The sequence below is a fragment of the Artemia sp. Qi Xiang Cuo genome, chromosome 2, assembly GCF_049724085.1.
Source record: "Artemia sp. Qi Xiang Cuo chromosome 2, ASM4972408v1, whole genome shotgun sequence".
In the NCBI taxonomy this organism is placed as follows: domain Eukaryota; kingdom Metazoa; phylum Arthropoda; class Branchiopoda; order Anostraca; family Artemiidae; genus Artemia; species Artemia sp. Qi Xiang Cuo.
In genome coordinates this window covers 87,985,962-88,120,419 of record NC_142795.1, presented here as the reverse complement: position 1 = coordinate 88,120,419, position 134,458 = coordinate 87,985,962, and the positions used below count along the sequence as shown (strand labels likewise).

Below are 134,458 nucleotides of genomic sequence, written 5' to 3'. Positions count from 1 at the left end.
CGCTTCCTGTGTTTCTCCCAGATTTCTCTAGGTTCTTATTTAGAACTGGGTCGACTTTGGCTTAGCTTACAGAATCACTCCGTTGACCCCCGCTCCAAACCAAATAATCAACGACACCAGGGCTCGAACCCCCGCCCTTACGGACACAGGATTACAAGTTTAGCGTGTTAACCACTCGGCTAGTCTCGGCTGACACAGAGAAGGTTATATTCTTAGAGATACTTGTTGTGGGCATCAAGAAATAGTGTTTAGAATCATTCATTTTTTTTTCTGGTACTAAGAGAAGTCTTTGTTTTCCAATGAAAAGAAAAATTTGTTTGCATTTCTTGATCCTAATGGACTTTTTGCATGTCCAAAATTAAGTAATTCAATGGATTACGCAACTTGGAAGATGAAACCTAACAAGAATTAATCAGTAATGGTAGCAAGGTTTCAAGTTGGGAAACCTGTAATGCTTGCAGATTATATTTCACTAACATTAGCGCTTTAAAAAAAGCTGTTCAAAGTGTTAACAATTATGTTTTGAACAATAGATTATGCATTATTTAAACTTTTTGTTATTTTATTTCAACCCTAATTTTTACTTTGTTTTATCCCATTTTCAACCCATCTTTAACATCGATTTTGCCGCTCTTTTATATTGATTCCATTTTGTATTTTTAAAGATTTTTTTACCTGTATTTTATTTGAGAGAATTGGGTTAAAGTTGGGCGCCGCATGATTTATGTCATGCAGTGTCAGGGCTGTAGCCAGGATATTTTTTAGAGGGTATTATTTTTTTCGGAGGGATAAGGGGGGGGGGTACAAAAAACTTTAGAAATCGCATCAGAAGTTTAAAACGTGCCAACCATCTATTACTCGTTTGTCTTCAAATCAGAGGTTTGCGACATAGCAGCCACCCCTTTTCTCCAGTTGGTCTTATCTTGTGACACTGTTTCGAGGCATGAAAGGAAGGCTTATGCATGACCAGATCACATTCTCCCCAGCTGATAAATAAACAATATTCGGGATTGATGTGTATTTTTTCTTCCACTTGCACTACAAAAGTGGAAAACTCAAACAGTAAGAGCCTGGTTTAAAAGCCACCAGTCTCTTTTGTTTGCTTCCTAATACGGAAACAAGTTTGTTTCCTAACAGGATATTTTCTACAAATGCTACGTACTTCTTCCAGATAAATTTTAGAGATAGCTTCTATCTTTCCTAATTTAAAAAATTGATAAGCCTCTACTTTGATTGGCTAATCACAAAAATTACCCTTAAAATTTGGGCATTGCTAACCCACTTACCATGTATGGGATACATTATTGGTGCTGTACGTGCGTAATTTTAATTTTAATCATAACTTTGTCTAAAACAAAGAAAGAGAAAAAAAAAAGATAAAGAAAAACAAACGGAACTACGGCCTGTACCAGACAAACTAAACCAGGGATATTTCGCCTGCATAAAACAAGGCGTCTTTAACACTAAGAACAAAGATAAAATCTAAAATAATCTATAAAACCTGAAATTAAATAAAATCTAAAACTAAGAAATAAAAAAACAATATCCATACTAATGTGATTGAGCACCGCCGAAGTTAGCTACAGACAGAAGTTAGTTAGAGTTAGTTAAAGACAGAAGTCAATGAGAACACTGAAGCAACTGAGTTTTATATTTTATTTATTTTTAGGTTTTATAGATTATTTTAGATTTTATCTTTGTCCTTAATATTGAAGACACCTCGTTTTATACAGGCGGAATATCCGCGTTGATTTAGTCTCTATTTTCCTTCAACTGGTCCTATAGCCCCGTTTGTTTTATTTATCTGGAAATATTTTTCTTTCTTTGTTTTTGCCATGGCCGGCCAGTTCAGCTTTATGTATTTCATAACCTTGTCTACAATGTGGCTTGGGTTCTTCTCCCATTTTCGGAGCTTTGCCTAGGGAGTGGTATAGTAAATGACGAAACATGCCAAACAATAGATTGCTATAAGTCTATATGATAATGCCGTTTTGCTAATCCAGTTAAATCGTCGTCATTGTGCAATTTTCTCTGCTCTAATATTTACTAGACACCGTGGAGCAGAGGCCTCTACCGGAAAAATCTTGTTGTCTTTTAATGTTTGTTCACTAGCTTAAATTAACTTCTTAGCTTTAGACCCCCCCCCCCCCCCCAAAATAAAACCACGGATATTTACGAGTTTTTTAGCACTTCGCTGCTGCATGATCTCTTTTATTAATAAGAGAGATTTAAATTTAAATTTAAAAAAGGTAAAGAATACGGCATGGCCATACAGCCAGGAAGCGCAATGGGGGGTTGGGGGCTAACCATCCTGTGCTTTCGCAAACCCTTCCTGTTTACCTTCCCCAGATTTCTCCAGGTACCCATTTAAAGCCGGGTCGACTCTGGCTGAGCTTACAGAGTCACGCCACTAACCCCCGTCCCAAGCCAAATAATTGGTTACACTAAGGTTCGAACCCTCGTCCTCTCGGACAAGGGATCTTAAATCCAGCGCACGAATCCACTCAGCTAGGGCGGCTTAAGCATTTCCTTTCTAATAAGCATTGTGTCCATTACTAAACAAGCTATTTCACCTTGTCTATTTCCTTTATACTATACAGATTATTAATCTTTGCGTTCAGGACCGTATCCAGGAAAAGGAGCGGCACCTAGTTTGAATCCCTTCCCCCTCGAACTTTTTGTCCGACTCTTATAAAAGTATCAAAATGCATGTAGGCAAATTTTGTTGGGTTTTGTAAGGTTTTCTTATAGGACCCCCCCCCTCCGGACAAAAATAACCCCCCTAACAAAAATCATGAATACTGCCCTTCTTGCATGATTCTGGTTTCAACAAGGTGGAGCAAATCTATCATATTGTTCAATATACACATGAAGGGTGACATTGAGTCATCACTCCCTGAATGATCGCTGACACTGAATTTACAATGAACAAAAGGTGCTATGTTTAAACCCCTATTCATGTGCTTAAAATTTCTCTCGTTTTACATGTGCAGTTTTTTTTTACAATATTCCACAGAAGAAAGTCGTTTGTTTCTCTGCGCCCACCATCAGCGTGATATCCTGATCCCTTGTAAGTGCTCCTAAACATTTTTATTCTATGGCAATATGCAGAAACAACAGACCAGTTGATCATCTAATGACAACGAGGGAAAAAGTTTTCCATTATAGCACAAGAAAGTTGGCTTATCCATAGCTGATTTGTTTGGTGCTCTGTCTCTAAAACACAAAGGAGCCTTGCATGTATGTCTGGCTAGACTTCCATGCCAAGGCACGTGTCTGAATGAAAAAAAAAAAAAAATTTTTCTTGCTGGCTAGAGATCACGTGTTTGTGCATTTCACTGCCTTGGCATTTGGCCACTTCTTTCATCGTCAGTATTTTAATTGGAATCTGTAAATGCGCTCTGCAGAAGTAAGGACCCTAAGTCTTGTCAGCTCTCGTTCGAACATGTAATTCAAAGTTTGGATGCTCAAGTAGCGGCCGCTGGTAAGCATCAAGTGGTTCTTGTTCATTAAACGAAGCACACCCAAGTAGTGAAGCTGGGTTACTCCTAATAAAATATATCAAAATAGGATGAAAATACTGTACTTTAGAAACAAAGCTATGGAAACTACGACAAAGAATTATCGAAAACAGGTCGCGCAGAACGCATTATATTGAACAGCTAACCTAACCCTTAAACACCTCTATATATTAAATATTTAATAAATATATACCTAGATCTTAGTTTTTCTTACTCAAAATAAGCTAATCTTAACCGATTGCAGAGGTAAACCAGTTTTTGTCAGATCTTACTCAGCGGAATTCTTGAGTGTCTTCCGTTTAATGAACAAGTGCCCATCAAGTTTTATTTGACTCTTCAACTCCGTTTCTAGGATTTGAAACGCTACCGGTTAGAACACTATTTTTGTCACAATATTCATTATCTCTGCCTAAAGTGATAAAGGTTTATGTTTCCTGGGTAATTTCTAGTATGTGATTTTCTGCTCTCCCACAGTTTTCACATACCAACGGAAAAGGCAATGCTGGCATTATCCCATGGCTGATATTAGTAGTAAGCATATACGCAATGCGAAATACACAAGGAATTACACAAGAATATACAGTGCAGTTTCACCGGTACACGCCTTACCGCGGGCAGTCATCTATTACTACGAACGGTACATGCCTTACCAGACAGGTTTCTGAGGCGACACCTATTTTCGGGAACAATCACAGATGTTTCTACGAACACTACTCCATGTATCCATGCATAAGGTCCGAACCCTACAATGAATTGCACAAGACTGGGCGGACATGTTTTTCTAGGTTCAATAATCAAAACTGTACTCGTCATATTGCGTATTAAAAGGTGGTCTCTATGTAAATTTGGCCCTGAAGTCATATAATCGTGTTTTTTCAGTACAAATTAAGATCAACAACTCTTTCGCCAAAACGCATTTTCTGGACCATAGCCTTTAGTCAAGACTGGTTTGCTTAGGAATGCGTCGCTGGTAATTAAAGAATGAGGAATAGTATGGTAGTCATAATTGTGTCAACTTGAAAGTTGTATCATTTTGCATAAAAGCTAACACAATTTGCGAAAAAAGGTATAGTATTTGCATAACTCTGATCTGAATGATCTTAATTGGTGATTGAATAATAGGGATGAAACAGAGCTAGATAACATATTTAATTGGATTGTATGAAGGTGGTAAAAAGGATTAAACTAAATACCAGTTAAGGTGGGCCAGAAGGGGTTGCTAACTCAGAGGCAATTTATCATAAACTTGGAATAGCATCGTTAGCATCAATCTATGGAAATGGTTAACGATAACAGGATGACCTTGTCACTTGACCTAGCTTTACTTCTCAGATGTGTTCTGTATAATACACTAGTACCATTTGAATAGTGTTGTCAATGTAAAATATCCTATAACATTGTAGTATACTAAAAAGTTGATACTAATAGAGATGTAGATGCCAAGAAAAGAATTTTAATAAAGAAATTCGGAAAAATCCTTAGAAATCCTTAGAAGTCAACTAGTGAGATGACTATAGGTTGAAGCGTCAAAGATCGCAACCAAAAATGACCCTAACCACCAAGGACCACAACATCCAAAGGTCCCCTATCCCTAACCTCCAAGGGGCCCGCTTCCTCCAACTTTTTGGGCCCCCTCCCCCTATCTTTTATACTTTTTCTGAAGTTTTTTTTTATTTTTTTCTTCTTTTGTTAACATGGTATTTTTTAAACTTTTTTTACATGCCTTAGAATGACATGAAACATACTTAAAACATAAGAAATTCAAATTTAATATAATCCAAGTTCAAAATGAGAATGATATAGAAATGTTAGTCGTGACTTTTACTATTAGAAAAATATTGTTTGTAGTAGCACTTTTTTTGGACTGAATTTTTTTGGACTTAGAAATTATTCAACTTTGTTTTATGTATCTTAAAATAACATAAGATATACTTCTGGATCTACCAATCGTACTCCATGCTTTCTTATAGACACGACGCGACTTTTCCACTGGCACTCTATGGCAGGTTATCACTACCTAGGTTATAGCATGTATTAAATCAGTATTTTTTACGCAGTGGAAGGATAAACACATAATTCATATCTTTGAAAAAGTGAAGATGAAGCATTTTAAGAAAGTGTGTTCATATGATAGTGTTATTGTAGCATTGAATGCTGACAAGGAGAAGTATTTCAACTATGAAACAAGTGCAAGTGGTAGCACTATCGGAAACGTGTGCGTGCGTTGTCATGACAGTAAGGAATTAAATTTCTTTGGTGTACCAAAAAAATTCCATTTGGCGAAAGTATCATTTCCAGAGAAGTTAGTGCTCAAAGAGAATGCTAACATAAAAATAATAGTTGATGAAGAGGGGTATCCTCTTGCTAGTGATTGTGATAACATGCTACCTGTTGATAGAACAAATCGTCATCTTTTAGGTATTAGCATTCAAATGAAAGCAAAGGGGAAAAGAAAGGCCTACTCTTCTACTAATATCATAAACAATATCTTGTCTACGTGCTGGAACTGTTACCTGTGTAAGAATAACGTGATAATAGACAGTGAAATAGCCAGAAAAATAAAAAGGGAACTGGAAGAAAATATCACTAGGGAATACAAAGATTAATCGACGAAAAACAAAGTGCTAGCAAACGTTACTAACATCATTGATCAAACAGTCAATGAACCAAATAATACCAAAGACGAAACGCATATTGAGCCTGTCTATGACACACCAGTAAAAATTGTATATGACTCAAAATGGAATAATCATTATTCTAATAATTACGAACTAAGAGAAGACAATAGGTACTGTATCAAGAGAGAGCATGGTGAACTATTTTATGGAACAGATTCAAAACATCCAAAGTTGTTCATTGATATTAATAATGTATAATAATGTATCTACCATATATTTATATTAATATTCTACATGTCATTATTTCATTAAAAATATGTTATCTATTACTTTGTTATATTCCCATTATTTCTAGGGTATGCTAGCAGGTTCTTAGACGTTTTATTAGAAACTGAGATAGTTTAACAGATACACATACTGAGAGAGTGAGAAACACTTAAAAATATATAGATTCAGACATGCAAACCGACAAAGATAGACACTGCAACACGCAGGTACGCACCCTGACACACTTGCATAGACATGGCTTAGTGAGAGAGACAAAAACACATACAAATATATAGATTCAGACATATAAACCAACAAAGACAGGCACTGGGATAAGCAAACACCCGCCCATACACATAGGCAAAGAGAGTGAGAGTATAGATTCAGACGTACAAACCGACAAGACAAAAACACATACAAATACATAGATTAAGACATACAAACTAACAAAGACAGGCACTGAGACAAGCAAACACCCGCCCATACACACAAGCACTGGAAATGAGAGAGACAAAAACAAATACAACTATATAGATTTCGACATATAAACCGACAAAGACAGGCACTAAGATAAGCAAACACCCGCCCAGACAAACAGACAAAGAGAGTGAGAGTATAGATTCAGACATACAAAGCGACAAAGACAAACATTGGGAGAAGCAAACACCCACTTAGATACACAGGCAAAGAGAGTCAGAGAGACGAAAACACTTTCAAACACACATATTCAGACATTCAATCCGACAAAGACAGAGACTATGAAATGCAAATACCCGTCCAGACATACAGGCAAAGAGAGTGAAAGTATAGATTCCGACGTAAAACCGACCATAACAGACACTGAGAGAAGCAAACACCCACCCAGATTCACAAGCAAAGAGAGTGAGAGTATGGATTCAGATGGAAAAACCGACAAAGACAGACACTGAGAGTAGCAAAAACCCACCCAGATACACAGGTAAAGAGAGTGAGAGAAATAAAAACACATACAAATATATAGATTCAGACAAACAAAACAACAAAGACAGGCATTGAGATAAGCAAACACCCGCCCACACACACAAGCATAGGAAGTGAGAGAGAAACAAAAACACACACAAATTTATTAGATTCAGACATAGAAACTAACAAAGAGAGGAACTGGGACAAGCAAACACCTGCCACTGTATTCGCGAAAAAAGGGTAAGAAGGACAAAAACAAATAAAAATTCATTTAGTCTGTTATACATACCGACATGGAGCGGCATCGGGACGAGCAAACATCAACACATATACACATCCAAAGAAAGTGAGGGTATAGATTCAGACATACAAACCGACAAAAACAAACACTATGAGAAGCAAACATCCACACAGACACTCATGCAAAGAGAGTAAGAGAGACAAAAACGCATACAAATGCATAGATTAAGACATACAAACCGACAAAGACAGGCACTGGGAGAAGCAAATATCCGCCAGACACATAGGCAAAGAGAGTGAGAGTATAGATTCAGACGTACAAAGCGAAAAAGACAAACACCGGGAGAAGCGAGCACCTACTCAGCTACACAGGCAAAGAGAGTAAGAGAGTCAAAACACATACAAATACATAGATTAAGACATACAAACCGATAAAGACAGGAGCAGGCAGAAGCAAACATCTACCCAGAAACATAGGTAAAGAGAGTGAAAGAAACAAAAACACATACAAATATATAGATTCAGACAAACAAACCAACAAAGACAGGCATTGAGATAAGCAAACACCTTCCCAGACACACAAGCATAGGAAGTGAGAGAGAGACAAAAACACAAATATATAAATTCAGACATACAAACCGACAAAGACAGGCACTGAGATAAGAAAACAAGCGCCCAGACACAAGCGCAAAGAGAGTGAGAGAGACAAAAATATATAAAAATATGGAGATTCAAATATAAAAACCGACAAAAACCGACACTGTGAGAAGCGAACATCCACCCAGACACACAGCCAAAGAAAGTGAGAGTATAGATTCAGACATACAAACCGACAAAAACAGGCACTGGGAGAAGTAAAAATCCACTCAGACACACAGGCAAAGAGAGTGAGAGAGACAAAAACGCATACAAATATAAAGATTTAGACATACATACCGACAAAGACAGGAACTATGAGAAGCAAACATCCGCCCAGACACATAGGCAAAGAGAGTGAGAGTATAGATTCAGGCTTACAAACCGACAAAGACAAAAATCGGGAGAAGCAAACACCCACCCAGATACACAGGCACAGAGAGTAAGAGGGATAAAAACACATACAAATACACAGATTAGGACATACAAATCGACAAAAGAGGCACTGGGATAAGCAAACATCCACCCAGACACAAAGGCAAAGAAAGTAAAACTATAGATCCAGACGTAAAAACCGACAAAGACAAACACTGAGAGAGGCAAACACCCACCCAGATTCACAAGCAAAGAGAGTGAGAGCATGGATTCAGACATAAAAACCGACAAAGAGCGACACCGAGAGAAGCAAACTCCCACCCAGATACATAGGCAAAGATAGTGAGAGAGTCAAAAACGCATACAAATACCTAGGTTCAGACATGCAAACTGACAAAGACAGGCACTGGGAGAAGCAAACATCCACCCAGACACGTAGACAAAGAGAGTGAGAGAGATAAAAACACATACAAATATATAGATTCAGATATACAAATCAACAAAGACAGACATTCAGATAAGCCATTCCCCGCCCAGACACACAAGCAAATGAAGTAAGGGATGCAAAAACACTTAGAGAAAATATTCTTTTATTTTACAACTTGAGATCTATTTGAAAAAAAAAAACGATTTAACAATATTTACTAACAGAGGATCAAATTCAAAGTTAACCAGTAGTGAACGAATTAGGGTGTGTGGTCAACCATGTCAAAAGCTTTTTGGAAATCAACTAAGACAAGGTTCAGCCAAACATTTGGTTTATCAATGTTACTTACGATAGCATGTATTAAGTCGGCAAAGAGAAAGCAAGACCTACGACGAATTTTGTATAGGAATTCTGGAAAATTTCCCCAGTGTACAATTTTCCCTGAAAAATTTACTCTCTTGAAATTTCCCTCCCTATGAAAAACTATCCTCATTGAAAATCCCACCAGCAGAAAATTCGCCACCCCGAACACTATATGCATACTTCCCAATAACAAATACTATACGTAAGCAATGGGCAAATTTTGTAACTTAGGCCTTTTCCCAGGGCCTCTGGGGGTCATGATACCTCCAAAGGCATAGTTATTCGGCCTCTCAACTATGCTAAACAAAATGGCTATCTCAAAATTGTGATCGGGCGATTTCGAGAAAAACGGGCCTGGGAGGGGGCCTAGTTGCCCTCCATTTTTTCTCGTCACTTAAAAATGGCACTAGAACTTTTAATTACCGTTCAAATGAACCATCTCTTGATATTTTATTAACACTGGGTCGATACAATCACCCTTGAAAAAAAAACACATCCGTGATCTTTCTTCTGGCTAAAAATACAAAATTCCACATTTATGTAGATAGGAGCTCGAAACCTCCACAGTAGGGTTCTCAGTTACGCTGAATCTGAGGTTGTGATTTTCATTAAGATTCTATGACTTTTAGGGGGTGCTTCCCCCTTTCTTCGAAAATAAGGCAAATTGTCTTAGGCTCGTATTGATTGATGGGTAAGACTAAACTTAATGAAATGTTTGGAAGCAGTATAAAAATCCAATTGTTTTAATATATCTAATGTTATCGAAATTTCCTCACTTTTAGAGTTTCTGTTAGTATTGAACCGGGTCGCTCCTTACTTACAGTTCGTTACCACGAACTGTTTGATAATGCAATTGATTGCATCTGTAAGCAATTGTGTCAGTTAAAGATAGGAACGGGGCCAGAACTAGTATACGGTTGTATAATGTATACGGTTGAGTACAGAACTAGTTTTCATTGAGTAAACATACTGTGAGTCACTTGACCTCTGTTCACCTTTGGTGCCAAGCTAATTGGTATTGAAATAGACTGATATTAGTGGATTATACAGAATATTCTGGATATATATATATCATTGAATCTTTGGAACATTATGTCAACTAAATTTATCACTGAGGTTCTTATCTTACATTAATATAAGTTGCTTTTACTTTTGTCCCATCCTTAATAGAAAATGCCTGGATTTAATGAGTTTGATATCGCGTTAGCTAACTTCAAAAACTATCCTCATTGGACAGTAAAGATACTAAAAGTGTCCAAGGAGAGCAACGTCACCGATATTTTCGACAAAGAAATTAATGTATATCTTCCAGTGAACAGTAGAAAAGGCTATTAGTTGCCATCATGACATTGAAGAAACTGCATGAAATTTTTTTATTTGGACGATTCTCAACTGTGTTCGGTATAATCCACAACTATCATTTGAACAGTATTGTTAGGTCCCCTACCCCAACCCCAAGGACCCCCTCCCCCCAACTTTTTGCCCCTCCCTCCAACAACTCCTGCCCCTAACTCCCCCCCAACCCCCTGCTAACCTACCCCCTCCAACCCCCTCAGCCCCCCCCACTTTTTTTAAACATGATATATTTTTTCAATTTTTTTTTACATCTCTTAGAATGACATGTAACATACTTACTACATAAAAAATCACATTTAATATTTTCCGAACCCAAAATGAGAATCATATAGAAGTGTTAGTCGTGACTTTTCCTAATAGAAAAATAATGTTTGTAGTGACCATTTTTTTTTTGGACAGTTTTTTCTCAACTTTTTTTTACATGACTAAATATTCAGCACTCAACAGGTTCCATCTACAAATTGTTTTCACGAGGAAAAAATAAAAAAATTAATGTACAAAATTCACGAAACAAAAACAACATACAATAAGTTTCACGAATAAAAAAAATTAACATGCAACAAGTCCCATGAACAAATCCAGTTTCATTTGGATAAAAATCAATGTATAGGTTTCACAAAGATTAAAATCAATATGTAACAAGGTTCATGAAGAAAAACCAGCAAACAATAAGTTACACAGGCAAAAAAATCAGCGCGCAACAAGTTCCATGAAGAAACTCAGCTTCAAGAGGAGATAAATCAATGTGCAAGTTTCTCAATGAGAAAAGTCAACATGCAACAAGTTACACGAACCAAAAAAAATATGCAACAACTTTCATTAACAAAATCAGTAAGTAATAAGTTCTTTGAAAAAAATCAGTTTCGCGATGAGATAAATTAGTTTACGAGTTTCGCAAAGAGAAAAAAAAATCAACATGCAACAATTTTCACGAACAAAAAAAAACATTCAGCACACAAAAAATATCCACGATCAAAAAATATGCATGTAGTATGTTCCAAGAACAAAACTGGTTTCAGGAGGAGAAAAAAATCAATAAACATGTTCCACAAAGAGTAAAAATCCATCTGCAAAAAGTATCACGAATAAAAAAAAACAGCTATCAAGAAACTCCACGAACAAAAAAACAATCCACAGGCAACAACTTCCATTAATAAAATCAGTTTCACGAAGAAAAATATCAATTTACAAGTTTCGAGAAGAGAATAAACAAAATCACACTGCAACACGTTTCACGAACAAAAGATCATCACTCAGCAAGTTCCACGAACATAAATCAGCGTGCAACAAGTTCCATGAACAAAACCAGTTTTCTCAATGAGGAAAATAATTGTAGAAGTTTCATGAAGAGCAAAATCAACTTTTGACATGGATCACGAACAATGAAATATGCATGCAGTAAGTTCCACGAACAAAATTAGTTTCACTAGGTAGAAAAAAAATCAATGTTTAAGTTTCGCGAAGAGAAAAAAAATCAGCATGCAACAAGTTTCACAAAGAAAAATCAGCACTCAACAAGTTCCACAGGCATAAATTAGCACGGTCAAGTTCCATGAACAAAATGGGCTTCAAGAGAAGAAGAAAAAAAATCTATGAGTAAGTTCCACGAAGTGAAAAATCAACATCCAACAAGTTTCACGAACAGAAAACCATCATGCAACAAGTTCCTTGAACAAAATCAGTTTCACGAGGAGAAAAATCAGTGTACAAATTCCGCGAAGAGAAAAAAAAACAACATGCAACAAGTTTCACGAACAAAAAAAAATCAGCATGCGATAAGTTCCTTGAACAAAATTAGTTTCACGAGGAGAAAAATCAGTGTACGAGTTTCACAAAGAGAAAAAAAATCAACATGCAACAAGTTTCACGAACAAAAAAAACAGTCAGCACACCAAAAAAAATCCACGATTAAAAAATATGCATGCAGTATGTTCCATGAACAAAATTGGTTTCAGGAGGAAAAAAAAATCAATGTACATGTTTCACGAAGAGAAAAAATCAGCCTGAAACAAGTTTCACGAATAAAAATGCAACAAGTTTCACGAACAAAAAAAAATCAGCAAGCAACAAGTTCGTAATCAGAAAAATATGCATGCAGTATGTTCCAGGGACAAAATTAGTTTTAGGAGGAGAAAAAAATCAATGTACATGTTTCACGAAGAGAAAAAATCAACATGCATCAAGTTTTACGAATTAAAAACAGCATGCAACAAGTTCCACGAACTAAAAAAACAATCAGCATGCAACAAGTTCCATTAACAAAATCAGTTTCACAATGTAGAAAAATCAATGTACAAGTTTCGCGAAGAGAAAAAAACAGGCTGCAACAAGTTGCACAAACCAAAAAAAAATCATCCCTCAAGAAGTTCCACGAACATAAATAAGCACGCAACAATTAGATGAACAAAACCAGTTTTCTCAATGAGAAAAATCATTGTAGATGTTTCACGAAGAGAAAAATCAACATGTAACATGAAACACGAGCATAGAATATAATTGCAATAAGTTCCAGGAACAAAATTAGTTTCACTATGTGGAAAAAAAAATCAAGTTTCATGAACAAAAAACCATCTTGCAACAAGTTCTATGAACAACAATCAGCACGCAACAAGTTCCTTGAAAAAAACCAGTTTCACGAGGAGAAAAAGCAGTGTATGAGTTTCGCGAAGAGAAAAAATCAATATGCAACAAGTTTCACGAACAAAAAAAACAGTCAGCACACAAAAAAATCCACGATAAAAAAAACATGCATGCAGTATGTACCATGAAAAAAATTAGTTTCAGTAGGAGAAAAAAAATCAATGTACATGTTTCACGAAGAAAAAAAAATCAATCTGCAACAAGTTTCACGTGTTGTGAAGTAGTTGTGAGGTGTATTTTTATGGTATTTGGGTGTTTTAGTCATAGATGCCTTTATTCTCCTTTTATAGGGAAGATAAACTCTGGCCCTAAGGTAATTAAACTTTGGTAGCGTGCCTCAGGCTATGACCGAACTAATGAGGAGTACCGACTGGGTATGTTTGAGGGGCTAAAGGTAGATTGTGGAGAGGTTGTCTAAAATACAATACTTTTATTCATTTAACATATAATAATAACAGATATAGATATTCTACTGGGACTGGCTGTCCCAAGTAGACCACAAGTCTCAGAAACTACAATAATATATAATAAGATACAGACACTTACAATGATCCGACAAGATTCCAAGATATTTCTAAAAACAACGGACCAGAAGTCAGTCCGGCATAAAGTTAGTATCAGTCTAAATCTTCCAATAAAATTGTATCTTTTATACATTTTTGTCAACCACACCTTCCTTTAACCAACCCACGTAAATGCTAGAAAGTGGTAATTTCCCAATTTCCCGTTAAACGGAAACTTGGCAGGATATATTCCTTATCTTAATAAAAAGTGATATTTTGAAACTTTGTATTTGCGTCTTAATATAATTTATTAAAATAATAATTAACTAAATTTGAAAGCTTTACCACAATACGACCCATTTAAAGAAGAATTGTTCCAATTCTCAATATTTTACTTTTAAAACAACTTAATTTTGTTTTCAGCTATTATGCTGCCATCTTTGGGTCATTATGTGCATCTACCCTCAATGGGTTTCCTTGGGGTTATGTTTCTGGTCCAATATAGATCATATTCTTGTTTTGTCGAAGGATTTCAATTTGAAATTCATCATTGTTTCTCTTTTTCTCTGCCTATAGGACTGAAAAATACTCTTTTACCCCTCTTCATATGCATCTTTTGTTTTAACTTCACCCCAATTGGCTTACACCTAATATTAGTGGCTTTGTTGAAACTAGATTTCAAGGTATAATAGAAAAATTTATGAATTATTTGAGTTTAAAGGTAATTCACATTAAAAATTTAATTTATCCGTGTGATGTGGTTGATATACCGTTTATTTTTCGTTTTAGAAATACCTTGGATAAATTACATATAACATTATTGATTTTAAATTTGCACATATTTTTTCCAGCACAAAGCATTTTTACATATTTCCAGCCATTTGGGCTAGAAAGCACATTATGTAGGCCTAAATTAAGTTCTGATTTATCTCACTTTTGATGAACTTGTAGTAAAGTCTGTATTACTGCTATAATTTCCAATTATCAGCTGATCAAGTGTGGTTTGGTTTCTGATGGTATGAGATGATAGTATCAGGATATATTTGAAGTGGCTTTAAAATTTGTTACTTTCCAAAAAATGTGTCAAAATATAATTGAAAAAAAAATGGATCCGAAAGGATGCTACGAAAGATTTGATTTCCAAAAAAATAGCTTAGGCAGTATCTAAAATAAATATTCACATTAGAATACATATAAAGCATAAAGTTTTACATATATAGTAGAAATGAAACACTCAATTTCGTAAAGTTTAATTACTTTTATTTAATTTTCTCTCTTTTAATTACTCCAAAATTAATATCCCGCTTAAATCGAAACATTATGTTTCTTGCTGGATTATTCTTCCAAACTTAATACTAAACGGATTATTTCACAATAAAAATTATTAACACGTTGACTCGAGGTCAAACATTTACATATAACATTAAATCACTAGTTAAAACTTAAATTTGATAAAAACATAGTATATATATATAAGCATTGTGTAATAGCTTACACAAGTATTTTTTTTAATTCGCAAAACTAGATAGGATATTTAACTACTGTATAAAACTTAAAGCATTAAAAAAATAATACACAGTATAGATTAGCATTGGACTTAATTCCAATTATTGTTTTGTTAATTGCTTATGAAGTATTAATGTAGAATACTTCTTGAATGATATAAATAAAAAACACAAATACTCAACTTTTAATTCACTATATTTACATGGATAGTTTAGGTTATATATATATATATATAAATCCCACCGCTGCCACCAGTTGTTGTGAAGTAGTTGTTAGGTGTATTTTTATGGTATTTGGGTGTTTTAGTCGTAGATGCCTTTATTCTCCCTTTATAGGGGAGATAAACTCTGGCCCTAAGGTAATTAAACTTTGGTAGCGTGCCTTAGGCTATGACCGAACTAATGAGGCGTACCAACTGGGTATGTTCGAGGGGCTAAAGGTAGATTGTGGAGAGGTTGTCTAAAATATAATACTTTTATTCATTTAATATATAATAATAACAGATATAGATATTCTACTGGGACTGGCTGTCCCAAGTAGATCACAAGTCTCAGAAACTACAATAATATATAATAAGATATTGACACTTCCAATGATCCGACAAGATTCCAAGATATTTCTAAAAACAACAGACCAGAGTTCAGTCCGGCATAAAGTTAGTATCAGTCTAAATCTTCCGATAAAATGTATCTTTTATCCATTTTTGTCAACCACACCTTCCTTTAACCAACCCACGTAAATGCTAGGAAGTGTTAATTTCTAAATTTCCCGTTAAACAGAAACTTGACAGGATATGTTCCTTATCTTAATAAAAAGTGTATTTTGAAACTTTGTATTTGCGTCTTAATATATTTTTACTAAATTAATAATTAACTAAATTAGAAAGCTTTACCACACACGAATAAAAAAAAACAGCAAGCAACAAGTTCCACAAACAAAAACACAATCCGCATGCAACAAATTCCATTGAAAAAATCAGTTTCACGAAGCGAAAAATCAACGTACAAGTTTCGAGAAGAGAATAAACAAAATCACACAATACAACCCTTTTTTCAAATAACTACATTCAAGTTAGGTTCAATTAGGTTCACTTGGCGTGGCGCGTCACGCCAAGTGAACCTAATCTAACCTAACTTGAATGCAGTTATTTGAAAAAAGGGTGGTATTGTAGGTTGATTGCAGGCACCCGGTTGCACGCTCTTTTTATTTTTTTTTGTTCGTGAAACTTGTTGCATGTTGATTTACTTGTAGATTACTAAAGTTTTTTTCGTGAAACGGGTTGCATGTTGTTTTTCTCTTCGTGAGAATTGTACATTGGTTTTGTACTCGCGAAAGTGATTCTGATCTTGGAACATGTTGAGTGCTGATTTTTTTTTATGGAACTTGCTGCCTGCTGAATTTTTTTCGAGAAACTTGTTGCATGTTGCTTTTTTCTCTTCGCGAAACTTGTACACTGATTTTTTTCCTTGTGAACCTGATTTTGTTCAAGGAACTTGTTGCGTGCTGATTGTTGTTCATGAAACTTGTTGCAAGATGTTTTGTTTGCTCATGAAACTTGCTGCATATTGATTTTTCTCTTCGTGAAACTTGTGCATTGATTTTGTTTTCTTCTTTTGAATTCAATTTTGTTCATAGAACTTGACCATGCTGATTTATGCTTGTGGAACTGGTTGAGTGCTGCTTTTTCATCGTGAAACTTGTTGCATGCTGTTTTTGGAACTTGTTACATGCTGATTTATGTTCATGGAATTTGTTGAGTGATGATTTTTTTTTGTTTGTGAAACTAGTTGCATCCTATTTTTTTTTCTCTTCGCAAAACTTGTACTTTGATTTTTCACCTCGTGAAATTGATTTTGTTAATGGAAGTTGTTGCGTGTTGATTGTTTTATTTTAGTTCGGGGAACTTGTTGCATGTTGTTTTTTATTTGTGAAACTTGTTGCATGTTAATTTTTTCTCTTAGTGAAACTTGTACATTGATTTTTTTTTCTCATTTTTTTTTCTGATTGTTGTTCATGGAACTTGTTGCATGATGGTTTTTGATCATGAAACTTGTTGCATGTTAATTTTTCTCTTCGTGAAACTTGCATATTGATTTTTTTTTCTTCTCTTGAAGCCAATTTTGGCTTCAAGCCAAAATTGGAGCCAACCTGACAATAATCTATACACCTTTCTATATGCATCAAACTTCCCCAAAAGTCTTATTGGCAATAGGCAAATTCTAAAGAAATTAAGAGGATATAGTACAGGTGTTAGTCCTCTAACAACGCCAACACCATTTAAAAAAGAAGAACAAGATTTTAATTCAATCTTGGAAAATACTAGCACTCCTAGTAGAAGCAGAAGCAATGATTTGATAACACCAACGACGACGGCTAGACAAAGGCGAAAACGTATTGATATCAACTCATCGTCACAAGCACCACCCTCCAGTTTGCAAAAGAGGAGTGGCCATTACACTAAGTATTTTAGTTCAAAATGGATGAAGTTTTAAAACATGTCTATGAAAATATTTGTGAAGGGGGAAGTCCAAGTTCCCCCACAACACTTTCTAAAGTTGCCTCTGATATAGATGGCAGCACATTAAAAAATGCAAAAAAGTATCTAGAAAATGAATACACACTGCATCGGAATCGCAGGCTTCGTGGCAAACAATATCGACAAACTAAGAGTACAAAGGGGGGTCCGACTCCCACGGGGCACCCCTACTGCCACCTACAACTTTTTTACATAATTTATGCATGTTTTTATGTCTGTTCGTTGTCAGTGAGAATGAAAAAACAGGAATTTTTCTCACTTTTATGGATGTATTTTTGGACGGTTATGAGTGTTAGTCAATTTATTTGTTGTTTTTCATGGATGTCAACATCAATTTATGTCTGTTTTATGGTTTTTGTCAGTGAGAATGAAAAAACAGGAATTTTCTCACTTTGATGGATGTTTTATGGTTTTTGTCAGTGAGAATGAAAAAACAGGATTTTTCTCACTTTGATGGATGTTTCATGGATGTTCTCACTTTGATGGATGTTTCTTGGATGTTCTCCCTTTGATGGATGTTTCTTGGATGTTCTCACTTTGATGGATGTTTCTTGGATGTTCTCACTTTGATGGATGTTTCTTGGATGTTCCCTTTTGATGGATGTTTCTTGGATGTTCTTACTTTGATGGATGTTTCTTGGATGTTCTCACTTTGAGGGATGTTTTCTTGGATGTTCTCACTTTTGATGGATGTTTCTTGGATGTTCTCACTTTGATGGATGTTTCTTGGATGTTCTCACTTTGATGGATGTTTGTTGCATGTTCTTACTTTGATGGATGTTTCTTGGATGTTCTCACTTTGATGGATGTTTCCTGGATGTTCTCACTTTGATGGGTGTTTCTTGGATGTTCTCACTTTGATGGATGTTTCTTGGATGTTCTCACTTTGATGGATGTTTCTTGGATGGTTATGAGTAACACATGACACATGACACATGACACATGACACGTGACACGTGACACATGACACATGACACAACACATGACACGTGACACGGGACACATGTCACATGACACAACACATGAGACATGACACTTGTTGAGTGCTGATTTTTCTTCGTGAAACTTGTTGCATGCTGTTTTTGGAACTTGTTGCATGCTGATTTATGTTCATGGAATTTGTTGAGTGATGATTTTTTTTTTTGTGAAACTTGTCGCATCCGGTTTTTTTTTCTCTTCGCAAAACTTGTACTTTGATTTTTCACCACGTGAAATTGATTTTGTTAATGGAAGTTGTTGCGTGTTGATTGTTTTTTTTAGTTCGGGGAACTTGTTGCATGCTGTTTTTTATTTGTGAAACTTGTTGCATGTTAATTTTTTCTCTTAGTGAAACTTGTACATTGATTTTTTTCTCATTTTTTTCTGATTGTTGTTCATGGAACTTGTTGCATGATGGTTTTTGATCATGAAACTTGTTGCATGTTAATTTTTCTCTTCGTGAAACTTGCATATTGATTTTTTTTTTCTTCTCTTGAAGCCAATTTTGGCTTCAAGCCAAAATTGGAGCCAACCTGACAATAATCTATACACCTTTCTATATGCATCAAACTTCCCCAAAAGTCTTATTGGCAATAGGCAAATTCTAAAGAAATTAAGACGATATAGTAGAGGTGATAGTCCTCTAACAACGCCAACACCATTTAAAAAAGAAGAAGAATATTTTAATTCAATCTTGGAAAATACTAGCACTCCTAGTAGCAGAAGCAATGATTTGATAAAACCGACGACGACGGATAGACAAAGGCGAAAACGTATTGATATCAACTCATCGTCACAAGCACCACCCTCCAGTTTACAAAAGGGGAGTGGCCATTACACTACGTATTTTAGTTGAAAATGGATGAGGTTTTAAAACATGTCTATGAAAATATTGGTGAAGTGGGAAGTCTAAGTTCCCCCATAACGCTTTTTAAAGTTGCCTCTGACATAGGTGGCAGCACATTAAAAAAAGCAAAAGAGTATCTAGAAAATGAATACACACTGCAGCGGAATCGCAGGCTTCGTGGCAAACAATATCGACAAACTAAGAGTACAAAGGGGGGTCCGACTCCCACGGGGCACCCCTACTGCCACCTACAACTTTTTTACATAATTTATGCATGTTTTTATGTCTGTTCGTTGTCAGTGAGAATGAAAAAACAGGAATTTTTCTCACTTTTATGGATGTATTTTTGGACGGTTATGAGTGTTAGTCAATTTATTTGTTGTTTTTCATGGATGTCAACATCAACTTATGTCTGTTTTATGGTTTTGTCAGTGAGAATGAAAAGACAGGAATTTTCTCACTTTGATGGATGTTTTATGGTTTTTGTCAGTGAGAATGAAAAAAACATGATTTTTCTCACTTTGATGGATGTTTCATGGATGTTCTCACTTTGATGGATGTTTCTTGGATGTTCTCACTTTGATGGATGTTTCTTGGATGTTCTCACTTTGATGGATGTTTCTTGGATGTTCTCACTTTGATGGATGTTTCTTGGATGTTCCCTCTTTGATGGATGTTTCTTGGATGTTCTCACTTTGATGGATGTTTCTTGGATGGTCTCACATTGAGCGCTGTGTCTTGGATGTGCTCACTTTGATGGATGTTTCTTGGATTGTCTCACTTTGATGGATGTTTATTGGATGTTCTCATTTAAATGGATGTTTTCTTGGGTGTTTTCACTTTGATGGATGTTTCTTGGATGTTCTCACTTTGATGGATGTTTCTTGGAAGTTCTCACTTTGATGGATGTTTCTTGGATGTTCTCACTTTGATGGATGTTTCTTGGATGTTCTCACTTTGATGGATGTTTCTTGGATGGTTATGAGTAACACATGACACATGACACATGACACATGACACGTTACACGTGACATATGACACATGACACAACACATGACACGTGACACGTGATACATGACACATGACACAACACATGAGACATGACCCATGAGACATGACACATGACACGACACATGACACATGACACATGACGAATGACACATGATACATGACACATGACATAAGAATGACGTAATCAACTAGGACAAATGGATTTTCTGAGAAATTGATTACATAATCGGTAGAACCCTATCAGGAGGTCGTGACGGTGGTCCATATATGGGCATAGAATGACGTAATCGACTAGGACAGTTGGATATCTGAAAAATTGATTACATAATCGGTAGAACCCTATCAGGAGGTCATGACGGGAGTCCATATATGGGCATTGAATGACGTAATTGACTAGGATAGTTGGATTATTTCAGTAGTGTTTTGTCGTGGTTTACCTTTTCCCAGTTACATTCTCTTGATTTTCAAAGTTCATTTTGGATTTCTTTCATTGAAATGCAAGAGTTGGAATATTTCAGTAGTGTTTGGTTGTGGTTTACCTTGTCAAAGTTACATTTTCTTAATTTTTCAAAGTTCATTTTGAATTTCTATCGTTGAAATGCAAGAGTTGGAATATTTTATAGTGTTTTGTTGTGGTTTACCTTGTCAGGGTTACGTTCTCTGGATTTTTAAAAGTTCATTTTGAATTTCTTCCATTGAAATGCAAGTGTTGGAATTTGTCAGTGGTGGTGTATCATTGTATATCATCTTAGAGCTAGATTCCTTTTATTTTTCATTGTGAATTTTGATTTTATATAGTTTATAATAAAGTTCATGGCCATTTCAATAGAGTTTGTTTATGGTCTACCTTCTCAAATTTCACTTTTATGATTTTTTCAAAGCTCATTTCGGTTTTCTTTCATTGAAAGGCAAGAGTTGGAATATTTCAGTAGTGTTTTGTCGTGGTTTACCTTGTCACAGTTACAATCGCTTGATTTTAGTTCATTTTGGATTTCTTTAGTTGAAATGCAAGAGTTAGAATATTTCAGTCGTTTTTTTTTGTACCTTACATTGTCATGGCTATAGTCTAGTGAATTCTATAATTTCTTTTTGAATTTATTTTATTGAAATGAAAGTGGGTTTAGTTCAGTAGGGTTTTGTGGTAGTTTACCATATCACCGTTACATTTCCTTGATTTTTCAAAGTTCATTTTCGATTTCTTTCATTGAAATGCAAGAGTTGGAATATTTCAGTAGTGTTTTGTCATGGTTTACCTTGTCACAGCTATATTCTCTTAATTTTTCAAAGTTCATTTTGAATTTCTATCATTGAAATGCAAGAGTTTGAATATTTCAGTAGTATTTTGTTGTGGTTTACCTTTTCACAGTTACATTCTCTTGATTTTTCAAAGTTCATGTCGGTTTTCTTTCATTCAAATGCAAGAGTTGAAACATTTCAGTAGTGTTTTGTTGTGCTTTACCTTGTCACAGTTACTTTCGCTTGATTTTTCAATGCTCATTTTGGATTTCTTTAGTTGAAATGCAAGAGTTGGAATATTTCAGAAGCGTTTTGTCGTGGTTTACCTTGTCACAGTTATATTCTCTTGATTTTTCAAGGTTCATTTTGAATTTCTTTCATTGAAATGAAAGAGTGGGATTCTTTCAGTAGTGTTTTGTCGTGGTTTACCATGTCACAGCTACATTCCCTTGATTTTTCAAAGTTCATATTGGATTTCTTTCATTGAAATGCAAGAGTTGGAATATTTCAGTAGTGTTATGTCGTGGTTTACCTTGTCACACCTACATTCTCATGATTTTTCAAAGTTCATTTTGGATTTCTTTCATTGAAATGCAAGAGTTGGAATATTTAAGTAGTGTTTGGTCGTGGTTTACCTTGTCACAGTTACATTTCTCTTGATTTTTCAAAGTTCATTTTCGATTTCTTTCATTGAAATGCAAGAGTTGGAATATTTCCGTAGTGTTTTGTCATGGTTTACCTTGTCACAGTTACATTCTCTTAATTTTTAAAGTTCATTTTGAATTTCTATCGTTGAAATGCAAGAGCTGGAATATTTCAGTAGTGTTTTGTCATGGTTTACCTTATCACAGTTACATTCTCTCGATTTTTCAAAGTTCATTTTGAATTTCTTTCGTTGAAATGCAAGAGATGGAATATTTCAGTAGTGTTTGGTTGTGGTTTACCTTGTCAGAGTTACATTTTCTTGATTTTTCAAAGTTCATTTTGAATTTATTTTATGGAAATACAAGAGTTGGATTATTTCAATAGTGTTTTGTTGTGGTTTACCGTGTCAGAGTTACATTTTCTTGATTTTTCAAAGTTCATTTTGGATTTCTTCCGTTGAAATGCAAGAATTTGAATATTTCAGTAGTGTTTTGTCGTAGTTTACCTTGTCACAGTTACATTTGCTTGATTTTTCAAAGTTCATTTCGGTTTTCTTTCATTGAAATGCAAGAGTTGGAATATTTCAGTAGTGTTTTGTCGTGGTTTACCTTGTCACAGTTACATTCACTTGATTTTTCAAAGTTCATTTTGGATTTCTTTCGTTGAAATGCAAGAGTTGGAATATTTCAGTAGCGTTTGGTTGTGGTTTACCTTGTCACAGTTACATGTTCTTGATTTTTCAAAGTTCATTTTGAATTTCTTTCATTGAAATGCAAGAGTGGGAATATTTCAGTAGCGTTTCGTCGTGGTTTACCTTGTCACAGTTACATTCTCTTGATTTTTCAAAGTTCATTTTGAATTTCTTTCATTGAAATGCAAGAGTGGGATTATTTCAGTAGTGTTTTGTCGTGGTTACCGTGGTTCATTTTCGATTTCCTTCGTTGAAATGCAAGAGTTGGAATATTTCAGTAGTGTTTTGTCATAGTTTACTTTGTCACAGTTACATTCTATTTATTTTTCAAAGTTCATTTTGAATTTCTATCGTTGAAATGCAAGATTTGGAATATTTCAGTAGTGTTTTGTCATGGCTTTCCTTGTCACAGTTACATTCGCTTGATTTTTCAAAGTTCATTTTGGATTTCTTTAGTTGAAATGCAGGAGTTGGAATATTTCAAAAGCGTTTTGTCATGGTTTACCTTGTTACAGTTATATTCTCTTGATTTTTCAAAGTTTATTTTGAATTTCTTTCGTTGAAATGCAAGAGTTGGAATATTTCAGTTGTGTTTTGTCATGGTTTACCTTGTCACAGTTACATTCTCTTGATTTTTCAAAGTTCATTTTTAATTTCTTTCATTGAAATGCAAGAGTTGGAATATTTCGGTAGTGTTTTTTCGTGGTTTACCTTGTCAAAGTTACATTCTCTTAATTTTTCAAAGTTTATTTTGAATTTCTTTCGTTGAAATGTAAGAGTTGGAATATTTCAGTAGTGTTTTGTCATGGTTTACCTTGTCACAGATACATTCTCTTGATTTTTCAAAGTTCATTTTGAATTTCTTTCATTGAAATGCAAGAGTTGGAATATGTCAGTAGTGTTTTGTCGTGGTTTACCTTGTCACAGTTACATTCTCTTAATTTTTCAAAGTTCATTTTGAATTTCTATCGTTGAAATGCAAGAGTTGGAATATTTCAGTAGTGTTTTGTTGTGGTTTACCTTGTCACAGTTACATTCTCTTGATTTTTCAAAGTTCATTTTGAATTTCTTTCATTGAAATGCAATAGTTGGAATATTTCAGTAGTGTTTTGTCGTGGTTTACATTGTCACAGTTACATTTGCTTGATTTTTCAAAGTTCATTTTGGATTTCCTTAGTTGAAATGCAATAGTTGGAATATTTCAGAAGCGTTTTGTCGTGGTTTACCTTGTCACAGTTATATTCTCTTGATTTTTCAAAGTTCATTTGAATTTCTTTCATTGAAATGAAAGAGTGGGATTATTTCAGTAGTGTTTTGTCGTGGTTTACTTTGTCACACTTACATTCTCATGATTTTTCAAAGTTCATTTAGGATTTCTTTCATTGAAATGCAAGAGTTGGAACATTTCAGTAGTGTTTTGTCGTGGTTTACCTTGTCATACTTACATTCACAGTTACATTCTCTTGATTTTTCAATGTTCATTGTGGATTTCTTTCGTTGAAATATGTTTTGTTGTGCTTTACCTTGACACAGTTACATTTTCTTTATTTTTGTTAGGTTAGGTTAGGTTAGCCTACGTACGCGCGCGTACGTAGGCTAACCTAACCTAACCTAACCAAACTTGATCTAGCCTAACCTAACCTAACAAAAGCGAATGTAACTGTGACAAGGTAAACCACGACAAAACACTACTGAAATATTCCAACTTTTGCATTTCAATGAAAGAAAACCGAAATGAACTTTGAAAAATCAAGAAAATGTAACTGTGACAAGGTAAACCACAACAAAACACTACTGAAATATTCCAACTCTTGCATTTCAATGGAAGAAATTCAAAATGAACTTTAAAAAATCAAGAGAATGTAACTGTGACAAAGTAAACTACAACAAAACACTACTGAAATATTCCAACTCTTGCATTTCAACGATAGAAATTAAAAATAAACTTTGAAAAATCAGTAGAATGTAACCGTGACAAGGTAAACCACAACAAAACACTACTGAAATATTCCAACTCCTACATTTCAACTGAACAAATTCAAAATAAACTTTCAAAAATCAAGAAAATTTTACTGTGACCTGGTTAACCACGACAAAACACTGCTGAAATATTCCAACTCTTGCATTTCAACGAAGGAAATCCAAAATGAACTTTGAAAAATTAAGAAAATGTAACTGTGACAAGGTAAACCACGACAAAACACTACTGAAATATTCCAACTCTTGCATTTCAACTAGACAAATCCAAAATGAACTTTGAAAATCAAGCGAATGTAACTGCGACAAGGTAAACCACGACAAAACACTACTGAAATATCTCAACTCTTGCATTTCAACGAAGGAAATCGAAAATGAACTTTGAAAAATCAAGGGAATGTAACTGTGACATGGTAAACCACGACAAAACACTACTGAAATAATCCCACTCTTGCAACTCAATACTCGGGGTCTATGTTCATCGATTGATCAGTTGAAACAGTTAGTTTTTGATGGGCGACCCGAAGTTATCTGATTTTGTGAGACTTTCCTTAATTCTAGTAATGAAAAGCTTTTAGATGTACCCGGTTACAAAATGGAGCGACTAACTCGCAGAAGGATGGCAAAGGGTGGTCTAGTAATTTATGTTTCTGATGTTCTTCCCTATACTGTTCGAAGCGATCTGTCAAGGAATGATGAAGGGGTTTTTGAATCTCAGTTTATTAAAATCAAATTACAAAATAACGTTCTGATAATTGGTAATGTTTATAGACCTCTGAGTGGATCCGTCCCTTCTTTTCTTCAGGTTCTTGCTGAGGTCTTGGATTTAATAGGCAGACGTTCATGCGAACGTGTAATAATGGGAGACTTATGCTTAAATCAAGTTTATATGGCGTCCTCTACTACGGTGGAGATGTCTCAGATATGTTCGCTTGGGGGGGGGGGGGGGGTTCTGTCAGCAACCTGTATTCCGACACGTGTAACTGATACGTCAGCGGCTTTAATTGATAGCATTTTTTCGTCTCTTAATTTGGTTCAGAATTCTGTTGTAGTGAGTGATATTTCAAACCATTTTCCAATACCTTCCAGTTTTAACCTTGAAAAAACGTTGATTAGGGACAATCCAGCATCTGCTTCAGCTTCTTTTAGGTTTGGTCTGAATGAATTGATCCGCCTTAGATCCCATTTAGCTGAAAAGACATGGAATAATTTTGGCGAGGACAATGATTTTCGTTCAAAGTTTGATTCCTTTTATGAGTCAGTGAAAAGTCTATTTTTGACGTTTATGCTCTTTCCCCCTCTACTTCAAGGTCAAAATGATCGATTCCTCTTAACCCATGGATGATCCTTGGCCTTCTAAATAGTCGGAGAAGAAAAATAATCTTTGGAAAGCTTTTAAGTCAGCAAAGCCATCTTTTAATGCTGCACGTCTTCAGCAATTCAAACTCTACAGGAAGGTTTTTAATTCTCTATGCTGGAAGGCCAAATTCCTTTATTATTCCAAAAAATTCTCGGATTGTGGTAAGGATATTCAAAAAACTTGGCAAGTGACCAATTGCATCCTCAAACGTTCTTCTCCGACTCCTTCTATCCCTCCAAGTCTTGTAGTTGGGGATGTGGTTGTTGAGGGTGTTCCATCTGTTCAAGAAGCATTTGCATCATATTTTGCCAATATTGGGAAGACTACTACTTCTTCAATCAGGTCTTCACGGTCACTACCAGATTACAAATCTTATCTTGGTCCGCCTTGTCTCAAACCAATGGTGTTATATCCTGCTTCTGATCTTGAAGTAGCCAGGATTGTAAATAGCTTCAATGGTTCCTCGTCGTTTGGCCCTGACTGCATCCCAACTATGGTAATTAAGTTCATTCTTCCTTCAATTTATCTCCATTGACGAAGCTTATAAATCTTTCTTTTGAAAATGGGATTTTCCCCAGTTCTCTTAAGCGAGCTAGAGTAATTGTTTTATATAAAGGCGGACCAAGAAATGATCCAGCCAATTATCGACCTGTATCTTTGCTGTCTGTTTTTAGCAGAATTTTTGAAAAGACCATGCTTTCCCGTCTACTTGCTTTTCTAGAGGCTAAAAGGTTTTTTCATAATTTTCTATTTGGGTTCCAAGCTAAACTTTCTACGGAGCATGCATGTATAACTCTTTTAAATTTTTCCACACCGCGCATGAATGTGGTTTGATTCCTGCAGCTATATTCCTGGATATCCGTAAGGCTTTTGATCCTTTAACTCATGAGATTCTGCTGTATAAGCTATCAAACAATGGTGTAAGAGGACAGGCTCATGCTTGGTTTGATTCCTATTCGTCAGGTAGAACTATCTCCATAGATTCCTTTAGCCGCTTTTCTTCTGAAGTTGAGTTTGGTGTTCCTCAAGGCTCTGTTCATGGACCGTTTCTGTTTTTGATTTATGTTAATGACCTTATAGTTGCGGTTAAGAAACAAAAACATACAGTTTTCTGTCGCCTATGTGACCCTGAATCTTTCAATGCTAAAAAATTTAATCGTTTCGCAGGATGTGGACACTCCCGTTGCTTTCGCTGATGACAGTACCATTGATACTGTAGTAGGAACTGAGTCTGAGATGCTTCCCTAATTAGTTTACATTTTTGAGAGAGTTGTTCTTTGGTTCGATACAAATTGCCTTGCTTTAAATGTTGCTAAGTCAAGTTTTTTAATTTTTTCCAGTATTTCTCTGGCGTGCTCTGAGTTAACTAATATCCAGCTTTCAAAGGGATCTCTCAGTAGACCTGAGGTCGGTATATCTATGATAGCGATGGTCTATGATATCTTACCAAAAGATTTTTACTTTCGTCAAGATCAAAATTATCTAAGTCCTTTAAAAAATGTTTAAAGTGCTCTGGCAGTTCCATTCCTTTTTATAAAAAGGATTTCATCACTAAACAAAAATCATCTGTATGTTGATGATTCGAAATATTTTCATTAGATAGTATTTCTAGCCCTTCCATTTTGTTCTGGATGGTTGTTATCAAATTTCTTTCCGTATCTGGATTTCGTGACAAATAGTCTGGTAAAATGTTTGTAAGGCCCTTTATATATATTGGGGTACATGAATATACTTTCAGACGTATTATCCACCGTGTCAGCCGGGCTGAAGTATTTTGTATTGTATATGGTTATATTAGTTATTTTCTGTCTACTCATAAAATGAATTTTTTTCCAAGTCAAAATTGACGAAAATATTCAGCAAGGGCTATAACTGCTACCCACTGCCTCTCCCCTGTTGACTACCTCTTTTTTTCTTTTGACAGTGACCTACTGGCGTATTGAACTATTGATTCCACTCCTTCAGAATTTATATTTAATAATACGGCTCCTATACCGTACCCCGAAGCATCTGTTAGCAAACAGAAATCTTGTGACAAATCTGGTAGTTTAAGTATTGGTGCCAGTAATAATTGCCTTTTTCTTTCATTTAGCGCTTGTTTTGCGTCCGCTGGACATTCGAATTTACGTGATTTTTTTCAAAAGGTTTGTCAAAGGCTGCGCTATTGTTGCATAATTTTTGATATATCGTCTGAAATAGCTTAACAAACCACAAACTGATCTGCAGCTTTTTTGATCTTTAGGAGGCTGTAAATTTTCTATGACTGTAAATTTTTCTGGATTTGGTGAAATTGTACCTTGGTTTATCATGTGTCCAAGAAAGAATGATTTTGGTACTTCAATTTTTAACTACTCTGGTTTCAATTTTAATTATGATTTTTCAACCCTCTTTAGTATTTTTTTAAGTCCGACCAAGTGGTCTTCCAAGTTTTCATTAAACAAAATTACATCATCTAAATAAGCCAAGGTATCTGTTTTTCTTTCTGGTTCGTTATCTTTTAACACCAAATTCATTAGTCGACTAAAACAATTTGGACTAAATGATAAGCCAAAAGGCATACGTCCAAATGTGAACGTTCTTCCATCGTCTAAGATTACTGTAGCTTTATGCTTTGTTTCTGCATCTAAAGCGATTTGCCAATATCCTGCTATTAAGTCAAAACTAGTGTAATATTTTGTACTTCCTAGAGAATCTAAAATCGTATCAATTCTTGGTAACTTCATCACGTCCTTAACCGTGACGGCATTTAGTGCTCTAAAGTCTATATATAATCTCCAGGTGTTATCTTTTTTCCTGACTATTACTAGTGGAAAACACGAACCGCTAACACTTTAATTAATAATTCTCTAATCCTCCATTTCTTTTATTTTATTTTTTGGCTATAACTTCAGATGATAATGTGTTTTATGCTGTGATTTTTTGATTGGAGAGCCCCCTGTTGATATCTGGTGGGTGATTAAGGGAATAAATCCGTAATCCGCTTTGTGTATTGCAAAAGTCCATTTAAAATCCCAAAGAATATTTTCCACCCTAGTTCTTACGTTTTCCGGTAAATTTTTTAAATCAAATTATTGCAAAGATTCCATTTCCGTCAGTCCATACTGTTCTTGACGTTGTAATTTTGATGAAGATAATTCTTCGTGACTAGTGAAGTGTACGCTTAATTCTGGACTTTCTATAGATTTTATTTCCAAGTTTGAAATCTTTTCAACTCATCCAATTTCTATCTGCCTCAGCTTTATTTTATTATTACTTAGATTTGATAGTTTTAAGTATGTTATACCAATTTCAATTTTATAACTTGATTTTCCACGAAAATCATTGGGTATTCTTCTATGGTGTATCCTCTTATCAGGGCATCCATTGTTTTAACCTTTTCTTCTTTTGAATTTAATGTCGCTAGAACTTTAGCGGTCGTTCCCCCTTCTATTGTGATTTTTCCGCTTATTTTTAGGTTATAATTCAAATCATCACTTTTGTTATCGGTTGTTACGCAAATTTGCATATTATTTTCATTTGCCTGGTTTATGGTTATTATATCAGATATGGGTTCCCATACGATCCCATATTTTCTGATAGCACCTATTCCTAGAATACAAGGAAATGGTAGCTGCTTGCATATTATTACTGTTACTGTTATTTCTTTATCTCCTGTACTACATTTTAATGGACATTCTCCGAAGATTGTCAGCCTGTGCCCTGTCTCTGATGTCAGGGTATTCTGGCATCTGCTTACGCAATTTCTGACACTAGGAGGAAACCTCTTAGAAACTTCCTCTCGAATTAATGATTTAGATGCACCTTTATCTAGTAAACACGGTAAATTTTGAAAACACTCGATTTTAAAACAACGCAAAATCGGTAGACTATTATTATTTGCTTTTGTATCGCAACATTCTAAACTATATAGGGGTCTTGGTAAGGAAACAGCTCTGTCGACCCTTACAGGCTGGTTTCTCCGTTTAAATGCCCACTGTTTGGCCAAAAGTTTCTGGGGTTATCCCAGTGTTCTTCAGCGTTGCTACTTTAATCCTAGGTATAGCTAACCGTTTGCCTTCTGGGCCTAAATTCAGTAATAGTATTAGGTGTTTGCCAAGTTTTATTTGGTCTCTGCCTTCCTAAATTTCTGCCCCCCCTGCGTTCTGAACTGGTTGTTTGTCTTGTACGTCTGGCCTTCTTTGCGTATTCTATGCCAGCAATCTGCTGAATAGTGGTTTGGTTTGCTACAATAATAGCAATAAAATTTTCTCTTAAATTGTTTGTTTGCTTCCCGATTACTTCTAAATATTTTTGATTCGTCATTGGTCATTCCGAAGCTATTAATTTCTGATGGGAGAGGGTGGCCATTTTTCCTATAATTTTTATTTGCTGATATCTCAAGGTTATGGAAGCTGTCAGCTATTTTCTTAGAGGGCGACCCTCGACCTCCGTCGTGCCTTTTTGGTTCACGATTTGGCTCCTCAAAATTCACCCGTTTCGGTCCCCTTTCATATTTTATACTTTCTTGTGCTTCTGTGTTATTTATTGACATCTGATCAAACTGTTTCATAACTTCGTCAATTTTTACCTCTATTTCGACTAGTATTATAGCCTGCTCTAATTTTTCAGGTTTCCACGATAATATTAGTCTAAATAACTTCTTTGGTAACCCTTGGGTAAAAGTATGTAGTTGTACTTTCTGTACTGTTTCGTCATTTCCTCCTTTCTCTAATTGTAAACACACGGATCTACAAATTTTGTCTGCATATTCCCTGATACTATTTGAGGTATTGAATGTCACTACCTCTGTTCTTAGCCTCTCAGAGATGCTTGTCTCTATGAATCTTGTTTTAAAAGATTCAATTAGAGTACTGATGTCCTTGGGCTCTTTTTCCTTAATTGCCTCAAAATGTTTAAGGGCGCTTTCCTTTAACCTGGCTGCAACGCATTGCTCTTTGACCTTATCCTCAAACACTTCAGTTAGTTCGTCGAAACTTTTTAATTTTTCGATAAACTCATCTACGTCTGAATTTCCCGTGTATTCTGGTATAAATTTTGCAGTTTCAAGTACTGTTCATAGGGAAGTCATTTTTTCCTCTGGTAAAGCCATTTATTTCAATCTACTTTTTTATCTAGCCCTCTCGACCCAGTTTTTCCAACTTCCACCAGTTGTTGTAAAGTGTATTTTATGGTATTTGAGTGTTACAGTTATAGATGCCTTAATTCTCCCTTTCCAAGAGAGATAAACTACGGCCATAAGATATTTAAACTATGTTAACATGTCTCAGGCTATGGCCAAGCTAATGAGGCGGATCAACTGGGTATGTTCGAGGGGCTAAAGGTAGATTTTAGAGAGGTTGTCTAAAATTCAATACTTTTATCCAATTAACATATAATAATTCCATATATAGATATTCTACAGGAACTGACTGTACCAAGTAGATCACAAGTCTCAGGAAACTACAATAATATATAATAATAAACTAAGACACTTAAAATAACAGGACGAGGCTTCAAAGTATTTTTAAAAGCAACGGACCAGAGGTCAGACCGGCTTAAAGTTAGTATCAGTCTAAATTCTGCCCAGCCCATAAAATGTATCTTTTATACATTTTATCAACCACACCTTCCTTTAACCCACCGGCGCAAGACCTAAGAAATGGTAATTTCTCCATTTGCCGTTAAGCAAAAACTTGTCAGAATATATTCCGTATCTTCACAAAAAATGGTATTTCTAAACATCTTATTTGCGTCTTAATATATTTTTACTAAATTAATAATTAAATAAATCAGAGAGCTTTACCACAATTCTCCTAAAAATAAATGAGCTGTCGGTAAATGTTCGTTTTTCTGTATATGAAGTATCATCTCGATGTAAAATGAAGAGCTGAGGCCGAAAATGAAAGCAAATTTTATGTAGGCCTACTATGTACCAGAAAAACATTTCACAGTCATCAATATCTGATTTTACCCTTCTCATCGTTGTGACCTCTTTTTCACCATACTATTAGAAGGCAAATGACATAAAATGATGAGCTGAGCCCCAAAATCAAATTAACCTAATGTAATGTCTACCAAAAAAACCCGTTTCATGTTCATCAATGTGCACTTTTATCGATAGGAATAGACTGGATCTGCTCCAGTACAGAACCTCGAAAATGTGGTTCCAATACTCCGATATGGTATCCGTACTCCAAAATTTCTTAAGAGCCGAACGATCTGGATCAAGTGATCTCCACTTAAAATCCACCTCTGACATGCTAACTTATCTGGCGGCATCTGGGCACAACAATAACACAAAACCCTGCTAGCTTTACATCCAGAGAATGGCCAAGCTCCAAGAAACCCTTCCTGCCGTTTATCAAGCCTTCCAGAGTGGTCTACACGAGATCAGACGTTCTGATAGATTCTGGGCTGGGCTCTCCACGGATATTGTCATTGAGGAAGAGCTCATGCGTTGTCTCAAAGTGGCTGGTGGCCTTACAGATGGAAGTGGTATGACAGAGGTTCAAGGGTCTTTATCGGTTCTTTCTCGACGAGTCTGCTCTGCACTAAATATTCTGATGTAGGGTATGTCACAGGCTTTTCTATGGAACTAGTGAACAACATGAGGAAACGTCCGAGCCGAGGCAGCTAAGAGATTGTAAAGACACCCAGATCGTTATCGATTTTCTAGAAAAAGGATCACCGTTTAATGGGTTCTTCAACTAAGAAACATCACCAACGGTCTGGCAGCCTACAAATCTGCCAACGTTGATTCTTCTAGAGATTTAGACCTAAAAGTCATTGACTCCATGTCTGGAAAGCTGGTCACTGATTTTGTGTTTTGACGAAAACAACAGGCAGCTCAAATTACTACAAAGCAGAATCCAGGTAGAGATTGCAAAAGACTAGACCCCACTCTCCTTTTTCAGAGGTTCATCACGCTAACAAAGAGGATCAATCTCACGGAATCTGAGTACTTTCAACACGAACTGTGTTTCTACCGGCATCACTTGCTGACAGTTCTTGCATGCTCCGGTCTCTAAACAAGCCAAAGTTTTCCAAGGCTATAGCAATCTTGCCAATGCTAGCAATCTTGAGGAGCGCTCTACTCCCCTTCCCAAAGGCATTCGATATATCATCAATGATGGCGCTCTTCTGCACATAACTCCATGATCCAACAATGAACGATACTCCGAAATCCTTGACCATTATGCTACATACGCGACCCAAAAGTATCTATCTGCCACTATTGCGTTCGATGCCTACGATGGCGGAGCTACCATAAAGGATATGGCCCAGTCGAAGAGAAGTCGTATAAGCGGCCGTGAGATCTTTTTCACATCAGATATGCAGCTGACGGTAAAAAAGGATGAGTTCTTGTCCTGAAAGAAAAACAAGGCCAGGATCATCTGCGCAGAGGCTTTTTATCTCCGATCAAAAAGCTTCGTCATAGTCCAGGCACCAAGTTATGCAGATGTCCCAATTGTGTAAGCTGTTGTTGATTCTTGCTGGTATTATGACACTGCCGTCATTAGAGATGATACTGGTCTTTTCGTTCTATTGTGTTATCATGGTGACCTATCAAGCAAGAAACTATTCTTTGCACCTGAGCCAAAGTCGAACAAAGCTCTCCGAATGTGGGATATTCACAAATTGAAAGAGAAGCTGGGCCAAGAGACATGCCATCTGATTCTTTTTGCTCACACCATCCTAGGTTGTGGCTTTACTTCACGTATTCAAATGGTGGGAAAGGCCTTGCTCTGAAGAAGCTAATGACAGATGCCAGTTTTCGTACATAACCTGCAGTTATCATGCTGAAGTCAGTTTCGAATGAGGAAGTAAGGGCTGCCGGAGAAGATGTTCTGCTCATGGTATGTGGCTCATCAAAAGTGGAAATTTGAATGAACTCAGCAGGAAAGTTGCTAAAAAGAAGGTGACTACTGGTAGCATGATCAGCCAACCAGAACAGTTATCACCAACTTCTGATGCGGCTAGATTCCACATTTACAGGGCTTTCTACCAAGTTCAGGTATGGAGTGGAGTCTCTGATTCTGAATTTAAAGCAGAGGAATGGGGTTGGAAAAATAAAGATGACTTCTTTTATCCATTGACTACTGACGTCCTACCAGGCCCTCGTCAGCTTCCGAAAACCATGAAGAGCTCCTGTCAACTGGAATGTAGCTCAACGAGATGTAGCTGCTTTAGAATCGGCTTAGCTTGCACTGCAGCTTGTAAAACGTGCAAAGGAAGAGCCTGTTCTAAGTCTTCAAGAATCAAAAGCTATTACTATGAGGAGAACGTTGAAGCTTAAATATCTGAATTAAAAGAATAAGTTTTGAATACTGACTCAATTTTACATGTAGAGATAATAAGGGGAATTGTCTGGGGAAAATTCTACCGAGTTTGAATTGTCTGGATCATCTTTCTGTAGGTGGGATTCCACTGATGAAATCCTCCATGGGGAGTTTTCCATGGGATAAGTTCTCCAGAGGGAATTCTCTGCGAGAGCAGCTGTATACTAGGGGGCTGGAGAGTATGTGAGGGAAAGCTTTTCCACAGAGGAGAATATTTCCATCATCATTTTGAAAAACAATCAGAAATTGAAGTCTTTTTCAAATGAAACTGCGCTAAGAAAAAGTTTTCACCCTGAATCATCTGTAAGGAATTTTTCAGGGAGAACTTTCAACTAGAATGGAATTGTCTGGTAAGAATTTTCCTAGCGGAGAAGGGCATGGAGGGGAAGCCATAATTCCCGGTGTTACTTAAAAACATTCTAAATAATGTTTTGTTCTGCAGTTTTATTTAAATTATATCCAGTTTTCTCTCTCTTTATTCTTCTAATTACAAATCTGCACAATGATTCGCGTTATTCTTTAGTTTTAAGTCATTAGGTGTCAAGTCAGCAATTTTATTTCAATTGAGAAATTCGGGCGCGAATTCAATTCCTCCTTGCTGTTCATGCATCAAAGAGTCATCCATTTTATAGGATTTGTTTTCTCTCTGTTGCTTCTCTTCTAACTACAGATTTCACTTACGATCCAATGGGATCATCCCAGTCGCGTATATTCTGACTGCAGATGTTTTTGCGAATTATTTTCATTTGGTGTTGTCGTGATACTTGTTGTCGCATGTCTTTTAGCCACTGATCTGGTTGCGCTTCATTTTCGTGCATCATTATCTCAGAAATTTTCCCATGTATTTTTCCTTAGCTACTTGAATTTATTTCAAATCATGTATAATCTTGTACGACGTCATAAATGCCAAAAAGCTTGTTTCCCAGCTTTTTCCCATTCGTTATATTTTTGCTTTAATTGAGATAATATATATTCCAATAACATCCAGGACTCCTTTCATCATCGTCTCCTTTTCATCTTCACTCCTTCCACGTCTCCTTTCCATCCCAATGTCTCCTTTTCATCTTCACTTATTCCTAGCCTTAGCGAGTTAGTCTTTTTAACAATAATTTTCAAACCTATTCTAGCACCCTGAAATCGCAAAACCTCTAAAGGTTCATTGATTTGCCCACACTTTCATCTTAAAACTTTCAAGAAAGAAGACTAATTGTGATTTTATGCACTCCGGAAAGGGAAATTAAAATTGGAAAACGTTTGAAAACGTTTGGAAACGTTTCTTCTAAAAATATGACCCATTAATTATTGATTAGACAAGAGCAAGAGCTGGCATTGGCTGGAAACATAAAGAACACCACTGGAATTGCCTTGGCCGAAAACCCTTTAAAGGAAACATGCAGTCCCTTGGCTTGAAGAACAAGCAACGTCATTTTTTTCCATGGGAAGCATCTTCTTTTCTTTTTTTCCTTCTCTGCAGCTAGCAGGGCACTAGAACATCATAGAGGGCTGTTTAAGGATTCGTTTTAAAGAAAATCCTTACACCTACGTGCTTCGGTAATTAAAAATATTTCAAATAAATTAATTTTTGACAAAAAAACTGCGTTTTCTTATACAGGACGACGAATGACGTCATAGTCGTAAGTTATAACAATACGACGTAAAAATAAAACCTATTTTACGATGCTAGTTATAATGACGTTCGCGCCGTCAGTATATAACGATGTCGCACCATAGAAAATAGAAAAAAGGAAAAAGAAAAAGTAAAGAAAATTTTTTGGACTATAAGTCAGATGCATTTAGTTGTTGCTATAGGATATTAGTTATTTTATTATAGAATCATTCAACTGAAATAATACTATATAAATATAGCTTCAGTCCAAAATCTCTCAATTATTGTATAAAATGCAAAAATATTATAGTGTTGTAGCAACAATTCTATGTTTTTATTTGAAACTAGAAAAGAACTGAAAATTTAAAATAATTTTTGTTTCATTTTAGTGTTTAAACGTTAGATTACATTCTTTTAAACGTTTTACGTTATTATATTTCGATTTAGAAACTACTATAAAAAATTAGAAACTACGTCTTATTTGCTACTGTTTAGCATATGAAAAATAACATTGGACTAAATATTTAATGAAAAAAATTATGAAATATTGAATTTTTTTTACAAAAACGTTGCACCAGGCAATATCTGGCGACCATTTGGATGTGGTTGAATATCTTCTTGAAAAAGTAGCGAATTTTAATTTTGTATATGGTAGTAACGAGCCAACTTTACACTAGGCCGTGAGACAGGGAAACCCTGAGGCCTGCACTTATCTCAAAAGATGCAAGCATAAATGTCCAAAATTTAAATCACATGAAAGTCACTTTTGGTCTTGTTTCTTGGAAGTTTCAGGATGAAAGTGTGGACAAAATCAATGAATCTTTACAGGTTTTGCGAGTTCAGGGTGCTAGAATAGGTTTGAATATTAATGTTAAGAAGACTAACTCGCTAAGGCTAGGAATAAGTGAATATCAAAAGCACCCGTTGGATAACGACTAGATCTATTCAATGGAAAGCTTCACTTATCTTGGTAGTATTATTAGTAAGGACGGTGGGTGCCGTGAAGATTTTAAAAGGTGAATAGCTGTCCCCTCCTCAACGCCTCGCTCTTTACGCTAAAGTTTCTATTGTTTTAAAAAATAAAGTTGTGAGTCAAATTTAAGCGTAAAGAGTGATGTGTTGAGGAGGGGAGAGCCCCTTTCATATACGGAATAATTTCTGTTCGTTTTAAGTCTTAATATAAGTAGAGGAGGGGGTGTTACTCCGAACAGCACCACGTGGTTGATGGTTTTCTCAGTGAGAATGAAAAAACAGGAATTTTATCACTTGGAAAAACATGAATTTTATCACATTTATGTTTGTTTTCATGGATGGATATTTGTGTTGGTCGATTTATTTGATGTTTTTCTGGTCTTTCTCAGTGAGAATGAAAAAACAGGAATTTTCTCACTTGAAAAACCATGAATTTTGTCACATTTATGGTTGTTTTCATGGATGTCAACAGCAATTCATGTCTGTTTTATGTTCTTTGTCAGTGATAATGAAAAAACAGTATTTTTCTCACTTGGAAAAACAGGAACTTTGTCACTTGGAAAACCATAAACCACGTGGTCCTGTCACGAGTAGCACCTGTGCTGTCGACCTCAATTCACCTATCGTGAATCAATAATTCCCCTTAGAAACAACAAATTAATTTCCCCTTTCTTGACAGATCAATCAATCAATGACATCATCTGTCAGACTTTAAAAATTTTCGCATAGAAACATTTCTCCAGGAATAGATCCAAGTCATTAATGTCTTTGCCTCGGGAACAATTCTACTGGTCGAACTCCAAAGGGGGAATTAAGAAACAAACATGGCTTCATTGTTGTTTGGCTAGCCTGGCCTGAGAACTTGATTTACATAATCGCTAGGGAAATTATTGATTCACGAAGGGGGGAATTATGAAACATTAAGGCTTCTTTAATCTTAGGTCTGTGGGATAAACGTTCATTAGGTCAGAGAGAAAAATTAATATACTATTTTTAAATAGGGCTTCACGAAGGGGAATTAAGAAACATTAAGGCTTCTTTAATCTTAGGTCTGAGGGATAAACGTTCTTTAGGTCAGAGAGAAAAATTAATATTCTATTTTTAAATAGGGCTTCATTGATCTATAGTGTCATGAATTATAAATGACATCACTTGTTATCTTGGAATTATGCGGGAGTCTAAAGAGATAGAAATTCTGTTTTTAAATACGGCTTCACGGAGCTTTAAGTCGGAGAGATAAATTGATATTCTAACGAAACCATAATAGTTTAGCTAGGAAAATTTATGAGATGAAGAGATTAACGTAGGAAAGGGTTTCCTAGAAATTTGAAATGCGTTAGCGCAGAGATGCCAAACAAAAGGAACATGATGAAATTACTTTTTAGGGATTATTTGGGCGAAACGGTTTTAGACAGCTTATGGAATTATTTCGGCGAAACCGTTAGAGACGTTGATTTAAAAGATGATTTTGAGTGTGGTCGTTATAATACACAAGTTCCATTGAACAGTGTTGTGAGGTCCCCTACCACAACCCCAAAGAGCCCCAATCGCCCTACCCCGATCCAAAGGGTTCCAATCCCCATACCCCAATCCAGAAGGACCCCCCGGTCCCCAAAGGTTCCCAGGGCTCCCACCCGGCCCCCAGACCCTCAAAGGCCCACCCCGGGCCCCCCAAAGGCACATCGAGCTCCCAAAAGACTACCAGGGTCCCAAAGGCCTTCACCCGGTCACCAAATGTCCCCCAGGCTCTCAACCGGCCTCCAGGACCCCCAAAGGCCCTCCACCGGCCCCCAAAGGTCCCCCAGGCTCCCAAAGGGCCCCCACCCCCCCCCTCCCTCTCCCTCTCCTCCCCACTCCTCACCGTCACCCCTCCCCCTCCCCCAACCCCCTCCCCTCCTCCCCTCCCCTTCCCTCCTCCTCCCCTCCCCCTCCTCCCCCCTCCCCCTACCCATTTTTTTAATATTTTTTGTGCATTGAGACACAGAAGGGACACCCTCCCCCAAGGGTCCCCCAAACACCCTCCCTGGGCCCCCCAAAGAGTCCCCTCTCCATTTTTTTTAATACTTTTTTATGGCGTTATTATATCTTTTCTGAACAAGTTCATTTCATAATGTCATTCCTAAACCCATTTTCCAACCTCAAAGAGTCCCCTCCCCAATTTGTAAATACTTTCTTGAATTTTTTAACATGGTATTTTTTAACTTTTTACGTTCCGTCCTTTCTCAAAGAGTCAAATTTAAACTTCTATTCCAAATATTTTCCCGGAACAAGAAAAGTCCCAAGACATAAAAAATTTAAAGTTCACTTCTAAATTTTTACGTAGAAGATAGGAAAAGTTATACTATGATTGTGATTATTTTCTATGAAGATAAAAAATTTCACTTTAATTCTAAATTTTCTTAAATTCAGTTCTGACCATTCTCAAAGAGATGAAAAAATTTAAAGTTCTGTTCCAAATATTTCCCCGGAAGAAGAAAAGTTAAACTTAGATTCTGAATTTTATCAATTAAAATTAAATAAGTTATTGATAAATACTATTTTCACAAAATAATAGAAAATTTTCAAATTCAATTCAGATTTTTCTCAAAGAGATGAAAAAATTTTAAATATTGTTCCAAATTTTTCTTAGAAGATAGAAAAGATCAAGTTCTAATCTGAACTTTACCCAAGAACACAATTCAATTCTAATTTCTCCATATTTTCCCGGAACAAGAAAAGTCCCAAGACATAAAAAATTTAAAGTTCACTTCTAAATTTTTCCGTAGAAGATAGGAAAAGTTATACTATGATTGTGATTATTTTCTATGAAGATAAAAAATTTCACTTTAATTCTAAATTTTCTTAAATTCAGTTCTGACCATTCTCAAAGAGATGAAAAAATTTAAAGTTCTGTTCCAAATATTTTCCCGGAAGAAGAAAAGTTCAACTTCGATTCTGAATTTTCTCAATGAAAATGAAATAAGTTATTGATCAATTCTATTTTCCCAAAATAATATAAAATTTTCCACTTCAATTCAGATTTTTATCAAAGAGATGAAAAAATTTAAAATATTGTTCCAAATTTTTCTTAGAAGATAGAAAAGATCAAGTTCTAATCTGAATTTTACCTAAGAACACAATTCAATTCTAATTTCTCCAGAGAAAATAAAAAGCTTCCACTTCAGTTTTAAGTTTACCAAGACATAAAAAATTTAATGTTCAGTTCTAAATTTTTCCTTAGAAGATAGGAATAGTTATACTTTGGTTGTGATTATTTTCTATGAAGATAAAAGGTTTCACTTTAATTCTAAATTTTCTTAAATTCAGTTCCGACCTTTCTCAAAGAGATGAAAAAATTTAAAGTTCTGTTCAATATATTTTCTCGGAAGAAGAAAAGTTCCACTTCGATTCTGAATTTTCTCATTGAAAATGAAATATGTTATTGATCAATTCTATTTCTCCAAAATAATATAAAAATTTTCACTTCAATTCAGATTTTTCTCAAACAGATGAAAGAATTTAAAATACTGTTCTAAATTTTTCATAGAAGATAGAAAAGTTCAAGTTCTCTTCTGAATTTTACCAAAGAACATAATTCAATTCTAATTTCTCCAGAGAAAATAAAAAGCTTCCACTTCAGTTTTAAGTTCACCAAGACATGAAAAATTTAAAGTTCACTTCTAAATTTTTCCGTAGAAGATAGGAAAAGTTATACTATGATAGTGATTATTTTCCATGATGATAAAAAGTTTCACTTTAATTCTAAATTTTCTTAAATTCAATTCCGACCTTTCTCAAAGAGATGAAAAAATTTAAAGTTCTGTTCCAAATATTTTCCCGGAAGAAGAAAAGTTCAAATTCGATTCTGAATTTTCAAGTTCTCTTCTGAATTTTACCAAAGAACACAATTCAATTCTAATTTCTCCAGAGAAAATAAAGAGCTGCCACTTCAGTTTTAAGTTCACCATGACATAAAAAATTTAAAGTTCAGTTCTAAATTTCTACATAGAAGATAGGAATAGTTATACTATGATTGTGATTATTTTCTATGAAGATTAAAAGTTTCACTTCAATTTTAAATTTTCTCAAAGAAGTGAAGAAAAGTTCAACTTCGAATCTGAATTTTCTCAATGAAAATGAAATAAGTTATTGATCATTTCTATTTTCCCAAAATAATAATATAAAAATTTTCCACTTCAGTTCAGATTTTTCTCAAACAGATGAAAAAATTCAAAATACTGTTCCAAATTTTTCATAGAAGATAGAAAAGTTCTTGTTCTCTTCTGAATTTTATCAAAGAACATAATTCATTTCTAATTTCTCCAGAGAAAATAAAAAGTTTCAATATCACTTTTAAGTTTACCAAGAAATAAAAATTTAAAGTTCAATTCTAAATTTTTACATAGAAGATAGGAAAAGTTATACTATGATAGTGATTATTTTCCATGAAGATAAAAAGTTTCACTTTAATTCTAAATTTTCTTAAATTCAATTCCGACCTTTCTCAAAGAGATGAAAAAAATTAAAGTTCTGTTCCAAATATTTTCCCGGAAGAAGAAAAGTTCAACTTCGATTCTGAATTTTCTCAATGAAAATGAAAAAGTTATTGATCAAATCTTTTTTCTCAAAAATAATATAAAAATTTCCACTTCAGTTCAAATTTTTTTCTCAAAGAGATGAAGAAATTTAAAGTTTTGTTTCCAATTTTTCATAGAAGATAGGAAAAGTTATACTTTGAACGTGAATATTCGAGCTCTATTATGAATTTTACCAAAGAACACAATTCAATTCTAATTTCCACAATAAAATATTTAAAGTTCAATTCTAAATTTTTCGGTGGAAGATAGAAAAAGTAATACCATACGTGTGAATATTTTCCCGGAAGATAAAAAGTTCTAGTTCAATTTAAAATTTTCTCAACGAAGTGAAGAAGAATTCAAGTTCTCTTCTGAATTTTACCAAAGAACACAATTCATTTCTAAATTCACCAGAGAAAATAAAAATATTCCACTTCAGTTCCTTATTTCACAAAGACATAAAGAAATTTAAAGTTCAATTCTAAATTTTTCGGTGGAAGATAGAAAAAGTAATACCATACATGTGAATATTTTCATGGAAGATAAAAAGTTCTAGTTCAATTTAAAATTTTCTCAACGAAGTGAAGGAAAGTTCAAGTTCTCTTCTGAATTTTCTCAATGAAAAGAAATTAGTCATTGATCATTTCTATTTTTCCAAATAATATAAAAATTTTCCACTTCAGTTCAGATCTGGCTCGAAGAGATGAAAAATTTTAAATACTATTCCAAATTTTTCAACGAAGTGAAGAAAAGTTCAAGTTCTCTTCTGAATTTTCTCAATGAAAAAGAAATTAGTCATTGATCATTTCTATTTTTCCAAATAATATAAAAATTTTCCACTTCAGTTCAGATCTGGCTCGAAGAGATGAAAAATTTAAAATACTATTCCAAATTTTTCAACGAAGTGAAGAAAAGTTCAAGTTCTCTTCGGAATTTTACCAAAGAACACACTTCAATTCTAATTTCTCCAGAGAAAATAAAAATCTTCCACTTCAGTTCTTTATTTCACAGACAAAAAGAAATTTAAAGTTCAATTCTAATTTTTCGGTGGAAGATAGAAAAAGTAATAGCATACTTGTGAATATTTTCATGGAAGATAAAAAGGTCTAGTTCAATTTAAAATTTTGTCAACGAAGTGAAGTAAAGTTCAAGTTCTCTTCTGAACTTTACCAAAGAACACACTTCAATTCTAATTTCTCCAGAGAAAACAAAAATCTTCCACTTCAATTCTTTATTTCACAAAGACATAAAGAAATTTAAAGTTCAATTCTAAATTTTTCGGTTGGAGATAGAAAAATTAATATCTTACTTGTGATTATTTTCACGGAAGATAAAAAGATCTAGTTCAATTTTAAATTTTCTCAATGAAGTGAAGAAAAGTTCATGTTCTTTACTGAATTTTACCAAAGAACACAATTCAATTCTAATTTCTACAGAGAAAATAAAAATCTCCCACTTAAGTTCTTTATTTCACAAATACATAATGAAATTTAAAGTTCAATTCTAAATTTTTCGGTGGAATATAGAAAAAGTAATACCATACTTGCGAATATTGTCCCGGAAGATAAAAAGTTCTAGTTCAACTTAAAATTTTCTCAACAAAGTGAAGAAAAGTTCAAGTTCTCTTCTGAATTTTACTAAAGAGCACAATTCATTTCTAATTTCACCAGAGAAAATAAAAATCTTCCACTTCAGTTCTTTATTTCACAGAAGACATAAAGAAATTTAAAGTTCAATTCTAAATTTTTCGGTGGAAGATAGAAAAAGTAATATCATACTTGTGAATATTTTCACGGAAGATAAAAAGTTCTAGTTCAATTTAAAATTTTCTCAACGAAGTGAAGAAAAGTTCAAGTTCTCTTCTGAACATTACCAAAGAACACACTTCAATTCTAATTTCTCTAGAAAAAATAAAAATCTTCCACTTCAGTTTTAAGTTCCCCAATGAAATAAAGAAATTTAAAGTTCTATTCTAAATTTTTAGATGGAAGATAGAAAAAGTAATAGCATGACAGTGATTGTTTTCCATGAAGATCAAAAGTTTCACTTTATTTATAATTTTTCTTAAATTCAGTTCTGATTTTTCTCAAAGAGATGAAAAATTTAAAGTTCATTTCTAAATTTTTTTCTAGAAGATAGGAAAAGTTATACTACGATTGTGATTATTTTTCAGTGAAGATAAAAAGTTTCAATTTAATTCTAATTTTCTTAAGTTCACTTTCAGATTTTTTGCAAAGAGATGAAAAATTTAAAGTTCTCTTCCAAATTTTTCATAGAAGATAGAAAAAGTTATACATTGATTTTAATACTCGACATGAATATAAGGACCATCACTTTAATTCTGAGTTTTCTCGAAGAAGTGCAAAATGTTCAAGTTCTCTTCTGAATTTTCTTAGAGAAGAGAAAAAAGTTAGCTCAATTCTGAATTTTACCAATGAAAATGAAAAAAGCTTCCACTTCAGTTCTTAATTCCTCAAAGACATAGAAAATTCAAAGTTCTCTTCTGAATTTTACCAAAGAACATAATTCAATTCTAATTTCTCCAGAGAAAATAAAAAGCTTCCACATCAGTTTTAGGTTCACCAAGACATAAAAAATTTAAAGTTCAGTTCTAAATTTTTCCATAGAAGATAAGAAAAGTTATACTATGATTTTGATTATTTTCATGAAGATAAAAAGTTTCACTTTAAGTCTAAATTTTCTTAAATTCAATTCCGACCTTTCTCAAAGAGATGAAAAAATTTAAATTTCTGTTTCCAAATATTTTTCTGAAAGAAGAAAAGTTCAATTTTAATTTTGAATTTTCTCAATGAAAATGAAATAAGTTATTGATCAATTCTATTTTCCTAAATAATATAAAATTTTCCACTTTAATTCAGATTTTTCTCAAAGAGATGAAAAAATTTAAAACATTGTTCCAAATTTTTCATGGAAGATAGGAAAAGTTATACTTTGATTGTGAATATTCTTCATGAAGATATGGAGCTCCACTTTAATTCTGAGTTTTCTCGAAGTAGTGCAAAATGTACAAGTTCTCTTCTGAATTTTCTTAGAGAAGAGAAAAAAAAGTTAGCTCAATACTGAAAATTACCATTGAAAATGAAAAAGCTTCCATTTCAGTTCCTAATTTCTCAAAGACATAAAAAATTTAAAGTTCAATTCTAAATTTTTCCACAGAAGATAGGAATGGCTATACTATGAGTGTGACTATTTACCATGAAGATAAAAAGTTTCACTTTATTTTTAATTTTTCTTAAATTCAGTTCATTCATCTAACCACCAAAAACAATAGGTTAGGTTAGGTATATATAAATATTAATAAATAATTAGAAACATTTCTCCATGTTTAAGTTAGGTTAGGTTAGGTAAACTTATCACGAGCGCTCATGATAAGCTAACCTAACCTAACTTAAACATGGTAAAGATTAAATTAGGTTAGGTTAGGTTAGATTAAGTTAGGTTAGACTAAGTTAGGTTAGGCTAGGTTAGCCTAACCTAACTTAGTATAACCTAACCTAATCTAACCTTTTTGTTTTCTCTGGAGAAATTAGAATTGTAGCGTGTTCTTTGGTAAAATTCAGAAGAGAACTTGAATTTTTCTTCACTTTGTTGAAAAATTTGGAATAGTATTTTAAATTTTTCATCTCTTCGAGCCAGATCTGAACTGAAGTGGAAAATTTTTATATTATTTGAAAAATAGAAATGATCAATGACTAATTTCTTTTTCATTGAGAAAATTCAGAAGAGAACTTGAACTTTTTTCACTTCGTTGAAAAATTTGGAACAGTATTTTAAATTTTTCATCTCTTCGAGACAGATCTGAACTGAAGTGAAAAATTTTTATATTATTTGGAAAAATAGAAATGATCAATGACTAATTTCTTTTTCATTGAGAAAATTCAGAAGAGAACTTGAACTTTCCTTCACTTCGTTGAGAAAATTTTAAATTGAACTAGAACTTTTTATCTTCCATGAAAATATTCACATGTATGGTATTACTTTTTCTATCTTCCACCGAAAAATTTAGAATTGAACTTTAAATTTCTTTATGTCTTTGTGAAATAAGGAACTGAAGTGGAATATTTTTATTTTCTCTGGTGAAATTAGAAATGAATTGTGTTCTTTGGTAAAATTCAGAAGAGAACTTGAATTCTTCTTCACTTCGTTGAGAAAATTTTAAATTGAACTAGAACTTTTATTCTTCCGGGAAAATATTCACAAGTATGGTATTACTTTTTCTATCTTCCAACCGAAAAATTAGAATTGAACTTTAAATTTATTTGTGTCTTTGTGAAATAATGAACTGAAGTGGAAGATTTTAGTTTTCTCTGGAGAAATTAGAATTGAATTGTGTTCTTTGGTAAAATTCCGATGAGAACTTGAACTTTTCTTCACTTCGTTGAAAAATTTGGAATAGTATTTTAAATTTTTCATCTCTTCGAGCCAGATCTGAACTGAAGTGGAAAATTTTTATATTATTTGGAAAAATAGAAATGATCAATGACTAATTTCTTTTTCATTGAGAAAATTCAGAAGAGAACTTGAACTTTTTTCACTTCGTTGAAAAATTTGGAACAGTATTTTAAATTTTTCATCTCTTCGAGCCAGATCTGAACTGAAGTGAAAAATTTTTATATTATTTGGAAAAATAGAAATGATCAATGACTAATTTCTTTTTCATTGAGAAAATTCAGAAGAGAACTTGAACTTTCCTTCACTTCGTTGAGAAAATTTTAAATTGAACTAGAACTTTTTATCTTCCATGAAAATATTCACATGTATGGTATTACTTTTTCTATCTTCCACCGAAAAATTTAGAATTGAACTTTAAATTTCTATATGTCTTTGTGAAATAAAGAACTGAAGTGGAATATTTTTATTTTCTCTGGTGAAATTAGAAATGAATTGTGTTCTTTGGTAAAATTCAGAAGAGAACTTGAATTTTTCTTCACTTCGCTGAGAAAATTTTAAATTGAACTAGAACTTTTTATCTTCCAGGAAAATATTCACACGTATGGTATTACTTTTTCTATCTTCCACCGAAAAATTTGGAATTGAACTTTAAATTTTTTATTGGGGAAATTAGATTGAATTGTGTTCTTTGGTAAAATTCAGAATAGAACTCGAATATTCACGATCAAAGTATAACTTTTCCTATCTTCTATGAAAAATTGGAAACAGAACTTTAAATTTCTTCATCTCTTTGAGAAAAAATTTGAACTGAAGTGGAAATTTTTATATTATTTTTGAGAAAAAAGATTTGATCAATAACTTTTTCATTTTCATTGAGAAAATTCAGAATCGAAGTTGAACTTTTCTTCTTCCGGGAAAATATTTGGAACCGAACTTTAATTTTTTTCATCTCTTTGAGAAAGGTCTGAATTGAATTTAATAAAATTTAGAATTAAAGTTAAACTTTTTATCTTCATGGAAAATAATCATAATCATAGTATAACTTTTCCTATCTTCTATGGAAAAATTTAGAATTGAACTTTAAATTTTTATGTCTTGGTGAACTTAAAAGTGATATTGAAAATTTTTATTTTCTCTGGAGAAATTAGAAATGAATTATGTTCTTTGATAAAATTCAGAAGAGAACAAGAACTTTTCTATTTTCTATGAAAAATTTGGAACAGTATTTTGAATTTTTTCATCTGTTTGAGAAAAATCTGAACTGAAGTGGAAAATTTTTATATTATTATTTTGGGAAAATAGAAATGATCAATAACTTATTTCATTTTCATTGAGAAAATTCAGATTCGAAGTTGAACTTTTCTTCACTTCTTTGAGAAAATTTAAAATTGAAGTGAAACTTTTAATCTTCATAGAAAATAATCACAATCATAGTATAACTTTTCCTATCTTCTATGTAGAAATTTAGAACTGAACTTTAAATTTTTTATGTCATGGTGAACTTAAAACTGAAGTGGCAGCTTTTTATTTTCTCTGGAGAAATTAGAATTGAATTGTGTTCTTTGGTAAAATTCAGAAGAGAACTTGAAAATTCAGAATCGAAGTTGAACTTTTCTTCTTCCGGGAAAATATTTGGAACAGAACTTTAAATTTTTTCATCTCTTTGAGAAAGGTCGGAATTGAATTTAAGAAAATTTAGAATTAAAGTGAAACTTTTTATCATCATGGAAAATAATCACTATCATAGTATAACTTTTCCTATCTTCTACGGAAAAATTTAGAAGTGAACTTTAAATTTTTCATGTCTTGGTGAACTTAAAACTGAAGTGGAAGCTTTTATTTTCTCTGGAGAAATTAGAATTGAATTATGTTCTTTGGTAAAATTCAGAATAGAACTTGAACTTTTCTATCTTCTATGAAAAATTTAGAACAGTATTTTAAATTCTTTCATCTGTTTGAGAAAAATCTGAATTGAAGTGAATATTTTTATATTATTTTGGAGAAATAGAATTGATCAATAACATATTTCATTTTCAATGAGAAAATTCAGAATCGAAGTTGAACTTTTCTTCTTCCGAGAAAATATATTGAACAGAACTTTAAATTTTTTCATCTCTTTGAGAAAGGTCGGAACTGAATTTAAGAAAATTTAGAATTAAAGTGAAACCTTTTATCTTCATAGAAAATAATCACAATCAAAGTATAACTATTCCTATCTTCTAAGGAAAAATTTAGAACTGAACTTTAAATTTTTTATGTCTTGGTAAACTTAAAACTGAAGTGGAAGCTTTTTATTTTCTCTGGAGAAATTAGAATTGAATTGTGTTCTTAGGTAAAATTCAGATTAGAACTTGATCTTTTCTATCTTCTAAGAAAAATTTGGAACAATATTTAAAATTTTTTCATCTCTTTGAGAAAAATCTGAATTGAAGTGGAAAATTTTATATTATTTTGGGAAAATAGAATTGATCAATAACTTATTTCATTTTCATTGACAAAATTCAGAATCGAAGTTGAACTTTCTTCTTCCGGGAAATATTTGGAACAGAACTTTAAATTTTTTCATCTCTTTGAGAATGGTCAGAACTGAATTTAAGAAAATTTAGAATTAAAGTGAAATTTTTTATCTTCATAGAAAATAATCACAATCATAGTATAACTTTTCTATCTTCTACGGAAAAATTTAGAAGTGAACTTTAAATTTTTTATGTCTTGGGACTTTTCTTGTTCCGGGAAAATATGGAGAAATTAGAATTGAATTGTGTTCTTAGGTAAAGTTCCAGATTAGAACTTGATCTTTTCTATCTTCTAAGAAAAATTTGGAACAATATTTAAAATTTTTTCATCTCTTTGAGAAAAATCTGAATTGAAGTGGAAAATTTTATATTATTTTGAGAAAATAGAATTGATCAATAACTTGCTTCATTTTCATTGAGAAAATTCGGAATTGAAGTTGAACTTTTCTTCTTCTGGGGAAATATTTGGAACAGAACTTTAAAGTTTTTCATCTCTTTGAGAATGGTCAGAACTGAATTTAAGAAAATTAAAAATTAAAGTGAAATTTTTTATATTAATAGAAAATAATAACAATCATATTATAAATTTTCATATCTTCTACGGAAAAATTTAGAAGTGAACTTTAAATTTTTTATGTCTTGGGACTTTTCTTGTTCCGGGAAAATATTTGGAATAGAAGTTTAAATTTGACTCTTTGAGAAAGGACGGAACGTAAAAAGTTAAAAAATACCATGTTAAAAAATTCAAGAAAGTATTTACAAATTGGGGAGGGGACTCTTTGAGGTTGGAAAATGGGTTTAGGAATGACATTATGAATTTAAATTGTTCAAAAAAGATATAATAAAGCCATAAAAAAGCATTAAAAAATGGAGCGGGGACTCTTTGGGGGGCCCAGGGAGGGTGTTTGGGGGACCCTTGGGGGAGGGTGTCCCTTCTGTGTCTCAATGCACAAAAAATATTAAAAAAAAATGGGTAGGGGGAGGGGGGAGGAGGGGAGGGGAGGAGGAGGGAAGGGGAGGAGGAGGGGAGGGGAGGGGGAGGGGGTTGGGGGGAGGGGGAGGGTGACGGTGAGGAGTGGGGAGGAGAGGGAGAGGGAGGGGGGGTGGGGGCCCTTTGGGAGCCTGGGGGACCTTTGGGGGTCGGTGGAGGGCCTTTGGGGGTCCTGGAGGCCGGTTGAGAGCCTGGGGGACATTTGGTGACCGGGTGAAGGCCTTTGGGACCCCGGTGGTCTTTTGGGAGCTCGATGTGCCTTTGGGGGGCCCGGGGTGGGCCTTTGAGGGTCTGGGGGCCGGGTGGGAGCCCTGGGGACCTTTGGGGACCGGGGGGTCCTTCTGGATTGGGGTATGGGGATTGGAACCCTTTGGATCGGGGTAGGGCGATTGGGGCTCTTTGGGGTTGTGGTAGGGGACCTCACAACACTGTTCAATGGAACTTGTGTATTATAACGACCACACTCAAAATCATCTTTTAAATCACAAAACGTCTCTAACGGTTTCGCCGAAATAATTCCATAAGCTGTCTAAAACCGTTTCGCCCAAATAATCCCTAAAAGTAATTTCATCATGTTCCTTTTGTTTGGCATCTCTGCGCTAACGCATTTCAAATTTCTAGGAAACCCTTTCCTACGTTAATCTCTTCATCTCATAAATTTTCCTAGCTAAACTATTATGGTTTCGTTAGAATATCAATTTATCTCTCCGACTTAAAGCTCCGTGAAGCCGTATTTAAAAACAGAATTTCTATCTCTTTAGACTCCCGCATAATTCCAAGATAACAAGTGATGTCATTTATAATTCATGACACTATAGATTAATGAAGCCCTATTTAAAAATAGAATATTAATTTTTCTCTCTGTCCTAATGAACGTTTATCCCACAGACATAAGATTAAAGAAGCCTTAATGTTTCTTAATTCCCCCTTCGTGAAGCCCTATTTAAAAATAGAATATTAATTTTTCTCTCTGACCTAATGAACGTTTATCCCTCAGACCTAAGATTAAAGAAGCCTTAATGTTTCATAATTCCCCCTTCGTGAATCAATAATTTCCCCTAGCGATTATGTAAATCAAGTTCTCAGGCCAGGCTAGCCAAACAACAATGAAGCCATGTTTGTTTCTTAATTCCCCCTTTGGAGTTCGACCAGTAGAACTGTTCCCGAGGCAAAGACATTAATGACTTGGATCTATTCCTGGAGAAATGTTTCTAGGCGAAAATTTTTAAAGTCTGACAGATGATGTCATTGATTGATTGATCTGTCAAGAAAGGGGAAATTAATTTGTTGTTTCTAAGGGGAATTATTGATTCACGATAGGTGAATTGAGGTCGACAGCACAGGTGTTACTCGTGACAGGACCACGTGGTTTATGGTTTTCCAAGTGAGAAAGTTCCTGTTTTTCCAAGTGAGAAAATTCCTGTTTTTTCATTCTCACTGACAAAAACCATAAAACAGACATGAATTGCTGTTGACATCCATGAAAACAACCATAAATGTGACAAAATTCATGGTTTTCAAGTGAGAAAATTCCTGTTTTTTCATTCTCACTGAGAAAGACCATAAAAACATCAAATAAATCGAACAACACACATATCCATCCATGAAAACAAACATAAATGTGATAAAATTCATGTTTTTCCAAGTGAGAAAATTCCTGTTTTTTCATTCTCACTGAGAAAACCATAAACCACGTGGTGCTGTTCGGAGTAGCACCCCCTCCTCTACTAATATCGCTCCTTACTTTCAATTAAAAAAAATATATATTTAATTTTTGAACGTTTTGAATTTAATGCAGCTTTGATTTTGGCTCACCGTACATGAATAATTAAAACAAAATTAGTATATTAATTTTACTTTTTTTTGACTAAATGGCTTTCTCGAAACTTTGATTTGACGTAACTTACGAATTAACTTACGTAACAAACTTCTATACTCGTGTGTTTTTATTACGTTTATTAGGGGATTCGCCCCATAGTCAATACCTCGCTCTTTACGCTAAAGTTCAGATTTTGTCCCAATTCTTTAAGAATGACCCCTTAACCACAAAGGCCGTTAATTAGAATAAATAGCTCCGATGAAAGTTAAAAAAAACTTTAGCGTAAACAGCGAGGTAATAACTAGGGGGTGAACCAAGTCATATACGTAATAGCTTCTGTTCGTTTTATGTTTTGATGTTGCTCCTTACTTTCAGTTGAAATGTTTTTTTTACTTAATTTCTGATTGTTTTTTTAAATAAGGCTGGGGTATCCGGCACCCTCTTAATAGCGATTTCCCTTCTCCCATGAAAACTTCCTCCGTGGAAAGATTCTCCAACATAACCCCTCCCCCCCCCCAACCAGAAAAAAAGCCCCCTGAAAACTTCTGTATGCTTCCCAATAACCAATACTGTATCTAAACATTGGGCAAAGTTCATTACTTGCAGACCTTCCCCCGGGGACTGTGGGGGATTAGGTCATCCTCAAAGACATAGTTATTGTATTTTTCTACGATGCTGAACAAAATGGCTTTCTCAAAATTTTGGTCGGGTTACTTTGGGGAAAAAATAAGCGAGGGAGGGGGCTTAGTTGCCCTCCATTGTTCTTGGTCACTTAAAAAGAGCACTAGAACTTTTAATTTACGTTCGAATGAGCCCTCCCGTGATATTCTAGGACCACTGAGTCAATATGATCACCCCTGGGAGAAAAAAAAATAAACAAAAGAACAACAAATAAACATGCGTCCATGATATTTGTTCTGGCAAAAAATACAAAATCCCCCATTTTTTTAGGTAGGAGCTTGAAACTTCTATAGCAGGGTTCTCTGATACGCTGAATCTGACGGTGTAATTTTCTTTATAATTCTATGATATTTAGGGTGTTTTTCTTCCTTTTTTCGAAAATAAAGCAAATTTTCTTAGACGCGTAACTTTTGATGGTTATGACTAAACTTGATGAAACTTGAACATTTGAAAACAGCATAAAAGTTTAATTCTTTCGATGTATCTATTGGTATCAAAATTGGTATCTGTTTTTAGAGTTTCGGTTACTATTAAGCCGGGTCGCTCCTTACTCACACTTCCTTACCACGAACTGTTTGATTCATTTTACATTTAGGCAAGATTAAAGAAGAAAATTTACATCTCAAGACTTTGAATGAACCCTGTTTATTAACTCTCTCAGAAAAAATCTAGTGAATGAACCAGAAGTTAATTATTTTGTTTTGTATAAATATGTTTTAGTTTTAATTTTAACACTATAGTATTGCTACTAAAGACAATCACTGCATATGTTATCAACATATCTAGACTTCTGTACCTATTTTCACTGTCTATATAAATGGACTTAAGGAAAATGGAGGCTCCAAAGGCAATACATATGACGTTGAAGGGTCCCAATGACTTGTAACTTTCATTTTTGACACGTTCTGATTCTCGCTGTCGTTTGTAATTCTCGCTACCGCGTATCTTCTAACCACGTATTTCTTTTTTCTCGTTGTGGTACGTCGTTTAATCGCATATTTCTTTGTTCTTCACTTTCATTTTTAATTCGTTTTCCTGGGAAGGTGTAAAAAGGGAGGCTATGAATAGATTAGGATGGAGAAGAGGCGCGCTTGGCTGTGTTGGCCTCAAGTCGCTTGGTGAGTTGTTAGTAGTAGTAGTTTATCATTGTTGCTCGGATTGGTTTTGTCACCTTTAATGATCTTGTCTATTCTATTCTTTTGTCATTTTATGCATTACTAAACTACTTAAAACACCTTTTGTAAATAGACTCATTACACTTGGTATTTTATAATTGGCTTTTGAGGGTGATTCTGAATATGTAAAAATTATCAAGTTTAAAGTTACCCACCAAACCTTATGAGCCAGATAAAACTTGATTAGACTCTGCTAATTTTTTTTAAATATCAAACATTTTATGTTGGGAAAGCGATTAGTCAACACTGTATAGAAATATAGCGGAAACTTCTTGTCTATAAAAGAATTTTACTAAAGCTTATTGGGCTATAAACCAAAAAGAGCAAATTGCAATATGTTGCAATAAGTCACATATTGCATATTGAACATATTGCAATAAGTCACAGACAGCTGTTGTTATTTAAAAAAGGAATAAAAAAAATTACAAAGAAAGAAGTATTAAAAGTAGGATAAAAATAAAGTTTTAAAGAGAATTGAGAAGTATTGAAAGTAGGATAATGATAATGTTTTAATCAGGATTGAGCAGCCAAAGGGGAAATGAAAGGTGAGTAATAAGGATAAAGGAAATGAAATAAGAAGATAATGAAAGATTCTACATATTGGTATTTATTTGTAAAGGTGGAGTTTTTTCTTTCTTTCTTACTTTTTTAATTTATTTTTTATTTTTATTTTTTATTTTTTTGTTTTTTTATATTCTTATTTTGGGGGACGGGGGTAAATGTGAATTATATATCGGGGGAAATAGAGGTGGATGAAAAAGGATATGAAAATAGTAATTTAAGGTCACGATGGAAGGGGCCCTAAGGGGGAAGGGCAGCCTGAGATATCGGATGAACCTAAAAGGTATAAGAAAATTGAAATGTAGTATACCTCTATTATTATACCCTGGTATATTTTGCAATGCTCAATCTGTATATAATGTTTAATAAATTTAATTTTTTAAGAAGTTTTTTTTTATTAAGAAAAGAGTAGGTGACATTAGATAAATTGTGAGATATTTTTAAAGAAAATTTGAAGGTCACCGAGAGGAGAGGAGGTGGGATTAAAAACAAAAAAAAAGAAAATAAGTCACAGACAGCTAAACTGGAAAATTGCAGTGGTTGAATGACAAAACTTAATTGGAGTAAGGTCTAAGGACCGCGGCCTAGGTACCCCAGAAGCTTTGCCTTGAAACTGGTCAACTAGATTAATATGCTACATGATATCCCATCAATGCATCAGTGCAGTTGTCCTTCTGTAGCCCAGGCTGTCTACTAAGCTTCCTGCTAGTTTCGCTTAAGAAAAAGGAGTTTTTCTGGTTTTTAACTTGTTTTGTGTCCATCTCTGGTTTTGCTTTTCAAAAAGGTCCCTGCACTCACAATATAGCAAGAATATTTGCATACGCTAAAAGGTTTAGCTTTAATAGCTAAAATTCTGTAAAGCCTTGTTTTTTTCTGGTCCAACAATTTTTTTATTTGCTAAAATACTGAAGAATATTAACTTTGCTAGAGGACAAAAACGTAAATTAACAATTACTCAAATGAATAAAATGAACCGTCAAATGAGACAAATTATTAAAAATTTATATTATAAATTTTATTACATATATGTACATATATATATATATATATATATATATATATATATATATATATATATATATATATATATATATATATATATATATATATATATATATACATATAGGTTTCATCAGAATTCTTTTGAATTGCTGCAGTATATGCCTTAATTCTAAGGCCTGGCGATTTTCATGGATATATTCGGGCTCTTGGGGTAAGTAAAACAGAAAAAAGCCCTGCTTCTAAAGCCGGTTCGTTTTTTGACTTCATTCATATATTTTTAGAATGCAGTAACCGGTATCTAGATTAAAGACTTCCGTCGTATTGTATCCTTAATTGGATGAGTTACAATATAATCAAATATGATCTGATCAGAAAAAAGTTGGGCATTTCTCCAGTGTGTTACTGTTTTTTGTCAGGAATATAAGAAAAAAATTCTTCTGACAATGAGGCACCACAATCATAGCATAGAAGATTCCGTCACGTAGCCTAAAAATACTTTGCCTGTCACAACGACGACGTTTTGTCTTTCAAATTTACTTAATTTCGCATTTTAGTACAAAAAATGCACTTACGTGTTGTAGCGACCACACTTTGTTCTTGATCAGTAATAAAACCGGTTTTTTGTGTCCACTGGGAGATAATCAGCTTAGCCTGAGCGAGATAAAATACTATGCAGGTATATTTTAATTGTATATCAAAGTGTTCGTGGTAACGAACTGTATAGTAAGAGCGACTCGTCTCAATAGTAACCGAAACCCTACAGAATTTTGATACCAATTGATACATCAAAAGAATTGAATTTTTATGCTGATTTTAAACATATAAGTTTCATTAAGTTTAATTTTACCCATAAACAATATGTAGAGGTGGTGAGGTTAGGTTTTGTTAGGTTAGGTATTTAATATAATGTGTTCTTGGCGACCTGCATTCCATATTTCTCTGTTGTATTTTCCATAGTATTGTTACTAAAGTATTTTCATCATGTTTCGGTATATTTCACTAGGAGTAACCTTACTTCACTTCTTTGGTGTGGGCGCTATATCACGTAAATGCCAAAAAAAAATCCTGATTTTCTTGTATCAAAAGAAACTGCCATCCTCTTAAACTTTTGCCCGCGTCTTTGAATCTTTAGCGGGCCCATAATCAGGATGGAGGTGGCTGATTCCTAATATTCCTGAAACCTGAATGTTTTTTTTCTGACATATCTAATATGTTTATGCCTTTCTCTTTGAATTCACTCTCCCCCAGGTTTCATCCCTCCTTCAAAAATAAGCGAGTGCTCATGCGCTGTTTTATCGTTGAGACAGACTTGACCGGCTTTCCTGAACTCTTGAGATACTTACATTTGTCGTAAATGTGTCAAATGCGCGGAAAAATATCTCAAAAACTGTCCAGTACAACCACAAAGAACTTTGTTGTAATCGAGGGCAAAAAATCGCAGCTCGGACAAAACTACAGGCACAGAGTCATGGTTTAGTAAGAGGCAGAGTTGCCAGCTGGGGTGCATTTGCGCCGTTTTGGTACTTTTTTGAGGTGGTTGCGCATTGAATTTTACGAATCGGTGCATTTCTGGAGGAGGAAATCGTTCATTCGGCACATTGTCACTAGAAAAATGGAGCTTTCGGCGCATTTTCATTTTATGTGATGCAACCAATAAACTAGCAACACTTGGGAGGTGGTCGATACTTGGTCGATACTTGGAAGGTATCGACCATTATTGGTACAAAAGCGTTTCTGCTCCTCTAGCTCTGAAATTAGAAAACAACAGTTTTGTGTTTTAGCAAATCAATGTGCTAAAATCTTACATCTTTTGACAGCAAACGGTTTTAACAAAAATTTGAGGAGTCGGATATAACTTCTTATGCCATTTTTTTGCCAACATCTTTCTTCATTCTACTCTGATCAGTGGTCTAAGGTCTTTGGTTAACCATTTAAAAAAAATGTTCATGTTTCAGAGGCAATTTGTCCCACTCTCTCCTAAATAATGTATGTAATACAATTAGATTATGCTTGGAATCAATTACAGTTGTTTAACGTAAAAAAAAAAGAAAAAATACGAAGGGTAAAATATTAGTTGAATTTAATATCTCAAATATCTCAAACCTTAAGTAAATTGCATTGAAAGGTAAAGGGTAAATTAAACACTAAGTTACCAACTAAATGTGTTTCAGTTACTCTAATAATTTCTTGATACGACGAAGGTGAAATATTTTAGAGAGTTCTTGCCCATCTTGCCCATCAGGTGATGTTTATGAACCTCGCCAAGAGTTGAAGGACGAAGTTTTATAAACTTAATTGATTTTATTACCTTTGGGTCAACAAAAATCATCTTTCTGTTAGCTACTTTTCCAAGTTTTCAATGTTTAGGGAACAATTATAAAAAAGGAGAAAAAATGGCATCAATTATGACCGCCTTTTAAAAGTAGTCTCTTTTATATTTACTCCATATTAGTCCATACTGATGACATATATTGCACACAGGAAAAACACTTCGACCTTTTCTTAGCTGGATATAGTAAAGAACGAACCCAAGGTCATCAGGTAGCAGAGTCACTTATCTCATACACAATATAACATCATCCTGGATACGAAAATGCAGTTTTTTTTTGTAAAAAAGAAAAGAGATTTCATTTTTAGCATTATGTTTTGTCGATTACAAAATGCACTAGGTATAATAATTGTCTTTGAAATGAGCCATTAAACAGCTCTCTGTAATATCCCAGTGCCCCTTTAGCAATGGAGGGAAAAACAGATAAAATTCGGATTTTTTTCCGGAAGATGGAAAATCGATGGTGTAAAAATTTCGAAGTATCGAACTATTTTATTTATGATGTAATTATTGTTATATTAATCTAGTAGCATAGGTTAACGATCGCAAAAATGTGGCCAATGGTTAATTTATAAATATGTAAATGTTACCCTTTTACAAGAAATTCAAGTAGCTCATACTTCTAACTTTAAAATACAAAGAATCTACAAATAAAACGCACGGTATGTTATGCTTTAAACTTTGTGTATTAAAGTATATGCATTAAAGTGGAGTATCGTCGGTGTAATGATTCTGAAGTCAAACAATTCGGACTCCGATGAAACATTTCAAGAAAACTGCCCCACTGTTTGAGCCGATATTCATTGTTCATGGGCAATGTCTGGGAGAGTAGAAATTTATAAAAAGTTAACAAGATATGAAACGAAAAAAAAAGAAGAAAAAATGGCAAGAATTTTATTCGTTTGGATACGTCAAAGGAAAAACTTGTCATTATAGAAAAATTATGGGGTTACGTGGGAGAATCTTTCCATGGAGGAAGTCTTCATGGGGGAAGGACATTCCTATGAATGGTGGCACCAGATTTCCCAGCAATATATGAAAAAAGATCAGAAATTAAAAAAAAAACAACAAGCAACGGTGACAGACTGCTGCAATTTCGTAGATATAACCAACAATCTAGATATAACCAATAGAGTATTTTTTTCTGCTGTTCTTCTATTCTTTTTTTCTGCTATTCATTTTTTATCTACTATTCTATCCAAGATGCGACCTAGTTTCAGAAACTTCAGAAACTAGCTCAGAAATTTCACCGGTTTTCAACAGCGACAACCTGGTGCGGACATACCTGATTCTACGTCCAGCAGAAAATCGATTGGTAATTTAAAATCTTTTTGTAAATTTCTTTTAAAATCTTTTCTACTTTTTCAAAACATTTTCTGTAAAAAAAAAGGAAGATATGACCCCGTATTACCTTTATTCAGATTTAATAAAAATAAAGAGAAATTAATAATTAAATATAACTTTATATCCCCCCCAAAGCCTCTACTATATTAACCTTGATGCTCATGGAAAGTTAGAAAATTTTGATATAATTTCTAACTTTCTGACCTGCACAATGACCCTCCCCTCTCCGACTGCCCCCCTTTATGGCCCCGTATTACCTATATTCAAGGAAGCTATGATCCCGTATTACCTATATTCAGACTTAATCAAAACAAAGAGAAATTAAGGATTAAATAATATTTATCTCCCCCCCCCCCCCAGAGCCTCTACTATATTTACCTTCATGCTCACGGAAAGTTAGAATATTTTCATATAATTTCTAACTTTCCAACCTACACAATGACCCTCCTGCCCTCCTTCATAATGTCAATGTACATAATGTTATCAGACAAAAATGCAGATCAACTTGGTTAAACAAAGCTTTAAAAGAAGTGTCCATATTAACCGTTTATTTTATGCGGACTATGTGACTCTTTGTGCCACCATGCACCACCATGCGGCACAACTGCCTCTGAAACTCGGAATCATAACATATAGTTTTTTTTCAATAATTTTAAATTGATTGGCTATCTCAGAAGATTCAATCAAAAGCAAGTTTGGCCAATTGGTTTGAAAATTGTTCTCGGATGCCACAAAATGGCAGGAAACGCCTCTTTCCTGTGGCACAATCTTTTTGAAAAAAAATCGGTAGAGCTTCGAATTTTCGTTTGGATGAGCCCTCTCTGGATTATTAGGACCATTGGTTAGTGGTATCTTGAAATATATATTATGTCCCAGTTATTTTTTGACAAGCGCTGCCCTATATTTAACCTACTCAAACACGTACTTCAGCGCCGTACTTTACTTATCATTTTTGTTTTATTTCTGTTTCTGATTAGATATTTTGGTACATTTCTATTTAACGAGACATATTCAAGAATTACGCTGTGTAATATCTAATAATGGTCGGTTTGCCCCATCGGAATCGTTTATGATTTGCTTATTTTGAGTGAGAAAAATACGATGTAGCTATATTTTAATTAAATATTTAATATATAGAGGTGATTATGAGTAAGGTTAGGTTGGGGTAAGTTGGTGTAGTTAAGTTGTTAAATAGTTAAGTTGGGGTAGGTTAGGCTGGCTAAAGTATTAAATATAATTCTTTCTCCGGGGCTTGTTTTCCATAATTCTTTGTTGTAGTTTCCATAATTTTGTTTCTAAAGTATTATATTATCATCATATTTTGGTATAGTTAATTAGGATAAATCTAACTCCACTTCTTGGGTGTGTTTCGTTTAACAGACAAGTACCGATATTATCATCAATTTTTTCATTATTATTAAAACATCGGCAAAGCTACATTAATCGGAGTAGTATTTCTTCTTATTTAATCACATTGACACGTGGGCATGGTATAATCATTTATTCAGACTATGCAATCAAATTTACTCACCTTCTATTCAATTTGTTTTTGTACATATATAAAAACAGGTTTTTAATGTATACTTAGCCTATGTATGTACAAAGAAGGACTCCCTCCAGGGCGAGAAGTAACAAAAAGTATTATTTGCAAACTAACCTGAACATTAAAGAAATTTTAGGGTATACCATGAATGCGAAAGAAATGAGTTGGTGTTTTTATGAAAGGCCCAAGGGCGAAGATGAGTGAATTCTGTATAAATAGAATGCTGGAGTCTTAGGGAATTCAGTTGTCGATTACAATTTGTTGCGATACTAGTTCGACATGAAAGCAGTAAGTCCAATTTGTATTTGTTTCAGAGCCACGGTTACCACATGGTTTTTGGATTACATTAGCCTAAATGACGAAAACTATTAGAACAGTTTCATGCTAATCTTACTTTTATTTAGCTGAGCTAATTCATACGGCTAATTTGGCCAAATTTGTTTATCATTATTTTCCCAATTCAATTTCCAAAGTTCAGTTACCAAAAAATAGCCCAGCTTGCAGCATTACTCGGAAATGGTCTTCTGAATATTTATAAGCTCACATTTTAGCTTTCTCATCAGAAAAAGAGATGCTTCTGTTTTTTAAGTTTTCCCGGAACACTCACCGGTAAGGTGATCCAGCGAGCCTCGATTGCAATTGGTTAACATCCAACAGCCTTTTTCTGGCAGATATATTAATAAAAAAAAGTAAGAGATCTCCCTCTGACACGAAATGGTCTAATGGCCACAACTTGCAAAATATTGGCAAAAAGCTTTAAAAACCAAAACTTTGAAAATATAAAAAGTAAAAAAAATCTTTCCAACCTCAAGTTGGGGAATAAATCAAAGGGTTTTTTCTACAGTTTTTGATTTTATAAATAGTTTCACTACGTGATTCAGGTTAATGAAATAAGATAAAAATATCCCAAACATAGCATATGTATATAATTATATATGGTTTTCATATATTTAGTATATTTATGATTTGGTGAAGATCTATATATTTTTAGCATGAATATTTTAAGACATGACATAAAGTGGTTTAATTTCCTTGTACCCTGTCTGATCGAATATAAAATTCTGTACATTAACTTTGTTGATGGAGTTGTTAAGGTGAAAGACCGAAATCTGGTGAATATCGACATTCACCGGTGAATGTCCGAAATTCCTTTTTCTCTACTTGGTCAGCATCGCCAGTCAGTTGCCAGTCTTATACAAAGTTTGATGGTACCAGGTTAGGCTAGGTTATAAATCTCAGAAATAGGTTATAAACCTAACCTGTCACCGTCAAACCTTGCAGACCTGAAATCCAATTTCGCGTCTTTCACGGTAACAGAATCAATATCGGTGATTATATCGGACCCTAGAACAGGCTAGACATGCCGTATGGTTGATATTCAGGAGGTGTTGTCCTTCTATAGTCTCTATGAATCTTCGCCGGGAATTTCTACGAAAAAAGTAGCATGTATGTAAAATTACTGTTAAAAATTAGCGAATAAAATATTGAATTTAATAATATATCCAGGATTTTTTTGGGGGAGGGGGTCACAAAAAATAACAATTATCTCAGCCGCCAAGGCTCAGTGCACCCATTAAGACCTGTTTCACAATTATCTGTTTTTTTTTTTGTTTTTTGTTGTTTTTTTGTGGGGGGGGGGGGGGGGGGCAGACATAATAATCCCTATCCTCCCGGATACGGTTCCAATCATACTCATATTTTCAGTTTGTGCTATACTCTCCAAGCATATGCTTTGATACCCACGTTAAACATCCAAACATCCTTTGATGTCCAACACCATAACATCGGAGTTAAAAACAAATTTTAAAAATATTGTTTTGTACCTAAAAATATACCTAGTAACCCATGTGTGGAAGCCTCCTAATTCGTCAATGTCCTAATGCAAGCATACGCAAGCAAATGAATTTAAAGTAAAAATAATAATAAAGTACGGTAGTAATCAATTAAAGATTCCAGAGGAAGGGGAGCCAGAGGCGGGTCCAGGATTTTTCTAGGGGCGGGGGGCAAAATAGGTTGATCTGATAAAATTGCGTTAGGAACAAGTTTAATTAAAGTAAATTTGCGTTAATTAAGTAAATTACACTACTTAAGACTATGTTAGGGAGGGCACGCGCCCTCCTGGATCCGCCACTGAGGGGAGCACGACCCAAGTCTCCCCTCTCTGTTTTTTTTTCACGGGCCTAGTATGATGGAAATATGAGCCAGGGTGGTTCCTATATGACGATTAATAGAAAATAGACCCGAGGATTTAATGAACTTAAGTGAAGATAAAAGTTTATCTCGTAATACGACTAAAAATTTCAAAACAGGAAAATTAGTAAATGTCAAGATTCTGGATGGTAGGGGGAAGATATATGGAATTGGAGGTACCGTGAGTATGCTCCAAGTCAGACAATTCATCATTGTTTAAATTAAGGTTTATATTTTCTGTGCAACTTTTTAATATATTATTTTTTCTGAAGTCCAAGCTGACAATAGCTGACATTCTGTTTTTTCCATTTACTGAACTAAATTAAAAAAATAGTTTCAAATTTTTTAGATTGAAAAACGAGGTGAAAATCGGTTGAAAATTGTTGAAAAATGGGAAATGTTACTATTTTAAGAAAGATTGATCATTCCTCAATAAAACGTCAATCATGCTTCCCATGCTTTTCACTTGGCGAATGGATATATATGATTCTTGCAACACAGTATCTTGTTCTTTCCTTGCAAGTCACAGCTGTAGTTACAGCTGTAACTTGCAGCTGTAGTACATGCAGCTGTAGTACATGCAGCTTCAAAACATGCAGCTACAGTTACAGCTGTATGTTTTAAAGGACATATAAGCCTTAAAACCTTGACAAAAACGTCTTACCAGTTACAAACAAATAATTTTTCTTTCCTTAGGTCTCTGCCATCCTCGCTCTCTGCATTGCTGCTGCCGCTGCACAAAATGCTGCAGAACCGGTACCAATCCTGAGGTTCAATAACGAACTGGGAGAGCAGCTTGGCCAATACAACTTCGAGTAAGTTTTTAAATAAATTTTGAGACCACACTTACGAAAAGATGAAGAACAAAAAAAATTATTCACTGGCTGAAAATTATCCTCGTTTGGTTTTGTCTTTCTATTTTCATCTTTTTTTGTCTTTATTTTTGTCGAGTAAGTTTTTATTATTTTTTCATAAATTGTATCTTTCTTTAACCATTCTGGACATATTAGCTGTGAAAGAACTAATAGCTATATTAATGGTGGGTGATTAAACTTGGCCAATACGACTTCGAGTAAGTTTTTAAAAGGTTTGTGCGACCGCACTTGCTATACAAGACTCACGGAAATACAAAAATGAAAAAGAAGTCTTTTCACTGGCTGAAAATCATCCTCAGTTGATTTTGTCTTTTTGTTCTCTTTTTTTTGTTCTTTGTTTTTTCTTACAAGAAGTCTTTGCCTATCATTTTCAAACTATCTTTTTACCAATTTTGAACATACTAGCTGTGAAAGAGCCAAAAGCTGTATATCTATATAAATATCTTCTACAATGCCGTATCCAGGGGTTAGGGTTTTTTAACCCCCCCCCCCAAAAAAAAACGTTTGTCCGACTCGTAAAAACGTAACAAATTAAATATAAACAAATTTTTGATGCTAAGTCGTAAAGTCATTTTTTGTAAAGAAAAACGAAAAAAATCCATGTGTAATCCCCCCCCCTCTAAAAAAAATCCTGGATACGGCCCTGATCTTATATATAAACATCTGATAGATCAAAGTCTGAATACATAAATTTGTTATTAAAAAAAGAGAGAAAAAAAATTGAGAAGATGTACGTAAGAAGGTTATAAGAGCTTTTAAGAGGGTTAATCAAACAGTTCGTGGTAACGAACTGTAAGTAAGGAGCGACCCGGCTCAATGGTAACCGAAACTCTAGAAAACGGGTTTTTGATATCAATAGATACATCAAAAGAATCAGATTTTAATGCTGATTTCAAATATATAACTTTCATCAAGTTTAGTTTTACCCATCAAAAGTTACGCGCCTGAGAAAATTTGGCTGATTTTCGAAAAAAGGGGGAAAGACCCCTAAAAGTTATAGAACCTTAATGAAAATCACACCATCATATTCAGCGTATAAGAGAACCCTACTGTAGAGGTTTCAAGCTCCTATCTACGAAAATGTGGAATTTTGCATTTTTTGCCAGAAGAAAGATCACGGATGCGTGTTTATTTATTTGTTTGTTTGTTTTTTTTTTTTTTTTCCCCAGGGGCGATCGTATCGACCCAGTGGTCCTAGAATATCGTGGGAGGGCTCATTGGAACGGAAATTAAAAGTTCTAGTGTCCTTTTTAAGTGACCAAAAAAATGGAGGGCAACTAGGCCCCCTACCACGCCCATTTTTTTTCCAAAGTCACCCGATCAAAATTTTGAGATAGCCATTTTGTTCAGCAGGGTCGAAAATATGATAAATATGTCTTTTAGGATGACTTAATCCCACGAAGTTCCCAGAGGGAGTGCTAAAAGTTATGAACTTTACCCAATGTTAACATATAGTATTGTTTATTGAGAAGTATACATAAGTTTTCAGGAGTTTTTTTTTCTGGTATTGGGAGGGAAGGGTGGGTCGGTGGTTATGTTGGAGGATCTGTTCATGAAGGAAGTTTTCATGGGGAAAGGGAAATTGCCATGAAGGGGGCGCCGGACTTGCCAGCATTATTTATTGGTTATTGGGAAGTATACAACCATTTTCAGGAATGATTATTTCTGGAGTGGGGGCTAGAGGAGGGAGGTACTATGGAGAATATTTCCGTAGAGGATGTTTCTGTGTGGTAAGGGACATATCTATGAAGGGGGCGCCGGATTTCCAAGCATTATTTAAAAAACAATCAGAAATTAAATAAAAAAAAAAACAAGTTTTTCCAACTGAAATGTAAGAAGGAATATTAGAACTTAAAACGAACAGAAATTATAACGTATGTGAGGGGGTTCTCCCCCAAGTCAATACCTCGTTCTTTACGCTACAGTTTTTTTTAGTGCTTTCAAAAGAGCTATCTATTCTAATTAAACGGCCTTTGTGATTCAGGGGTTTGTGAATCAAATTTTTTTTAACTTTTAACGTAAAGAGCGTGGTATTCACTAAGGGGAGAACCCCTTCATATACGTAATAACATATACGTAATAAAAAAACAATGAAAAAACAAGCGATACGGCTCAATAGTAATGGAAACTTTTAAAAACGGAATTTTTATGTCAATAAATGTATCAAAAGAATGTGTTTATAATGCTGATCCTAAATATATGAATTTTATTAAGTTTAGTATTACTCATCATTAAAATTTTTTATTGTTTTAAAAAATAAAATTGTGACAAAGAGTCAAACTTTGGCGTAAAGAGCGAGGCGTTGAGGAAGGGACAGCCCCTTTCATATACGGAATAATTTCTGTTTGTTTTAAATTTTAATGTCGCTCCTTACTTTCAGCTAAAACACTTGTTTTTTTTTAATTTAATTTCTGATCGTTTTTTAGTTAATGCAGCTTTTATTTTGGCTCACCGTCATTGAATAAGTAAACAAAATTTGCATAAAATTTTTACTTTTCTTTTGCTAAATGGCTGTCTCTAAATTTCTTCTGGCAAAAAATACAAAGTTGCAGATTTTTGCAGATGTGAGCTTGAAGCCTATGTTATAGGGTTTTCTGATACGCTGAATCTGACAGTATGATTTTCATTAAAATTCTTTCACTTTTAGGGGATGTTTCCCCCCCCCCCCTTTAAAAAATCAGGTAAATTTTGTCAGGCTCGTAGCCTTTGATGAGTAATGCTAAACTTAATAAAATCCATCTATTTAGAATCAGCATTATAAGCTTTTTCTTTTGATATATTAATTTACATCAAAGTTACGTATCTAAAAGTTTCGATTACTATTGATCCGCATCGCTTGTTTTTTTTATTGTTTTTTTTATTTCGTATATGTTATTACGTATATGATGGGGTTCTCCCCGTAGTCAATACCACGCTCTTTACGTTAAAAGTTAAAAAAATTTTAATTCACAAACCCCTGAATCACAAAGGCCGTTTAATTTGAATAGATAGCTCTTTTGAAAGCACTAAAAAAACTGTAGCGTAAAGAGCGAGGTATTGACTTGGAAGAGAACCCCCTCATATACGTAATAATTTCTGTTCATTTTAAGTTCTAATGTTGCTCCTTACTTTCAGTTGAAAAAACTTGTTTTTTTTTAATTTAATTTCTAATCGTTTTTTAAATAATATTTGGAAATCCGGCGCCCCTTCATAGAAATGTCCCTTACCCCAAAGAAACATCCTCCACGGAAAGATTCTCCCGAGTAACCCCCTCCTCCAGTCCCCCCCCCCCCCAGAAAAAAAATCTTACAGAAAAAGTGTGTATACTTTCCAAAAACCAAAACAAAAAGTAACCAAAGGGCAAATTTCAAAAATTGCAGCCCGTCCCCGGGGAACGGGGGGGGATTAAGTCATCGTAAAAGACATATTTATTAGATTTTCGACTATGCTGAAAAAAATGGCTATCTCAAAATTTGAATTGGATGACTTTTAGAAAAAATGAGCGTGGGAGGGGGCCTAGTTGCCCTCCATTTTTTTGGTCACTTAAAAAGGGCACTAGAACTTTTAGTTTCTGTTCCAATGAGCCTTCTTACGATATTCTAGGACCACTGGGTCAATATGATTACCCCTGGGGAAAAAAAAACAAAAAAAAACAAATAAACACGCACCCGTGATCTTTCTTCTGGCAAAAAATGCAAAATTACATATTTTTGTAGATAGAAGCTTGAAACCTCTACAGTAGGGTTATCTGATAAGCTGAATATGATGGTGTGAATTTCATTAAGGTTCTACAACTTTTTATGGGGTCTTTCCCTCTTTTTTCGAAAATCAGCCAAATTTTCTCAGGCGCGTAACTTTTGATGGGTAAGATTAAACTTGATACAACTTATATATTTGAAATCAGAATTAAAATCTGATTCTTTTGATGTGTCTATTGGTACCAAAATTCCGTTTTTTAGAGTTTCGGTTACCATTGAGCCGGGTCGCTCCTTACTTACAGTTCGTTACCACAAACTGTTTTATGGGTGCCAAATTTAAAATAAGAAACAGTGTTGAAAAATCAACAAAAAAAGCTTAAAATATTGCAACGTTTGACGTGACAGCACTGATGAAAATGTGGTACCGCCATACAAACTTCATACTTTCGAAACGCCCAAAAGAAAAAACTTAGAAAATCGCTGTTTTCATGTACATATATAACTAGGAAATGTCTTTAGGAATGGGGGGGGGGGGAGGGGGGAATGTTGCCATGTTGATGTCCTTGGTACTTCAAGACAAATCCTATTTTAGCTATACTGACTACATTGGCTATATTATAAATGGCTATATTGGCTATATTAAACAAAAAGTATTAGGAACTATTTTATGACAGCATATGCTTTACTTTGATAGCAGCTTGGGGGGGGGGAATGTTGCCTTGTTGATGTCCTTGGTACTTCAAGACAAACCCTATTTTAGCTATAACGACTACAATGGCTGTATCATAAATGTCTATATTGGCTATATTAAATAAAAAGTATTAGGGACTATTTTATGGCAGCATATGCTTTACTTTGATAGCAGCTTGGTTGATTTAGCGAGTAGCGTAAATTAGATCTTGTTGCTTCCTCTCAAGCAGTAGACAATTCACATTTATTCTTCTGCAGGGGGTCGTTTCAAATGCGTCGGTTCGGTCTTCTATTTTTGGTAAGGTTGTTCGTGCAGAACCAAGGTCTCTAATGTCTAGTGCCTTTTTTGTTGTTTAAAATATATTGAGCTCCACAAGGGACCAGGCACGTACATAGAAATGCGTTATGTGGGTGCCTTATTTAATGAACACTAAAATAAAATGAAAATTGTGAAATAGGGCGTTGAAGAATGCTGCTAAAAAAAAAAAACTTAAAACACTGAGACCCGCGGACCCGAGGCCAGGAAATTCTTAATCATCACTTAACTGGCTTCAATGAACTTTCCTGTCCTTGATACAAACTTTTAGCCTAAAAGAATGCTAATGTGGCACTGAGCTTTAATTTTGAGGATTTAATTAAAAGAAGCAAAAGGCTTTTCAGATAACATACCAATTTTTTTTATTTTAGTAAAAATAACTAAAGAAAAATAAATCCCTCAGTATTGTACAATGTGTCATTGACTACTAACAGCTTTGAAGATAAATTTTATGTGGCAAGAAAATTGTGTTCAAAAAGCCATTTTCATTTTTTAAATGACAATTGTGAGTCGAAAATAATGCGCATTCAAGGACTTGTCTCCGCAAGTGCTACAGACTAATCCATCATTTGTTGTAATCACCATGTAGATTTAACCAATTAAGAGATAAAATTTTGGGTGTATTTTGCGTCTCGAGATACTATAATCCTTTCGAAGATAATTCCATTCATTCTATCACTCAGAACAAATTTGAATCTTCTGACTGCGTCTCCAGCAAAGTATAAACACATACTGAACAAGTACTGACAAAACCTATCCTCTCCACACAAAAAAGTGACCGTTTGTCCGCGTCTCCGGAGACGATTCCATACCTATGCGAACCTGGCGACTAAATCACGAGTTCCGTAGGTGATTATACTTGTTCCGTAAAAGCTGTATTAAATTTAATTTATTGGCTCGGAGCGATTAAGTAGTACAACATTTTCCCTCTAGAGGCGCTGAGGTACGCGGGGTCACTTTCGGAGAGTTTTGACTGTACTTGTTCAGTAGATGATTATACTTCGGTCTCCAGCTACTTACTGATGAGTATGCCCGATCAGGAAAAAGGTGTCGCTTCTTTGGCACCTCCAGAAAAACTGTATAAAAAAAAAAAAAAATTAATTTATGAGTATCTTTTTCCTTTTTGCTGTATTTAATTTTTCCTTTTGATTGGTTTTTTATTGGTCCCACGCCGTTCATATACTTAAAGGGGCCTTTGGGGTTGGGCTCAACGAAATTTTTCCAAATTTCTTGGCACTTATAATTCAAATTTTTGTTTTTTGCTGACCCCCCCCCCCCTAAAAAGTCCTGCATAGGTGCCTGTTCCATTCCTTGGATTTCTCTTGGCCAAGTTGGAACGGAATGCTCGTAATGTTTATAACAAATAGTACTTTGGCTTGGTTTTCAATGAGTAAGCGCCACCAAATGCTTGGCGGCGCTTCGTCGCTTTCTTTTTGTATTTTTTTTACGCTTTTGTTTGCGTGTTTGCGGTGGCTTTTTTCTCTTTGCATTCCCGTAGAGTCTGTCGGAAGGAATATGATAATGTATTTTTCTTCAATTGTTTAAACTTATTGTTACTTTTGTTGTTGAATGAATCTATCTATCTATATATCTATTACCTATTAAGAAAGTGTGCCAGTTGATGTCCTGCTTTGTGAGATTTATTTTGCCGTCATTGGCCGTGTTCTCCATCGCCCCAACATAGCCACCATGGTTACGGTTAATTTTTTCAACCCCGTGTTCTTAGTAACACGTATTGTTACTTGTAAAACGCAACTTTCTATGCATAATCTATTTTTGTCAGTGCCATAAAATTACGGTTGTAGCAGTTTCTGCAATACAGTAATGAACGAACGACGGCCCATAGCACAGTTTATATAATTATCCAGCAAGTTTACCGCAGATGATTTCTGGCTCTTCATTCTCGGTGCGAACAAAAAGCTCCTCCCACTTATTTCTGCACTTATTGTCCACTTATTGGTTGAGCCGGCCAAGTGGTTTTGTCAGTACTTGTTCCGTAGGTGATTATTCTTTGTCTACCCGTGAAAAGATCTAATGCCGCTTATGTTTATACCGGTTTATACATTCTCTGGAGCAATCGCACCTCGGTCCGGGTTTTTATTATGGGTGAGATAGGGAAAGATCATACTGCTAATTATATAAACTGTGGCCCATAGTAACCAAAAATTCAAAAACGTGTTTAAAAAACTGGCAATTGAAAAAATTTCAATCTTTAGCTGATACAGTAATTGTAACCACTATCTAAATTAGTCTTAATAGTAAAATGTTATTTTGAAAACAAATTTAAGACAATTTTAGATTAAAGCCATATTTATATCACTTGACTAGTAAGCTGAATACTGAGCATAATAAGTGCACATATGTAGAGCACCAAAAGCATATTTAATGCGAATCATAGATGAGACTGAGTTTTTTATTTTAGATTTGAGACTGCAGATGGCGTTGTTCGTGAGGAAAAAGGAGAGCAAATTCCAACAAGCGACACTGAAGGCGAATTTGGTGCTTACAAAGAGGGTGTAATTACATACAAATCGCCAGAAGGCAAAACAGTCACTTTGCGATTCGTTGCAGGACCTAACGGCTACGAACCAAAACTCAAGATTTCTTCATAAGTTGTGATATCATTTTTTCTTTTTATATTCGTTGCGAGTGTTTTCTTTTTGATATTCTCATATTTTGTATGAAAGTTTATTACATTTTTAATTATGAATCTGGCTCTTATTTTACTTCTATAATCAAGCAAGATATGCAATTAGCCCAAAAGAATTTGCTAAGTTCCCAGAAAAAATGTTGTTTAGTCAAGAGCATTTTAAAAACCCAGAGATCTAAAACATTTTTTTTTGTTTGTTTGATTTTGATTTGATTGAAAAACGTTTTTGTTTGATTTTTCATAACAGTCTGATGATTTGACTATTTGAAATTTCAGATTTCAACTTTCTCATTTCAACTGTAGTTTTTCAAACATCAAATATTCAAACGCGATATAGGCTAATATTTACGCGAAATTACTTGCTGAGTTCTGTGAAAAAAATTGAATTGGTAGAAACGTAGAAACTGAAAATTAAATAAAAATACATACTTTCTTCTTTGATTTCAGCAGCAGTCTGATATTCGGATCCGTTGTAATTTCAACTTTTCAATTTCGAATTTCATCAATAATTTTTTTAATTTCATATATTCTAATACGATATCTGATTAATACAAAATTAATTGTTTAGCTCCACGAAAAAAAATCTCTATTCAAGAGCAAACGTTATCGACGTGGAGATCGTAAAAATTTGAAAAATTACATAAGAAGTGTATTCACAACAGTTTGATTAGTTTGAAGTCTTATTTAGTCATTTCTTTTCGGGGGCAGCTTTCATTTCCAAAATATTGTTAAGAAAATGATAAAATTCAAGGTAATTGGCATGGACGGTTACTGCTGGACTTCCCCCTCCCTCTTCTCCTTATACGGAACAAATTCTGGTCGTTTTAAGTTTTACTATTTCTCCTTACTTTCATTTGAAAAAAAATGTGTTTTTTTAATTTAATTTCTGTCCGTTCAACAAATCATACCGGAAAATTAACCTCCCTTTCCCTCCCCAAAATTTCCCGAACAAATTCCCCCAGAAACATTCTTCCCCAAAGAAAATTCTCTAAGTGGAAAATCCCCCCCCCCCACAAAAAAAATTGAACAATTCCCAATAACAAATACTATATGTGAGAAATGAGCGACTTGCTTAACTTACAGCCCTTTCCTCGGTGACTATGGGGATCATTACATTCCCAAAAGTATAGTTGTTGGACCTTTAAACTATGCTGAATCAAATGTATATCTCAAAATTTTGATCGAATGTGAAAAGGTATGACAGGCAGGGGCGGATCTAGAGCAAAATCTTGGGGAAGGTCCAATGTGACAAGGGCGCCAATGAGCAAAATTTTTGGGGGAGGCCAATGTGACAAAGGTGCAAATAATTGACCAAATTGACAAACTTATTCTAAAAAAAGACTAAAAAAACAAAAGGAATGACGGGGCCAGAAAAATCTTGGGGGAGGCCCAGGCCCCCCCCCCTGTATCCCCCACTAGCAGGGGGACTAGTTGCCCTCCAATCTGTTTGGTCACTTCAAAAGGGCACTAAAACGTTTGAATTCAGTTCAACTGAGCCCTCTCTTGATTTTCTAGGACCATTGGTTCGATACGATGACTCTGGAAAAAAAGAAAAATATTCACGCATCGTGATTTTTCTTCAAAATTCTTTTTGCAAAAAAATTTAAAATTCAACATTTTTATAGATAGGAGTTTGAAATCTCTACAGTAGGGTCCTCTGATATGCTGAATTTGATGGTACAATTTTCATCAAAATCACATGACTTTTTGAGTATGTTTCCCCCTTTTTCGAAGATAAAGCAAATTTTCACAAGCTCTTAGCTTTTGACGGGTAACAATAAACTTAATTAATTTTATATATTTGGAATCAGCCTATGTAGAACCAATTCTTTTGATGTAGCTATTGCTATCAAAATTCCTTTTTTTAGAGTTTGGATACTATTGGGCCGAGTCACTCCTTTCAATCAGTTTGTTACCACGAACTCTTAGAAAGTAAAGAGCGATATTGATACTAAAAAATATCAGAAACTATCATAGGCAGCACAATAGCGCTGCCTAATTACAGAGCGATGTAGGCACAATGTATTATTATTTTCTTTTTTAGACCACAGCACTTCGTGTGGAAGGAATTGTCGTAGAAACTTCAAAAGGGGCTCATTGGATTGGCAATTGAGAGGGCTAGTACCCTTTTCCAAAAGTGATTAGAGGGCAACCACCCTATCCCCCCACCCTAAGCCAATCATTTCTCCAAACACATCCAATCAAAATTTGACTTAGTCATTTTGTTCAGTGAAGTTATGTCTTTGAGGATGACAATCCCCGGAAAATACATCGTATTTTCCCCAAATACATCCGATAGAAATTTTGAGATAGCCATTTTTTCAAAAACAGTCCAAAGGTAACGAATAAGGCCTTTGGGGTTGGCACAACCCCCCAGAGCCTGGGGGTAAGGGTTGTAAGTTATAGTCTGGGGACATATAAGGTTTTTCACAGAAGAGGTGGTCGTGTGAACTTTAGAGGAGGTTCATTTCATTGAAATGCATAGTTCTAGTTCCCTTTTAATAATCAAACGTGATGGAGGGAAAATCCCCCCTTCCCGACATCCTCTTTTTCCCAACTCATTCAATCGAAATTGTGAGATAGTAATTTTGTTACCAATAGTCCAAAGAGCATATAACAGTATCTTCAGGGTGGACACATCCCCCCCAGAGCCCAGGGGTAAGGGCGGTAAGTTATAACCCGGGGCATATAAAGTTTTTATGGAACGGATGGTTGTATAAACTTTGGATAGAATGGGGCTCATTTAATTGGAAGTTAGAAGTTTTGGTACCTTTTTTAAGACTCATAAAGAAATGGAGGGCAATCAGCCCCCACCCCCTAAGCTTATCATTCCCCAAAAGACATGCGATCAATATTTTGAGATAGATATTTTTTTCAGCCTTGTAGAAAGGTCCAATAATCATGTCTTTGGGGATGTCAACTTCCCCACAGTCCTCAAGGCAAGGGCAGTAAGCTTGGCAATTCGTTCATTCAATTCAATTCAGTTATCTATTATCCACAACTACAAGAGAACAAGTAGTGCAAGTGGAGTGTAAAAATAATAATAAAAAATAAAAACAAAGAAAAACAAAAAAGGACATCAACAAACACTAGCAGTTAATTTCTACTAAAAAAAACTGTAAAGGCCCATGGTCAGGGCCAATGTTACAAAATGTATCTGCAGAAAGCTTTTTGTGTAGGTCACCGAGATTTTGAGTTACATCCGTAACATACGCGGGATTTTGAACTAGGCGGAGGTTGAACTAAGTCAAAATAAACTATGAGCATGTGGACTTCCAACAAGGCGACAAAGGAATATCTCAAGAACCACTTGCATTACTAAGTTAACCCTTTAAGGGTAAGCTGGCGCGGATTTTGAACTAGCCAGAAGGCACTATGTGCATACATATTATTATAATCACCACTACAGTTACTGTAACTTATGACACTAAGGGTATTAAGGTGAAACTTTAGAGAAAGTTTAGGGGGATTTCAATGAAACAGAAATTTTGTATGCATGCAGGTTTTCAAAATGGCATATAAGCAATATCATTGGCAGCACCACTCTATAATAGCTGAAAATATCGTTGAAACTTTTAAAGGAGATAATTCAATTGAAAATGAACAGTTCTAGCACCCTTTTTAAGAGTAAAACGAGATTGGACGGCAAGCAGCCCTTCTCCCAAGCTCATTCATTTTCCAACATATCCAGTCAAAATTTGGAGACATCCATTTTGTTCAGCATAGTAAAACGGTCCAGCAACTGTCTCTAGGGATATTGGGAATGTCAACTCCCCACGATTATGCAATTGGCCATTATACTTTAAAAATAAATATTGACTTAAAAATAAATAAAAAGGCATTGTGTGTATGGTTGCCAATAAGACACCTCGGCAATATATCTAGAACGACTGGGGGTATTAAGTTGATACTTTCGGGGCTACTACTATTACCATTTCTGCTATTACAATTTAAATCAATAAAAAGGGTGCAAGTTTATCCAGGTTGTCAAAGAGCATATATAAAATCTTTTGGGAATGATACAAAGTTTTATTTTTCAGGTCAACTTGAGGAGGTATAAAAAATTACAAAATACTATTTGTGTCAGGATTACAAATTGTTGAAAAAGTTTCACCAACATACAAAAGGCAAGCCCAACTATCAATTCTTACAGGAAAAAAATGACATTAAATTTTGTTCCATGAAAAAGACTATGTCAATAAAAACGAACAGAAATTAATTTAAAAACTGTTTCTACAACACAAGTTTTTCAATGAAAAGTAAAGAGGTTCATTAAGCCAAAAATGAGCAGAAATAAAGTCAGGTAATCTTCCAAGGGTAAAACTACCATAAGTCACAATCAATGAATAAATGGAAATAAATAACATTTAAAAACGAACAGAAATTACAATAAATAGCCGAGTCAAACTAAAAACGAGCAGAATTTAACATGAATAGGGTTGATTATTTTTTGGCCTTGAGAAGGCATCGGTGTTATCAGCCCTACTCATGTTAATTTTTGCTCGTTTATAGTTTGACTCGCCTATTTATTGTAATTTCAATTATTGTAATATTTCGATTACACCAAATATGGTACTAAAAACGAATAAAACTAAATTAAGAAAAGAAAAAGTTTTTCCAATGAAAGCACAGTGACATTAAAAAAAATTAACAGAACTAATCCCGTTAACGAAGGAGGCGAAGCAATCCACTTTTTACACTAAGCTTTGATTTTCTCATTCAATGCTGCAAGAATGAATGCTTTAGAAGAGAATGGGGACAAAACATTTATTTATTTCTTCACAATACCTCGGGAATCAAAGGGCTCATTTATTCACATTTCAGTGCTCAATCTTTCAGCTGGACACTAAGACATAATTAGAGGTCTATTTGTGTTAATAGTGCTCAAATTTAGTGCTCTACATAAATATGATCATATTTAATTTTCCTAGGTCAGGATTTACAAATAGGTCCATTAGGCCCGGGCCTAGGGGTGCACAATATCAGGGGGCCCAATAAATTATAACTGAGTGAGTTTTTTTCTTAACAAAAACAAGACTGATACTATTTATCGTCAAAGTGCCAGGTGTACTCTGCCACCGCGCTGCCTATTCACAGAGAAGTCATTTTAAAACAACACAGGAATTCCGTGGACACTTATAAACTGTCAGATGAATGGCAGCTGAGAATTCGGTATCACTTCTTTCTTTCATTACTTTTGGCTCATCAGTTGCGTCCTTTTCAGTGCTTCCACTATCCCTGAATTTTCAAGGATTTCCCCAAAAATCTTGCAAAAACGGAGTTGCAAAACGTTTGGGCCTAGAAGCGTCAAAGTTTTAAATCTGGCCCTGATCGTGTCGAGTCATTTAGGTTGATCCACGTTTTTTAACCTTTCCGAAAAAGTTTGGCGTTCCGTAAGGATCCGTTATTTGGCCAATACTCTTTTTAATTTATGACAATGACCTTGATAATACAGTAGAAAATTCAACTTTTGGTTTTGAAAAGTAATTGGTAAATTAAATGTCAGCAATTATCAACTGGCCATATTTTTTGCACGTACAAATGCCTTCGGTTAGTTATTAGTTAGACATTAGAGTAAAAAGGGGTGGTGGGGGGGGGGTCAGGTGGTGGCAGCCTGCTAATATAAACATAGTTTAGATTTCATTTTGAGGATAAATATCATACTTTGCTTTAATTAGAAAATTTTTTACTTATTTAATGTTTTGGTGAGAAAAAATTCATTTTAAGTATTTAATAAAGTTCTTGGTAATGGCCGATCTTTGACATGCATAATCAATAGTTTTTTAAACAGAAAAAGAGACAAGTCAACCTATCCTGGATGCAGACAGTGGAGGTCAGGTAGAGTGCTTTAGACTTTTGACCAATGACAGATTGAGAATTCATGGCATCCTGTACCATTTATTTTTCATTGGTATTCTTCTTGCATGATGATGTCTTTTAGAAAAACTCGCAACTTACAGATTTCTTAACTGAAAATTCATGAATCCATAACCTAAGTGATCTTAAGTTAAAATGTGTAAGATAACTTAATGATATCGCTACTCCTCCATACTCTTTTTGGTAGCTTTATTTAAATGACTGCCTTGGGACATCCCTAGTGCGCAGCCACACAGAGTAGTTCCAGAACAACTTATTGGTCCAGGAAACAAAAACCAAGCAATATTCCTTTCTCTATTATATACATTAAAAGTAAAACAGTCAGAAGAGTCATTTTCAAATTGAGAAACTTTTGGTTTTTAGAAATCCAGCCTATCAGATTAAATTCCAATCTTTGATTGAATGAATAACAATTATTTATGACAAGCTATTAAATAAATACAAAATAAATAAAAATTTCAAAAATTGATTTCAATGTAATGGTTTTGCGGTTGCAGATACACTTTTAATCTTGTCTACAATAGCCTGTGTTACTTTAGATTGGTAGTCTCTTGATGAAGTAACGCCAAGAGCAGATGGCGTTGTCGATAGTGTCTCAGTCCTCTTAACAGAGTCGTTCGAGTCAGCTCTAGAATAAAATAAGTAGTCTCAGATAGTCAAGTGTTCTTAGTTTAAGCAGTCCAAAGGGTGGTTAAAAAAAATTATTTTTACAGGGTATTAAAGAGTTCGGTATAATCCTAGAGAACAACCTGTAAAGAAGGAAACGTGTTAAGAAAACAATTCGGTAAATATTTACCAAATCATATTATTGAGTTACGACTAAAGTGAATATACCACTCCATGCCCTTTTTTATGCTCTTTACAAATACAATAATCATTTTTGTCAGAAATGAATTTAAGCCCCCACCCCTATATATATACCAATTCTGGGTATATATTTGCACATTAGGGGGGTTGGGTGATTTTATTTCTGATGTAAATGAGAGGTAAGTTTAAACTTTCCCCCCCCCCCCCTAATGCGCAATATATACCCTGAATTGGTATATATAAGTTTGGGGGCTAAAATTCATTTCCGACAAAAATGATTATTATATTCGTAAAGAGCATAAAAAAGGCATCGAGTGGTATATTCATTTAAGTCGTAAATCAATAATATGATTTGGTAAATATTTACCAACAATTCTTACTTTATAATATGCAGAATAATTGCAGTTAACACATTTTGCATGCAGGCAAGCTTTACCTTCATTTATTTCAGTGTGTTCCCACTTTTTCTAATATATTTATCAGTTCTTTTAATAGCTTTTCTTCAGTTTTGAATCATCCCTGAAACAAAGTAGTTCAGTGCAAACTTTATAAAAGCTGTTTGTAGAGGCCGCTGAAACAATTGCAATGGTTTCAACACGAAATTCTTGAAAAAAGTCTATTGAATAAAGACAATTCTATAAAAGAGATAATTATACAATAGATAGCGTTTTGTTTCAGAAAAACGGTCAGAAAAATCTAGAGTTGACAGTGCTGCATCGTTTAAAATTAAACACATGTTATGCGAAAAACTTATATAAGTTTCTCAGAAAAAGTAGAAAACACTAAAATGAGTGGAGAAAAGGCTTAGCTGCACACAAAATATGTTAACTACAATTAATCTGCATAGTATGAAGTAAGAATTGTTTTCTTAGCATGTTTCTTTCTCTACAAGTTGTTCTCTATGCTTATACCAAGAGTTCTTACAACGGAGTATAAAAGTTGTCATTACAAAATCGATGGTATCTTCTTCGTAGGCTCCACTACCATGCAACTACAAGATTCTCTTTAACATACCATAAAAGTCAAATACTTCTTAGAACAATAATTTCTTAGACCATACTACCACACATTTAAAAATAAACCGAAATGAAAAAAATGGAAAAACGGGTATAATATTTCAAATCAGACAGAAGAAAATAACAAAGAAATTTGTTCAATTTTTGTTCGTATTGTTACTATTATAAGGTGAAAATTATCTAATTGGTATTATTAAGATGTGATTTTCTTATTGTTTGTGTATTTTTTCCTTTCCTTTGTATGTTTTGTGTAGTTTTTTTTTATTCCCGTTGATAAAGACTTCCGGAGGCGTAGCCGGAATATTCGGACCTTTATTATTATTAGTAAAAAAAAATTTTTTTTAATTTTTCTTTCTTATTTGAAATATTATACCGGTTTTTCCCTATTTTTGTTTTGTTTTATTTGTCTTAGAATAATATTTTAAGATATAGTTATCTTGTTACCCCTTCCTATCGCTACTCCCCTAGTCGATTTAAGCATAGGAAATTAAGTAGACTTTTGCAGGAAGCTTTTAGTCAAAATCTTTTCACATTGAAAACAATACTTTTATACTGCGGCTTATTTTAGCACCATGTTACCAGCTATTTGGTGTTGTCGGGCTATAGGATATCAACACCCACTTTAGAAAATTTAAAAATAGAGAATTAAATCTCTGAAATTACGCTTTATATCTGCATAAATATCCTGCGTCAGCCAAAAGAATCTTTTTAAAGATTTCTAATATTAATTCTACACACATTTGAGACCGAACTCATTTTAAACGTCAACTTGAGTAAGGTGTCAGGGGATTAAAAAAAGTAAAAAAAATGTTTAAGAAAAGTAAATACAATAATGGGAAGACCTCAAACTTTGACTCTAGAGAAAGCATAATTCAGATAAAGAGCTAAGAAATCAAAATCTTTACCATATACTAAATAAAAAAAAGGACTTAGAGTTAGTTACTGATAGTTCAAATAAATCCCTTTTGCGCTGAGACGCAAAAATTGTTCCTCCAAGGTTAAGTTTTTCCTTTGTTTTAGGTTAGGGCCTAACAATGGAAACAATGCATCAAATTGAGCTCTTACTTAAGTTTACTTAGTACTTAAGTTTACTTAAGTTTACTTAAGTTTAAGCTTACTTAGCACGAAATTAAGTTTAGGTTGGAGTTGAGACATTTTTGGGTTTGAGAAGTTTTATAGTTTGTTTAAGAAATTAAAGGCTAAAATTGTCAAGTTTTTAAGACCTAGTCCAAAAACATTTATGATGAATTTCAATGAAAAGTTAATCGACTTAATCTATTAAGTGAAGATATTTCAAACTTAAGAGTTAATGAAAATGATGTGAAACATTATTAACTACTAGCAAGTTGTCTAGTTAGGATTTAAGATTGAAACTAACTGAACATAATATTTCTACGTATCTGCAATTTTCTACACATTCTAAAGCTAAAAAAACTTCTTTATAGTAGTAGTGGAAAATTTTGAATCAAAATCTGCGGTATCTCAGAATTAAGAAATGATAAGTGGGTTTTATCTCCAACCTTTAAAACAAAAAATAGCGACACAATAGTGAATTAAAATAGCTAGTCAGTTCTGTCTAGTCACTGCTTAGAATTAAATTAGTTAAATTGAATAAGATTGGCTCAAATTAACTTTTTCTTATAAGCGACAATTCCGTTTGAGTCTACTTTCAAACTACAGTATTACAGACGAAAAAAATTGATTAATTCAATTGAATCAAGTCAAAATGAGGAAACTTCACAATTGAACATATTAGTGCCTGAAAAACCATGAATTTTATTGGAGCTTCTGAAACAAAAAAAACTCTTTAGTATGTGTAAATTTCTTCTTGACCAGATCATGTTGCACTAATGGGTGTATGTGTGAGGGGGGGGGGGGGGATTCCAAAAATCGATTGTTTCCTTGAAGTTAAAATGGACTGGTATACTCTTTTTCTTACTTTTGTGCTTCGTCTTTTGGATATTCCAAGGTAGAACTCGTACCTTGTACTTTCTAGCCATGTCAAGGGGTTCTAGAGCAAGCAACCATATCTCTATTCTCATCTTTAATGAAGCAAATTTTAGGATTTTGTTGTCCATAATTTGGACATAAGTGCTTGAATAAATGAATGGCTCGAATTATAAAAATTCTCATTAATATCTATAGAAGAAATCCCATAATACTAATTGGTATACAGTTTTTTTTTGCATTAAAATAAAAATACGTACAACATCGAATAGCTTATCTTCAATAATTACACTTAATACCGAAATCTGAATAAAAAATAAGAATATTTCATACCGTTCTTTTATTTCTGTAAAAAATAAGAATAAAATACTTGGCAAAATTAGGATTTAAGCCACTCTATAAAGTATCACTTGTCAATTATCTTCAAAAATTTGGAAAATTTCAACTTCTATTGACCTATTTTAGGTGATACCTTGAACCATATAGGCCACTATTTCCATACCCTAGTCCGTGGCTTCCATATCCGAGGGAGTTTCCGTAGCCACCCATGCCACTGTACATTCCACCAAGACCGCTTCCACTATATCCAAGACCACTTCCACCATATAGGCCACCAAGACTGCTAGCACCGTATAAGCCACCAAGGTTGCTTGATCCTAAGCCACCATGGCTGTATCCCAATCCACTTGCACCTAAGGAGCCATAGCCTCCAAGGCCACTCATACCACCTAAAGAATGCATTCCACCAAGTCCACTAGAGTAGCCAAGTCCACCATACTGGCTGCCCAAGCCTCCAAGTTGACCCATCATTCCACCATGCTGACCCATCATACCGCCGTGTTGACCCATCATGCCACCATGCTGACCCATCATACCACCAAGACCGCCAAATTGACCACCAAGACCTCCAAGTCCACCTCCTAGACCACCTCCTCCAGATAGAAAAGGATTGTGTGTGACAACGGAATTTGCTCCACTGATACCACTTCCGAGGAAGTTTGTTCCTGAAATAAAGTCAAGTTGAGCAGCGATTCCGTGTTCTGTTTTGCGTGGTAATTAAAGTTAGTAAATAGATTTCGTTGCTCCAATTATTAACCATTTTTTGCTTTTTTAAACACAGATGAAATAAAATATGTATTTTTTCTATGATAAAAAAAATTACTGGAAGAGTAAAGAAATCTTGAAAGAGAAAGACTGAAAGCATTTTAACATACAAAAAGACTCATTCATTTAACAACTGGCTGGATATTAGAATAGTCGATTATTTTGATGGTATTGAATTTTTACACAAGCCAATGATGACTTGCATTAATTTTGGATTTACGGCATCTTTTAGGAATTTTAATATTCTGCTAAGCTGTCTATATATAGTTCGCCCGTAGGCTGCTAAAATTGTTTCAGCTTTACTAAGTTTATGCCAAATTAATTCGTTGAAAAAATAATAGAAATTGATACTATTCTTAGAACAATATGCGCTAGAGTTATATTTTGTGCTTAAATAAGTGCAAAGTATCGATTCCGTGCTCTGTTTTGCCTTGCAGCTAAATTAACAATGAGATGTCGTTGCTATCACTAGATGGCGCTGCTATCAATAGATGTCGCTGCTATAAAAAATTAGTCTTATAAGGTTCTCCTGAAACAGAGTGGAAATAAAACATGTTTAATTTTCTATGAAGAACACAACGTAAAAATTGAAAAAATAAATAAAATTATGTAGTAAGAGACCCAACTGCAGCATCTTAAGATACAGAAAGGCCCAGTCCCCTAAAAAATAGTTAGCTAATCGGTAAAAGGGTTATTTTGAGAAAATTGAATTATTACAAGAACTTTTAACTTATCCCTACCCAGTCCAGAATTTTTTGGTAGTCCGCTCTTCCTCTCAGGACTGTTTATCCTAAAAGGGTTAAAAAATATTTTTCAGATTTGAAGATGAAGGTAAAAAGACTTAAACCTCCCCACACCCTGTATAGAATTTTTTGGTACCCCATCCCCTGAAAAAGGATCTTGGATACGGCCCTGGTATTCTTCACTTAAATGAGCTACAAAGTAGTATTCTAGCACTTAAATCGTGTTTTAATGTTGCTTCTTGGGATATTACGTTAAACAGTTTGTTTAGACCAAAAAATTAAGAGTAGCTTGTTTTGGTTACATTGGGCTTACTACTGAATTGTACTTGGATTATGTACTTCTTTAAGATAAAGCAAAAATATATAATTATTCAAATTACTGAAGCTCTCTTTTTTTTAAGGTTTTGGCTTTCTTTTTTTCTGTTTTCTGTTTTTAATAGGTAGGATGCCTGGCATAAGAAGTTATAAGCGTCTTAGGGAAAAATATCCTATTTTAGAGTCAAGATAAATAATATTTGAAAAAACAGAATACATACAATGAGCAGAAATAATATTTTTTTATAGCTAAAATGATATAAAAAATAGAAAATTGATATACAAATTTTCTGTTTTTAATAGGTAGGGTGCCTGGCACAAGAAGTTATAAGCGTCTTAGGGAAAAATATCCTAGATTGAAATTGAATTGAATTTACAAAAATTTGGGTTTTAACTAAAATCCAAAAGTAAAAGCAAAAAAGGCAAGTAAAATGATATAAAAAAACAAATATAAGAAGTAGAATTGTTGATTTTCCTTTATAAGATGAGTGTTTTATTTTAGAGTCAAGATAAATAATATTTGAAAAAACATAATACATACAATGAGCAGAAAAAATATTTTCATATAGCTAAAATGATATAAAAAATAGCTAAAATTTACTAATTTCATATAGCTAAAATGATATATAAAATAACTAAAATTTACTATTTTCATATAGCTAAAATGACATAAAAAATATCTAAAATTTACTATGTTCATATAGCTAAAATGATATAAAAATAGCTAAAATTTACTATTTTCATATAGCTAAAATGATATAAAAAATAGCTAAAATTTACTATTTTCATATAGCTATAATGATATACAAAATAGCTAAAATTTACTATTTTCATATAACTAAAATAATATAAAAAAAAGCTAAAATTTAATATTTTCATATAGCTGAAATCATATAAAAAATAGCTAAAATTTACTATTTTCATATAGCTAAAATGATATAAAAAAATAGCTAAAATTTACTATTTTCATATAGCTAAAATGATATAAAAAATAGCTAAAATTTAATATTTTCATATAGCTGAAATGATATAAAAAATAGCTAAAATTTAATATTTTCATATTGCTAAAATGATATACAAAATAGCTAAAATTTACTATTTTCATATAGCTAAAATGATATAAAAAATAGCTAAAATTTAATATTTTCATATAGCTGAAATGATATAAAAAATAGCTAAAATTTAATATTTTCATATAGCTGAAATGATATAAAAAATAGCTAAAATTTAATATTTTCATATAGCTGAAATGATATAAAAAATAGCTAAAATTTACTATTTTCATATAGCTAAAATGATATACAAAATAGCTAAAATTTACTATTTTCATATAGCTAAAATGATATACAAAATAGCTAAAATTTACTATTTTCATATAGCTAAAATGATATAAAAAATAGCTAAAATTTACTATTTTCATATAGCTAAAATAATATAAAAAATAGCTAAAATTTACTATTTTCATATAGCTAAAATAATATAAAAAATAGCTAAAATTTAATATTTTCATATAGCTGAAATGATATAAAAAATAGCTAAAATTTACTATTTTCATATAGTAAAATGATATAAAAAACAAACATAAGATGTAGAATTGTTGATTTTCCTTTATAAGATGAGTCTTTTATAGCTTAGACTCAAGATAAATAATATTTGAAAAAACACGATAAATAAAATGAGCAGAAATAAGATTTTCATACAGCTTTTTATAAATGAGATGGCTTTCCTTTTTTGAGACAAACCTGGTTTTTCTCTCTTATCTAATATTTTTTCTTCTTGGAGGTTGTCAACGATTTCAGCAACAAAATGAAATTTGTGACATTGCAGAGGTTTTTGTTTTCAACATTAACATTCTTTTTTATTTGTTTGACTTTTTCTATTTAATTTCAAAATATTTAAAACAATTTCTCCTCTGATTGGAGATTGTCCTTAAGTTTAGCCCTAAATCTGAATTAGTGGACATGTCTATCGTTTGATCTTTATTTATCGATTCGGTGATAGCTGACAACATAACTTTACGCATGGCACTGAAAACTCATATATTCCAATTTATTAAAAAATATATATCGACTTAAGGGCTTCAGAAAGAATAATGAAAAATAAAATGTTATGTTTACACATTAAATTAGCTGATATATGAATTATAGCTAAACCAGAAAAAATTCTCCTTTTTGTAAAAAATTCACTTTGACTTTTAACTTCTGACATTTTCCTTATAAAATTTTAACCACATTGATGGTACTAAGTTTAATGCACCTACTGAAATATTCTTAAACTGTAACTTACCAGCAATGCCTCCCATTCCGCCCATGCTTCCCATTCCGCCCATGCCACCCATACCGCCCATGCCCATTCCTCCCATTCCTGAGCCTAGGAGGCCGCCTGAATTGTACCTAGAAAAAAGAATTTCATCTATTATTGTCAAATATGAAGTTATTTTAAGCTGTAACATAAAGGTAAATAAGAGAAAACACAAATACCTTTTATTAGAGACAGGAATAAAAATATTTACTTTGGAAGAACAAAAAAAAAGAACTTTGCTAAAGTCCACGAGAGAAATAGTTACGAACTCCCCCCAAAATTTGTTCACTCACTATTTTTTTTTTTTTTAGTAAGAATATAAATTTGAGGAAACATAGAATCAATTTTGCAGCGAAACAATAACAGTCAAAATCATCTATCTCTAACGATTTTTGTGGTTTATGATAAAGAAAATAGCAAACTAAATGGTGCCATTTCCAAGTCTTAGGATATTTTAGTAAAGGCAGCAGTAAAAAGCGGTGTGTATGAATCACGGAAATATAGATATTACTAAGAGGAAAGGGTCCGATGTAAAACTTGGTAATCCTTTTGTCTATTTATATATGGATACGGTCGTATTCACATTGAGAAGAAATACATTCCATTTCCTAACATAGTATTTATAAATACCATGTACCCCCCAATATACCCCCCCCAAGAGTCTTCTTGAAAGCCAGACACACATATGCAAATACAAACTGACGTTTCATCAACTAACAAACTCACAATTGCAAAACTCATGAATTCATAAACACTTTTTAACTGTTTAAGATTATTTTTTTTTACTTTCATAGTCGGGACCAAAGAGTACGGGCAACTTGTAAGAGTGGAAACTGGTGCCTAGGGTTGAAAGAAAAAGAAACGACAAACGCCATCTAGCATGTGGCGACACTTGGCATTTTTCAAGCTCTGTCATCATTTTTACGTCAGGAACTGAGATCAGATACTTATTAATAGCCTAATTTTACCAATTACAGTAATTAAAATAATTATTTGAATTATTACAATGAAAAATACCAAGCGCCGCCAAACGCTAGATGGCGTTAACAGTTTTTTTGTCTACACTAGGGCCAGTTTCCACTCTTATAAGCTACCCATACTCTTTAGTTGGGACAAAAAATTTTTGTGTAAAAAGCTAAAAGCTTTATTTTCCCCTGTTAATTAAGCGGATAAAATATTAAACCGATTGGCTCATTAAAACCGATAGAATATGAGATACACTCGTTATGCTTTGACATGACAATGTTGCGTTTGTTTTCAGACGCTGTTTTTAGATGCACTTGTCTCCTGTTCTGATTTTGTATTCTAAAACTTGTAAAATATTATATCTGTATAGATGTAATTTAAAAAAGAGCGAGATAACATTGAATGTTCGTTGTCCACAGATTTATTATTATTTATCCTTAAGAAAGATGACCGAGAGGGTCGAACTTTCAAAAATTTACTTAACTTGAATTTTTAATCAGTTTTTATTTCCTATTTTTGGGGCTAATTAGGACATTAATGCAGTCAAGGCAGGAAAATTTTTTGAATGACCATTACCCAAACTACCACTTATAGATATCATTATGTTCATTTTAGAAGAAGTGTTCTTACATTGTACCACTAAACTTTTACAATTCCAAAATACAAGAAATAAGATTTCATCCCAAGGCCGTATCCAGGGGGGGGGGGTCACACGGTTTGAACCCCCCCCCGAAATTTTTGACCGACTCGAAAATAAGTCGAAAATTAGTAAAACCTAGGTAAAAATCAGTTAAATTAGTCGAAAAACTGAGTCAAAAATTAGTAAACCCCCCCCCCCAAAAAAGTCAAAAATTAGTAAAACCCCCCCCTGAACAAAAATCCTGGATACAGCCCTGTTTCATCCTCTTCTTCTCTAGTTCAGGTGATTTTTTGTAAGAAAACAATTTGAAATTTGGTTCGTTGCTTCTTATGGAAAAAAATCATGACATTAGGAGATGGCGCTGATGTATCATCAAAAATAATACTTTAAGATATCGGTGATTACACAGAGGGTCTATGGAGGGTAATATCCAAAGATATCTATGGAGGACAAGGAAAAAACTGTGGAGGAAAATAAGTACAAAAAAACGTAACAGTTATGGCTTCAATACTTTGTCTTATTGCAAAAGACTTTATTTTTGTCTCTTTGTCTTAAGCGACATTCCTAGAAAAGCAATTTCAGGCCTGGTTTTACCATGAACGATGCCACCTAATATAGAATGAATCACGAGACGATGAAATTCCTGGCCTGGCTGTACCACGATACCCCCTATCGAAGCATGTATAAACATTATTAAAACTTTTTACGTAGCATAGATGCATATGACCTTTTACTGGCAATAGTTTAAACTACGATGACACGATTGCTATGAGTTAAACTATGATGACGTTTTGTACCCAAAAATCCTATAGTTTCAGGATACTATGCTATTCAGCCACATATTTATAGCAGGGGTGGATCCAGGATTTTTTTAGGGGGAGGGTGCAAAATAGGTTGATGTAATAAACTTGCGCTAGGATCAAGTTTATTTAACGCAAACTTGCGTTATTTAAGTAAATTACACTACTTCAGACTAAGTTAGGGGTGGGGGCGCTCCCCCTCACCCCCCTCTGGATCTGCCACTGATTTATAGTTAAATTAAAGATTTGTAAAAACCTTACGAGGAGGGGATACCTCCTATCCATAGATAAAGAAACAAAAAGATTATCATGTTTTACGTGAAATATCACGTTTACGGGAAGATAGGCCTTTCGTCTTTCGACCCATTCCCCCCAATAGTATCTAAATTTTCACAACTTCGCCCATGAAATCCTATATTTTCCATTTAATGCAATGCTTATTTACTTTTTTTGAGCCTCCCCCCCTTCCTCGTCTTCCAGAAATAAATTTCTGACTCCAGTTCTGTGCATGTTTCATTTCTTTAAAAAGAAAACTCAACAACAGTAATAATATGTTGTTACATATTGTAATACGTATATATAGAACGTACACGTCACATAATAATTATATCTTTACTGTCATAATTAGCAAATAAGTAGCAGCGGACGTCACACCACAAGAAATTATAATAAACAATGAAATAGAAAAGCGTAAAAATGAATTATCTAAACATTACACAGCATTTTCAAGAAGTTCATCATTATAGTGCTTGACAAAGTAAGGAGCAATGTTTTATATAGAAATGTTCTTCATACATATATGCTATTTATTATAGTGTGTTGTTATATTGTAATACATGTTTATTCTTTTCGGACGGTTTCTCAGATAAAATAAGATTCTGTATATTCCAAGAAAAAAAATTGATAAATTTACAGCATTGAGGAAACCCTCTTTAAAGGGTTTAAATACAGCATCATACAGCATATACCCTTTATTAATCTATGGATATATTTACTTTGCAAAAATTCCCATTAATTCCAATTTTCTCACAGAATGGACACTTCAATAAATCGGCTTTATTAGAGAACCTCACTAGTGAGGGACACAGGTGAGGTTCATATTGAATGGGAGGTTCAATGTGAGGTGACACAAGTGATCAAAATCTCTCCATAATTCTGGTTTTCAGAAGGGGTAAAGTGTCTACCTAGCTTATTAATTTAGGGTGGTGAGTTGCATTTGGCCGGTATCTCTACTTTTTCCTCTTTTTAGACTAACAAAAGATAAGTTCTGTTAGCAAGAAAAGCGTTTCAGAGCGGGAAAACGTCTCTTATGATTACAGCTAGGAGAGAAATAATATTTCATGAGCTCTTGTGATCTAAGCTAGAAGAGAAAGAATATTTCTGTGAGGTCTAGATGTTAAAAAGAAGAACGAATTGATCAACTACTGTCCCAATCATGTGAAGTAATTTCATATAAGGACAGGTATCCAAACGTGGCCAATTCTTTTTTTATTTTATTTTTAGTGTGTTGCACGGTTTCTACAAAATATAAATATTTATAAGTAAATCACCGCTATTCAAGCAAAAGTGTCACTATAAATCAAATAAATCCAGCACCAACACCACCCCTCCTCCCTGACAAGAGCCAAAAGGCCCTGACAGTAAGACTGATGACCATAGCTGAAGAATTTAACTCAATAAGTATTTTTTTTCCGTTGAATGTTTTTTTATTTTTATTTTTGATGGCTAAAATGAGCAAGATATAAAACATAAAAAATTATAATAAGATATATTTTAACACCCAAGAACAGAAATGCCGACTCGACACCCTATGCGTTATCAATAGCTCAGAAGGACTTTTATCTACCCATTTTAAAACGTGTATCATTTTGAGATATAAACAAAACCTGTAACAAGATATCAAATATACCTAAAAAAAACCTAAAAGGCATCAAGGTATCAAAATACCTAAAAAAATGCGGCTAAATGAGCAAGCTAAATAAGACATAACACATACTGTTTCTCAATATGAACAAAAAAAGTCAACAATTAAAGCTAATTTTTCTATGAGAATGTTGATTTCCTATTCGTGAGAACCAACAAACAAAATCGAAAATGTTTTGGACAGCACTAGATGTTAGATTTACATTTATTATAGTATTCTTGTACACGCTGTTTTTTATTTTGTTAACATTAGATACAAAATTTTAGTTTTAGATACCAAATCCTCCGTTGAAAAGACCCTAAATAAATTTATTATTGTTCCTCACTGAGTGTCAAGGAATTCTTCAGTAAGTACTTTCCCCAAATAGCACTAGAACTACTGACAATTCATTGCCTGAAGTGATGAGTGATGAAAGAGAAGTGCATATAGTCCATACACAGGCAACAATTCATGAAAATTTTACGGGGCGAAGAGCGAGAGCATTTTTAGATTTTATTTTAATGAAGATGCCAAAAAAGAATATTTTTTAGAAAATTTTTTAGAGATAATTTTTTTCTAATAAAAATAACAAAAATATATTCTTCAAAATCTGGAGGATAAAGTATTGTCCCCCTCCTGAACCGAATAATTGCTACCCTTAAGCACAAAACACTGCAAATTTGTGTCAGTTTCTTGGCTATATTTACCTCAAGGGTAGCCTCCTCGAAGGGGGAAACTCGTCTAAGCCCTTGCTACAACAGTTTTCTGGTGCGTTTGCTATAAATTATATTTTATCTAATATTTGAAACTAGTTCAAGTTTCATAAAAAAAAGTCAATTCCTTATTTAGATAAACTTATTTATAAAGGAAAGTATGCTAAATAATTGGGCTACAAAGATTATAAAGGAAACAGTGCCCTTAAGCAAGTTTTGAGCAATATGCTTTGCACAATAAACTATAGCAGATAAGGGGAGTACACAGGAAGGGATGGCAGCACTGCGAAAAGATTAATTTTTTTAAAGCTTTATATCCTTATTCTTATAAAGAAATATTCATGTGTAAGAGACAACTTAAAAGAAATAATATCAAATACACAGACAACAAAAATATAGAATAAATGAAGAAAAAATCTGCTATACATTATTCTTTATATGTTTTTACAATCATATTCATTTTTATTCTTTTATATTTGATTCTTTATAATATCTATATTTTATTCTTTTATAACTTTTATTGTCGTTGTTTATATTAATGAAAAATATTTGATTACATTTAAAAGTTGGCTTCACAATAGATATTTTTTTGTTATTTTTGACCAGAAGTTACATCCAGTCCATAGTTGAACATGAAGAAGATATAATACAAGCCCTCGTGTTTTCATTTTATTTAAAGTCTTGTTAGATCTGAGATTGCTGTCATAATAATTCGTAAGGTGCCACACTCGTTCACCATGACAAAAGATAAAAATGACCTTCAGAACAATTTTCAAATTGTAGAAAAAAAAAATGATTTATTAGTTTCTGACTATGCAATGGAGAGAGAGGATAGAACTCCTAGGGTAGTGGTGGCAATGGGAGATGGGGGATGGGAAGTGGGTAATTCCCCTCCTAAATCCTCTAGCTTTTGAAAACGAACTATTTGGGGTATTTTCACGCAAATAAAACTCTTTTCTCGGCATTTCGATTGGGGGGGGGGTGGATTTTGAAAAACACAGGTTGTCTCTCTTAAAATTTTAGTGAATTTTTACCCCTTGTCTTAGAAAGCGGAAGCCTTGGAAGCTCAGCTGGGTTATATTTATCTATAATAACTTACAAGTATAAAATGAGCTCTTTTTCCTTAATAGAGTATGTAAGGGTTTTATTTGCTAAGCGTCATAAGAACCTTTGAGAAAGCTTCTATAACTTTACGAGAATGCCGGTCATTTATAAAAAATAATACCAAAAAAAAACAATTGAAAAAAACTACTTCAATGAGAACTGTAAGACCTTTACTACAGTTAATACAAAGAATGGTTTTCAAAAAATTTATGGTAACGAATTGTAAGTAAGAAGCGAATCGGACTAATACTGGTCGAAACTCGGCAACACATCATCATAACTCACAAATTCACACATCATCCCAAATTTGCATCATCACAGAATTGATATTTTTTGCCAGTTCTAAATATATAATATTTGTTATGTTTAAAGATGCCCATAAGAAGTTAAAACCCTGAGAAAATTAACCTTATTTTCTGAAAAGGCAAGAAATACCCCCAAGGAGGAAAGATATTTCGATGAAAATTACACCATAAAATTTACGCATCAGAGACCCTTATTGTAGAGGTTTCAAGTTACTATCTTAAAAAATGTAGAATTATAGAGGTTCTATAATTGTAGAATTGTAGAGGTATTGCAGAGGTTCAAGTTACTATTTAAAAAAATGTAGAATTGTAGAGGCTGTATAATTGTGGAATTTAAAAGGTATTGCAGAGGTTCAAGTTATCATTTTTGAAAAACTTAGAATTGTAGAGGTTCTACAATTGTAGTATTATAGAGATATTGTGGAGGTTCAGGTTGCTATCTTAAAAACCGTAGAATTTTGTATTATCTTTTTCGACAGAAGAAAGATCACGGATAAACTCGTTCGACCGGAAATTAGAGGTATTGAAAGGCTTAAGTTACTATCTTAAAAAACGTAGAATTGCAGAGGCTCTACAATTGTAGAATTGTAGAGGTGCAAGTTACTATCTTAAAAAAATACAATTGTAGAGGTTCTCAATTGTAGTATAGAGGTATTCTAGCGGTTCAAGGTACTATCTTAAAAAACGTAGAATTTTGTATTATCTTTTTCGACAGAAGAAAGGTCACGGATAAACTCATTCGACCGGAAATTAGAGGTATTGAAAGGCTTAAGTTCCTATCTTAAAAAAGTAGAATTGTAGAAGCTCTACAATTGTAGAATTGTAGAGGTATTGTAGAGGTGAAAGTTACTATCTTAAAAAAACCTACAATTGTAGAGGTTCTACAATTGTAGTATAGAGGTATTTTAGCGGTTCAAGGTACTATCTTAAAAAACGTAGAATTTTGTATTATCTTTTTCGACAGAAGAAAGGTCACGGATAAACTCATTCGACCGGAAATTAGAGGTATTGAAAGGCTTAAGTTCCCATCTTAAAAAAGTAGAATTGTAGAAGCTCTACAATTGTAGAATTGTAGAGGTATTGTAGAGGTGCAAGTTACTATCTTAAAAAAACCTACAATTGTAGAGGTTCTACAATTGTAGTATAGAGGTATTCTAGTGGTTCAAGGTACTATCTTAAAAAACGTAGAATTTTGTATTATCTTTTTCGACAGAAGAAAGATCACGGATAAACTCGTTTGACCGGAAATTAGAGGTATTGAAAGGCTTAAGTTACTATCTTAAAAAACGTAGAATTGTAGAGGCTCTACAATTGTAGAATTGTAGAGGTATTGTAGAGGTGCAAGTTACTATCTTAAAAAAAACTACAATTGTAGAGGTTCTACAATTGTAGTATAGAGGTATTCTAGCGGTTCAAGGTACTATCTTAAAAAACGTAGAATTTTGTATTATCTTTTTCGACAGAAGAAAGATCACGGATAAACTCGTTCGACCGGAAATTAGAGGTATTGAAAGGCTTAAGTTACTATCTTAAAAAACGTAGAATTGTAGAGCCTCTACAATTTTAGAATTGTAGAGGTATTGTAGAGGTGCAAGTTACTATCTTAAAAAAACCTACAATTGTAGAGGTACAATTGTAGTATAGAGGTATTCTAGCGGTTCAAGGTACTATCTTAAAAAACGTAGAATTTTGTATTATCTTTTTCACCAGAGGAAAGATCACGGATATATGATTATTTTTTTTTGTAATTGCATCAAACCAATAGTCCTAAAAGATCAGGAAACTCGTTCGACCGGAAATCAAAAGTTGTAGTGCTCTTTTTGAGTTATTTAAAAGATTGTGGTATGGGAAAATGGAGTTCTCTGCCATTTTGTGGAAACAAACTACAATTTTGCCCCAACGAGGGCCAACTGACAAAAATATATAGATAGATAGATATAGATTATTGATAGATTTATTGAGCTTCTCATTTGTAGAGGAATTAATGCCACACTGTGGCACATTCTTACCTGAAATCTCAAGTAGTCAATACAAGTCAAGTAGTAGTTAATATGGATGTTTTCTTAATGCTCGATTTAACTAAGTTGATTCACCTAATTTCTCGTATGTTCAGTGATGTACAATTCCGCATCAGCTATTGTGAGGGAGAGGTGGTGGGTCATTTTGCAGGCATGGGGGAGGATGCTAGATGTCTCCAAGAGTGCATTTCAATGCCCAAATTGTCTAACTTTCCATGAGCATTTATATACATAGCCTACAGGAAAGGGTGTGTGTTTGGGTGAGGGGGGGAGGGTGACATGGAAGGTGGAAATTAATATCTCATCTCTCTTCATTTAGACTAAGCCTGAAAAGAGGAGCTTCTTATTACAGAAATGTCTTTCTGGCATTTATTTTAAAACTTCATTTAAGTAAATTGATTCATTTAAGCATGCTAAGTTGATTGATGTTTATGTTTCTGGTTTTATGTTTATGTTAATGTATTCACATGTTAATGTTTCATGCAGTTATGTGCAGTGATGTACAAGTGCATATCAGCTATTTTAAAGGAGAGGCGGGGGGTTGTTGTTTAGGCCAAAAGGTATATACTTTAAAGTGCATTTTAATGCAGAAATTTCCTAACTCTCATAGAGCCCTCATATAAATATAGAATTAGTTTTGGGGAAGTAAAAGATGATAGAGGTTGGTGTCTAATCAAAATTTCCGAAAATATTTTTGGTCTACGACTTTATTATTGGTGTTGAGGTGTTATGGCGCGTCTTCTATTGCGACCACCTTTTTCTGTATAACATGAAAGATCACATTCATATGCCTACCGATGCAGAGGTGGATAAATGTGGGTGGGGCATCATGACCATCGTCAATAAATGCCTTAAAGGGAGTGGTAATTGGGGCAGAAAGTCACACTTTAGTGTAAAGAGGGAGTGTTGAGGACGGGCAGACTCCCTTATATCCATAATTTTTAGTTTTAATGTTGTTCCTTGCGTCCATTTGAGAAAACTAGTTTTTTTCAATCTTGTTAGTTCTGAACTCGTCTTCATAATAATTCTTAAGGTGCCACGCTTGTTACCCATGACAAAAAACAAGACCTTCAGAATATTTTCAAATTATAAATACTGAACAAGCGAGATGTCATTTAAAAAAATAATGGATATGTCTTCCATGTATTTCTAGCTTTCCTTTGGCATTCACTTCATTGAATATTAATAGAGTGAATTTCATTGAAGCAACTTCACAACAATTCTTCATGTCATATCAAAAGAAAAAAAAAAAAAATCACACGTGATATATTACAGTGACATAGTTAGTAAAAGGCCATATAACTCCAAAATACACCCTTGGAAAAATATGTAACTTTTTTGGAAAATACGTTTTGGGAAATATGTAACTTGTAGCCCATGATAAACAAAGTTTCAGTATTTGCTTTCTTGTTCCTAAATATCTATTTACTAATATTTTTCGATTTTTTTTTATTAACATACCTGTCACAGTAAATTGGATTTTTATTTAGACTTTTTCAATTTTAAAGAGAGTAAAAAACAAAAAGACTTGAACATCTCTAGTTTCTTAAAAAGTTTTCGTTCTTTTTACTGGCTTAACATTTAATACAAGGTAACCAACCAGCTTTTGAATGGGAGGGAGGGAATAATTGTTGCTCCAGAAATAAATTCATTAAAGAATAACATGATTGGCTTACGAAATCACGTCACAGTTATAAACCAATGAAATTAAATCACGCTTTTAAAGATATAACTTTAGAAAGGTAAGCTTTCTTTTTTTTCTCTTCTGTTCGACTAAAATGCTTACGTGGTTAGTATTGGAGCGGCCTCTTTAAAAATGTAATTTACATATTTTCGTAAACCAAGAAATCTCTAATATGTCGTCAAGGCCAAATTCAGTTACAATCAACTAGGAACATCACAATAAATGGCACCACTAAAACTTCGCTGATCTTTTGGCTTCTCATCATTCGGGGCGGCAGCATTCAACACAAGCTATGAATGACTCTCTCCCCTTTCTCTCATTCCCCTTCCTTTGAATCGATGGCCTTCCTCTGAAATTATCGTACCATCTTCTCCTCCCCCAAAAATCATAGTTGGAAACGCTCTAAAAATGATTCTAACCCTAAATTCTGGCTTTACCCCTGACAAAGAACATAATGACACGTAGAAGCTATACACATAAGCAATCACAGAACGAAGCATTATGCCTGGAAGGGGACGGGGGAGGCCGCGCCCGCATCCACTGGAAAAGAAGATAATAAAAAAATTATCTTTGCTGCATAGACCTTTGTAGATCTACACCGCCGTTTTCCCCACTGATCTTGGGATCATTTGTAGTTAAATTATTTTCAGTTTAGTGAACATATTAATGTCTCTTAACCTGGGTCGTATAAGGGATTTTTGTTGGGGGGGGGAGGAGGTTACAAAAATAAAACTTTAAAAAGCGCATTAAAAAGTTGTTTATATGTATTTTTTACGTTTTTATGTGTTGGACGTTTTTTGTTTGTTTGAGAGGGTAGGGATTCAAACCCCTAACCCCGTCCCTGGATACTTTAAGCTTACAACCATCAAAACTATTCAAAAGAAAATTGCCTCTGTCCAACCAGAAAAGGTTTTTGGCAGCGTTCTTGGTAGTTTGTGTAACTAATCAAAGACCATAGTTGGAAATATTTCATTCATAAATTCTCACTATCTGAAAATCAAATGATGCACATCACCAAATGAAGCGTTTAAAAAAGAAGAAAGAAGTTATGTCGGAGGTGCTATTAGTAGATTTTATCAGGTTGATTGTTCCTTTTTTCTTTTAAGATTGATGCTTAAATAAACAACAATCAAGGCGATTTTTTTTGATTTAATTTTCTGCTGCAAAAGATAGGATTTTCTAGTTAGTAAATCAATTATAATCAATTATAACATCCCTGGTAATGAATTAGGTTTAGTTAATCTAATTAGTCAACTTTAATTCCTCAAATTGTTTTAATTCAATAAATGAAAATTTAATTTCGATTAAATAAAAGTAAAATTGAAAAAGCAAAATCAGAAAAGATCAATTAAAGTCCATAGGAGTAAACAATTAGTAAAGCAATTAGTAAACAATTAGTTCAATTAGTAGCTTAAAAGCAATTATGAAGTCTTCGACATTTAATCCTGTTTAAAGAAGGAGTAACTTTTCTGTGAGTCAAGTTTCAAATGATAGTAAAGTATATTCTAGTAGGCAGTAGACAACAGGAGGTTTGCATTAATCTGATGCTTATTAGAATTTGACCTCTTTTAAATACGCCATGGTTTATAAAAATAGTGGCGGATCCAGGGAGCGAGGGGGCTCCCCCCCCTTACGTAGTCAAAAATAGTGTAATTTTTTTAATTAACGCAACTTTTATAAACGTTATCTTTGGCCAAAGATGGCTAAAACTGGACGGTTGGGACATATATTTTCCTCCCCTCCACTATTTTGATGAATAAATCTTTCAAAGAAAGACTGAATTTTTAAAAATGAATGAAATCTCACGGATCAACTTATTTTGCGGCCCCCCTAAAAAAATTATGGATCCGCCCTTGAGTGTAGGGTTAATATTTATAAAATTTTTTGCTAGCAATGTGTCTGAACTTAGAAAAAAATGATCAACCTATTTTGCGCTCCCCCCCCCCCAAAAAAAAAAATTTGGATCCGCCCTTGCGTGTAGGGTTAATAATTATGCCATTTTTGGCTAGTAATGTGTCTGAATTTAAAAAAAAATTTAATGAAATCTCACGGATCAACCTATTTTGCCCTCCCCCCCATAAAAAATTTTGTTTCCGCCCTTGAGTGTAGGGTTAGTAATTATGCCATTTTTTGCTAGTAATGTGTCAGGCACACAAGCAGGGTTTGTTTTTCAGGGAAGAGGGAATAAGGGAATTTTTTCAAGGGAAATTTTGCCCCTCCACACTCTAGCCCCTCTTCGCATGCCCATGTCTCAGATAAAGGGGTAATTTGAGGCCATGTTTAACCCTACAGGAATCAATTCGCAAGTTCTTGTTATTTAAAACAAGTATCGCAAATTTAGAAACAGCTTACTAATTTCTTAAAAGCAATGTAAACCCTTACAGCTCCGAGAATTTTGTGCTATAACCAATACTGTCCTTGACTGTGACGCTTTTATAACGCACTTTTATGGACGTCATCTTAGGCCAGCGATGGCTAAAACTGGACAGTTGGGACATATATAGTTTCTTCCCCCTCCACCATTTTGATGAATAAATCCTCCAATGAAAGGCTGAATTTGAAAAAAAATGAATGAAATCTCACGTTAGGTCTATAATATGGGGCCAATAATATGTGGTAACTTTGGGGCTATAGACATATAGCCCCAAAGTTAGCCCCATATAGCCCCATATAGCCCCAATATGTGGTAACTTTGGGGCTATTGACAAAACTCTGGCCTCCTCGGTCTATTTTTGACGACTTATTCCATCAATTTCAAATAAGACAAAGGCTTTTGTACAGGGATCATCGTTATAAATGTATGTATCTTTACCGTTTTGTCAAAAAGTCGTAACTGATATTTTTCTCAAATTGCATTTTGTATACAAACCCATCTCTGCTGTTTAGAGTAGTCAAATTTTGTGTTTATAATATGAACCACCAAAAAAAAAAAATGTGTTTTCACAGTAAAATTTATCGATGTGGCTACTTGTAAAATAGAAATTAGAGGGGTAAAGTAAAAAAAAGAGCGATTGAACACAGGTCTGTAAACACCAATTTAAAAGATTCTAAATTAGAAAACTATTAACATTTGCAACGTTCAGTATATCAATTGATAAAAGCAAAAAAAAAAAACTTGCCAATGAGCCTTTGAAGTTTGATAATACATTTTTGAGACATGCGACTTTAATATATAAAATTATCACATGTAGTATGTAGATCATAAGCAGTGCAATAGCGTTGCTTAAGTGACCTGACTTTAAACATATTCACTATCAGGGCCGTATCCAGGATTTTATTGGAGAGGAGGGGGATTTACAAAGAGTTTATTTAGGGGGGGGGGGGTAAGGTTACGAAAAACACATAAATAATTTGTTTATATTCATTTTTGTTGCGTTTTTACGTGTCGGACAAATATTTTAGGGAGGGGAGTAAAACTCCCTAACCCCCTTATGTACAGCCATGAGTGCTATAGAAACATTTTTTACAAAGGAGATAGAGAGACAACTCGTATAAGTAGATAAAAAAAGTAAAAAAGTAAGAAAACATTATGAAAAAGCAAATGAAACGAAAAGAAACTAGTAAAATAAGTCTAATGTCTTACGAGTTTAAGCCTAACTGTATGCAAAGTCTCCTGATTGATCTGTCATTCTTGAATTTGGTTTTTAAAAATCATGTTGTTAGTCCACTCCTTAGCACTGTAAATGCAATAGCTCCCATTGAGAAGTAAATAACTTGCCAAACAAAAGATAACTTAATTATAGGGCGGTGTTGTAAGTATTGGCAGGGATAGGGTGGCGAATAAGATTGATGCCTGAATTTGGCTTGAGATGCGAATTTACCAGGGTCAGTACATTCGCTAACAGTAGCTTAATTGTGCCAAAGTCTTATGATAATTTAAAACCTCCTCAAGGCTGGATAGCTAGAGTCTGGTTCTTCAAAACTTCCTGTAAACCATCAAAGTTCTCACGCAACCATTATTTGTCTTCCGTTGTCTTCAATAGAATACAAGAGCAGGTTTCTCAGTTCGACCCACTGAGCTTAATATATGACAATCACTTGAATCGCACCTCAAATTTTCAATACTATTGAACTTTTAAAATCAAACTTCAAGATAATCTTCTTTTGCTTATAGTCATTCAATCAATTTATTCAACCAATAAACTTATGACAAAAACACTTCAACATAGAATCCCCCGTAAGGCTCTAAGGCCAGGAAAAAAACAGGGAAAGACAGAAATGACAAAAATATTAAAAAAAAAGAGAAGAAAAGTATTTTAAATATAATGCATTTCAACCTTTCAAAGACTCAACACACACAAAAAACAAAACATAGAAAAAAAAACAATATTTAAAAGACCCAAACAAAAAGCAATTTTAAGACCCCACCCCCGAAAAAAAGAAGATGTAGGGCATTCCAATGAATTAAACCAAATTTCAAATATATATTTGAAAACAAGTCGCAAAAAATGTTAAACAAACTCAACACCCCTCACAACAAACACTTCTAACCCAGGCTAGGGTCATCCGCCCCCTCCCCCCAAAATGATAAAATTAAAAAAATATATATAAACATGAAAAATCAAGACAATAAAAAATTTCTTAAAATTCTTTTGAAACTACTAAACGAGTGACATTCTTGAGCTGACTCAGGTAGGCTATTCCAAACGATATGACAAGCATCTCGGTTTCTTTTTTTTGTAATGTCTCTTATGTTTGCTTTGATGTGAGGTGATTTATTTCTTTCATTTGGAGTTGTTCTCGATTCTGCGTAAGCACTTGCGCGTGGGCTTCGACAGAGGGGAAGACCGAGAAACACGCTCAGACGCACGTACGATCGTGATCTACTCAATGCTCACACATCACTACAACCCAAGTGGGAGGATGTACTTGCCGCAGCGCCAATACGTAACGTTTACCGAGGCTTCGTCGATGCCCTATGCGCCCCAGATGGCTCAGGAGGACCTAAGTACTAAGTAACTTGCGCGGCATACCTGTAACTTAGAAATTTTTTTCTAAACATGGACCTCGCAAGGCCGTATCCAGGAGGGATATGGAGGGATAGGTACACAAAAATGCAAATAAGCAAATGTTTGATGTGTTTCTTACAGTTCTCAGAGCGCTAAACTTGAAATTCGGAGGACAGGGATATGACTCTCGGTGTCGCTGGCCATTTGATTTGGCACGTTGGTCAATGGTGTGACCCTGTAAGTTCAGCCAGAGTCTACCCACCTCTAAATGGGTACCTGGAGAAATGTGGGGAAAAAAATCCCGGGAAGCGTTGGATGACTTGCCCTCAAACACCTATTGCACTCTCCGCTGAAGGCAATGCATCAGGATATCAGTACCTGCACGACACAGCATGCGGAAAAGTAAAAAAAAGTTTTGAGATTTTACCAAAGGCTGATTTTACCTTAATTTTCATTCCTTAATTGTATAGAAAAAAACTGACCGTATTTCAAACAATAGGATATACGAAAAATGTGGTTCAATACCGTTTTCTAGGTCTATAATGAAAGAAAGGTTGAGGTGGTTAGGGCATGTTGTTCGGATGAAGGCTGACAGATTGCCGAAGATTGTTCTTTTCGGCCAACCGTCTAGGGCTAAACGGAAAGCAGGTCGTCCCTGTCCGGGGTGGGAGGACGTCATAAAGAAAGATTAAAAGGAAATGGGAACTTCGTGGGCGGGTGTAAAAAGGGAGGCTTTGAATAGATTGGGGTGGAGGAGGAGCGTGCGTAGCTGTGTTGGCCTCAGGAGGCTTGGTGCTGCGATGAGTTGTTAGTAATAGTAATAGTATAGTGGTACAGTGAATTGATCTTTGCTTGGCAATGTGGGATTCGATCCTACATGCCCCAGGGTCTCAAATTGCATGGCGATTATGCATTAGCTTTTCCAAACATGACAAGAAAAAAAAGAAGGACATGGGGCAACGGAGCTCCTCTTAACTTAAAATTGTTATCCTGTGCAATTGTGGATTATCCACAATTGCACCCGTGGAAACGCGGCCATCTGTTAACACCATGGTTAGCATCTTCTATCTTAACTAGCTAGCCAGATAAATCTCGTTTTGAATGGATTTGACGTTAACTAAATCTTAGCGTAGCTACTAACATCATTGAGAACGCACCTTAATGCAGGATGTGAATAGCAGAAGGATGGATTAATCACGGAGATGCTTTTGCGTCGGAAGATAGTTCGTAGCTTCCAAGACGGTTACTCCCAGGAAATAAAACATTCAACCCATTTGGTATCTGACAAGAAATCTCTTTGAAAAACAAGAAGTACTGCTAAACCTCTATTTTGAACGAACTTGGTTTCGATTGATTTCCGAAATGAGCTCAAACTCAATCTTGGTATTAATGAAATCTCATTGTGAATGGATCTTTGCGTAATTAAACAAAAAAAAGAAGTTTTTTCAACTGAAAATAAGGAGCGAAATTAAAGTTTTTTTTAGTACTTTTAAAAAAGCGTCTTATTGTTCTATTTAAACGACCGTTGGGTTTCAGGAGTCATTATTAAAGAATCGGGACAAAATTCAAATTTTAGCGTAAAGAGCGAGGTGTTGAGGAAGGGGCAACCCTTTATCTACGTAATAATTTCTGTTCGTTTTAAGTTATAATGTAGCTCCTTACTCAGTTGAAAAAACTTGTTTTTTTATTTAATTTCTGATCGTTTATTAAATAATGCCAGGAAATCTAGCCCAACCTCCAGGGCGCAAGACCTTTCCCACGGAAATATCCTCTAAACAATTCAATACTGGTGAAAATATACCCCGAACAATTACTCTTAACCCCCCCGTGTGTAAAATTGAGACGGAAAAAAGAAAGCAAGACCTATAAAAAAAATTGTATATGGATTCTGGCAAGTTACTCCACTGTACAATTTCCCCTGGCAAGTTAACTTCCTGGAAACTTCCCTCCCCATGGAAAATTCCCCCTGGGAAAAACCCCCATCAGAAAATTTGTCCCCCTCACCCCAAAACGTATGCCTGCATCCCAATAACAAATACTATACGTAAACAATGAGCAAATTTTATAACTTGGAAGATCTTTCCCCTGGGGCTATGAGGGGGATTATGTTATACCAAAATTCATAGTTATTGGGCCTTTCAACTATGATGAACAAAATGTCTGTCTCAAAATTTTGCTCGGACGAATTCGGGAAAATAAGGGGGGGGGGAGGGGACCTAGCTGCCCTACAATTTTTGTGTTCACTTAAAAAGGGCACTAGAACTCTTAAATTCCGTTAAAATGAGCCCTCTCTCGATATTCTAGGACCACGGGTTGGTACGAACACCCCTGGGAAAAAAGAAACAAATAAACACGCATCCGTGATCTTTCTTCTGGCAAAAAGTACAAACTCCCAACTTTTTCCAGATAGGAACTTGAAACCTACACAGTAGGGTTTTCTGATACGCTGAATCTGGTGGTGTGATTTTCATATAGATCACTTTTCCTTAAGGGGCAGTTTCCCCTTCCCCATTTTCTCGAAAATCTGGAAAATGTTCTCAGGCTCGTAAACTCTGATGAATAAGACTAGACTTAATGAAATTTATATATTTGAAATCAGCATAAAAAGGCGATTCTTGTGATATATCTACTAGTATCAAAATCCATTTTTTAGAGGTTCGGTTACTATTGAGCCGGGTCGCTTCTTACTTACACTTCGTTACTACGAACTGTTTGATTCATTTTAGATTTATGCATAATTAAAGAAGAAAATTTACATCTCAAGACTTTGAACGAACCCTGTTTATTGAACTCTCTAAAAAAAAAAAAAATCTAGTGAATGAACCGGAAGTTGATTACTGTTTGTCTAGCTATAGCCGGAACCGAAGTTCAATTTCCTTGAACTTTTTTTTGGAATTTAGCCAAGGCCAGTTTGAATTTGTTAAGTTTTAACATGAATATGTCGGGAAAAAACAAATCTTTTCTCTAAAATTCAAACCACAGCCAGCCATCCTCTTCACAAAATGTTTGACCCATCCGTCTACGGAGGGGGAGAGCGGGTATTTTCCTCTTTAATGGCAATTGACTATATGAATGACCTGTTAACGCCCTACCCTTTTAAGTCCATGCATGTGCTCCATGCTCTGTCTAATAGAATCTTAACTAATTAGTTATTAATGATTAGTCAAACTACTAATGAACAGACCAAAGATAAAACACTGACAAGTCAAGTCCTAATAAATTCCTGATTTAAATCTAAAAAGTCAACTCTTTTCCTGGTTTCATAGTGCGTTATGTGTTGTTTGCATAGTATTAAATGCATCCCCAGAACCATATGAACTCTAGGTGGGGCCCGTCAACTCCCATACATTTTAAGTCAACGGAGTATCACAATACTACTTCTCACGCTAATGTTTGTTATAATTTCATGACAATGATATTTAAATGCTATTACTGGCGGTCTCTCCATTCTCTCATGTTTTTGGATTGGTCCTTGGATTGCCCCAGGAAGATAATTAGGAGGACCAATCAGGAGGAGGTCAATTCCTCTAAATAAAAAAATGTATGTTTATTGAAAAGATTAAGAAAAAAATCTTTACTGTGTATTTTTATTAAAAAAAAAACGAAGAAAATTCTTGCCTCAACCTACATTTTCGTGAATTGCCACCCTTGGAAATAACCTAAAATGCTTTTTGGAGATTTATGACGAAGAACACTATTCAAAAGCCAGAAGTGAAAGCTTAGCACTATAATGCGGTCAGGGGCGGATCTAGGGCAAAATATTAGGGGAGGCCCAATGTGACATGGATGCCAATGAGCAAAATACCGGTGGGGGGCAATGTGACAAAGGTGCCAATAATGGACCAAATTGACAAATTTATTCTAAAAAAATGTGAAAAAATAAGGAAATAGGGCACCAGAAAAAATCTTGGGGGGGGGTCCCCCAGCCCTCTGGATCCGCCAGGGAGTGCAGTGAATATTTTGACAAGCTTATGGTAGGATTAGTAAATATATTTTAGGAACAGAACATAGAATGCATTTCCTTTCTGCTTGATTTCTTTTAAAACACAGTTTACAATAAAACTAGTAAATTCAAATTAGGAACAAAAAACAATAACTACTGCCAATTTGTAATTCCCGTGTTTTCCCGTGATTCCTGTGATTCGTGATTCATTAATCAAAATTACCACGCATTAATATGCAACTTTTTTTTTATCGAATCACAACTTCGACAACCAATAGTTGTTTTTTTGTAATTATATATTTATAACACAAAAGTACCACAGACATCAAAAATAAAGACATTTTTGCCCCCCTCCTCTAGGCTAATCTTTGGTCCACTCATACCTGAAAACCGCTATTTTCTGGTATTTTCAGCTAGGTTGTTACAAAATTATGAAGTTTTTAGGTTACTACCATATTTTCGTCAGTGTTGCCATATTGAACCGTGGAAACATCAAGAAAACTAATTAGTTAAGTTTGGTAACACGTTTTGTCCTTAAACTTAAAACATTAACTATCAGTTTATTCACAAAAATGATTACACCTTCTTAATCGGTTTGGTGCCATATCTTTGTGGCTTTCTTTTTATGATTATTGTTGATTTTCCAACCATGTTTCTTTTTCCGTTTTCAATTTGTTGCCAATTTGCTTCTTGAATTGGCTATTATTTGCTATTTGCGTGTTCAATTTGCTATTATTTTAGGCTATAGGAAAGGGTAAACCAAATTCCTACTTTGTAATATACAAAATAATTGTAATTAACACATTTTGACTGCAGCTCCACCATACTCCCCTCTCTTAAGAGCCCCCCCATCTCTTAAGAGCCCCCCATCTCTTAATGGACTAATATACAATATAATTTATATACAATATAATATATTGTATATATTATATATATTATATATACAATATATTGTATATATAATATTATATATAATACAATATAATATATAATTTATATTTTTTTGGTTCTTGATTTTGTCAAGGTTTATTGAACTTATAGGCTCAGGGGTTTTAATAAGAGTCATGCTTATGGCTTGACATGTTATCTTTAGAGGATCTCCTGTCCCATTTTATTACCCAATAAAATTTACCCCCCCCTCTCCCCTTCTTGGACTAATATGCAGCCCAAATTATTTATACTCAATGAATTTGATATAGGCTACGATATACATTTCTGTTTTAAGTTTCAAATTAACAAATTTAAATAATTAGATTTCATTTTCTCTGTCCTATTTTGGCCTTAGACAAAAATATAATTATTTTGACTTTATATCAAATGACCTTTTTTATTGTGTGGTCTCATTATATTGATTGCACTGTATGTATGCGCATATTATATAGTTTGGCATATTATATGGTTCTATTAAATGACCTTATTATGTTAGCCCATATGGCCTTTAATGGCTCTAGAATTAATTACAATATATCGAAATTTTGTATTTCAACAACAAAGTTCAACATAAACAACAATAACAAAGAAGTTTATTCAAAACCATTATTCAACATAAAGTTTTCCCCGTGCCTAAATCGATTTTTGGTTAAAAACTCAAGGTGCAAAACCCAAAACCTGATTTAATTTTTAAATTTACAATTTCCAAAATATTTTGTTACAGTAAATTAAAAATTGAATTTGGGTTTTCCTCCAAACTTTCTTTCAGGAAAAATAAATATACCTTCATTCCTTATATTCTTATTTTACCAGGAAAAGCCAAACATATTTTTAAACTTCCTCATTCAAGTTAGCATAATTTGCATCAGAGTTCAATTATATGTAGAACGATCTTACAAAGTACAGGAAACTGAATTTAATAAATGAGACGGTAAAAATGGGAAATGAAAAATATATAAAACACAAAAATACTTTGAAGCTTTTGATCCAGAAGGCTATGTAACGTAAAGTAAAGCTAATCAATAGATAAACATACGATAAAATTGACTTTTAGTCTAACTATAAAAATAAAATAATCAAATCTAGAGATAAAATTCAAAATAGAAAGGCAAAAAAATTACACTGTGGTATAAAATGTGAAAAATGAATAAAAGCAAATTAAAGGGAAAAGTAAATTAAAGAAAAAACGTAAAGAAGCAATCCAAAATATTCTTTAGATTTATACTGATTTTAATAGGATTATCCATGTTTTATTTTCGTTTTAAATATGGTTTTACGTTCTTGATTGGTTTTTATACCTTTTACACTCTTATTGCTTTCTTTCATACTTTATGATGGTATTTTTTATTATAATAGACCCAAACGGTTCTTTCAAATATAATCTTTCAAATTAAAAATTCTAGTACCCTTTTTAAGTGACCAAAAATATTGGAAGGCAACTAGCCCCCTCCTACACCCCTTTTCTTCCCAAAACTGTCCGATAAAAATTTTGAGATAGCTATTTGGTTTCTCATGGTTGAAAAGTCCGAAAATTATATTCTATTTAGAGATAATATGGTCCCCCAGCCTCGCGGGATAGGTCCTTAAGTTATAAAGTTTGCCTATTGTTTACGTATAGTATTTGTTATTGGGAAGTATGCTGACAAAAGATAAAATCGTGAAGAAAAACGAGGACAATTAACAGCCAGTGAAAAAACCGAAAAACTAAGCAAATATTTCGGTGAAGACCTCCACTTGGCCGTCCTCAGTTCAGAATAAAACTGATAAAAATATAAAAACCAAACCTTAAAATAAAAACACCAAACTAAAATTGGACGACACTTTCTTAGTAACGGTGAAAGAGTAACTCAATTGTCCTCGTTTTTCTTCGCGATTTTATGTTTTATCATGATTAGCCAGTGTGATCTCAGAAATTATTTAAGTATGCTGACTATTTTTCTGGGGGAGGAAATTTTTGCTTGGGATGGGTTTCCAAGGGGATAATTTTCCGTGTGGAGGAAAATTTCCGGGAATAAACTTTCCAGAAGAAATTTTACACTGGGGAGATTTGACAGAATTCCTATACGTAATTCCTTTTTTTATCTTACTTTGTCTTTGCCTATTCACTTTTGCCAATGTTGTGGGGGAAATTATCTGAAGGAAATTTTCTGCATGTTTGGATTCCCAGGAAATAATTTTCATGGAAGGGGGATTTCTAGAGTGACCAGAAAAATGATTAGAAATTAGTCTTTTTCAAATGAAAGTATACTGAGTGGAATTTTTAGGCTGAAATTTCTGCAAGAAATTTTAAGGAAGGGGGAGGGGGAGAATTTCCAACAAGGATAGAATTGTCCGGAAGAAATTTTACGGGGAGGGGGGGATTTTAATGATCAGAAATTAAGCAAAAAAATAAATTTTTTCAACGGAAAGTAAGGAGCAGAATTAGAACTAAAAACGAACACAAAAGGGGTCGCCTCCTCCTCAATACCTCTCTCTTTACGTTAAAGTTCGATTGTTTGTCCCAATTTTTTTTCTAACAATTCTTAAACACATAAAATCGCTAAAAATAATATCGTCTTCAAATAATGTCGGTAAATCTGGCTCACCCTCCATGAAAAATTTCCCTCCCCTCACAGAAAACTCTTCCTCGGAAAGTAAAACTGGAGTATTATCAGTAGCAAAACTGGATAAAATCCTTTTTAATAGACAGTGTATAGAAATTCACAAAAATACCAGATATTTCGGTCACATATAAAGTGACCGCCATCAGTAGTAGAACTTTATGAGAGTTTTACTACTCCTGACGGTCACTGTATATGCGTCCGAAATATCTGATATTTCTTGTGAATTTCTATACACTGTCTATTAAAAAGGATTTTATCCAGTTTTACTACTGATGGCGGTCACTTTATATGTGACCGAAATACCTGGTATTTTTGTGAATTTCTATACACTGTCTATTAAAAAGGATTTTATCCCTATTTTGAACTTTATGTTTTGGTTTAAAAAGTATTCATTTATAAATGAATTATTCAGAACTAATACATTCCAATGGCATTGATTTGTAACAATCCAATTGCAAAAAAATTTAAACTTAAAAATACTATTCCAAAATGTCAAATGTTTTCCTGACATCTACAGGAAAGACGTGTTTTCTAGGCAATAAAATGTCAATGTCAAAATTCTAAAATGTCAAATGTTTTCCTGACGTCTGCATGAAAGGGCGCATTTTCTAGGCAATAAACTTTGCAGTAACCTAATGATAACGAAAAGAAAAAGTATGCGAGAACTAGCATCAGGAAAACATTCTCTATTTTAGGATAACAATTGTAAATTTAAATTATTATTGAATTGTATTGTATTTTTTTAATTAATGAACGTCATTGGGATATATTACTTTAAAGCAATTGATTTAATAATAAAAAGAAATTGAGTTTAACTAATTTTTAACCTTAAATCCCAGCCTAAAAACCCTGGACAAAGTAATTAGTTACCTTTTAGGGTTCCCTTAAGGCTTCAAATAGAATTTACCCCTGAAGCAATTATTTTATTTGAAGAGAGCATAAGACAAGGCATCCAGTGATGTGTTCACTTTCTTCCTAGCCAAATTATAGGAAAAAGTAAAAATTAAGGGGTTGATGAGGTAAGGCTCAAAGTTATGTAAGATTGTCTTGGTGAGTATAGGAGGGAAAGCAGTTTGTTGCATCTATAAATTGACCTTGCTTAATTCTCTTGTTCTTGGTTCGGGAAACAAGCTGGGTGACAACTCTTCCTGGCGTAAGCAGATGGTAACGTTTCCTTGATTGCAGTTGTGGATAATAGAAATAACGACTGTAATTCAAGAGAGGTCCCAATACTACGAATGGTTCTGAAATACCCCAAGAATTTGGAGTTTGGATTTGATGTAAATTACCCATCATTCTTTTGGTCCCCGCGACATTTGTTTGCCTGAAGATGATTTTTGATGGGTTGTCTTCGAGACAAAAGACTGGTCAAGTCCATAACAGGCGTAGCCTAATCTGAAGAGCGGATGGTGATAAATCATGTTTTATTGGCTGTATTTCTGTCTATATGGCTGTCCACGGAAAATTTACTCAAGAAGAATCCCCCCACCCCCGAGAGGAAAATCCCTCAGGACAATTCCATCTCCGTAAAAAAAATCCCCGGATAATCCCAACGGATTATGACCACATGTAAAATTGAGTCATCAAAAAAAAAGTAAGATAAATAAAAATAATTTCGTATGCGAATTCTGGCAGATTCCCCCGTGTAAAATTACCCCCGAACTCTTCTCCCCACGAACATTCTAACCGTGGAAAATCCCCCCATAAAATATCTGTGCATTTCGAATAAGCAATTGGGCCTACTATATGTAAAGAATGGACATATTTAATTCCCTTTCCCCAGGGGCTGTGCGGGTTTAGGTCATAAGCTGAGGCATAGTTATTGGACTTTTCAACTATGAGACAAGCTGAACATGACGATGTGATTTTCATTAAAATCCCTTTACATTTTTGAGGTGTTTCTCTCCATTTTTGAAAATCAGGATATATATATATATATATATATATATATATATATATATATATATATATATATATATATATATATATATATATATATATATATATATATATATACTAAATTGTTAATGTAACAATACATTAATTGTTACCAAAATTCCTTTTTTTAGAGTTTCGGTTACAATTAGGACGAATCGCTCTTTACTTACCAGTCTTTACCACGGACAGTTTGATGCTGATTTTTATTACTAATAAGCTTTCCAGGAGCATATTAATATTAGTTCAATAATAGTTACGTTCAAAAATTCAGACTCCCCCTTTCCAAGTGTCTTTGATCCCAATATTGAGCCCGGGGTAGTGCCAGCTTGTGAGGTTACTCAAATAAATAGACGTTAATAGAAAACAAATTTACATATAAAGTAGCTTTAAAAATCTATGAGCCAAAGATATTTAAATAGCACAATAAGCTAGTTTTGCAACTCTAAAAAGATAGTTACCAATCTTTTATTACAGCACAAAATATGTCATATGCTTGGGTATTATTACGTGATTTCCATAAAAAGTACCTTAATCACATGATTAGACGGAGATGAATGAATTTGTTTTTGATGGAATTTCTTGCTTTTTATAGTGTGTAACATGTTAGGGGCCTTCCACTCTTCACTACTTGGTCTACAACTCAGGGAAATACTTGTTCAGCCACGCATGGAACACTTCCCTAGTGCCGCACCAGTTTGCGGCAAGTAAGGCAGAGATTGTGCTGCGGTTGGCGTGAACGATGTGGTTTTTATAGTTAAAAAAAAAATAAACAAATTTTTGGTGATATACCACTTGAAAACAAGAAAAAAACTGCAATATTATATAGATCTATATATTTATAGATCTTTGTCCTATATTTATATATATAGATCTATGTCTATATTTATAGATCTATAGATCTATGTACATCTATATATTCATAGATCTATGTCTATATTTATAGATTTATATATGTATAGATCTATAGATCTATGTACATCTATATATTTATAGATCTATGTCTATATTTATAGATCTATATATGTATAGATCTATAGACCTATGTACATCTATATATTTATAGATCTATGTCTATATTTATAGATCTATATATGTATAGATCTATAGATCTATGTACATCTATATATTTATAGATCTATATCTATATTTATAGATCTATATATGTATAGATCTATAGATCTATGTACATCTATATATTTATTGATCTATGTCGGGGTAAGATATCAGATCCTGGTGTCACTGGCTATTTGGTTTTGGACGGAGGTAAGTGGTGTAACTCTGTAAGCTCAGTCAAAGTAGACCCAGCTAGAAATGGGCACTTGCAGAAAACCTGGAGGGAAAGACGGAATCATCGGATGATTTGCCCCTCATCACGCATTTTACTCCCGGCCGAGGGCGGAAAATGAGGTGATGCTGCGCGACGTAGACCATTTTTCAACCTTGAAAAAAAGGTTTAAACAGCTAAGTAAAATTTAAAATCCTTTGTTTGTAATATTGACCTATTTCAATTTTATTATCTACTTAAAAAATACCACCCAAATATAAGACTTGAGATATGAGCATTGAAATATTCTAACAACATTTTGAAGTATTATCTTCAAGGCGATACTTTCATGGCAGTTTACGTAAGCCTCTTTTGCTTTAATCTGAATTTTTAACTAGTAAGTTAATAATTTATGTTGGATATTCTCCTTAAAAAAATGACTTGATTAAATGTGTAATTTGGCACCTAACCATGGGCGTAGGCAGCATTAGGCAGCATATTGTCTAGGGGGGTGGTGCAGTCGATAGTGTGATGGAGTTTTATCAACTGTTTTTTCCAAACCATCTGCTTTTTCAGCCATATCTAGTGTAAATTTGAAGGTCTAGGGGGGGCAACTCCTCCCCCCTCCCTACGCCCATGCATCTAACTAAAGATGAAGCATTAACAAGCAGTTTATATAAACAGTTTTTTCATATAAGCAGTTTATATAAGCCTCTTTTGCTTTAACCTGAATTATTAACTATATAATTAATAATTTCTGTCGGCTATTCTCCTTAAAATAATAACTTGGATAAATGTGTAATTTGGCATCTAACTAAAGATGAAAATAGTAAAGATTCTTTCGTGACTTATTCAATGGACACACCTGTTTTTTTTTATTGTTTCTATGATTGCGCTTCAAATTTTTTTTAACAAGAACTAAACAGATGGATAAACCATATGTAATTGAGAAACATAACACATACCATAACATAACACATACACATACCAGCAGGTCATAAAATCTTTGAAGTTGTTCAATAATAAGACGCGGTAAGCAGCTGCTAATTAGTCTTTGGATTGTCCATACTTAATAAACCAATCAAAAGAACAGGTTTAAACCAGGGACGTACGCGGGGGGGGGGGGGGCTCCGGGCCCAGCCACCCCGAAATCTCATTATCTTTTTTCCCATAATTTTTTGATACTTCTCACAGAACAAGGGATTTGACGGATTCCCCCCCCCCCCCCTACGTCCGAAACAGATTCCTGGATAGTTGTGTATAGTCTTTTGAACTGCTGCAGAAGAAATTTCAAAATGATATTCATTAAATGATTTTTTTTTGTACATGCAACAGTCTTTGTTAACACTGCATAATACATCAAAAAGGCTTTTCAAGGGGCTAGCACAAATGCATAATTTTATTTGAGGGGGGGGGGAATGGTCAATTTTTTTTTGGAGGGGTAATACTCGGTAGAAGAGATGTTTCTTAAGGGAGGAGTGGGAGTGTGTTTCTTCATTTGGGATTGCTTTCCTATTGCTAAAGCTTCTTTGGCTTGGGGACCACCCGAGATATTAGGGTGCTTAAAACCCTACCAGAACTGTATATCTGCATTTTTTTTAAATTTTTGATGGGTTTGTAAAGAAAAAGAAAAACACAAAAAAGAAAGTAAAAGAAGAAAAGAAAAGACCTAGAATGAAACCCTTTTCTAGCAAGTTAAAAAAAAAAATGGTATCAAACCGGATTCTTCTATTGTTAAAAATCGTCAAACATTTTTAATCTCCTTGACGTTAATGATAGCAATCATGAAGAGAAAATAGAGATGACTTCTTTTATAGTTTTGTAGTTAGAGCGTGCTTAAATTTATTGGTTTACGTCTATACCAATAACGTTATTACTTATTTCTGGAGAGATAAATAACCCTACCATTTTAAAGCCTGATTAGTTTTTAAAATCCTGTGAAAACTTTTAAGCATGTAAAAAAGAACGGAAATGTTTCTTGTTATAAGAATTTTTGTCGAAAGAACCTTGTCATCTTGTCATAAGTAAAAATCATGTCATAAAAATGAAAAAGTTTCTTGTCATAAAATTTGTTAAAGTGATATCTTTGTTACTATGTAGTAGTACACAGTAAACATAAAATAAATTAAGCATTCTATGAGCAACAGTGGCAGATCCAGGCGGCGTCGAGGGGGGCGCGCGCCCCCTAACATAGTCTAAAGTACTTTAATTTACTTAATTAACGCAAATTTGCGTTAATTAAACTTGCTCCTAACGCAAGTACTTCGGATCAATCTATTTTGCCCCCCCTTCCCCTAAAAAAAATCCTGGATCCGCCCCTGATGAGCAATGTAAACCAAAGTGATGTAAACAATTTTATCGATAACTGATATTAATTATCTCCAATATTGCTAACACCACCAATATGCATGTCTTCCAGGATTTAAGTGATATATTTGTGCATTAAAATTGCTGTTAGCAGAGTTATTAACACAATGTACCCATAATACTTCCTGGGTACTATTTGCGAGTGTCCGTGTGAAGCCCTTTCCCTTGAAGCTCCAAAATTTTATTAAGTGTGCAGAAGAGGGAAAAAACCTATTCAAAAAGACACAAAGATAGTAATGTTCTATCGGGTCATCCCCTTTGTTTTTTTTGTTCTATCTTTGTTCCCCCGTGTTCAATCTATCCCCCGTGTTCTATCTTTGTTTTTGCCTCCAAAAAGAAACGTAATGACTCCTCTTTTCATTAATATGAGAGTTCAAACGAGGCCAGGACGTCAAGTCAAACAAAGTGAAAGGTCAAGTCAGAACAAAACTTCAAATCAGGTCATCATACAGACTATTAAAGAGAGAGAGTTCGCAACGAGGACTTAATCTAGGATTTTTAATCGGGAGGGGGCTGGGTAAATCAGGACCAAGTAATTGCTTAGCCTATTTCAGACGAAAGCCCGTAAGTACCAGGCGGTTTGGATATTAAAATAATTAACGTCAATTTTTTAAGGCGAACATAATAATTAAATATACTTCACATAATTTTACATGATGCTTAATGTAGTCCTACCAGTTCCTACTTACCACGGCTACCAGCCTTGTTTTTTGAATCTGAAATGTGTACATTTAATGTGATATGGCATATTGCAGTTCTACATCCTAAAACCCAAAGCAAATCTGCTTTGGATTTCAAACATTTCAAATCCCAAGGTAAATCTACTTCAATGCCTCACACTTCTTTATATGACTTCAAAAAGAGAATTAACTGAACCGATAAAAACAACAGCGACTAAACCACCAGTCACAGGACCAAAAGGCGCATCTGCAAAACTACAGTTTCACTAAAATGAATTTTAAGGTTTTTAAAATTGCTACCTCCAAATATTTTTGAAAAATTTTATAGAAACTATCAGTTTTAGGATTTTGAGGTTCCAAACCTCATTTTGTCGTATCTCTATTTCTGTAGAAACGCCCTTTTGTTCAAATTACCGAAAATCTGCTCATAAATTTATGACAGAGTTTAAGTATTTGAATCAAAAAGTAAGTATTCTACTCCCAAAACAAGTAGAAGTAGAAGCACTGATGGCACCAGCAAGGATGTTTCAAGGTCAAAGGTATTTGACAGGCATTAGAATTATTTTCACTATTCTTGTTAAATGTGCAGTGACTGGTGAGCTGCTCGCGTGTTGTCGCGGTTTTGCTGCATTGTCTGTTACCTATTAAGATAATTAATATCTAGCTGCGGCAATAAATATAAAATTTTACATAATTATACATTTATCTTTCTGGTTTCTAATATAAACACTTTCAAATGTCTACAATACCTACACAGGTAATTAACCTATACAATTCGAGAATCACTAAAGAGTCTCTTTACCATTTACAACTTTGTTTCTGATTCGTTTTTAAAAAAGAGAGAGAAATTTGAGAATCACTGAAAAATCTCTTTACCATTTACAAGTTTGTTTCTGATTCGCTCTTAAAAAAGGGAGAGAAATTCAAGAATCACTAAAGAGTCTCTTTACCATTTACAACTTTGTTTCTGATTCGTTCTTAAAAAAGGGAAAGAAATTCGAGAATCACCAAAGAGTCTCTTTACCATTTACAACTTTTTTCTGATTCGTTCCTAAAAAAAGGAAAGAAATTCGAGAATCACTAAAGAGTCTCTTTACCATTTACAACTTTGTTTCTGATTCGCTCTTAAAAAAGGGAGAGAAATTCAAGAATCACTAAAGAGTCTCTTTACCATTTGTTTCTGATTCGTTCTTAAAAAGGGAAAGAAATTCGAGAATCACCAAAGAGTCCCTTTACCATTTTTAACTTTGTTTCTGATTCATTCTTAAAAAAGGAGAGAGAAAATAAAAATAAGTCAAGCATCATTTTTTTAGTGTTTAATTCAGTTTTTTTTTTCATTAGAAAATACATTTTTTTCTTGAGCAAACATAAACAAACAAATTTTAAGCAAGCATTTTTATTTGCTTTTTTAATGTGTTGTATAGTTATATTGGAAACGACTCTGAAAATCTAATTAACAATAAATTCTGGATGCAAAGGAGTAAGAAGTTTGTCATTATAAAATTTAGTTCAACAAAGTATTCTTGTAGTAAGATTAACTTTAAAAAGTAAAAATGATTATTTAAAAAAAGAAAATACTTCTTGGAACTAAGTGGTTTCAAAGAATAACCTTAAAAAACTTGGGAAGAACATTTATTTTGACACATAAATTAAATTTAACATGAATATTGACTTTCATGAAACTAAGGTAAGGTAAGCATACTTAATTACTTACCCAAGTCCATTGGTTAAACCGATTTGAGCTAAGGCAGCCCTAGCCAAAAAAACAAATATTATGACGTTCATTTTATTACTGAACCTACCAAAGAATTGTCAAATTTATATATAATGATTTATTGTGACGGAAAAGATGTTAAACATGTCAGGGCCTTTCCTTAATCGTGAACTCAGATGAAAAGCGAAAAGAGGAAAATGGTAATTTTCTTTTATGCACGTGATGTCTGAAAATGGACAATATATGGATCAAAATGATCAATGGAAAAAAGAAATGTCAATTCTAACATTTGATCATCAACTTAAACCTTCGAATTAAAATTCAAGACATGAAAGTTGTGACAAATTTGTTTTGCGTGTTTTACACGAAAGGAGCTTTTCCGAAAAAAAATAATCCAATTAAAGACAAAGAAATTTGTCTACTAAAAAGTCAACCAAAAAGTCAACTAAAAAAGTCAACTTAAAAAGTCAATTTAAAGTCAACTATAAAAAGTCAACTAAAGTTTGACTTTCTCGCAACTCTATTTTTGTTTAACAATAAAAAATTTTAGCGTAAAGACCGAGGCGTTGAGGAGGGGACAGCCCCTTTCATATACGGAATAATTTCTGTTCGTTTTAAGTTTTAACGTCGCTCCTTACTTTCAGTTAAATACACTTTCAAGGTCAATCCTGAACCTGTTGATGTCAACCTTTTATTTAAGAAACTACCCTTTATTGAAGAAAATGTACTAGAACAAGGGCCACATTTTTCGTTTTTGCCGAATCAGGTTGGCGTTGCAGACTTGGTAGCTTGTTTAGAATCCTCTCTCCACAGATGTTAGATCTTGTAAAAAAAAAGTTATTAACTTTCTTCACAGGTTTTCTCGTTATCTTCTCTAGTTTTGTATAGAACTTTCAAGACATAGAAGTTTATCATTAAAAATGATATAAATAAGTTTCATAGAATCTATCAGATTTTGTGCTAGAATGGTGACCAAGATAGAACGTTCTAGATCGGCGCATAATAAACAACTGATTTTTAGTCAAAGCTACCATGTATAGCTGTCCATCCGGATTTATCAATTGGAAAATTTAGTGAAATCCCTAGCTATCTCCTTTATTATTAAACTTTGTTTAACCGATCGGTCAATTTGTTCATAGTAAAAATAAAATATTTTACAAGCACTACCAATGGTTATTTGGTACAGGAAGCCTAGCCTGTTGGGGAGTTAACAATTCAATGACGGGAAACCACAAATGCAATAAACAGTATACTGAAATACATAATGCCCCCTCCCCCCCCCCAAAGAAAGTCGAGGAAAAAGAGAGGATACGTTCAAATACAGTAAAGTTCACTAATAACAGAAAAATGTAGAAAAAAAGAAAGTCAGAAACCACAAACTGAGAAGGGAAAGAGCCGACCTGCTCAACACTACAATATGAAGGGAAAAAATAAAATCAAAGGCAAGGAGGATAAAGGCTAAGACGACTCCTAAATTTAGTTTTAAAATAAAAAGCAGAAAGAGACATTAGTTAGAATAAGGTTCCAAAGTGAAATTGAACTGAAAAATAGGAGATTTTTGTGCGGTCGTCGATGAATGTTTGGGTAAGAGAAAATACTGAGAAGAATAAGGTGGTGGTGACGAGCCTTTGCGTGATGAACACAGGATACACAGAAACTGGATGCTTGATGGAAGGATTCCCTGATATGTTGAGCAGGCTAAATTTAGGTTATGCTTAGTAAATATTTTCTTGAAAGATGATTGTCCTGTTTCTGAGTAGAGATCCGCATAAGGGCAAAGCTTAGGAAGACGAAAGTTTTGTTAACTGCTCGAAACTGAGAAGACTAAAGAGAGTATTGTTGGCGTTTCCCCCGCACCAAGCAACAGTAAGACAGATATGAAAGCATAAAAGTATAAAACAGGGAAAGTATTATATCAGGTAAAAGATAATAATTCATGCCATTCACTATAATTGACAGCATAATGACAAGTGAGCGAATGATAGTTGAACCTGAACTTGCCGCAGGACCAGGCACTTTCCGCTTCACCTGGCAAATGAAATTCAGATTATTCGAGGGAACTGTTTCATGGTTGTAGCAGTAGCTGCAACCTAGTAAAGAGCTAACCACAGCCCGTAGTGACTAAAATTTAAAAAACGAATTTTAAGAAAAAAAAAAAAAACGCCTAGTAAAACAAATTGCCATCTGACAATGACTCAGGAATGGTAACTATTATTTCAGTTCTTCTTAAAAGTAAAAGTTTATTGCGAAAAAAAATTTATGGTAATTCCGAAAAAAGCCCAAAACCCCTCAAAAATGGCGTCAGATCAAAATGAAAAGTTTACCATGGGAATCAGCATGGTCAAAAATCTTATTCAGCGAAATTACAGTTCCCGTCCTGGAATAACAAGAAAAATCGATTTTTTGCATCGGTAGCACTGATTTGCCTCCCGTTTTTTTTTTCAGCAGGCCTAGCGGGTTACCAGAACATCATAGAGAGATGCTTAATGGCTCATTCAAAATCTATTTCTCATATCTACGTGCTTTTTATAAAATCTACCATCTACAAGTTCCATATGACACTAAAATGGTACTTTTTGTGTCACTTGTCAAGGGGTGGTGGTAGCAGGCTATCAGAACATCGTAGACAGATTTGTTATAGTTAAAATGAAAGATATTGCTCGTATCTACGTTCATCCTAGAAATTCCACCATCTGTAGGTTCCAAATGGTAGTAAAAACGGCACTTTTGGTGCCATGTCTCAAGTGGAAAAGCTAATTACACTTGAGACATGCAGAACTTTTAAGAGTTATGTTTAATGACTGATTTGAAAGCTATTGCTCATATCTACGTGCTTTTTATCAAAAGATATAGCAATGAAAACAACACTTTTGGTGCCACTTCTTAGGTGTAAAGGCCCTGAAGTACCAAACAAGTACTATTGTAATAGCTATTTTCCAGAACCCTTAACTGGAGGTTTACAAGAGGCCTCCCCGCCGTACACTCCCCCTCCAATCCTCCTTAGAAAGTTTCATAAATCTTTTGCTCACCAGTAAGCTACTGCAACGTTAGCAGGCTACCACACCATTGTAGATAGATGTTTAATGGCTCAATTAAAACCTATTGCTTATATTTACTTGGTTTTTACATATTCTAACGTCTATTAGATTTCAGATGTCAATGTTTTAGCTAGTTTCTTGAGAGAACTTGCAATGAACTCTTTGTCATGGTTGAAGCATTAGCTATAACCTATTAAAAAGCGAACCACATCACATATTAGTAATTAAAAGATAAAAAACGTTGAAACGGTCTTTTTTTTGTTCTTTTTTCAAGGCCTAGCGGGTTACTAGAACATCATAGAGAAATGCTTAAGAACTAGTTCAAAATCTATTTTTCATATTTACGTGGTTTATACAAATCCGCCATCTGCAAGTGCCATATGGGACGAAAAAAGCACAATTTATGCCATTTCTTCATAAAAAAGTGTGTTACTGAAAAAAAGCATGTCATTTCTATAATATAGCGGGATAGCGGGTTACTAGAACATCGTAGATGGATTTTTCATAGCTCATATATAAAAAAAATTGCTCATCTCTACGTTCTTCCTATAGATTCCACCATCTGCAAGTTTCTAATGACACTCAAAATGGCACTTTTGGTGCCATGTCTCAACTGGAAAAACTGGGTCTAGTGGGCTACCAGAACTTTCTAGAGTGATGTTTAATGGTTCATTTGAAAAATTTTGCCCGTATCTACTTGTTTTTTTTTTCAATTCTAACATTCGTAAGTGATATATAGCACTGAAAACAACACTTTTGGTGCCACTTCTTAAGTTGAAATACTTAGAAGTATAATGGTATCTTAGTAATAATTATGGTCCAAAACCCTTAACTGGACGTTTGCAAGAACACCTCTCGTATGCTCTTTCTCCTGGACCCCTGTATAGGCTACGAAATTAAAGTTTCGCAAGCAGCAATATTTTAAATTATATTATTAGAGGAATGGTTCCGTTATTACAGCGCTGGACTTCAAAATAGATTTATCATGCGTTCGATTCCTGCTTGGATTTTTTTTCGTCACTTATGGTTTGTCTATTCTTATGATTACTTTTTAGATAATTCATTATTTTTGCAAATGTGATGCACTCATTTTTCAAGCATATCCCGGGAAGACTAATTTTAAAGCTATTGCTCATATCTACGCGCTTTTTATCAATTTTATCTTTCATAAGTGTCGTATAGCACTAAAAACAGCACTTATCGCGTCACTTCTTAAGTGGAAGAGTTTGGAAGCATAAAACGGTACCATTGCCATAATTATGGTCCAAAGCCCTTAACTGGAGGTTTATAAGAACCCCTCACATATACTCCCCCTCCAAACCCTCTTAGTAAGTTTCATAATTCGCATACTCATCTTAAAAGTAAAAGACTATTGCGAAGGCAAATTAACTAAACCTAAAAACTTTTCAACTTAAAATCTACCAAATATTAAGCTTGAATGATTAACAGTTTTGAATTGAACCTTCAAACATCACTCTACGATGAAGCCAGTGTGGTAGCTCTAATGGCGGTAATTCAGGGAAAGGGGCACCTTGCCCCCTTAGTTTTTTGCTCGTACCTAGGTTTTGAAAAAAACCTTTTTTTGGTCATTTTATTGCAAAAGGCACTTTTGGAGACAACGGAAAAGAGGAGACAACCGAAATTGCACTTTATGGGAGTGTGCTATCAAGTCAAATCTAGAAAAAGCGATTGGGTGTAAAAATAAGCATTTAAATGAGCCTTTGAACTTTGAACAGCTCTCTTTTGTTACAATAGCTTTCTCATTTTTTGCTAGTCAGTAGGCGACTCACAAAGCCCTGTCTTCATTATGGGTTTTTCAGGCGGCGACGTCCGAGTAAAAACAGCATTTTGATCATCGAAAGACAAACTTTCCTGAAAAACATGTATTGTTTTGTGAAGTATGGATACTAAACTTTATGGTATAAACTGACAGTTTTTCGTAGCTGTCAAGGTTGTCTGCAGTATTTTCTAGAGGTATCTTATCTCCCCTATATCGGCGATGATTAGAAATTATATCAAAAAAATAAGTTATCAACTGAAATTAAGGTGTGACATTAAAAATAAAACTTGACTTACTTGACTAAGTCCTGTCCATCCTTGAAGGTCGTCTTGGGGCCTCTTTCTTCGTAATGGCGTGGATGTTCCTTTTGTATACCTCGTGGTCTTCTGCTAGGTGAAAAAAGGTCTGACAGGCGGTGAGGTGCAAAGTTTACCTTTGCACCTCACCGTGACGATTTGCAGGACGAAAACCGTGAATTTGGCCTTCGAAGGTGATTTTCAGGAGACGGGACTGACTCATCCGTTGCACGTGACTGAGCCATTGAAGTTGCTGGAGCTGGGATATCTTCATGAGAATTGTTTGTTGTAATTTATGGCACTCGAGAAGTTCGAAGTTTGAGATTCTATCAAGGTAAGTTATCCCGGCAATGCGGCGGAGGCACTTAGTTTCAAATGCTGTGAGTCGACGATTGTCGTCCACCTTCAGCGTCCATTTTTCACATGAGTAGATTGCGATGGGGATGATCAGGGTACGGAAAAGTCGTGTCTTATACTCTTAAGCTGCAGAGACAAATCGCAGAGATAAAATTAAAACGAACAGAAAGTATTCCATATAGATAAAAAAACATGGCGACGTTGTTTCTACATTAAATTTTAATCAAAAACGAGTAAAGATTAATCTGGAAAAACAAAGTTTTCCGAGGGGAGTAAAGAGCTATTTTGAAGCTTAAAACAGACAAAAATTATTACCTCACAGTTTATTTAATATATATCAATAAAACTAGTAAAAATAAACCAACTAATTATGTTTCCCTACCAACTAATTATATTACGTATGATCAGTAGAGATAGCCTCAGACATTCGAACGGTTGTTTAAAATACAACACTCTACTTTTTTGGCTCTTTAGCATCGTAATATTTTTATCATACCACCGTTAATTGTGTCAGTGAAATACCAGGCTTTAGAGCTGAATTCTTGCGTATTATTTCCATTGACAAATAGACTACTGTCATTAACAAAAATTATTGGATGCACATCTGGAGCAAGCCCATAAAAAAAGTCACTGATATATATATATATATATATATATATATATATATATATATATATATATATATATATATATATATATATATATATATATATATATATATATATATATATATATATATATATATATATATATATATATATATATATATATATATATATATATATATATATATATATATATATATATATATATATATATATATATATATATATATATATATATATATATATATATATATATATATATATATATATATATATATATATATATATATATATATATATATATATATATATATATATAAGTTAGTGTTTTTGTCTTTCATCTTATGGATTTTTTAAACATTGCTATCTTCATTATCAAATATCAGTTTCTTTCCTTCTAGCATATTCTATAAATCTGGAGCTCTTCTAAGATGCTTCGACCAGCACCGGATAAAGCAGGTAACGAACTGTAAGTAAGGAGTGACTTGGCTCAATGGTAAAAGAGACTCTAAAAACGGAGTTGTTATATCAATAGATACATCAAAATAATTGTTTTTTATGCTGATTCCAAATATATAAGATCTTTTAAGTTGTTAAGTAGCCCCCCTGAATTAATTCTATGACACATGTAGCAGATTAACATGGGGATTTCAAACGCAGCCCTGTTACGTCACTACAGCCCTGATACATCACAAGACTTACCCTCGCCTTGAAACGGTCAGATAGGAAAATAAACATAGAAATCCTGTGACACACCCTCTGACGTCACGCACACCCTCGCCTTTAAACGGTCCGATAGTAGATTAACATGGCTTTTGGCTTCCCCCTAGCAAGCGTCATTGTCTTCTATCGTAGCATATAAGCCTCATATCTATTGATTTCTCTGGAAGACGCTCAGGTGTTTTCCCTTTGTTTTTCTATCGAAAAATAGAAGTTCCAATGTAGGTCTCTGTTGATTTTCCTGGAAGATACTCAGGTGCTCTCCCTTTTGTTTTTCACTTGAAAAATAGAAGCCCCTCATATCTACTGATTTCCCTTTAAGATGCTCCCCCTAACAAGCTCAAATATGGGTCATTATTGATTTCCCAAGAAGACGGTCAGGTGTTTCCCCTTTTGTTTGTCCCTCGAGAAATAGAAGCTCCTCATATCTATTAATTTCCCTTCTTTTCTTAGAATAAGTCTAAGAAAAAGAAATGGACAGTTCAAATTATCAAAAGATGAGTCTCTAGTATTTCCTACGCCCCCTTCCCATCCTTAAAGCCCCATCACCCCCCCCCCATCTTGTCTATACTCTTCTTTCAGCTCTTATCATTCCTTATTTACCATGTAAAAAGCCCATATTCCCTCTCCTATCAAGGATAAAATTTATCTAATTTACTGCGTTAAAATATGTACTCCCCCCAGTTTGCAATTCTGATGCACTTTTCCACTAATTGAAGCTTATTTCTGGCAAATGGGTGAAAATCTACCCTTTATTGCCAAGCTGACAGGTGGATCAAAATTCTATAAACAGATACTTTTGGTTAAACCTTAATGATTGCATCCCGTCAATAGCACAACCTGCGTTAGTCATTAAATAGACAGATCCCCCCCCCCCTATTATCCAATTAACCAATAAAAATGGTTTCACAAAAAGTTGTTCTTTTCATCAAATGAGCAAGTTATTTTTTCCTAAAGTAAATCTTTTGATTTGCAATGGGGGGGGCGTTAGTTACGATTAATATTTTCATACGAAAAATGCGATTGCTTCCCTTTAACTGGTCAATATCTATTCGAGGAAGGTGGGTGGAAATCGAGCGTAAGTTAAAGAGCGCTTCTAACAACTTCGTTGTAAGGTGAAACAAACTTTTTCTTCACGTGAAATGTAATAGGATGGATTCATTATGCAAACATGCGCCCCTTTTGACAAAAAAATAAGTACTCTTTTCTACATGCAACTCTGAAGTTTAGTGATTGGTTAGCTTTTAATTAAAGTGTATTTTGTAATAAGACTCTACTTTATGCTATATTGGAAGGGGGAAGGGACCTATTTATCTGCTCTTTAGATGAATAATAGCATTTTTAAAAGCTTAAAATACCTGCATATAAAGTTAAGCAAGAGAGGGATGGTTTCTAACAACGATAAAGAAGGAAAAGGGTTTAAACATTGCATTTAAACCAACTTGTACAAAACATTTGTAACTATATTATAACAAAAAGCGATCTATGATATTCGCCACTCCAAAATTCTTCAGCCTTACTAAGGTTAAAAAAGTTTATGTTCCTCTTAGAGCAAAGGAGTTGCGCATCGAATTTTCAGATCGGCACATTTGCCCCATGTATGGGATCCTCCATTACGGTGGGTAGAGTTATTTCATACGATTTATTCTAAATTTTCTTTTCTAGGATTTCCCCTCTCTTCCCCCTTCAAGAAAGAGGGCAAGAGGGAACGAAGCGACACTCCTGCGAACCACAAGGCCTTCCGTCTTAAGGTATGCTCGGCCATCCAGGGGTGCACTACACCAAGCCCCCGCACCCTCATCACAAGCCCCTGACCATCGAGCTGTCGCTCAACCCACTGCCCCACCTACCAGGTAATTGAAAAGAGAGTGGGCGGCTTCATATGTCATGGCGAGCCCCGCTGCCCAACCTACGCAAGGCTATGACATCACCGGCCCGTCTGCCCCCCCATCATGCTTTTCCGATGGCTTTAAGACCTGCCCCTCCTACACAAGGCTATGACATCACCGGTCCATCCGCCCTCCATCACACTTTGCCGGGGGCTTCAAGAGCCCACAGCAAAACTTTGGCAAAATCCGAACATGTGAGCAATTTTTTTTCAACCTAATAAAGCCATCTTTTCGCTATTTTTTCAACTTATCAATGACATCTTTTTTTTATTCTGTGCCTACTAAAGGATTTTTTCCACTATTTTAACTTGTCGAAGACATTAAAAGTTTTCCTGGCCTTTCGTTAGTTTTTGTCAATAGTTTCGCCTCTTTCAGCCCTTAAAGGGGATTTTCACTAATAATGATGTTTTTCGCTAATTTTTCTACTCTACTGTCAGAGAGGCTTTTCAGGCCTTGAAGGAGTTTTCATTCTTTTAAGTACTTTCTCTTTAGTTTTGTCTTTTCTTTCTTTTATATGCCCGGAATATTGAAGGTCAAGTTTATATGCCAAGTTTTAAAGACCTACCCCCAAGAGGTATCTAAGAATAAGAAGTTCTTTTAACCTAAGTTCTTAACCTACTACAAGCATTTCCCCTATTTTTTAGTCTACCTTTGCCTTTTCAGGCTATTGCCCCCCTCCTCCTTAGCTTTAAAAGACTTCGCCCCTCAGAAATATCTAAAAATAATGCCTTTTTTCGTCTTTTTCAGGCTTTAAAGGGGTTTTCAAGCTAATAAGTGCTTACCTGCTAGTTTTTGGGGGACCCATCTGTGCCCTCTAATGAACACGGGCCCTGTTAGTTCTATCTGCCCTTCATACCTATGTTTTATTTTTATTTTTTTTCAAGCCGATTTCAACATTTACAGCTTACTAGCCAAGGTCATTGGGGGAGGAGCTGGACCCCTGGAGGAAGCCAGGGGTAGGGTTTTTAGGCAAATGGTTTTGCCTAAAAGGAGGAAGGGTTTTTACGCAAATGGTCAGAAGTAATTCCCCCTCGGTAAGTTTTCATGACTTTTTTTGAAAAAACATTATACATCCAAAAGGGTTTTCACTTATACCAGTAGTGTTGTCATGGTCACTAGTAAGAAGGGCTACAGTAATAAGGGTACCCTTCTATGCCTCATAATAAAATGATGCATTCCAACGAGTAGTATGCTGTCTATGAGTACAAGGGCTCATGGTACCCTTCTATGGCCCATAATACAATGATGCATTCCAGCGAGAAGTATGCTGTCTATGACTTCTATACTCATTCTTAAGATATTCTCTTTTTTATAGGGCAATGTGCTCCAGTGAGCTAAATTGTTCTTAATATTCTTTTAGGTTCACGCATCATCCTCCCGGGAAAATATATTGCTACCGCTAGCTCAATTTTGTGACATTCCAATTACGGAAAGTGAATGTGAGAGGGGTCCTAGTGCGGAGATGAATGTGGCTAGTATAGAGTCTCCCAACATTGTCGATGAGGCTATCGTGAGGGGTCTCGGCCTCTTCAATGAATTCTCGAACAATGTGCTAAACCAGTAACCAGTAAGCGAGGTCGAAAGGGTGCTAAGGACGCCTATCCCTAACAGTGAGAGTGATATGGGGAACAAAGTGGTGCTGGATCACCTCCAGTATTGCCAGAGTTTTATTTATCAACTACCGCTATGCGTAACATTCATGTTTATAGGGCTGAGTTTGGAGGTCCGTTCAATTCCTTTAAAAGTGGTAACATCCATACTGATCCTTTTGACCTAGCACAATCGTATGTCAGCAAGATTCGGACACTTCTCGAAAACCACATGCGGGAGGCGGGACGGCGCGATAGTATAATATCATCATTACAGTTAAAATAATTTTTTATAACTGCAAGTAAGGGTGATTTGCATCCGTTTCATATACACACAAAGATGAGGACTCTTCACCTGGACTTGCATAATTTTGAGGTTGTTTTTTCGGATTGGGTGGGTGAAATTTTTAATAGGATGGAGGGGTACAATGAAAAGGGGAGTGGGTTAATGGTTTTATATATAGAAAATTAGATTAAATATTAGTAAATTTAAAAAGCAATTTGGTTTAAGAGGCGGGAGGGGGGAGTTTAAAAAATATAATGTGAATTTCAGGGGTACTAAGGGTGTACAACACTTTCGTTTCGACACGGGCTTGGAGGGTTTAAAGTATTCTATTCTTGACCCAGGAGATAAACCAATGAAGATGGATGATATCAGTAAGACAATGTTTGACAATTGGCACAGTTAATGGGGGTAGGGAGGGGGCTGAATTTCCTAAGTTAGATTTTAATTGTTTAAAGGGTCATTACCCAGTGACACTAAAAGAGATAGATATTTTTGAAAGGGCAAACGAACATTTAAATATAGGGGTTGCAGTTTTGCAAGCTGATGAAGAATACGAAGAAACGAAACTAAGTGATAACTAGGGGTAATATATTCCGTAAGGGCTCCGTGCATTGAATCAGTGAAACACCGGGTATAGCTTCTTTAGGAGCTTGCCAAAAATCCTGAGTCAATTGGATGTTTCTTTCAAATCCCCCATATTAGCAGGGTTTTAAGTGAGGGTAAGAAGGGGTTTGGGGGACCTGTTATTACTGTCCGAAGTGTTTGTCAAGATTCCGTAGTGAATTAAAATTAAAAAGTCACTTGAAACCCTGCAAGCGTCATGGGTACTAGTCCGTGGAGATGGGTTCAGGAGACAATTGTGGATGCACTCACGGATGTGTATGGTCCATCAAATTTGAATCGTGCTAAAGAACTTAAAGCCATTGAGATCTCTATTGCCCATGCGCGAAGAGACTCTAGTAATACTATGCAATTGGTAGATTTAATTGAGACGTTGGGGGGAGAAGATTGTGCTGGCACAGCTATGGCTGCTCTTATTAAAACAGCAAATGAGGCAATGTCACGGCTGTGCCATACACATTATTTAGTGAACCTATCACAAGAATACGAGTTGGCTATTAAAAATCTAGTTATTTGCTGGGTTTGTAAGAAAAAATTAACGAAGGAAATGCGAAACCCAACGACCGTGAAAATTTATAGTAGGAAATTTCATCAAGGGGAAGTAACTTTCGGGGGGTTGCGCACAAATCGTGTAATGTAAATGTTAGACAGCAATACTTTTTACCGGTTTACATGCACAATTTCAGCCACGATTTGAAATTCCTATTACACGCGTTGGCACGATTGCAGAAAGGTGAAGTTGTAGATGGCACATGGGTAGGCGGTTCTTTTTCATATAATATCATACCTAAATCATCTGAAAAGTTGTTAGTATTAGAATTTAAGTGGAATACAATTGATAATTGTAATACGTCCTTGAATAAAATCCGTTTCTTAGATTCCTATAGCTTCTTCCCCAAATCTTTAAGTCAATGTATTCAAGTACAGAAAAGTGACGATTTTAATAGTTTCCCTCTCCTCAAACAGCACTTTCCAGATGAGAAAATGTATGATTTATTAACGTTTAGAGGAACTAACCCGTACGAGTACTATAGCTACGCCTCGAAGCCAAATGAGGAAAAATTACCACCCATCGTAGAGTTATATGATTCACTTCACGATCATCAATGCACCACTACCGATTATGAATTTTTCAAGAGGGTTTGGGCTAAGGTAGGGTTTAAAAACGGGTGGGATTATTGTAAAATGTATACGGCAAGTGATGTATTGAGGTTGTTGTATATTTTCTGTAAAAAACGGACAAAATCGTCACTTGAATGTTCGTCACAGATCGAGTTGAATGTTTAAATTACAGAAAACAACTCGGTCCGGATAAAACCCTATAGCTGCCGGAGGGGGGAGGGGAGCTGTCTGTGGGAGGAGAAGGGCCGTTTTTCCGTCTCCAGCTCAGCACTGCCTATTTTTCTACCTAGTCATTTTCCAGTATTTTTATATAATTTTTTTTCGCTGCACAAAGCGGTAATTATTAAGTGTTTATTTTTAAGGGTTTATTTTTATATTCCTTGCGTAAAGTGTTTTACTTGTTATTGCTATCCCACCGCAGGGACCTTCCGTCCGCTGGCCACCGCGGGTGCCATCACAACTATCGCAGGGACTTTCCGTCCGCTGGCCACCGTGGGTGCCGTCCGTCGCGTTACCGTCCGCCGCACCCCCAGTGTCTATTTCTTATGTTTAAGTGTTTATTTTTTAGTGTTTTCATTGTAAATATATATTTTTATGCTTTTTCACTTCCATTGTATAAAGTGTTTATTTCTTTTATATTCAAGTTTCTATTTAAATTTTAAAGCGTTTATTTTTTCCACTGCAATTGTAAATATTTTATTCGTGAATTAAAGAAACCATGTATTTTATTTCTTTAGTATTTATTCAACAGATTGAAGTTAGGTTTGGTTAGTTGTATTTTGACATTGAAGGGGTATGTATCAATTTAAATAACCATTCAAATCTCTTCTTTGCGAACCGTTCATGTCTGGAAAAACAAAACTATTAACGAAAATAATTCAAAACTGTGATAATATATTTTAGAGAATCTGAAAACTATATATTATTGCAATAGTGTAAGGCAAAAATCCTATGAAAAAATAAAGAGTATTGCACCAAGCATAAAATTCATACAAGGTCTTGACGTATTTACTAGTATTGCGCCAAACTCGTGGCTGATTATTGACGATTTTGCTGAATCTATTGCAGAATGGTCTCAGAAAATGTTACAATTATTTAGGGTCCGGTTATATCACGAAAAAAGATCTGTAACTGTGGTTCTCCATAATCTTTTTCATCAGAGTAAATATATGAGAACGCTTGCTTTGAATTGTACTTACTATATTATATATGGAGGAGTTCGCGATTCAAGTTCTCTTATAACTCTAAAAAACCAAATCTATTCTGGTGAACCCAAATTTTTACTTTCGGCGGGCAATCAAGCTACTAATAAACCATATGGATACATTTTATTGGATCTGAATCAAAACACGCCCGAAGAGTGGCGTCTAGTGACTGATATTTTCAATAATGAATTACTGTATATCTATCTGTGAATAGTAAAAAACATTATCAGTCTCTATCATGACGTCGAAGAAGCTACTTGAACATTGACATTTATTTTCTGTGCTGGTCAATTCAAAACCACGGCTTAGAAATGCGATACTCAAAGATGGTATTGACAAGAAATCTATTAGTCTGTTATCGGAACTTTGTTTAAATTTAACGGAAGGTAATATTCAACTCTCAGATGGTGTTAGACAAGAGACAAAGCAGCATCGTTCACTCATACGCACCCTAGCTTGCAATAAAGAAAATAAATTGTAAAAGAAAACGCCTCGTTCAAGCAGGTGTTAATTTCTTTTCATTGTTATAGCCGATAATCACCGGACTTGTAAACACTATTCTCTAGAAATGGCTAATCCTATAAATTGACACCATTTGATCTTGCTCTTTCACCCAAAGAGCACTTTGAATATAATCTTGATAAATTTATTAACAATGAAACACGTGCCGATGACAAAAAATTAATTTTGCTTCAAAATGCCCTCTGATGTGTCAACAAACATAAACCTTATCGTGAAAAACCATTCAAAGTAAATTTCATTGACCAACGTTCTGAAAATACTGAAACTTTTGATACTTTGAAAAAACTGAAAAAGGAAGAAGATTCATTAACAAGTAATATAGACATGTTGCCTCCAATCTTTCGTGAACAACGTAAAAGACTCTTGACTTATTTTGCTTAAAATGAACAAATTGACGAGAAAAAGAATGATGCTATAATCCAGAGCAAGAGTTACTATTTAATTGATTTGTTATCAGGTTTGATTGCAAATCGTAAAAGACTCGAATCCTTTGATAGTCATTTATATAAATTTTCAAAGTCGACAAATTTCCTCAAAAGTCTTATTGGAAATAAACATGTTTTACAACGATTAAGGGAATTTGAATAAATATAACGTGATATAACATTGAATAGTACACCAAGTGGCTCTGGTAAGGGTATTAAACAAACGCGTCTTTCTACATCGTTTAGTACGCAAAAGAATAGCGGGCCCATCACACCACGATTACGTTCAAAATGGATGAAGCTTTGAAAGGTGTTTATGAAAATATTGGAGAACCAGGAAGTCCAAGTTCTTCCACTACACTTTCTCGGGTTACTGGAATTCAAAAGAAGTTAACAAAAAATTATTTACAAAAGGAACCCAGTTATACTCTTCATCGAAATTATAGGACTAGAGGTCGTAAATATCGAAAAATTTGAGCCTTTTAATTTCTGCATATATTAAAAGCAGATCTTTTGACTCTAGAGTCGATTCAATGACGTCTTAGAAACTTTGCAAATATATTTTTACTTACAATAAGTGTTTTTGGTGGCTATGCATATGCAATTCCATTGCAGACAAAAAAAGCGATGATGCTCCTAAGGCCTTTGAATCCATCTTTGAACAGTATTCGTATAAAAAATTCAAACAGATTGCAGAAGTGAATTTGTTAATCCATATGTAAAAAGGGTTTCATTAAATATAATACAATATTCTATCATAGTCTTAGTCCTATAAAAGCAGCATTGGCTGAACGTTTGATACGAACTATTTGATTTTTAATTTCAAAGGATGCATTGATACATTGAAATTTAAAAATCGTACATTGAAATTAAAAATCGTATATTGATACATTGAATAGGATAAAATTATGTTGATTTGTAATAAACTCCCTCATCGATCTTTGCCCAATGTTAGTCCTCTTGAAGTTCATCGTGTTAACAATACACTTTTTCTCAAATAATATTCTAATGAACAGACGGGGGAAGAAAAATTTTAATGTTTGTGATACTGTTCGAATCAGTCGTACAAGAAACAGTTTTGAAAAGCGAAATTACTTGTGGAACACTGAACTTTTTAAAGTGTTAAAAATATTTTAGTCTAAGCCTATAACGTATCGTCTTCGTGATAAGAACGATGAAGAGATTCTTGGTGGTTTTTATGACTATGAATTGCAAAAAGTTTGAAATAGTGAAATCTATCAAATTGAAAGGGTATTAAAGACTCGAACTCACAAGGATAGGTAACAGTTGTTTGTTTGCTGGCTAGAATACAGCTCTGATTTTGATTTGTGGATACCCGCTGAAGACGTTCATAATACCTAATGCTTTTTATGTGACATTCATGTCTAATGTTTCTGACCGTCTTTATAACGATTTGAATAAAACAAGCGATTGTTGGACAAAACTCTCCCCTGCCATTAAATTTGAGGGAAGGTTTGAAGTCCCTCTTGTAGATTGTATCCTCAAAAATAAATATGATATCCTAAGAAAAGATATCATATATGATATAAAAATTAGACCACATGATTGGCCAGTCGTTAACGATCAACATATAATTGAATAGATAAATTCATGTGAATATCCCTTTGTCACATTATCATACAAGGAGTTTAGGACCATTAATGATTTGTATCCTGCTATAAAAAAAAATTCATTTCGTAAAAATGGTGCCTTTCAATTCAACCATTCAAAGGAAGAGGGCAAAATCTACATTAATTCACCCATTGAGAATAAAAAATTTATTCTCAATGAGGATTTACGTAAAGTTCTTGGTTTTAAACATAAGATTATCAATGGTAAAAGCGCTGGAAGTGCTATTGGCATGAATCGTGTAATTTTCCTTACGCATCTTTTGTCGACAGATAAAGAGTCAGTAATGCCAATGTCCCCCTCCTTGGTGTTCTTGAACGAAAAACTTCTAGTGAACACATTCACCACTACAATATAAAACACCTTTAATACATTCCAGTCTACACTTCGTATTTGGAGCTCTGCAAGTTAACATTACGAAGGGAATTGAGTGATCCTCTTGCAATAACAAAAGGTTTGACTGTGATTATATGTCCTTTTCGCCTCATTTAATGAAATGGCTAATAGAACTCTTTTTGTATTTCCTGATATTGATTGCTATGTTGATATTCTTGGACCACGACTTTTGTGTCATGGAATGGACTATTGCAGGGGTCGTTCGCCAATGTCCGGTTGCGGTCTCGGTAATTGGTTTGCTAAGCTGTTTTGCTCTGCACTACCCCTGGGTAAAATATATATAGCATCGGTTTTAGTAGATTTTGCGTCCTCTACACTGCATGATTGGGGCTTTGGGAAGGATTTTAAAGAAAGTGTTTCACAAAATCTCAGGTTCAGCGCGCGATCCCTTGGAGAGAGATTGAAACCAAACGGAAAAGGTCTAAGAAGAGGACAAAAGACTTCATCACTCATCAGTCTCAACTCAGCCTGGAAGTATAAAGCATCAAAAAAGAACTTAAAAAGATCGAAAAAGGATTTCTTTTCCTAGAAAACGGCATATCTACCTCAAAAGGAATCTTACCCTTCAGTCAACTCATCTCTAAATCTTTTCAATGCGGAAAATTTAGATGTCCGTATAAAACACGGATACTATGAACAATTTTATCCACAACAACCGCTGACTGAAAATTTCCATTTTTAAATTTATTCCAATGAAGATTATTTCATAGATTTGACTTCAACATTTATAGGTTTACATGTTACTGTTAAAAAATCTGACAATGACAAACCAAGTCCGTCCGAGGGGCTATCATATGAAAATTGTGTGCTACACACTTTATTTAAACAAATAAGTGTCAATATACATGGAACATTGGCGAGCACGAGCAACAATCTTTCAAATTATGCAAGTTATATAATATTCACGTTGATGACTCCAATGTCACATAAGCTGTTGAGAGGACATGCTCTGGATTATGAATCTAAAACAGACACTGACACTAACAATACTCTTAGAGATGCGATAACTAAAGATTTATATTCAGTTAGGAAACTAAATCATGAGTTATTTAGTATACCTCAATGGTTGCCTCCCATTGTAAAGGTTGAATACTTCATGTACGAAATCACTAAGTCATGAGTTCTGTTGCTTCGGCAATTGAAAAGTTAAGAGCATCTGGAAACAACATAAAATTGCTCGTTCCCCATACAATCACTAATCAACTCTATATTGCTACGAGTACGCGTACCTACACTGATTCGTCATTAATCAATGGTGTTATTCCGTCAAAATTAGCATTGGCTTTTTTAAAAAGTGCTAGTGCTGTTGGATCATGGACAAATTCCCCGCATAAATTTGAACTGTTTTGACTTTCATCGCTTGCATGTAAAGTAAATGGAATTCCTCTCCTAAATTTATCCTTTGATAAATCCTACAGGACCTTATATGGATTGACAATGCAATCCCTAGATTAAGATTCACAATTATATGAAAATGGTATAACCAAAGAAATTTTTGCGAAAACTCATGGTATCATTGTATTGGATTTTTCCGGTACTCATGATATGACTATTATCCGAACGGGTAATCTGCGTTTAGAGTGTATCTTTTCGAGCCATTGGAGGAAAGTATTGCATTAATTTCGCTAAATTCATTTGAAACCTATTGGGAAATTACCCCTGATGGGAGTGGTTTATTAGATTTGGTACCATGAAAACGGATCTAATAATCAATGTATTTAATATGGATCACTACATCTCCAAATATAAATCCTATTGCATACCATCGGATTTCCTGGAGCATATTCATCATGTTAACAATACCCTTATCATTGTTAATAGCAGTCCATCAACAGTAAAGATGGGGCAGTGGCTATGCATCTTTCAAGCAAGAAAGAATATAGAACTTTTTGATCCTCTTGACATACCGTATATATTCTACACACCTCACATTAAAAATTTCTTGAGTAGAGTGGAAAATATTTTATTCAAAATGGGAAGCGGGTGTAGGATTTATCAACGAAAAGCTGTGGTTTTTATACACTATTATATTTTATTTTCCGATGTCGCGGACATACTTACAGTCAATTCCTCAAGATTTATGGTGACAATCCTCTATTGAACGACTTTGTAGTGGGAAATACTCTTTCCTACCTCTATAGTATAAATTTTGGTGCCCTAAAAGTGAAATGTTTTAACAATTTATGTAAATCTGTTTATTAATAAAAGTTGTATATATACAAAACACTGTGTCCTTTTTAGATTTCTTCTTCTACGTGTAGGTAATCATCAGAAACGATAATCGGCAGCACCTCTTCTGGATTCAACTTGTATTTATCTTGACATGCAAAGTCAGGATCACATTTTCTACAATATATTGTTACTTAAATTTTATTATATCTCCTCGTAAAGTCAATAATACTATTCTGATTCATATTATAAAATTCACGTGTTTCAATTAGCTTATTT

General features: G+C 34.3%; 2 protein-coding genes across 3 annotated transcripts; one reads left to right on the top strand and one right to left on the bottom strand.

The window, feature by feature from the left end:
- The first annotated feature begins 54,290 nt into the window (after nt 1–54,290).
- Nucleotides 54,291–70,959, top strand: LOC148955754 (endocuticle structural glycoprotein SgAbd-5-like). 2 transcript variants are annotated; one of them, XM_089104110.1, is made up of 3 exons: nt 54,291–54,341; nt 63,388–63,506; nt 70,672–70,959. In XM_089104110.1, the coding sequence occupies exons 1-3, from the start codon at nt 54,306–54,308 to the stop codon at nt 70,859–70,861; spliced, it is 345 nt and encodes a 114-aa protein (XP_088960236.1). In that variant the 5' UTR covers nt 54,291–54,305; the 3' UTR covers nt 70,862–70,959. The 2 variants fall into 2 exon arrangements, with proteins under 2 accessions (XP_088960236.1, XP_088960242.1); XM_089104116.1 differs by lacking the exon at nt 54,291–54,341 and adding an exon at nt 60,685–60,789.
- Nucleotides 70,960–77,231: 6,272 nt separating this feature from the next.
- On the bottom strand, nt 77,232–115,601 carry LOC148955753 (uncharacterized). The gene is made up of 4 exons (XM_089108331.1): nt 115,531–115,601; nt 84,995–85,101; nt 81,049–81,550; nt 77,232–77,404 (listed from the first exon to the last, which is right to left on the bottom strand). Exons 1-4 carry the CDS (start codon nt 115,599–115,601, stop codon nt 77,248–77,250), a joined length of 837 nt encoding a protein of 278 aa, XP_088964457.1. The 3' UTR covers nt 77,232–77,247.
- Nucleotides 115,602–134,458: the final 18,857 nt, after the last annotated feature.

What these genes read in the sequence shown, in the direction of transcription:
- LOC148955754 (XM_089104110.1), top strand. Translation starts at nt 54,306, where the DNA reads ATGAAAGATTCTACATATTGGTATTTATTTGTAAAG. An exon ending in ATTGGTATTTATTTGTAAAG is followed by an intron (nt 54,342 to 63,387) that starts GTGGAGTTTTTT and finishes TTCTTTCCTTAG; the next exon opens with GTCTCTGCCATCCTCGCTCT. An exon ending in CTTGGCCAATACAACTTCGA is followed by an intron (nt 63,507 to 70,671) that starts GTAAGTTTTTAA and finishes TTTTTATTTTAG; the next exon opens with ATTTGAGACTGCAGATGGCG.
- LOC148955753 (XM_089108331.1), bottom strand. Translation starts at nt 115,601, where the DNA reads ATGAACGTCATAATATTTGTTTTTTTGGCTAGGGCTGCCTTAGCTCAA. An exon ending in GGTTTAACCAATGGACTTGG is followed by an intron (nt 85,102 to 115,530) that starts GTAAGTAATTAA and finishes TCTTTTTTCTAG; the next exon opens with GTACAATTCAGGCGGCCTCC. An exon ending in CGGAATGGGAGGCATTGCTG is followed by an intron (nt 81,551 to 84,994) that starts GTAAGTTACAGT and finishes ACTTTATTTCAG; the next exon opens with GAACAAACTTCCTCGGAAGT.